Below are 135,597 nucleotides of genomic sequence, written 5' to 3'. Positions count from 1 at the left end.
GGGCGGGGAGCGTGACAGGGCCCGGACGGGCTCCGACGCCACCCCTCGCCTCCCGCCGGGCCCCGTGGCCCGCCCCCGCGCCCCTGGAGCTCCGCGCGCGCCGCCCGGGGACCCCTGCTGGGGACCACCAAAGCGTCCCTCGTCGCTTCCAGTTGCGTGGAATTGCGTCATGGGCAAACACCCGGGGAACCGCCGGCAGGGGGCGGAATCGGGGGCCGGGGCAGCTCGCGCCCCCGCCCCGCGAGCCCCGCCGCCCCGCCCCGCGGAGCCTCGGGCACTGAGAAAGCGAGGAAGAGACGTGAAAGGGCCCAGAAAGGAGAGGACCGCGTGCAGGGAGTCTCTGGGGAGAGCGTGGCGACTAGCCGAGGGGGGGCACAAAGGAGCAACCGGCCCGGGGCCCTGGCGCTCAGGAACCTCACCAGAAAGGGGCTCTGAGTCCGATCGCACCCCGGTTTTTATCGGCTTCCAGTCCACCGTAGGCCCTTTCCTTGGCGTAGGGACAGGACGTCTAGTTTCCAACAGCGTTACCCGCCCTCCCCCAGCAGGACCAGAGGCGGGGAGGGGGGGCGCAGGGGATCCTTGGGGGCCGGGGAGGGGGATTTCGTGGGGGGGTTCCCGGGAAAAGCATCGAAAGAGGGAGCGGGAGCGCCGAGAAGAGGCCGAGGCTGAACAGGGGCAGATGGGGCGCACGAAAGGGAGGCGCGTGGGGTGGACCAGGAGCCAAGCGTTCGTCACTGATTCGCGTCCCCGGGTCCCCGACGGGCCGCCGAGCCGAGGCCTTCCCGACGCAGCCCCAGAAGCCGCGAAGTGTGAAGTTTAGCACCTCCGGCGGCGAGACAGCGCGCGTTCCGGCGTGCGGCTCCAGCCTCCGGCTGGGGGTGCTGCTGCGCCCCCCGCGGCCTCCCGAGGGCGCCCCCCGCGGGGGCCGCGAGCTCCGTGGAGTCGGGGTTCGGGAGTGAGGGGACCTGAGGACAGGGCGAGGCGGCCCGAGTGGGAGGGGCGGAGGCGCGCCGGGCCTGGGGTGTGTCTGACCCCGGCCGGGCTCCGGGCCCTTGAAGGACCTGGAGCAGGAAGCTTGCGCAATCCCTTGGCTGAGTGTCCATGGAGAAAGAAATAGAGCAGGAGCCGAGCGAGAGTGGAACCAGAGAGGGGGGCGGGCAAAGAGCCATCCGGGTCTCTGCTCCCGCCCCAGCGCACGGTCCGGGACGCTGGTTGGGGACTGCAAGGGGACTCAGCGGAGACGGGGAGGGGTGCGGCGCGGCAGCGAACCCCCGGCGCGCGCCCGGGGCTCGCGTTCTCCCAGGAACCCCGGAGAAGCCTGGAGACGCACATGTGGACGGAGTCGCCACCATTTCACCGCCACCTCGCAGCTCCCGTGGCGAGGCTCCTGCTGCCGCGGCGGCGGCTGCCTAAGGCCACTAGCGGGGCTCTTCTCTTGGAGGGGCCTTGGCGGGGGGTCGTCTTCATCTTCTGGGGGCAGCAGACAGGGACTCGGTGGGTCTGCAGCGACTCCTCTCTGAGAAGCTCCAGACGCAAACCCGAGAGTCCCCGAGGTGGGGGAGGGGGGCCGGTTAGGTGGCGGCCGCGCCCGCCTGTGGTCCTCGCGACGGGGGTGGGTGGCTCTTGGTGTTTACTGAAGGTGGGGGAGACGACTCTTTGGGAGGGGGGGGCGCAGGGAAAATGTTTTTGTCTTCCCGCTGTGTTTGGGGCTATTTCCTTACACTCTCGCCTAGGACAAGAGGCTCTCGCGTGGGGCGAAGCTGCTGTGCGGGACACCTCCGCGCGGGAAGGGAAGGGTCCCCGAGGCTGGAGCGCGGTGAGCGCGGCGGTCACCCTTCCGCCTGAGCCAGCCAGCCAGCTGCCAGGCCACGGGCGCTGCCGGTGTGTCGGGGGCACGGCAGCGACTTTGTCCTGGGCGGCCCTGTCGTCCGGGGAGGGGTTGGTATTCCCGACACTCCGCCCGGCCCCTCGTTAGAAAATCCCCTGGAAAGTCTGTTTCCAGTGGTTGTTTCCGCGGCGTCCCGGTCAGGGGGCGGCCGGGGAGGGCAAGCGGCCGCTGCAGCCTCCGCGCCGCCAGGGGCGTCGGACTCCGCAGGTCGTGGCTGCGCTCCCTCGGCCCGCCCCCCGCCGGGGCTCGCGCTCCACACTTCGGGGGCCACGCGGTGGCACCCGGTGCCCCGACGGCGAGTTTGCGCAGGAGCCGGGCTGGGCCTGCTGCCGAGCTTGGGAGGAAGGGTGGCTCCCGCCAGCCAGGACGGCGGATCTTTTCTGGAGCTGCCTGTGTGGCGGCGCGAGAAGCCGCTAGGCTCCCCGAGACGGTGGGAGGCAACGCCCCAAAGCTCCTCAGAAGCCACGGAGTCCTGTGCCCACCCCGCTCCTGGCCTTTCTGCCCCGCCTGTGGAAAAGGACCGAAAACACCCGAGAGCACCCTCCGCCAGCGGCGCCCGGCTTCCCGCTTCCCTCCCGCGGTTGTCTGTCTTGTCGTCTCGGAGGGCGGGCGAGTTTGGAGCGAGGCCAGAACTCCAGCCGCACCTGGGAGGCCCGGCCCTAGACCCCAGTCACCTGCCCGCGGGTGTGGGGAGGAGCTCGGGTCCGCGGGCGCGCGGATGGGCTGCAGGAAGGAAGCGCGGACGGGATGGGGGGGGGGGGTCGGGGAAGGAGAGCGCCCTGGAAGCTCCCCTGGCGCGCCCGCGGGCCCCTTCTGGGAAACCTCCCGTGGGGCCTCCCACTCCCTGTCTTGGCCCCTCCGAGGAGCCGCAGGCGAGTGGAGCCCAAGTCGGGATTCCCAGGGCCTTCGGCCGGGGCCCCTGCCTCCGACCCGGGATATCCCGAGCCCCACGGGGAAACCCTGGAGAAGGGTCGTGAGACGCGCGTTTGACGCCGCCCGCTCCCCGCCAGCCTCAGGTCCTGCCCTGGTGCCGCCGAGGGAAAGCAGCGTCGGACTGGGGCCCCCAGGGGCCTCGGGGGCCCCAGGAGAGGAGCGATGCTATCTCGCTGAGCCAGAGGGACGAAAGAGGGGGCCCTAGAGTGCCCGGAACTTTTTAATGACGATGGACTAGAGGGTGGTCCCTGAGAGTCCAGGTCCAAAGGGGTCTGCCCCTCGCCAACCCGGGGAAATAAACTTCTTAGAAGACACCGTCCCCCCCGAACGGGCGCGCCCTGCGAGGAGATGCCGCCGCCCGCCCGGGGCCGGGTCTGGGCTCTGCCCGGAAGAAGCCGCCGTGACGCGCCCGGCCAGCCGCGGGCCGGGAAGCTCTGGAGTCGGCGTGGCTTTCTAGGCCCCCGGAGGTGGATTTCCAGCGGCCGGGGGAGAACCGAGGAGCGTCGACTAGAAAGTGTGCCCAGGCTCCGACAAGAGCTCATTTCTTTCCTTTGTTCTTTGTGGAGGGCTCGCCTTCGACTGGAGCACTGGCGTTTGCAATGTTGCGTGTTTAGCGTTGGCTTTGGGGGAGCTGACGTAGTGAGACTGTCCTTGCCTGGGGGGGGAGAAGGGGAGGGGGGAGGCTGCGTGGGAGCCCCAAACTCCGCCCCCCGCGCCCTCTCCGAGGGATGGCTTTGTTCCTCAGGGCGCCCCTCCGCCCTCTGCGTCCCCGCGTTTCTGTTCTTTGTCACGCCGCCCGCGAAGGGTCGGCTTTCTTTTGGGTGGAGAGGCCCCCGACGCCCCCGCGCCCCCTCGAGGCCCGTCCCACGGCCTGGATCTGGGCTCCAGGTGGGAGGGCCCGGCAGGGTGCCGGGTGGGGCAGCGGGCCCGCGCGCCAGGAGGCCTTGGCCCCTGGGCAGGTCTTGGGTAGCTCTTGGGGCCACACCGCCTCCCGCAGGGCCGCGCCTCTGCACTGCGGCACGCGGGGGTCGCGGGCGCCGAGGCGGGACGTGCCGTTTCCTACGACGCCGGCTCGCCCGCCCCCCCCAACGGCAGGGCAGACGCCCCGGGCCCGCCTGGAGGAGGCCCCGGCCCGGCCCGCGCTCCGTCGCGGGGCTCCGGCCGGCCTGGGGACGCGCGCCCCCAGGCTCCGCATTTCAAACAGGATCCCTGGAGCCGCGGCCACCGCCCGCCGCCGCCGCCGCGCGCTCACGGCGGCCTCTGTGTGCTTTTCATTCGGGGTTCGTTTGCCCCAGGTCTCCCCGCGGGCGTCCCCGGCCCGCCGGGTTCGCTGCCCCTTGCCCGCCCCGCGTTTTGCTCTCGGGTGCCCCTGTTGCGCCCCCGAGCCCAGCGGAGCCCACACACAGGGCAGATCTTTCTTTCTTTCTTTTTTTTTTTTTTTCCACCCAAGAGCTGCTGCAGCAAACCCGGGGATGAAATAAAAATCGCCCGGCGGAGCCGAGGTGGTCGTCCGCCCGCTCGGCCGCCGCCCCCTCCCCCAGCCCAGCACCACCCCCTCGGGGTCACGCGGCGCAGGAGGGTTACGCGCGCGCCCGAGGGGTGCTTGGCCGGGGTGGGGGTGGAGGGGGCGCGCCGCGGCCGGGAAGCCGCCCCCCCGCAGCCCCGGAGCGGGGCGCGGGCGCGGTCGGGGGCCGGGCGCGCCTCCGCCTCTCCGCTGGCCCGGAGCCGAGCCGGCCGCGGCCCGGAACCGCGGGGACGCCGCTGGGAGGCCGCGTCCTGCGTCGCCGCGCGGGAGGGGCGGGGGCCGGGAGCGCCGGCCGCGCGTCGCCAGCGGCCGATCGATCCCCTGGGGCGGGAGCGCGGCGAGCCCCGCAGGACACCTGGGGGGGGCCCTGCAGGATCGAGGGGCGACCGAAGGGGGTGCTCGGGGATCCCGTGACCGTGGGATGGCGGCCGGGAGGGCCCAGGCGGAGCGCAGGTCGGCCTGCGCGGCGGGGGGGCCGAGGGCGAGCGGTGACCGCCCCAGACCCCCCCTCCCCCCCAGATCCCACATTGCCCGCGTGGGGGCGGCTTCGGCCGCGGCCGGAGCGCAGTCTGGCCCCCCGCTCGGCGTCGCCCCTCCGCGTCCCGGCCCCGGTGCCCTCCGAACCCCACCCCCACCCCGCGGCGAGGTCGTCGGACGTGGCCACCCGGCCCGTCCCCCTCGCTCCGCCCTCCCGAGTCCCCCTAGAAGTGTGTGGGTGTCCCCCCCTCCGGAAAGATGCCCCCCAGGGTTGCCCAAGAAGGCCCCCTCCCCAGCTGCTTCCGGAGGGTCGTTTCCTGGGGTGGTCCCCGAGGACCCCCAAGGAATCCCTTTGGGCTCCCCGGGGCCCCGGCCTGGGCTCCACCTGCTGGCGCCGGGTGCGGGCGGGGCGGGGGCCGGGACGCTCGCCCGCCCCTGGAGGGGGTCCCCTCGGGGCCGCAGAGCCTCTCCCCGCGAGGGGAGGTGCGCGCGCGGGGCAAAGTGCGGGCCGGCCGCGGTGGGGGTGGCGGAGGGGCCCGCGCCCCGCCTCCGGCCCGCCCCTCCCCGCCCCGCGCCTTTCCAGCCAGAGCGACTTTGAACCTCGGGAGCCCCCGCGCCCGGGGCTGGGCCGCCTCCAGAACCGGCGCCTCCTCTCCCGGGGACGCCGGCACCTTTTCATCTCAGGTCAAGGGCATCACAAGGCCCCTCGTTCTGCTCCCAAAGGGCCCATCTGACGGATCTCTGCAGACGTCCCGAGCCCCGCAGGCTCCCCGCAGGAATTGGTGCTGGGGAGCCCGGGTAGAAGCCCCACCAGGACCTCCCTTCCCCAGGCCGAGGTTCCCTGAGAGGAGCTGGCTCCTGGCGCATGCCACTACTTTCTTTTTTTTTAAATCCTCACTCGAGGATATTTTTTTTCATTGCTTTTCAGAGAGAGTGGAAAGGGGGAGAGAGAGAGAGAAACATCGATGTGAGAGAGACACATGGATTGGTTGCCTCCCGCTCACACAGGGGCCCGGCCTGGGATGGAGCCTGCAACCGAGGTCCCTGCCCTTGGCCAGAAATCGAACCCAGGACCCTTCAGTCCACAGGCCGAGGCTCTAACCACCGAGCCAAACAGGCTAGGACCGGGTGCTACTTCTTCAAGTGCCCTGACAGGGCCCTGGCATGCTGACTGGGAGGGAGACGAAACCCCCGAAAGAAACCCCAGGCTGGGGAAAGAGACCCCATGTTTTTACCTCCGATGGAGCCAATGGCCTGGAGAGAAGCAGAGGGCTGGGCTGGAATACGTCTGGAGATTATTTATATCACCAAAGTTCCAAATGCAGTTGGTTATTTCGTTTTTCTCCTGGGCTCCGACAAGCTGGTGGAAGAAGCCAGGGCCCTGTGGCTGTGTGTGGCCTACCTGCCTGTCCGCCCGCTTGCAGGCCGCCACGTGGTCAGCAGGCTGAGGGCCTGGCTCATCGCCAGGACCCACACGCTTTTAAAGGCCCGTGATGTGTTCCATTTTTTTAAAACTTGTTTTTTTAAAAATTGGTAAAATGCACCTAACATAAAATTCACTGTTCTGGCCATTTATGTGCCCAGCTCAGTGGCATCAAGTACAAAGTGCTGGGCAGCCGTCACCCCTTCCGTCTCCAGAATGTGTCATCTTCCCAAATCGAAACTGTCTCGGTTACACACTAACTCCCCTCCCCTCCCCCAGCCCCTGGCACCCACCATCTACTTCCTGGCCCTATGGCTTTGACCCCTCTAAGTTTCTCGTATGCGTAAATCGTACGGTTACTTGTCCTTCTGTGTCTGGCTGATTTCACTTAGTACAGTGTCTTCAAGGTTCATCCATATTGTGGCAGCCGTCAGAATTTCCTTCTTTTTATTTACTTATTTATTTACTGGAATTGTTTTAGAGAAAGTGGAAGGGAGGGGGGAGGGGAAGAGAGAGAAAAACATCCATGTGAGAGAGACACATGGATGGGTTGCCTCCTGCACTCACCCTGACCAGGGCCAGGGATCAAACCTGCAACTCAGGTAAGTGCCCTTGACCAGGAATCAAACCTTTGACCCTCCGGTGTGCAGGCCGACGCTCTAACCACTGAGAACACCGTCCAGGGCAGGTTTTCCTTCTTTTTAAAGGTTGAATAATATTCAGTTTTATATATACATATCCAATTTCTTTTAAAATCAGGAAAAAAAACACTTTTAGGTTGGAGAAAATGGGTTCATATATAAGACTGTGTTCATCTGTTTACCGATGCAGTTATAAAGTAATTTTAACACTTGTGTTCATGAAGGGAAGGGACCACGAAGGCAAAGGTGTCCATCCAGGGCCCTGGAAAGTTAGGTCCTGTATCTGGGAGAAGTTTCCAGAATGGCACCTCTAGGGAGACTGGGGACCACCATCTATGTCTCCCTGTGGGTGGGTTCAGGTGAATCAGCTGTTGCCCAGAGGCTGATGGGCCTGGGGGTCCAGACACCCCCCTGCCCACGTGCCCTGGTACCTGTAGGTCTCCTCGGGCCCCTTCCCTCTCACCTCGGAATACAGGTTTCTGTCTGATGCACGGAAACAGCGAGCATGGAAGTAACGGAGCAGCAGGGACGGAGCCGCCAGGCCTGCCTTTCTTGCCTTCTGCTGTTTCGAGGGCAGCTCTGCCGGGCGCAGAACCGGCTCTGGCTCCCTGAGCTCCCTGGGTGTCCATCTGGCCTGTGTCAGCGAGCCCGCTGCCTGCCGTTTGACAGTAATGAAGATGATGGCTGGTTTTGTGCTCTTTGACTCCTGGGGATGGGAAGGTTCAGGAACCGGCCCGCGCCTCCCACCCTCCACCCCTCCGCTCGAAGCTGGTGTTTTCCTTCGACTTCAAGGAGATGGCAGAGTCTCGTGGAAGGAGATCCAGACAGACACAGGGTCCTCTCTTTGAACCTGATGGTGATCACTGGTTTCTTTTTTCCGCTTGGAGACCCAGGAGGATACCACGGAAGCCAGGAGACAGGCCGCAGGAGCCTGCGCGGGAGACCAGCCTTCCAGGGTTCTGCAAACAGCCACAGCTGCTGTTCACGCAGATTTCTGGGGATGGCTCACCCCACACACTCTGCTACGGGGCTTCTCTCCTGCTTGGTCACCCACCAGCAAAGGTACGTCCCGTGGACACGGAGCCTGACTTCCAGTTCTTTCTCCAAGTAGGCCCAGACAGACAGATGGACACAGATGCACCGCTGCGGGTGCGAGGTGATTGGACCAAGGGTAGCTCGGCCCCGATCGCTTCCCACAGGCTTCTTGGCCTGACCCCGAGGGAGCCACCTCTGCCCACTGGCAGGAATGACAAGCCCTGTGCTCGGCGGTGGGACCGCTGGTGTGAGTCCTGGAGGACGCGGCCCAGCCCTCGGCAGCTCTGTTCTCAGCAAGGCAGGGCTGCATTTGTGCACCGTCGGCAGGGCTGTGCATGCGCCTCTGAGCAGCATCGATTGTGTCGTCCTCACATCGCTCGCTGGAGGCCTGGCTCTCCGCACCCCACACCGGCGGTATCCCCCTGAACCCAGCCCCTCCTGCCCCACAGAGGACCTGCCACTCCGGCGTCCCTATGTCCCGGGGGTAAGGTGGGGTGTCTGCCCTGTCAGCCCCAGCCCCAGGGAGGCAGCCTCACTGTGCAGTGCCTGGGGGACATAAAGGCAGAGGTCCCCCCTGCAAACGGGTTGGCTTGGGGAGTCCTTCTGCTCTTCTCATAGCCAAGATGCTCGTCTCTGCCCGTCCCTCGGGGTTGCCCATCCCGGCCGAAAGTGAGGGAGGCTGCCTGTAAAACCGAAGGCTCGCCCTGAGCGATGGGGCCTGCAGAGGAGCCAGCTCCAGGTTGCCAAGGTGAACCTGTCAATAGAGTATTGAACAAACCCACGAGACGCGCCGTAATTGTCTGCTTCGAAATAGCCAGCCTCGGGGCCTCCTCGCCTGGCCCAGACACGGTGGCCAGGACCTTAGCTGGGCAGGGTCTCCTGGACAGAGCCCACCAGCACCCCTCCCCCACGAGGATGAGCCAGTGGAAGCCACGAGGCACGTGGCAGATGCCCAGTAAATATCTGCCACTGCTGAATAAATAGGATTTTTGCAAGGAACAGGACGCAACTGGCAGTGGTGGGCTGGAGCTGGCTGAAACTGGCTTTCAAGAGCTGATGGCTACATTTCAGACACAGACATTATTAAAAATTAAATAATCTAAATTCACAATGAAATGTTATATTCAGACAAATGCTCACATTTCATATTTTCCTAACGATTTCACTGCATTTTATTCTCCCATGTTCTTGGGGTGATTTATATCTGACCCAGGTGGCTGCTGCGCATCTCGCCCCAATTCCATGCTCAGCAACTTCATGTTGGCGGCTGGTGGGAGCATTTACACCATGGGAATTGGTGTAAACACTGCAGATCATGGCTCGACTTACTGTTTTGCTGACCATCCAGACTTCAGAGAGTCATGGGAAAGAAGGTTAACGACGCAGATTAAACTGAGAAGTGTGTCGTGTCTGTAGCTGTTTTGAGGCGAATGGCACAAAAACTTGGGGAAAGACTCCTCCAGGATCAAAAAACCCTGATTCCGCAACGGAGTCGCCCTCATCGTTAGGAGCACGTGGAGCTGACACTCCTCTCCGTGTTTCCCTTTCATTTTGCCGGTGAGCTTAAGTGACGGCATCACCCGGCGTCCACGTCGGCACCACACTCATTCGTCAGGGACAACATAGGCTGGCTACTGACCCAAGAGCTTGGCCAAAAAAAAATCAATGACAGCGTTCTGTGAACCCGTTGGTTTTATGGAGTTTGTAATATGAACATGTGTATTTTATCATAATTTGTGAATTGCATGATAATTTGTAAAATTTATGTCAGTAAGATTTATAACATATATTTTTTCCCTAGTGGAAGAGGTTCCTGATGCTAAACGTTTCCCAGCACCTGGTGCAGCCCCAGCCCAGAGGCACCTAGATAACTGTAAAGAAATGACATACGTTGAATAAAACGGGCCGGGGGGATGAATTCAGAGCCCTAGAGGGCCCTAAAGAAGGCAAAGGGATGGGAAGAGAGACCCAGGCCTGGGGCACGGGGGTGGTGAGAGCTGGGGCACGGGGACACCACAAGGGGACCCAGCCTGAGTGCGGGGCACAGGCGAGGCTGGGAGCCGGCATGTGAGATGGGTCCGTATTGAAGGGAGCATTCAGGCCTGTGATGGGGACCAAGGTCTTTTGGGGCAGCACCCCTGCAGCTTCTACCCCCAGGACACGAGGCCTCCTGGCGTGGGCCATGCAAATCCCCAGCACGTCGACCCCTAAGGCCTTTTCCCGAAGGCAGATGGGCAGTGATCATGTCCACTCTCCCGGCCTCTCTTTCTGCTGAAACCTACGAGGGCCTGGACCAACCCCAGCCCTGCCCCTTCTCTCGCTGTTTCGCTGTTGAGATTTAACTTGTTTTGTTTTGCTCTTTAGTGTGTTTGCATTGTGTGTTAGGCTGGGTAGCCAAAGGCAGCCTCCCCGAGTGAGTTACCGTGAGTGCTGACCTGGGTGTTGAGAAGGAGCCGGCCACATAAAGGTCGGGGAGGACTCGTTCCAGGGAGAGGGGGCAGCAGGTGCAAAGGCCCGGAGGCAGGCACAGACTGCAGGGTCTCAGGACCAGGAGGAACCCGGGAAGCGGGGACAGTGGGAGCCAGCGGGAGAGCGGGTGGGAGAGGTTGGAGGAGAGGAAGGCGGCTCGCCGGCACGCTGGGACCAGGAGTTTGGACTTGATTCTGAGTGGAAGGCCTTTGGAGGTTTTAAGCAGGGAGTGGGGGCACCATTACCTGCTGGCCAGACCCTGGGCCAGTTCCCAGGATTTGAGGAGGAGCCCACAGGCTGGCGCTCCCTGGAGGCCCTTTCTCCACCTAGGCAGCTTTTTTTTTTTTTTTTTTAAATATATCTTTATTGATTTCAGAGAGAGGAAGGGAGAGGGAGAGAGAGAGAAACATCAATGATGAGAGAGTCATTGATCGGCTGCCTCCTGCACGCCCCCGACTGGGGATCGAGCCCGCAACCCAGGCATGTGCCCTGACCGGGAATCGAACCGCAATCTCCTGGATCCCAGGCCGATGCTCACCCTCTGGTCTGTGCCCAGCTTGGACAATGTGGACTTGAAGACACAATCCCCCAACACGAGAGGGTCGGGCTGAAGACACAGATCCTGGGAGCCTGACTACAGGGATGAGCATCCTGCCCTGAGACCTTGAGCAAACTGACTCAGCGCCTGTGCCTCAGTTTCCCTATCCTGGAAAGGAGAATTGTGGTAAAATGGTTGGAGTCAACAGGCGAACACTTTGCACCGCGCCTGGTGGGGGTGAGGGCACCGTGCGTGTTAGCTAGGACGGTTATTTTTACTGTTTTTACGATTGCTGTTGAGATAGCGAGGTACCCAGGTGACCGAGCCCAGGTGAGAATCCTGACCCCGGACAAGGGCTCCTGGGGCCGCAGAAGCTGGTGGCGCCTCCCTCAGGACCGGTGAGGCCCATTCTCCCAGGAGCAGATGTCACGTGGTCCAGCCAATGGCTCCTGAGCTCCAGGACCCTCCCTTTTGGGCCCATGGAGCTCCTGGGGTCCTCAGGGCTGGGGGCTGCTCTGTGGATGGCCCCTGCAGGCCTCTCAGGGTGGCTCCTGGATGCAGGTAGAAGCCTTTCTGTTCTCAGCTCGGCGTGACCCCTCTCCTGGGTCTTTGTGGCCCCAGGAAGTCCTCGGCCCCAAGAATGAACTCATCTTGGCCTGGGCAGCCTTGGGGTTCTCGCAGGGGCGGGGCCCTCTCCAGAAGCAAAGTCAGGTTTCGGGGTGTCTGGGTCCTCTCTTTTGGATCTTTGGCTCACTGGGTGCGAAGAGGATCTTTGAACGCCAAGCCCAGTGCCAGCCTTGGACACATGGGGTGGCTGCGGTGGCTCAGCTGGGCAGGGCGGTGGTCACGCACACACCATTCCCGCTCCAGCTGGAACAGCAAGCTAGGGGCCAGGAGGCCACGAGAGGCGGGCCAGGCCACCAACCAGCTTCTGGGAAGCCACTTACTGACTGTGGGGGCACAGGGCCCCCAGGTTATGTGCCCAGGATGGCAGCTTGTCAGGGTTGTGTCCAGGCAGCTCCTGCATCACTGTGAGCGGGGAGCTGGGCTTCCAACTGGTTCTGCAGCGACGCAGGGCTGGGACCCAGCAGGGCTCCCCCCGCCCCTACTGTCTCCGTCACCGTCACATCTGCAGCTCCCCTGTTGACACTTCATCACGCGGGTGGGCGGTGACGTGGCTCCCTCCTGTCTGCGCACATGCGTGCCTTATCTCCCCTGCTGGACTATAAATTTCCCTGGTATCTCTTCCGTCCCCAGCCGGTGCTCAGGCACACATGCGGCGATTCTTCTCGAAGGAATGCCTGCAATGTGAGGCAAACAGTGATGCTGACCCTGAGGCGGGGCTTCAGTGGGGCCCAGGCACCTCTGCAGGGTGGTCATCTCATCGGGCCTGGGCCGAGCTGTCCCCATAGTCCCCTTTCACTCATCCCCTCAATGGGCCAAGGAGGACTGGAGGATGCTCGGCTCACAGGTGAGGCTCAGAGAGGCCAAGTGACCAGCCCAGCGTCACCCAGCAGGTGGGACCAAAGGCTGGCTGCCCGGACTTTCCCCAGGAGAGTCAGGAACACAAGGCTCAGGAGTCAGAGCCCACAAGCTTCATCTGTATTGGCAAGTTGTGTGGTAGCCAAGTTTAAAAAGTAGAAAGAGATAAAATTATTATTAATAATATATATATACTGTATACTCTCTCTTTGTAGAGAGAGAGAGAGAGAGACAGCGAAGTGAGACACATCCGTTGGTCGCCTCCCGCATGCGCCCCGACCAGGGCAGGGGATCAAGCCTGCAACCGAGGTTCATGCCCTTGGCCGGAATAAAACCCGGGACGCTTCAGTCCGCAGGCCGATATGGTTAAAGCCAAGCCAGCCAGGGCAATAATATATTTATTAGCCCAGCATGTCCAAAATATCCTCATGTTTACCTGTGATCGGTGCAGAAACAAGCAGCAAGGCATCCTGCTTTCTCTGCCTTGTTGGTGTCCGGGAAACGCTGTGTGGCTTTGGCACTTGGACACCTCTCCGTGCTACTCGAAAGCCTCGTGTGGCTCATGTCCCCCACTGGACAGTGGGCCTGGGACAAGAGGAGGTCACTTTCAGTCCCTGGCTGAGCAAACTGCCCTGAAGTCCGGCTGTTAGAGCTTCACGCCATTGGCTGATGTCCCTGGTGGCCCCGGGCACCCCAGGCAGTCCCAGGGCTGGACCCGGGGTCAGTGGTCATGGTGTGACTCAGGCCTGGCGTCTGGCTTGGTGAGGGGGCCTCCTCTGGGGGGGGGACCAAAAACGCTGACTACAGTTCCCCTCTCCCAGGAGACCCACCCAGGTGGGCTTAGAAACTGAGGTCAGGGCCGGGTTGGGCCGTGGCCTGGACCTGGAAGGTCACAGCAAGTATGTGTCCTCTGCACACCGGGGACACAGCTGTGTTCTCACAGCCTCGGAGAGCAGCGGCCAGAGCTGAGGCTTCTTTGGGGAAGGGTTTCGCCTCCCCTGTGCTGGTCAGGGTTTCGGTTACAAAGCCGCTGATGTCAGCAGATGGGCCGCACCTCCGAGGTGCCTGGAGCAGCCCTGGAGGGCCAGCCGCCTGCTCCCAGTGCCCGCTGATCCCCTAAGTGGCTGCTGTTTGCCGGCAGCTGAGGGTAATTATGGGGCTGCGTCTTTGAGGATGGGTCTGCGCATGTGTCCCTCCCAGGGCTGGTGGCCTGACGGGCGGCTGAGTGCGTGGTGCCATCAGCTGCTCACTGAGACGTGAAGCGCTGGGGCTCCAGGCAGAGCCGCTGCTGGACGCCTGGGAGGAAAATGCCGAATGTGTTTGAGACGGAGACGCTGTCCCCTCGCAGGCCTGGCTGGAGGGCGGTGCTGTCCGTGAGTCATCCTGGCGTCGTGGACCTTTGGTCTCCAGCCACACTCTGCCCCCAGGATGTCCCCGTCCTGGCTGTCCCTGTTCCTGCCCCCAGCCCCTCTGTGTTTCTCCTTACGCTCCTCACTTCACCCTCCACCCACCAGCTCCAGCCTCCTCATTTGCCGGGTCTCATTCCAGTCCCCCCAGTTTGTCGCTGGGGTGGCCCCAGTACAGAGTTGAATAGTGCCCCCTCTGCCCAAATTCACATCCACCCAGGACCTCACCATAGGACCTCATCTGGAAATAGGGTGTAACTGCTGCAGACGTAAGGAAGTTAGTATGAGGTGGGGAGGGGGGCCCTGATCCAATATGACCGTGTCCCTATGGGAAGAGGGAAGTTTGGACTCAGAGACAAGACACATGGGAGACCTTGGGATGCTGCTGCTGGAACTCGAGGACCCTGAGGACCCGGCAGCCGCTAGAACCTGGGAGAGGCAGGAAGGCCCCTGCCCACACCTGGATTTTGGAGCCGTGGGAGAGGCCCTTCCGTTGTCCCAGAGGCCTGGGGGGACTTGCCCAGGCCCCTTCCTGGGCTGGGCTCCAGGCGATAGGAACCCCACCCCGCCGACCCTGCTCCGGGGCACCTCCAGGCACTTCCAGGCCACAGCTCTGTCCTCAGAAGCCCCGGCTCCCGCACCCTTTCAGGGAAAACATTCTTCAGAGCTCCCAGGGATTCTGCCGAGCTCCCAGACGCTGAGGCGGCCGAGCCCCAGCCCCACACTCGACAAGTGATGCAATCGATGCTGACTCCTGACAGCATTTTCCGGAGATGAGCCGGGCCGTGCAGGGTGGGGTGGGCAAGAACAGGCAGCCGGAGCAGGTTAGTGCAACGGTGCGCACCGAAGTGGGGTGGGGGCCTGGTGACAGTCACAGGCCCTGGGAGCCAGGCTGGCACAGTGGGGCCACAGGGGCAGAGCAGTGCGGTCCCCAGGGCCCCTGGTCTCTTGCAGGTGGCGTTGAAGTGACCCGGGCACTTGGTGGTGGCCTCGGGGACAGCTGTGTGGCAGGGTAGTTAGGAGACATCTGGGTTGCAGTCTTGGCTTGGCCCTGACCCCCGGTGCGTCCTGGGCCCCAGGCTCCTGGTCTGGGAAGTGGGCTGGGCGAGGTCCCCTCCCAGGCCCTGGGAGAGGGAGAGTTGGGAGGATGGCAGCCCTCGGGCACCCTGCCGCTGCTCTGAGCTATTGTTAGAATCCAGAACGCTGAAGCTGGGTCACGCTGCAAAAAGCCAAGGACAGAGCAGGCCAGAGGCACATCTTGGGGGGATGTCCAAGGAAGGGCAGCCCTTACAGAGGTGGACGCAGCTCAGGAAAACAGCAGAACCAGAGCCCACAGGGAAAGACAGGTGTGAGGAGGGGAGGAGGCCTGGGGAGATCCAGGGGGAAGGAGAAGGGCCCCTGGGGATGGAGCAGATCAGCCTGGAGACAGCAGTTTCAGCAACTACAGCAAGTGAACCTGGAGGGGGGCAGGGGGCATCGTCCTGAATCCAACACCCCAGCCCCCCCCCGAAGATGCCCCCTCCTCGAGAGAGTGGGTGTCTCTGGAGAGGACTCCACACCCCCGGCCACACTGGGGAGCCTGCTGGGTGGCTGCCTGGCCTCAAGCCTCCTGGCTCCTCCAGGACTCTGCCCTTGGTCTCTTCCCTCTTGTCCATGGTCACAGCGCCTCACGGTCAAAGGACTTTCTGTTCACAATCTCACATGCTCTGTGGTCTCCTCCTGTGACCCTGAGACCCCCTAGCTGACTTCGTAATTCCCGTTTCCTCCAGTTTCTGAGTCGGTTTGTCTGCGGTGGGGTCTGGGCAGCAGGAGTCGATGGGAGCTCCTCAGGTGACCTGCACCTGCAGTCACGGGCAGACTCCCCGAGCTCACAGCCTTCCAGAAATGCCACCCATCCTCATTGCCTTAATCAGTGACACGCCAGTAACTGTTTAACACTCAGTCTGGGGGAGGGGACAAAAAGCCCTCATTTAGGTGCTTTGCCCATTCCTGTGGTGTAAATATTCCCACCACCGTCAGTTTCAAGTGAGCAATGGGAAAGCTACAGAGTGGCGAATTCCCAAAAGTGTAACCACCCAGTACAGTTCCACCTCAGGATGAGCTCTCCCTGGGGACAGGCGTTACCCTGAGCTGTCTCAGGTGCCCTCCAGGACCAGGCTGGGTGGTGGACGGGTCAGCTCTGACATCAGCTGCCAAAGGGAGGGATAGGGTGCTGGCACTGAGGGGCAGTTGGGGGCAGGCATGGGCTCCCCTCATTTTATAATTTCACACTTTAATGATCTTGTTTATTCCTCTCTATCATCATAGACAAGGCAAATAACATCTCCGCTTTGTCCAGGAGGAAGTTAAGACTCAAGTCTAAAGTGAGGTGGCCAAGGTCACACATTAAATGGATTATAGAGCTCCAAGCACCAGCCCAGCCCCGCCCCCCCGACTGCCCCTACCCCCCTCAGGACGTTCCCTAGACTGGGGAAGGCCCATTCTCTCTCAGCCCTGCCCTGACCCCTGCCTCCTCCTCTGAGCCTTATGTGCCGGGCGTGTAGGCCGGTGCTCAGCAGCTCTTTTGCCACCTCCCCGCGTTGCAGAGAGGGGGGCTGACAGCGGCTTCCCCACTTGATGAGGTATTTAACATGCACCGAGGCGGAGGATGCTGAGCGAACTTCTTTAAAAAAGTTTAGTGAATATCATTTTTAAAAGATTCTCTATAGAGATGATAGTTTTAAAATAGATTTCAAATCAAGCAATACATGTTTGCTGAAAAATGCAGGAAAACTTTAAAAAGTGAAATAAGAAATAACTGCCCAGTCCAGAGACCCCTGCTTCCGAGATGGTCACTGTCACCTGTGGGGGCCCCCTCCCGTCTTCCTGCCGAGTCTGCCCACCCCCTGCCTGTCTCGGCTCGGCTGGTGTCCACGTCTGGGTTGCTGTCTCTCTCCATGGAAATGTACATTGAGTTTTAAAACGAGTGACAGTGACAGTGTCTTCACAGATGTGTGTCCACGTTTCACTGAACTTTCTTCTGCTTCTTCCCATTGGGAGCTTTAACACCCCCCCCCCCAGTTATGGGATATTATGGGATATCCTTCATTAAGATGGCCAGGTTTTGCAAATAAAAAAAATACAGAACACCCAGTTAAATTTGAATCTCAGGTAAACAAGGACTGTCCCATGCAAATGTGGGACATACTCGTACTAAAAAACAATTTATTGTGTATCTGACATTCAGATTCAGCTGTCCTGTATTTCGTGTGGCAGCCCTACCTCCTGGGTGCTTAGTGGCTACAGACACTGGGGCCAGGCATCCCGGAGGGACCGAGCCTGCTCACACCTGCGGGGACCGAGCCCGCTCACACCTGCGGGGACCGAGCCCGCTCACACCTGCGGGGACCGAGCCTGCTCACACCTGCGGGGACCGAGCCTGCTCACACCTGCGGGGACTGGCGTGGGCTCCCACCCTTCCCAGTACCTGGCGATTCTTCTCTTTGGCTCCGGCCCCCCTCCCTGCCGGGCACCAGGCCAGCTGTTTTACAGGCATCAATCACTTCACTCTCACAGACCTGTGAAGCCCATTCTGCAGGAAAGTCAGGCGAGGCTGAGCTAAATTATTCCCCAGGGTTTGTCAGCCAAAAGGGGTATGTGGATCTAGGTCTGCCAACTGGGGCCCCTTGCCTGGGCCGAAAAGAATTAGAGGCAGCTAAGCCAGGAGGCTGCCAACGGGGCCCCAGAGGCCTGGACCAGACCTCAGGGTGCCAATGCCAGGGGGGCCCTGCCCTAAATGGCAGGCTCCAGGGCCTCCGCATGGTGGGGAGGCCTCTGGCGACGGTGGAACATGGGCAGCTGGACAGAAAGCCACTGCCTGACCTCAGGGCTCCCGGCTTTTGAATTGCTGGCAACAATTTCTCCTGAGCCCTCAAGGGCTTATTTAAATGGAGTTAAAGTGCTCTGGTCCCAGTGAGAGGGGTTAAGTAGCAGGGACCGAGGATTAAGCCCTGGCTTGGGGGGGGAATGGGCCGGGCCTTCGGAAAGCTCTGGAATTGGTCTGTCTCCCTTCTCTCCTCAGCCCCTGCAGCCCCCACCCTGCTTCCCCACCAGGCCGACCCTGTGCTCGCCCCTCTCTCTGGCCCTCGCCAAGGTCCCTAGGCCTGGATGTGCTGTGACCGCCTGCAGAGAGGCAGGTGTGGCCTGGCCGGAGGGCCCAGGGGCTCGGGACTCTGCACCCAAGCCTCCCTCCGAGAGCTCACCCCTGAGACCCCCCAGGCAGACCGGTGTGGGCACCACTGGCCTCACCCTCACAGCCACTCCTGAGCGCTTTCGGACTTGCCCGTGTGCAGGTCAGAAGCGTGTGACCTGCGCTGTGCGGTGGGCAGGTGCGGGGGTGGCCGGCCGGCCAGGCGGCGTGAGGGATGCTGCGGTCACAGCCCACGCGTCCAGGCGGGAAGGAGGCCTGGCCTGGCCGGCGTCGAGGGGAGGGGGCGTGTGGGGCCTGACGGGAGATCCGGAGATCGAGGTGCAACCCGGCTGCCCGTGGGGGGTCCTGCGGGTTATGGAGCCCCTCTCCCCTCTCCGGCTGGGGCAGGGGAAAGGGAGGCCCCCAGGGCTCCAGGGACAGCGAGCGGTAGGGCAGGACCAGCCTGGGAGGACAGGTGTGGACGGAGGCCGGCTTCCGTGGGGGCTCTGAGGGGCGAAAGGGCATCTGAGAGGATGGGGGGGCACTTTCCTGGGGCGGGAAGCCTGGGGAGGGGCAGGCTGAGGGGGGAGCGTGCCAGCACAGGCATGTGCTGAGGCTCCCAGCGTGCTGTTGGGAGTTGATGGGGCTCAGAGGCCAGCGATGGACAGGCCTTCCCTGGCCTTCAAAGCTGCCTCCTCTGGCTTCTGCCCAAGGCGAGGGGCCACTCGGCACCCGCAGACATGCAAACACAGGTACGGCCCTCTGTCCGCCTCGGCTTCTCCCCCTGTGCCCCACGGCCCCCCAGGGCCAGGCTCCGGTTCCCATAGCGACAGCAACTCCAGAAGCATCCTCACAGTCCCCTCCTCCCTGTCTCCCTCTGCCCCCCACGCCTGCCCCCCAGGGGTCCCTTCTCTGTCCTTTGGAAGAATCCAGGATAAGCCATAACCTTGAGTGGAGTGAAGTGCGGAGCGTGGCGTCGAGGATCCTGATGGAGGGATGGGGTGAGGGGGGGGCTGCCGGGGGGGGCGCAGAACAGAAGGTCTTCATCCCAAGGGAGCTTGTCTGCTTTCATTTATTGTTTTGTTCATCTTTGTGTTTAATTGACCTTTTATGTTGAGACATTGTAGCTTCACATGCAGTTGTAAGAAACACTATAGAGGACCCCGTGTGTCTGTACCCCGTGTCTCCCGAAGTAACAGCACAAGGTCAAGACCAGAATCCTGCAATTAGTCCAGAGCAGCGGCCTGACGGGCGTGTGTCTCCCCGCCCCCCCCCGGCCCGGCCCCCCCAGCTCCCCTCGAGCTGTCCGGCTGTGTGGATTTTGAGAACAGTTCTGTCGCCTGGGTGGGGTCGTGTGTCCACCACCACAGCCAGGACACCAAGTGGTGCCACCACGTCCAGGGGCCCCTCTGCTTCCCTTCAGAACCACCTGCACCCCTCCCTCGCGGCCATCCCGCAGCCGCTAATCCGCTCTCCTTCTATAATCTCATTGCAACAATGTTGCCTAAACAGGATCCCGCGCCAGGCCACCTGCGGGGCTCGGCTCTTCTCACTCAGAATAATTTCTGGAGATGCACCCAGGATGCCGCGTGTCTCCAGGGTTCTCGATATTGCCGAGTCCTGCTCCCCGGTGTGGACGTGCCGTTTAACCGGCTGCCCCTGGAGGCCGCCCGGGGGCTGCGGGTCTCGGGCACGAGGCAGAAGCTGCCGCGAGGTCCTGCAGGGGTTTCTGTGTGAACGCGGCTTCTATTTCTGGGACAAATGCTGAGTCACGAGGTAATTGCATGCTGGGTTTTATAAGAAACTGCCAGACTGTTTTCCGGGGGAGCCGTCCCATCTCCGCCCCATCTCCTTCCCGCCCGCAGCCCGCGAGGGTCCGAGTCCCCGTCCCCCCAGCACCTGGCGCCGTCCCCGCGGTATATTGTCGCCTTTCTGACAGGCGTGGGCGCTACCTCGCCGTGGCCCCCGCGCCCCGAGCAGGCGGCCGTGTGGGCAGCTCTGCGCGTCGTTGGCCGTTCGCGTAGCTTCTTCAGCGAGATGTGGTTGTCGAATCCGAAGTGTCTTGTAAACAGTAGTATCGTGGGGTCGTTAAAAACAGGCCGTCCATCTAGTCCTTTTAATGGGTGCATTTAAATAACTTACATTTAAGGTAAGTTATCAGTATGTTAGGACGTAAGTCTCTCTAAATACTGATTTCCACTGGCTTGCTGGGTGGGCTTCTCTCCGGCTTCCTGCGGCCAGCCTGGGCACTGGGGCTCCACCTTGATTTATTTACGGTGACTTGGGTCTGTCTATGCATTCCAGTCGCTTTCCCGGTGGTTGCTCCGGGTCTTACAACACAAACACCCCCACCTCAGAAACCGTCCAAGGTGCCACCATTTTACGACTTGGACCGGACTGGGGTGCAGACACCTCCCTGTCATTTAGGTCCCTGTAAAATTTTTTCAGACGACAGGCACAGATGGAGTTGAAGACACAGCGACTGCTGGCTCACAGCGGTGCCAACGCCTGCCGCCCCTCTGGCCCCTCCTGGGCCCCTCCCCTCCTGGGAGCCGCGGGTCAGGACCAGAAACTTGTCCCCTCACAGGGACCAGGGACGGCTCAGCTCTGCTTTCCCCGCCAGGGGACATCCCCCGCACCTGAGACAACCACTTGCCAACCCCAGAGCCTATGCAATTAAAGTCTTAAGATGGAGCCTGGTGAGCAGGAGGGAGAAAAACAATTTCCCACTGAACATGTCAAAAACAGCTCACCCAAAACACCCAAAACAGTCTTTGGGTTAAGAGACACGGGGGGAAGAAAGCGCATCGCGGGTCCTTAAGGGGCCGCTGGCAGGGGGGTCGAGCAGGGCCCGGTCCCCTTCCTCATCTGGCCCTGCGGCTCTTCTGTTTGCAGGGAGGGGGAGGGGAGGGGGGACTGAGGCGCGCTGGACAGGGGTCCCGGGCCTCCCCGCCTCGCCATGTGGGTGCCAGGAGGTGGAGAGGCTGCCACAGCAGGCCAGAGGGTCCACGCAGCCCTTTCCAGGCTTTGGGTTGGCTTCTCTGTCCTCCACGGCCCCTCCGCCCGTCCCTCGCTTTCCCGCGGCTCCGCCCCTCACCTGCCGGAGCCGAGGACCTTCCAGCTGGAGCCAGCCCGGGACACGCCCTTCTTCTGTGGTGTGCGTGTCACACATATGCACGTGTGCGTGTGTACATGTATACGATGCATTGTGTGCATGTCATGCACGTACACGTGTATGTTTGTGTTTGCATGTGTGCGTGCAAGGTAGTGTATGCATGTGTGCATATGTGAATTGTTCAATTTCCTCAGTATGCAAAAAGCTCATACAATTTGATAAGAAACACAACAAAAAATAGACAAAGGATATAAAATGTAATTCATAGAAAAGGTGATTTAAATGGTCCATTGAATTTAAAACATGTGAACCCCGATGAAACATGACAGCATCACTTAAGGAAGGGGCTGCCGCGACCACATTGTTTCCAGTGGACACAATGAAACAGCCTGCCGCCTGGCGGGGGAAATTCAAGCGAAGACAATGAAACGATACATCGATACATCGTTCACACTTCAGTTGCTAAAATTTAATATAAACACTAAGGAGCATGAGTTGAATCTAAGTCCACGGAGATGGAAGGTCGGTCCATCCAGGATTCGATACAAAGAAACAAACGCAAGAAATAGACGGTGCGTGGCATGTTTCTTTTTCCTTCCCTTCTTTTTTAAAAAATTGATGAGAGAGAGAAGAGAGAGAGAGAGGAAAGAGAGAGGGGGAGAGGGAAGCATCCTGACAACACGCCAGCAGAGCCCTGGCCAGCCCAGCGCGCAGCTTCTGTCCCCTCCGCCTTATTTCTCCGCCGGAACCCCGCCCGGCGCGGCCCCGCGTGCGAGCTGACGCCCTGGTCTCGCTCCGGCGCCGGGGCGATCGGCCTCCATCCGTCTGATGTCGCCGTGGGCATCTCACAGGTGCCCTTCAGCAGGCTGGCGGAGGCCCCTTCTTTGGTTGCTGAGAGCTTTTTGGTCAGGAATTTGTGAAAATTCCTGTCGGATTTTGTGAAATGCTTTTTTTCCCTGCCTCTGGTTTTCAGATAATTGTATGTTTCTTTCTTTTAGTTTGTTAAAACGGTGGACTGTGTTCGTAGATTTTCACACTGAACCAGCCTTCCTGCCTGGGACAGGCCCCACGGGTCGCGACGTGCGACCCTTTTCATAGATCCCTGGGCTTGAGCTGCTAAACCCGTGCTCAGAGGGACACCGGCTGCAGCGGTTTCTCCTCACGGCGTCTTCGTCTGCCTTTTGCATCAGGGACGGGCTGGGAGGCCCACGCGGCCTTGGACACTGAGGGGACTGAGGGGTGGCCAGGTGCGGGTCCACAAGCCAACAGGGTGTGTCAATGGAGAGGCGAGTGGAAGGAAGAGGCATCTTGGGTGCCCCAGGTCTCACTGGCCAGAGCACCTGGGCGCCGGCATTGCCACGGTTCAGGGGGAGAAGCCGGCTGGTGGAGCAGGTGTGGGGAGGTCAGGCGTCCAGCCTGGGGTGTGTTAAGTTTGGGTTGGTTCCTTGTCAGCCAGGTGGAGATGTCCCTTCGTAGTTGGATGTGGTTCGCTGGAGCTGGGAGGCTGGTCTGGTCTAAACTTAGAGGAATAAACTTAGGAGCTGAGGCAGGAGATTCTATTTAAAGCCAGAGGCTGGAGGAAACCACCACTCAGATCTCATCTCTTAATCCTCGGTGAGATGCTATCTGCTGGCTGCCCGCTGCCCGGCTGAGGGTTATCCGCCCCTCCGCCCCCCGCGGGCGGTGTGGGCCGGTGGAGGCTGGCCACGCGTAGCCCCTCGCCGCTGACCCCGTGACGGTTCCACCGGGCTCCCTCGGGAGGTGAGGGTGTTAGGACCCCTGCCCCCACGCCCACCCTCCGAGGCTCTGCTCTTGGGCGTGGTCCTGGCTGCCGACCGTCCTCCGCTCTGCAGCTGATTAAGACCCACGCCTCCCGCCCGGGTTGTGCTGAAGGTTGAAGATCAGCGCCGCAGGCTGTTACGATGGAACAGAGAAATTCGGGGCCCGCGGGTAGCAGAAGGTCCACGCTGCGGGCTTTTCCTGGGGCCTCTGACGTCCTCTCTGTGGTTAGCTTCCCTGCCACCATCCTGTCCCGGGGTCCCCCCTCCCCCGAGTCAATAGCAAGCACCCCTGGGGTGCCTCTGGGGGCGGAGACCCTCTGGGGGCAGCCGCTCGGCCACTGTCCTGGGACTGACCTGCCTTCATGCCTCCCCCGGGGCGGAACCCAGGATTCCTGAGGCCTGTTACTGCTCCCAACACTGCGGGTGCTGTTACTACGCGCAGTGCCACTTCTTTTTCTAGATTGAGGTGGAATTCACGTCACACGAATCATTTTTAAAGTCCACGATTCAGTGGCACTTGGTGCATTTGCAATATTGGGAACCACGACCTCTGTCTAGTTGCAGACCTTTCCTTCACCCCAGAAGGAAACTCAACCCACTGGGTAATTCCTCTCCATCTTTCTGCCCCCCCAGACTCCTGTCAACTAGGAACCCACGTGTCTGCACTGACTCCCCTGCTGGACACCTCCCGCCAACGGGCTCGCGTCTGTGCCCCAAGGCCCTGCTCTGTGACCCCGGCTGGGCACCCCTCCAGGTCACCTCACCTGGGGGGTCTTACTCGCCCTGGAGCAGAGGCTCCAGCCCACAGGCTGACAAACCCTGTCTCCTTGCCGAGGACTGAGGCCGCCTGGGGCGTGGGGCTGTCAGAGCTAAAATGGGACGCTGGTCACCTCTCCAGCAGACGCTGGAGAGCAGCTGCGAGGAGGTCATTTCTAGAACTTAAATCCCACGTCCTTTCTCTCCTGCCGAGACGCCACGGCGCCCCAGAGTAAAGCCACCCACGGCCTGCCCGTGGGGCCCGCACCACCTGCCCCTGCCGCCCACCCACCCGTCCTCCTGAGTCAGGGGAGACATCTGGGGAAGGCGTCCGGGTGCTGGTTCCCGCTGGCGGCTCAGGGAGGATCTCAGCTCCTGTGGGCTGTGGGCAGCCTTGGCCTTCCTTGGCCATAACTGCATCACCCCAGTCTCTGGACCCGCCTCCACAGGGCCTTCTCTGTGTCCTGTGTCCCCTGCTCTTCGTAGAAGCACCAGTCACTAGACGGAGCGCCTCCCACGTCCACGAGGAGCTTGTTGAGATCCTTAACTAAGGACACCTGCAGGGACCTGTTTCCTCCTGGTCCGAGGCCCCAGGGGAGACGTGGGTTTAGCGAGGATGCTCTTCGACCCGGTACAGGCATCCCGGAGGTGGATGGCGTTGCTGGGGAAACCGAGGCAGCTATCTGCCCCGGGACTGAGCGTGGGCTCCGACGACCCCGGCACAGCCTCCTTTGTGGGGGCCACTCACCTGCTTGCAGGGTGGGTCCGGGAAGCCGGAGGTGCGAGGCCGTAAGGGCTCTCACCTGGGGCAGGATCCCGGGAGGAGGGAGTCAGTCCTGGGGCATCCTGTGGACAGGGCGACCCTCTGAGCTCTGCGGTTGGGTGGAGGTGGCTGGGCTTCCTACCTGCCTCTCTGGCCATCAGCTGCCCTCTGCCAGGGGGGTTGTGCCCTTGGCTGAGGCCCCTTATTCTAGAAGGGGGCCTAGTGACCACCACCCAGCACTTGGGTGGACCTCTGGGTCCACGAAGCTGCCTGGTGCTCATAGGTCAGGCCTTGGGGCCTGGGCTTCTCCGGGCAAATCAGTGTGCTGGCCCCTGAGCCTCGGCCACATGCGGTGTCCTCCCGAGGAGCAGGCCCTCCCCAGGGCTAGTCCTTTCCAGAAGCCCGTGGCCTGTCGGCCTGGCCGGCCTGCTCCCCGCAGGTCCCAGCCCAGAACCCTTCCTGCAGCTGGACCCCTCCCCTTGGCAGGCCAGTCGGGCTCCTGCCCACTTGCGGAGGGCAAGCCGGGGCCTGGGGGTGGGGGACGTTCCCTATCGTCGGCCTAGGCCAGTCTGTCCAACTCTGGAGGCCAAGCTCTCTCTGGTCCAGATGCTCCTGGGGACTGAGGGCCTCCGAGCATCTCCGGCCTGGGTCCAGTTTCCCAAAGACACCAGCTTCCCTGGGGATTACAGCGGCACCAAGTGACCGCCACCAGGCTGCCGTCATGGCCCCTTTTGGGGACGGATACAAAAATAGCTGGGCCACCCTCATGGGGCCCACAGAGCCGGAGCGCCCCTCCCACACCTGTCCCGCTCCGGCCCACTGCCCAGGAAGGTGCCAGCCACCTGCCGGGCACTACTGAGGGGCCACACTGAGGCCCCCAGAGCCAGAGAGGAGACAGCCAGGGCCACAAAACAAGTGAGCCAAGGAGGGCGCCGGGAGTGTTTGCAACGTTAGAAAAGATTTGGGGACAATACCTGTCAGATCCATAAGAAGCAGCTTAAAATATCCTGTCACCGGGGTTACGTGTAGGGGGTGGGACAAGCGGCTGAACCACTGAGTGGCGGGCCCCTGGGGACAGATCCTGTCTTAGGGTCCAAGATATTAAGCTGGACAGCAATGATGGTGATATTGACGTTACTTCTATTAATAGTAGGATCACAGCCACCACAGACTGGACGCCACGCACTTTGCATATATCTTTTTTTTACTTTGCATATATATTTATTGCACCCAGCCCTCCACAGACCCTGGGACCCAGTATTTTTAACCTCACTGTACACAAAAGAGACCAAGGCTCAGAGAAGTGAGATAACTTGCCTGAGGTCACACAGCTCGAAAGAGGCAGAACTGAGATATGAACCCGGGTTTCTGGCCTCTGTCACTTCCTCCGGTGGCCTCTGTGTGCCCAGGGGAGCCGTGGCCGACAGGCTGGGGGCTTTCCCGCTGCAGGGAGGCTGCCACACGGGTGAGCTCCTGGGCTCCCCGGCCCTGCAGGCAGCAAGGCCTCCTCCCCGTGCCAGCGGCGGGATAGTGGCAGGGAGGGCTAATTGGAGCTTCTTATTCACAGTCACACCCTGTCCCCTGAGCCGAGGAGGATCTCTGGGATCAGCTGCATCCCCATTATTGGGACTCAGGCCCCGATTTGGACACTGACCCCCTGGATTGAGGGTCAGGAGCTCCCGCAGCAGCCAGACTGACCTGGCCCTGGCTCTGGCCCTGAGCACTGTGTCCAGGTGGCTGTCCCCTAACCCCCGGCCTGCCAGGCTGCCTTCCAAACGCCCCCCCACCTGGCCCCAGAAAGCGCTTCTCTTTGCTCTGGGGCTGAGCCCCCAGGCGGCGGGGCAGGCGGCCCCCTCACCCAGCCTCAAACGGCCTCTGTGGCTCCGGGGGTGCACGGGGCTGGGCCCGCTTCCTGGGGACCTCCCTTTACAAGGCTGGGCGTGACTCCTCCAGCCAGGAGGTGGCCCGCGGGACCACAGGCCCACCACGTCCATTCACCCATCTGTCCACCACTGTGTGGTGAGCCAGCTTCTCTGCAGAGCCCTGGGTACTGGAGCTCAAAACATACCTGGGCCCGAGGGTCTGCTGGGGGACAGTCAGGCCGGGACCCCGATGCCGGCTTCCTGTCTGACTCCCAGCCCAGCCCCACTGCCTGACCCGTTCTGGAGGGTCACGAGCACCCCGCCACTTTGCTGCAGGACACTGGACGTGGCCACCAGGCAGGCCTGGGCGCGGGGTGACCTCTGTCCTCAGGAATGAGGGAGGGTGCCCGCCCGCCGTGGGGTAATTCCTGCTGGCCTCCTTCCTGAGTCTCCTGCCCATTCGCCCGGAGGGGAACCAGCCAAAGCTCACAGCCAGAGTGGGGCTCTCGGCCAGCCAGCCCACCACACCCCACCCTGCCTGGCTGCCCCGCCTGCCCGCCGCCCGCCTGGCAGCATTCCCTCCCCAGGGAGGAGCTGACCCCTGGCTGCCTCGGCTCTGAGTCACGGCCCCTCGGGCGGGGCTGGCCAGGGGCTGGGCGGTGGGGCCTCACCAGCACCCCAACTCTAGACGGATCCTGCCCCCTGGCTGTTTGTGCTCAAAAAGTAGGACCCCTTCTGGTTCTTCTGCCTGGACAAAGCCACCGCTGACACCGTGTGTTTCCTCTCTGACCCCTCCCTCCAGACACCTGTGCACATACTTTTAAAAAAAGAGGGATATCCGATGTAACGGTGGCTAATACCATCGGGAACATCCCCCCGGAGACCGAAAACCTCCAACAGCTTCGTGGAGATATAATTAATATCATAAATTCTCCCACTGAAAGCACAAAATTCAATGGTTTTAGTAAATTTACGGAGTTGTGCAACTGGCACCATAACCCGAGAACATTTTCTTTGCTCCCAAAGACTCTGTCCCGTCGGCAGCCGCGGCCGCCTCTCCCCTGCCCACCCAGCCCACCCTCGCCTTTCGTCCGCAGATTCGCCTGTGCTGGTTCCCTCGGGGGTTCACACGAAGGTCTCGCGGGACCTGCACATTTGGGGAAACCCCTTATTACGTGGAAGCTCAGGGGGCCCTCTGTGGAGACACACTGTTTCCTTGTCGGGTATTTGGGCCGCGTCGAGGTTCCTCTGCCTGGGGAGGGCCACCCACTGCGTCCCCGCCGCTCTCAGGTGGGCTGATGGGCTGAGGCGTCTGCACAGGGCCCCCTGCCCCCGGAGGGGTGCGCAGTCAGGCCGTCACAGAGAACAGGGCCAGTCACCTTGGCTCACGAGGGCACCCCCAGTGCCGGCAGCATCGGCCCAGAGGGAGGGATGACCACACTGTCCGGCAGGCAGGCTGCCTCGTGTGGCCCGTGCTCGGGACGGGTCCGGGACTCCTCTTCTGGACCCTGGCCAGTGCTCTGGGGTCCGCTTCCAGGCAGGAATCCTCTGTCTCTGATGACGGGGGAGGTTACTGGAAGGAGGCCCCCAGACCGGCTGGGAGAGGTGAGCGCTCCGTGGCAGGGACGTGCGTACAAGCTCTAACGACAGGACTGACCGAATCCCATCAGACCCTGGGTCACACTCGGTCCTGAACTGGCTGGAAGTCTCAGAATGAGTGACTTCTCCGTATGCGTGGGCGCAGGAGCCCTGGAGTCTGGCAGAACTGCCCACGCCAGGATCTGGCTGTGGCCCTAGGAGTGGCTGCCATGGCTGGGACCTCCAGTTGGGACAGGGGAGGGGCCCTCTCCACGCCAGCCTCTGCTAGCTCTCCTAGCCAGGCCCTCAGGGACAGGGGGACAGGGGCTCTAACCTGGCCTCCGCCACCCCCTGCTCTCAGCTCCAGCAGGTGGCTGGTCAGCTTCCCTGTTTCAAGAGCTCACCATTCTGGAAACTAGAGACACAGGAACCCCGGGGCCCTCCCTCCCCAGCTGCCCCCAGGTCCCAGGGGAAGTGAAACCCTGGGCCCAGGGGAACGCTGGGTGGCACCTGGTTGTCAGCTCTGAGCTTGCAGCCTGCACAGCCTCCCCGCTGCCCTCTGCACACCCTGCAGTGCAGGCCAAACGCAGTGCAGGCCAAACGCAGGCCCAGCCTTGTCCACCAGGTTAGTGCCAGGATGGCTCCCGGAGGCAGCCAAGCGGTGGCTTCGTGGCCCTGCGCCAGGCCCAGGCCTGCTCCCGGATCCAGGAACCACCCCGAGAAGGCAGCCAGGGAGGCTTGGCCACCCAGGGTCACCCGGCCAGCTGAGGAAGGAAGGGGTCAATGTGCGGAGCGGCCTTTGAATCCCTGGTAGTAAAACCTTGGTAGTCCAAACCACACGACCAGCAATACGCTAGAGGAGGAGAGGCCACCCTGGGGGCAAGGTCCCACCCTACTATTGTCCTTTGCTAGACATCCGGGGCTTTCCACCCTGACGACCTTCTGTACCTGGCCCCAGCGTCCCGAACCACGGGAGCCTCCGTTTCCCTCTAAGGAAACAGTCCACCTCCTGGGACCCTGCAGGGAACCCCCTGGGGAGGGTGGCAGAGTTGGGAAAGGCGCTCTGTCGCTCAGTGTCGGTGGGAGTGGGGAGGGTTGGCGCCCAGGTGGGGGTGCACAGGGGTGGGGGTCCCGATGTTCTCCCATCCCGGGCTGTGTCCAGGAGGATTGGAGGGGCCACCACTTCGCGCCCAGCCACGCAGTCACCATGCCCTGCCTTCTGGATTCCGGTGCCCAGGGGGGTATGTGCGTGAGCGTCTCCACAGGCAACCATGCTGTCGCCCGGCAATCCACGCGCCCCCAGGCCTGCCGCACTCAGGGGAGTCCGGGGCGGGGATGGAGAGGAGGGGGGGGTGTCCCGGGGGTTCCATGAAACCCCTGCTTCGGCTCTGCCTGGGGTGCAGATGGCAGGGGGGAACGCTGGGCCTGCCCCAGACCCGTTGACCTGTCCCTGGAGGTGCTGGGGGACTCTGGAAATCCCCTTCCCTCCCCCTGAAATGGGCAGCCAGGCCCCGGCCTTCTCCTGGGGCTGGGGGAGGGGCAAAGGGGCTGCAGGTGTGAACGCCTGGTGAGTCCCAGGTGCCGAGAGATTCCCCGAGGGCCAGCAGGGCTTGTTTCAGGGGGTGGGGTCCAGAATGTCTCAGACCAAGTCCAACTCAGGACTGGTCCCTCTGAGGCCAGCTGGGGACAGAGGGCAGCTTCGGGGACCCCAAGGCAACCAGCATCACCCACAGCGCTCGGGAAGGGTTTGGGGTTGTCCCCTCGGGGTGCCTGCACTTTAGGGCCACATCAGCCCCTCCCAGCACCTCCTGACTCGGTATTTACTCACCACTTGAGGTTACACACTCCAGCCCACAAGGCACAGGAGTCCGCGCCTCAAACCTGAAGCCCAGATCCAGGGGTGTGGCCCTGAACCAGGAGATGGCTGTGCCCGCTCGGCCCGCGGTGGGATGTCTGGGCCACTGCAGGGATGAGACACGAGGTAACTATTCTCCGGGGCCAGCAGCGTGTCCAGCTCAGCTGCACATTGTGGGCGCCTGAAGCTCGGCTCTTGGTCTCACGGACCCCAACTCCCGTCATTTCCTCAGGTATCCCCGTGAGGAGAGGGGCCCCAGGCTGAGCCCCAGCACTGTCCACGCTCAGCAGCCTGCACCACGGGCTTATGTTCTCCGGGTCCTGGGAGACAGTTCCTCCCCCACTTCGGGTGTGTGAGGCTTGTTTGGCCCATGTGGCCCCTCAGTGCTGGGGGGGTCCACCCTCCAGAGTCCCCCCATCTGGCCTCACAGGGCTCAACTGGGCTGGACCCCTTCCCAGCTGGACGACCTTGAGCAGGTGACTTGTTCCCCCTGGGCCTCAGTTTCCTCAGTCTATAAAATGGGGACAAAAATAAGGCTTTGGGGATTCAAGAGACGGTCAGCATGGGCGGGTGGTGTTCAGGCCAGGCCTGCCGGTGCCACCCTCCTGGCCTGGGTCCCCTGGTGACCTCCTGGCCTTCCTCCCGCCCGGCCCGAGCGCCCTGGCCTTCCCTGCGGTGTTTTGTCTGTGTTGCCTCCTTGCCCTCCCCACGCTCCCTCTCCAGTTTTGCCTCTGGCCCTCCCTCTTCACTCTCGGTTTCCTTTCTCTGCCAGAACATTCGGTGAAGCCCCACGCGTGTGCCGGGCGCCCTGCCCTCTGCACCTGTCGGGGGCCGCGGGCCCTGCTCGCCCGCAGCCCAGGGCCCGGCCGGGGGGGCGGGGGTGCTGATGTCACGTGCGTCCGCTTCTCCCGCCTAAACGCAAACGTTATCCTCATTGTCTCAGAATCAATTTACTTTTATTGCCTCAGCTGCTCAAAAGCAATTTTTCAAGAACAAAAAGCTCAGCACGTCCAAGACTAATCAATTCTGGGAGAGCTCCTGCCGCCACCGCCGGGGGAGCGGGACTGGCGCCCCTCCGCCCCCACCGGCCCTTCCCACCAGCCCCATCACTTTTATTGCTTCATGATGCCTGTCATTAGCGGTGTGTTTGAGATGCCCCACAGTGTCCTTACAACATAAAACCTGGGCCACTTGCAGGGGGAGTGGGTGCGTTTATGGCCACTCCCGGGCCCCAGGCAGTAACAGCGGAGCTGACGGATGGCCTGCGAGGGAGCCAGGGCAGGAAGCGTCCAGCCACTTGTTCAGAAGCTGGGCCGCAAAGGGACGCACCCGAGGAGCCTGGGCCCCACCGGTCTGCTCTCAGCCCTCCAGCCCCCATCACTGCAGCAGTGGCACCTACCTGCTGTCACCCTGTCCGGGCCTCTTCTGAGTCCACTCGGGTCCCCACAGCGCCCCTGCTCCTTCCTGAGCACCCCGCTTCCCCAGCACCATGCCAGATCCCCCCTGCCCTCCAATACTGTGAAGTCTGCATTCCAGATGGGGAAACTGAGGCCTAACCCCAGGGAAGCAGGAAGCAGCGGACGCAGGCTCCAAATAGTTATGTGACCTGCCCGGGGTTCCGAGGATGAGCCACACCCAAGGGAGAGCCAGGTCCACAGGCACAGCCTCTGCCCCTCCGCGCCCCCCAGCTGTCCTAGTCCCACGCCACCCCTAAACCCAGTGCTCCTGACGACAGCAGCTAAAGCTCACCGAAGCTTCCAGGGGCCGACCCTCTGCTCAGCGCGCTGCATGGGTGACCCCTCCGTCCTCACAGCAGCCCTGCTATGACTCATTCACATGCCCATTTTACAGATGAGAAAATAGACTTGGGGGAGCCAGAATGTGCTGCTCAAGCCCACACAGCTGGAAACAGGCAGCAGGGGCCCAATTACCCGCTTTTGCTCTTTTAAAAATGGCTGAGGGTCTGCAATGTCCAGAATGGCAAATCCACAGATGCAGAAGGCAGATTGGAGGTTGCCAGGGGTGGAGGCGGGGGGCTGGGGAGAAACAGCTTAATGGGCACGGGATTTCCTCCTGGGGCAATGGAGATGATCTTGAACCAGAGAGAAGTGGTGGCTGCAAGACACTGTGGGTGCACTAAGTGCCACTGAATTGTCCCACTTAAAATCGTTATAATTTTACATTATGTGACCTTCGTGTCAATAAATTATTTAAAATGAAAGAAAACATGGCTTGGGTTTTTCCGTCACCTGGCGTGGCAGGAGGCTGAGGGACCGCCAGCTCTGGATGTCCCTGTGCAGGTGGCCGGCTGCTGCTCTCCTGGGGGAGGTGTGACAGCTGGAGAGATTCTGAGATGTCCTCCCTGCCCAGCAGGAGAGCCACCTCTTCCAGGAAGCCTTCCTGGCTGACCCGGCCTACTCTGAAGGCCCTGCCCACCCCCCACGGCCTCCGCAGCGTCTGGGGGTGCAGTCTGCCCTTGGCTGCGAGCCGTGGGTAAGAGGCTCCTACTTACTTCCTCAGCAGGGCCACCGCCTTCTCTCATCCGGCTCTGCCCAAAGCGCGTGGGGCAGGGTGCCTCTGACTGCCCGCCCCACAGGACCCGCATCGCACTGCCCACGTCTCCCAGGTCCTGGGAGCTCCCTTCATACGACCCAAGGTCCCAGCCCAGCGCTCAGGACCCCTGGCCTTGCCTCGAGGTTTCAAGGTCATCTGGTAGCCCCGGGACCTGCTAACCGGCACCCCCTCCAGGCCACGTCGGGCGCTGCGCAGTCATGCTCCTTGCTCCCGGCAGGACAGCTCAGAAAGTCCTTCCTGGGATGGAATCCGGGTGACTGAGTCACTGCTGGGTTCTGGATCGCCTGCCCCGTCCAGGGAAGAGCAGCCTCACCTCCTCTCCGCGGGACACACCAGCCCACAGGTGACGGCAGCTCTGAGTCCCCATGCAGGGGCCTCTGGGTGTCCCTGCTGTGGTCCTTCCCAGCCCGTTGCCCCTCTCGTGCTCTCCAAGGCCCTGCCCAACGGGAGCCCCAGTCCTCAGAGGCCCCTGCTGGGGGAGGGTGATGTCCTGCCAGGTCTCCTTCTATGTTCAGTCCTGTCCCAGGGGTCTTGGGGAGCCTCTGTCCCGGGTGAGAAGGGCTCTCAGAGCAGAAGTAAGCCTGGGACGGGTGGGCCTTGGAGGCACACGGGCCCTGGGGTCAGCCAGATGCCAGATCCAGCTCTGCCAGGGGCTTGCATGTGCCTCTCTCTCCCTGTCGGGTCGTGGGGAAGGCCAAGTGGGACGAGGCTGGTGAGACACCCAGAAGGCAGCAAACACCGCTTCTTTAAGCATATCTGTTTCCTATGTCCTGTCCTAGGCACCGTGTCACGTGCCACCGAACCCTGTCCTCATTTACCCAGGCCGGCCAGCAAAGGGAAAGTTAGGCTGGGAGGGGCCACTCTGCAGACAGAGGTCACGAGGGGCAGGGAGGCCCGAGGCCCCCGCGTCCGCGCCAGGCACCTCGCTGCCAGCGCCTGGCCCGGCTTCCAGGCCGGGAACTGGATCTGCTTCCTGTTCCGGCTGCCAGGGCCCCTGCCAAGTCCTCTGAGCGCGAACTGCCAGACATTCTAAGAAATGCCTCCTGGGGTTTTCTCAGGAGCCCGGGTGAGGCAGGAAGTCCCCTGGGCTAAAGGGACAGTGGAGCAGCTGACAGAGCTCTAGGTGAGGGGCCCAGTCCTGGGGGCCCAGGCTGGTGCCCCCACACGTGGCTCCCCCTGGCAGGCGGGGCTCCCCACTGGCCCTATTTACAGACCTTGAGCCCAGGAGAGCCAGCGTGCCTGGGCCACAGAGCCACACAGTCAGCACGTGGCCAACTGAGGGCACGAATCTGAGGCCACTGTCACTAAGGTTCAGATGAATCTGTATCGACTGCCTGGTAGCTGAGTCCTACCAGCCAGGCTCTCAAAGGGGGTGAAAATTATAAACCTATTTTATTTCTTAATAACTGGAAAAAAATTGTTGTTTTGACAAATAACTACACGTTTTAAAGCTCAGCCAGCCCCGGCGATGCTATCTCCCGGTGACTTGAGCAACAGAATGTCCTCTGGCTGCTGGAAGACTTCCCTTCATTATCTCTGGTTGCCTCTGGGTCAGCCCCTCTCCTCTCCTGTCCCCTGCTCCCCTTGTCCCCAGCCCCCGGCACCCTCTCAAGCTTCTAAACTCAAGGGTCACACTGTCCCCTGAAGGGACCAATCACAATGAAATCATTATAGTTCTAAAGCTGCAACGAAAAGAAAAGGTGTGTGTGCTGGGGGGGGCGGGGGGCAGGAATTCAGCCGCGCCCAGGAGGGCCCACAATCAGCTATTGTTGTTAGAAGTGTCCGGGCGATAAGAGGGCGGCTAGAGAGGCTAGAAAGGCTGCTTGCTGAGCCGATTGCAAAACAGAATAGAAAGTTCAAGGCCGGGAGATAGCGGGGAACAGCTCCGAGAGCAGCCTGCAGGAGGCCCCAGCCCCAGGCCCGCACCTCCCTGTGCCCCGGCTCCCAGGAGGGGGGTCTGCTCACTGCCTCCAACGTCTTCCCTCCGGTCCGGGGCTGAATGTGGGGGGTTCTCTCCAAATTCTCTGGAGCAGCTGTGGGCCGTTGGGAGCCTCGGGGCGCCAGGCACCACATGACGAAGTTATTTACCCCTGAGTCTCACCGACTCCTCACGCCCGCCTAGAAGGTGCTCCTGCCTCCCCCTGGGACGGGCAGGGAAACCGAGGCAGGCAGCCAGGGACAGAGTGCTCGGGTCTGAACCGGAGGTGTTGTCCCTGCTTTCTCACAAACCACACTGCCTCTTGTTTATCCCACAGGACTGTCCCTTCGGATGTCCGGTTTGTGGGAGGACAAGCAGCAGCCTGGAGCTTCCTGGGTCACTTCCTGTTGTTGATTCCCGTATCTACTCCCTTGGGACATCGGCTGCCGGTGACAGTGGGCCCCAGGCAGGTTCCAGGGGCCCTGCCACCTCCCGGCTCACCGCCTGGCGCCCTCTGGGGGCCTGACGCGCGGGCCGGTCTTTTCCAGCGTCATTCTCACCCCTGCCCCTGTTCGCCACCTGGAGGGCAGAGGGGAGGGCGGAGGGGCTGCAGTGGCGAGGTGGGAGTGGGGGCTCGGGGGCCAGGTTGTGCGTTTTGAATCCTGTGGCTACTGGGCAGCTGTGTGACCTTGGACAGGTTACTTAGTCTCTCTGTGCCTCAGCTTCCCAACCTAGAAAATGGGGGTAATAATAGCCCTACCCCATGTGGCCACCAGGAGGAGTTTAGGGCCCCAGAAACTCAGGGCCCCCCTGATTCTGAATTTGGGGCTGTTGTTGCCTTGTGCTGGACTCCCGGCTCTTCCCCGGCAGGCACAAGCCTGCGATCGGGCGGCAGCGGGGGTCCTTGGGCCACACCTATGGGCTCCGGGACCTCCTGGATGAGTCACTGCGGGTGGGGCTCTTGTAGGGGCTGGATGGCCCTGCCAGTCAAGCCTCGTGACATCACCCCTCTGCTCTCCAGCCTCCTCAGCTTAGGGCCCCAGGGCCCTTCCCCCAGCAGGGTGGCTCCTGGCCAGCAGCCCCATCACCATGTCTCCAAGTCCCTCTCCCAGGATGGAGGTCTTGGCCCAGCTTCCCGGGCTCTCTCCAGAGGACATGAGACCTTCCTGAGGTGGGACCTCCTCTGTCCCCTGGTCTTTCCTCTCACACCTGCCATGGGGCAGGCACCGTGCCTTTAGCGAGGCCCTGGGATGGGCTGTGTGTGACGGGAATGGGGGGGGGGGGGACTTGTGTAGGGTGGCAGAGCTGGGGACAGGCTAAGGCAGGTGCAGCCCTGTCCCCATGAGGCAGCCCCATGACCCAGGCCAGGCACATGCGACGAGCTTCATGCTCTTTCACACTTTTCATTCCTGAAACGAGCATTCGAGGCAGGTAAGGTGACATTTTACAGGTGAGCAAAGTGAGGCTCAGAGAAGCTAAGCAACTTGCCCAGGGTCACACAGCGTGAGAGGCCTGGGCGGAACCAAAGGACCCACGGTGCACAGAAGATTCCAGATTCTAGAGACCAGCAAGACCGTTCTCAAACTCTGTTCATAGCAGAGAACTAGTTCCCCCCATTCTCTCCCCCTCACTCCAGCCCCCCGCCCGGTGACCCGCTGGCCTCTGCTCCCGCTCCTATCTTATCGGCCCATCAGCACTTGTCAGAGGGCCTTTGAAGGTCTGTGTGCTCTGACATGGCCCGTGCTGGGAGTGACGTGCCTTCATTCCGACAATATTTGCTGAGCGGCAGGGAGGGGCCCCTGTTTATTAATTTATCGTCCAGATTTATCATCCAGCAAACACTGCGGTGAGGCTGCTTCTGCAGGCATTGCTGGGCGTGGGGGCCACAGGCTGGTCTGTGACGCACTGCCCTTGGGGGTCCCAGTGGGAGGTCTGGGGTGTGGTGGGCGGGGGGCTGAGAAGCCGGCTCTGGGGGTAGAAACTGTCCTATCTGCCGGCACTCAAGTTCAGAGGTCACCGGCTGTACTTAGAGTCCCAGAGTCAATGGAGGAATTCGGGACTCAGACTCGGCCTCCTCCTGCCCCCGGCCCCCGCTGCAGGGAGTCCTTGAGCCGGAGTCCACACTAGGGGAGCCCCCGTTGTCTAGGAGGGAGTGGTCTGCGCTGGGCGTGGGCGTGCCGTGGTGCCCCGGGGACCCAGTCTCTGTGGGTGGGCCAGGGCACGGAGAGGGGTGCTCCTGTTGGGGGCACTCGGTGACAGTTGGGCTTGGCCTAGAGGGCAGCTGGGTCCAGCTGAGTGAAGGGGGGAGTAGCCCAAAGCCCGTCTCAGGTGTGCTGGTCCTGGGGCTACAGCAGGGGCCTCAGAGAAGGTAGAAGGGGTGGGGCGGGCAGGGCAGGCCTGGCGGGTGTGGGTGACCGCCTAGGACTTCTGGGGCTGGTTCTTCTCTTACAACAGGTTGGGGCATCTCATGGCCGCCCCAGCTCAGGGCTTTGGAAAGTCAGCCGGTCTGTGTGTCTACCCAGATCTCAGCTTGAAGAGGCAGAAGGTCCCACCTCTGTGGTTTCCTGGATATAAAACTGGGGTGGGAATGAGGTGAAGCGCCCCGGGCGCCTCCCTGCACCCAGTACTCCCCCGGGCACCCCTGCAGTCTCGGAGGTCAGTGGGGTGGGGGAGGGGAGGGGCACGGAGGGGCCCCAGGCTTCACTGGGGAGCAGCCCCCTTAGAAGGCAGGGCTGGGGTGGCCACTCTGAGGCTCCAGGGGACCTTCAGACAGACAGGGCCCCTCCCCATTCCCAGCACGTCTGGGAGGGGCCCAGGCCTCCCGTTTTCAGTCCCAGGAGATTCTCTGGTCAGGTCAGGGTGAGGACTTGGCAGGGCCAGGGACCTGTGAGCGTCACCACCCGTCTATGTCCGGGCTCTGAACCCGACTCCAGCACCTGAGACTCCGGACCCCTTAAAGGCAGGTGTGCAGCCTCCGCTCGCAGGTGGCTGGGAGGGGTCGCTCCTGGCAGCTGGGCCCCCATCATTCGCCCCCTCAGGGCGCCTGGCAAGCTTCCTGCATGTTCTCCGTGTGATTTTTGCCGCTCCCCTCCCCCAGCCTGTTTCTTACCTGAAAACACATCATGTATCTGGACCAGGCATTTGGTACACAGCAGGCGCTCAATACACGGCTGCTCCTGTTTGTCCTGGGCCAAGGGTGCTAGGAGCCCCATCTTACAGGCGGGGAGCTAACATGCGGGTTCTGGGACAGAACCCAGAGCTCCCTCTCCCCAGCCTCCACTGCACCGCACTGCACCCGCCATGGCCGGTCCAGGCTGGGCCCACGGTGCTGAGCGATGGACTCCCAACAGCCTCGGCTTGTCCCCATTTCTGCCCCCCTGAGACCTGTGAGGCTCCAGGAGGGCCTGTCCTCCCTCCCCCTTTTCTCAGGGGCTGTCCTCTCTGCCTTGAGAGTCCCTAAAGCTAATGGCCCTTCCTTTCACCACCACGTCCAAGCCCAGGGGTGCATCCAATTCTGGGTGTCCCTCTACCCTGCGGGCTCCCAGCCTGGTGGGCAGGAGAATCCCAGTGGTTTCTCACCAGCTTGCCTCCTGGCTGTAGCCCCTGGCACCCCCAGTCTGGGTGGCCCCATCAGTGGTCCTGGCCTCCTTTCCTGCTGGGAAATGGGACTTCTGTCCTCGGGCTGGGTATCACACTCTGACCTCTTACCTCACAGACAGAGGCCCAGAGAGGGCAGGAGGTAGCCCGAGGCCACACAGCGCGTCCATCCCACACATCAGCCCCTCACCCGGGGGTGGGCAGCTCCATTTGGAGTTAGGTCGACTGAGACTCAAGGCGCCGGTGGGACAGTGCCAAGTGCCCCCTCCCTGGGAGGACGGCCCAAAGCCCTTTGCGGGAAACTGCCCCAGCGCAGGGAAGGAGAATCAGAAACACCTGGGCCAGGGGCCTGGCTCTGCGCCTACCAGCTGGGTGACCTTGGACAGTTAACCGCTGTTTCTTCCTCTATGAAACGGGGTAAAACCAGCACTGCCCCCAGCTGGCTACTGTGGGTACTGAGTGCCCTGTGGGGCGGATGGAAAGTGTTGCAACTTCCCGGGCGGTGGGTGTTCACAGCATCCCCTCTGGCCAGCTCAGTCTACGCAGGGGTCCCTCATGCTCCTGGCCAAAGAGCAGCTCCTGCTGGCAGGTGGTGAGTTCTCTGTCACAGGCGCTATTCCAGAGGGCAGGCCCTGGTGGGAGGGTGAAGCCCCCGCCTGGAGTGGGACTGGATGAACTACCCCCTTCTCTTTCCAGGCCTCTCCACGGAGGTCTCCACACAGGCCTCTCCACACAGAGCCAGGGGGCCAGTCAGCGGTGTCCCACCCTCCCGGGGGTTTCTCCTGCAGCCTCGGGGGCAAGTGGGGAGTGCACAGCAAGGCCTGCGTTCCCCCAAACACAGAAGAAAGGACTGCTGCTCTGTTCAGGCCAGGGACCGGTAGCCTGCCCTGGCTGCCTGGCTGGCTGTCGGGGGCCAGGGCCAGAGTGGGGGTGGGGGCTGGGCTGCCAGACACTGGGGCCCAGGGGGCCCTCCTCTGCATTCAGGGTTCTCTCGTCCTGTCTGGCTGCCGGGGCCCAGCTCCTCCTGCTCCACTGAACCAAGCCAAGTCGCCGAAGGCCACAGAGCACCATTAACTCACACAGGGACCCAGATCAATCTTGATTTCAAGAGGAAATGAGCCCTGAGAGCCTGCGACAGGGACCCGCCAGGCAGACAGATGTCGCCGAGCTGGCCGGGCTCTGGACCCAGGCTGAGACCTCTACCTATGGTCAGTGTGGGCTGCTCCTGGATGGCGGGGGGACCCTGCCGGGTGGTCGGGTCTGCTGGCATTAGGCCCGAGGGGGCTCCAAGACTTGGGGCCGGAGGCTTGACCCTGCATGCTCCTGGGGGGAGTGCTGTGGGGGGAGGGCTCAGCCAGCAGGCCCTCCAGCAGGGTGTGGCTGTGGGGATGGGGGCAGGCCCGTTTCCTCTCAGGGGTTCAGCTCAGGGGCCCTTTCCTCCCCAGCCCTTGGGTCTCACCGGGGTGATTCCTTGGCAAAGCTGCCAGCTTGCACGGTGTCCTTTGAATTAGATTCTGCCCAATTCCCCCTGCCTCTGGGTTATTAATATTTATCTGAGTGCACCTGATATGATTGGGTCGTGGGCCCATGGAGGGGCTGCCCCTCCCCCCATGCCTCCCCTCCCCCTCCCTTTCTCCATGCCCACCCCGGGCCCCCTTTCCCCCTGTGCCCCCTCTACTCCCCCAGTCCCTGTCCAGGCCCAAGCCCTGCGTGGTCCCATGTGTCCCTCTCTGTGGGTGCTCCCCTGCTCCCCCCGGGGCAGGAACCCCGCACAAGCAGCAGCAGAGGCCTAGCAGAGGCCGGGGGTCTGGGCGGTTCTGCCCTCACCCCGTCCAGTGGGAATTAGCAGGAGGAGGATCTTTGAGTACACTGACCTCACACGTGCCTCCTTCTGCCCAGGGACCCATCGAAGACAGCGCCCGCCCCTGCCTCCCTCCCAGGAGGCCGGTTCCTGGTGAGAAGCCCAGGCCTTTCGGAAACAGGATCATGTGGCTGAGTCCCGCAGCTGGGCCTGTGTGTCCAACTCCTCAGGACAGCTGGGGACAGGTGTGGGGACGCTGGGCAGCCTGCCTCTAGCCGAGGCATAGCTACCTAGTGGCCTGAGGCCTGGGGCCAGGGTGTGCCGAGCAGGCCCCAGCCCAGGCTTGGAACCTGCCTTCTAGAAGGAAAACACCCCATGGGGCCCTGGTCCTGTCTGGGATTGGGCTCCCTCAGGTCCCCTCTGTGGTTGGGTTGGAAGCCACAGGGTCTAGAACCACCCCCGGGTCACTGCCTGGTGAGGTGTCCCCTTTGGGGACCCAGCAGCCCCCTCCACAAGCAGACCTGGTCTCTGGGTCAGCGTCAGGCCCGCAATGGGGGCGGGGCTTTGTGCAGGGACCCAGAGGCCAGGCCCCCCTGGGGAACCTGGAGCTGCAGTTCAGACCCCGGGCCCCTTCAGGGCTGCCCTGGAGGTTACACTCCAGCAGGAGGGCCGAAAGCAGGGGTCATGGTGACGGCGGGCCCTGGACCAGGATGGTCCTTAGACTCAAGTCTGCAGAATCCTCGGCCACTGTGTGGGGGAGGGGAGATGCAGAATTGGGGTGGGGGGGAGCTGCAGGATGGAAGTGGGGGACCAACTCCCAGCCTTGCTGCACTGTCCCACCTGCAGGCACCTGAAGAAACACCTGGGAGGGCAGGGCTTCCCTAACCCGAGCCAAGTTCTTGGGTCTCATTGGCCCTGGAGACTGCCCCCCACCAATAGCTGTGAGGTTTGGATTCCAGGACAGTCTGGAAGAGCGAGGTTCTCTGTTTCATGCCCCTGAGAAGCCACCTGTCCACCTCCCCTGAAACACCCTCCCTCTGCCCCATGTCCCCACACCTCCCCCCTCCCCTGAAACACCCCCCGCCCCATGTCCCCACACCTCCCCCTTCCCCTGAAACACCCCCTGCCCCATGTCCCCACACCTCCCCCCTCCCCTGAAACACCCCCCCGCCCCATGTCCCCACACCTCCCCCTTCCCCTGAAACACCCCCTGCCCCATGTCCCCACACCTCCCCCCTCCCCTGAAACACCCCCCCGCCCCATGTCCCCACACCTCACCTGTCCATTTCAGGCCGGCCGACTCTGAGCCCTAAAAGTTCACTTCTCGTATCTGCCTGGTTCAGGCGGTCATGTGGCCCAGTCGAGCAGTGAGACCAAGAATTGGGGGAAATTCCCATCTAAAGTAACTGTTTGAACCTGGGAATTCATCAGAAAACCCAGAGGATGCCTGGGCTTTGGAGAAAGACAGACAGGCCTGGAAGTGGAACCAGCCCTGCTCTTTAGGTAGGTGGGTAGGGGTCCCCTGAGGGCACCTGCCCGGCGAATGGGGCAGGAGGTGGTGGAATAGAGGGGGTGACTAGACCCGTGGGACTGGCCCCAGTGAGCCGTCTGCCGCCCACCCGCCCGCCCGCCATGCTCCTGGCCGGTTTCTGTCCCAGCTGGCTGTTTTCAACTACACCTGGATTTCCTTTTAAGGAAGGAAACTAGGACCCCACGTCCGAAAGCATGTTTCCAGTTGAGCTCAGATGAAAAGCTGGAGCTACCCATCTTGTTTCCTTGGACAGAGCATGGGGGGGCCGGGGGGCCCTGAGGGACAGCTAGGCTTCTCCCCACAAAGGGGGGGGGGACCTGCACCAAGAGTCTACAGGCTTCTAGCAAGCAGAGTGGACAGGACTCAAGGAGCATCTCTCCCGGGTGCCCAGTCCCTAGGCAGTGCCTTTGGGAACAGTAGTTGGTGTTCTCTTCACTAGAGAACAGTTACTGTCCTTCGGGATTTTAGTCATTTTGGGTGTCCCCCCTCAGAATCCTCTACCCGTCGCCCCATAGCTGGAGTCCAGCAGACACTGGCCACAGCTCTCCAGTGAGCCCAACCCAAAGCTCTGACCGTGCACCCCAGCAGGACTGCTGTTCCACAGTTTGGTTTGCAAACTGCCAGACCACTGTGCTCACTCATCAGTAACGTGTGGCCACGAGGACCCTCGGTGTCTTTTTCTGTTGTGTTCCTTCATGGCCAGGAATCGGTGAACTTCATCGGCAAGCTGTGTCTGGTCCTCGGTGAGGCCTTCCCAGTCTGTTAAACTGCACATGTCTCTCGCGGGTTGAGGGGGTTTTGAACCTGCTCTGCCTGCTCCCCCCAGCCCCGCGGCACTGGATCCCTGTCGCACCCTCATTTCGGCACCCAAACGTGGACTTAGAAAACCAAGCCCTTCTCTCTAATGACTCAGAGTATAAAGTGCCCTCTTTTGTTCAAACTGCTGATGGAAGAGCAGTGGCATCTGACCTGTCACGGAGACTGAATGGCACATTTGCAAACCACTTTGTCTAAGTCACATAGGACACGCCCAGGGAGCCCGGGGAGCTGGTTCCTCTCCTGACCAGCAGAGAGGGGTGGGGAGGGAGTGGATTCAGGAGGCCTTTCTGAGTGTCCCAATGCCCAAACCTGAGTGTGGTCCCCTGGCAGGGGTCCCCTGGTTTGCAGGGGCCGTGAATGTGTCCACGCAGGTCTGGACCCTCCCTGGTGTCCCTGGTGGGGGGGAGGGCGTGAGGACCCTGGAGGCCGCTCCCATCCTTCACGAGTGAGGCCACCCTCGGGCCCTGTAACTCAGAGACGACCTTGCTCTGTCTTCACCGTAGTTTTCTCCCAAGCGTCTCCCAGGCCTTGCTGAGGGGTGGCAGGGCTGCGGGTTCTGTTCTCAGAGCTGGGGCTCCTGAGGGGAGGGAGGAGTGGTCTGGCTGCAGGCCTTCCCTATGTGGCGTGCGTGTGCGTGTGCGTGTGAGTGTGTGGGCTGGGAGCCCTGGTCTGCAGGCCTCCTCAGGGAACAGGATGGGCAGGGAGGCAGTTGTGCCAGGGGCCAGTGCCCCAGCCAAAGACCAGCCACAGACCTCATGGGCCTCCTTGGATTTGCACAGGGTGTCTCAGTGCCACAGTGGCCAGGAGCAGAGCCCCTGGCATGTCCCTCCCTAGGTGGGCGGGTGGGGAAGGAGAGACACCAATAGTAACCGAGACCGAACTGGGCTGATGGGTTCACAACGGGATTCCGCTGGGTTGAAGGAAAATAAGGGGACATTTGTGGCTCGCTGGTCTCGGGAGAAGGGCGGTCATCACGGGCCACGCAGACATTGGCGTTCAGGGTCTGTGCTGTGGGCCCTAAAGGCGTGGACGTCCCAGTGGCCTCTCCTGGGGGCCGGCGGGTGGCCCTGCTCATTGGTGGCCCTGGGGCCGGTTCGCAGGCCTGCCCCAGAAACCCGTGACAGTGCTCCGTGCAGCAGGTCGCCCTGCTGGGGCTGCGTGTGCGTGTTGAACGAATGCACGATGTGGAATCAGGCTGTGCGCAGGACACTCACTGTGCAGTGAACAAGGGCCCGAGAACTTCTGGTGGAGCCCCAGGCTGTGAGGGGTGCAGCCCACCGTCCACACTCACAGACGACGGTGACCTTCCGGCCCTCAGGACCCCGGGACAGCCGCTGGGAAGTCGGCCCTTTCTGGCCCCGCCCTGAGCCTGGCTCCCACCGCCTGACTGCTGGATGGTTGTGCACGGAGCTGGAGGGAAGGTAAACATCCTGACTCGCCGCACCCGGGAACCAGCCCCTCGGGTGGACAGGCCCTTTTGGGTGGGGCCGGGTGGGTCTGTGGCCAGGGGGGGGTCAGAGTGGCCTTTGTCTCCTGCAGGACTCCCTTTCGGGGGGGCAGGTGCTGGGGTTCCTGGGCTCTTTCCCATGTTTCACGAGTTCCCCATCACCCCCTCCATGGTGGAGGCAGACCCTCCTTCCTCCCGGCGCCCCCGGCAGGCCCAGCGCCTATTGGCCCAGTGGGCAGCCTTCCCAGAGGAGCCTGCCCACCACCTGCCCGCTCCGTTGCCCCCCTGCCCCCCACCAGTTCCACTCCCCCCCAAAACAGCCCCAATCTTCCATGGGGTCCTCGCTGCCGGGCACCAGAACCGGCTGCATTTCGACCCAACAAACCCGCCGGCCCGTCCCCTGCAGCACACGCCTGTTGTCAATACTTTTTATTTACTTTGCGGTGGAATCCGAGAGCAGGAAGCGTGGCTGGGGCTGGCCACGGTCATGGTGACCGGTCCCGGCCTGGGGCTGGCCTGACCAGCGGGTGAGCACGTCAGAAAAACAAAACTAAATACAGAGAAGGAATCGCTTGGTAGTGGTGGAAATTTCAATAAACTTTCCCTTAAACAACAAACACTTGTCCTCATTAAACCCAAGATGCTGGAGAGGTGGTCATGTGACTTGATCTCCCTTTGAACTTGACATGGTACCTCCTTACTTGGACACTCAGGGGCCGGGGCCTGCAGGTATCTGCATCCCCCTGCCCCGCCCTGCTCCCCAGGGATGCCCCTCTTCTGGTCTCTCAAGCGCTGACCCAGGAGGCCAGAGCCCCAGCTCAGGCGGCCCCACCGCGGAGGGCCCAGGCCGCGATGCTCGCACCACATCCCCACTCAGGAGCCCTGCAGCCCCGGACACACAGACGCGCATGTGGCGGGGTCGCCAAGGGTACGGTTCATGGTTGGTTTGTCTTTGTGGCAGGGAGTGGGGTGGCATGGGGTGAGTTTACAGAAAAGAGGCACAGAGAGGTACCCTGTGGCAGGGAGCTCTTGAGTCTGGAGCAGGATTCCTCTCTTGGTCAAGGTCGCTGAAGGCCAAGGTCAGTGGTCTCTTCCCTGAGTGGCAGGTGAGGTCCCAGGTGCTGGGTAAGCCTCCTCACGATGGCTTTCACACAGTCCCCACGGCCGTCCTGGGAGGTGGCATCGCCACTTCTTCCACAGGTGAGGAAACTGAGGCTTGGGCGGTGGAAGGCCAGGCATGGGAAGGGTTGGGGGCAGGACAAGAGCCAGGTTCCTGACCCCCAGGTGAGTGTCTTCTTGAGACACGGGGCTGCTCATTCCCGACGGGAACAGTCCTGCCGCCTGTCCAGCGGCCTGTCCCCCGAAGGCTCCAAGCGGGGCTCTCATGGAGAACTCAGAGGACACCTGGTCGAGGTCCTGGCTTCAAAAACTTCCATCTTCTCTGACACCTGGCCGACCGGGACCACACGGGGCTGCCTGCTGGTGGCGCCCAGACCGCGGCTGCCCAGGGAGCTGCCCCTTCTGGGCTACTGACCCTCCCCTGCAGGGGCGGACTGGGGCCCCTCCCCATCCCGCCCGCCCTCCCCCAGCGGCTCAGGGACACCGATTCCCTCCGCTGTGAGTTCTGTCTCCCTGGCAGGACGTCTGTCTGGAACCTCGGGTGAGCGCACGCGTTCCCGCATTCCAGTCCCTATCAGAGCCGAGACCCCACCCCAGCCACCTGTGTGCCCGACCCCTCCTGCCCTCCCAGGCCAGGAGCCTGGCCCTGGCACCCCCTCCGAGCCAGCCCCTGCGTATCAAAGATGTTGTCTCCTCCCAGAGGCCCGAGGACACTCCGGACCCTCGGCAGGGACTTCAGTGTGGGGAAACCCAGGCGTGTGTGCACACGCGCGCCGGCCAATAACATTAGGTGTCATTTTAAAAAAATGGGTTAAATAAGCAGTCGGAGGACCGCGGCGCAGGCTGATGGCGCGTCTGCACGTCCTGGCGGAGGAGGCAGGCCGTCTAATGACTGAATTATCACCCTAATGCCTTTTGCTGGCTGGGAACAATCCTGGCCAACAGCTGCCTCGGGGTTTTTGGCTGGTTTCCTCTAATTGCATCCAGATTAAGGGATCCGGGCGGGGCGGCCCTTCTCCATCCCTCTGAGCAGAGTCCTCCCGGAGCCCACACACCCGGGGCTTCCGAACTCCTGGCTGCTCTGAGAGGCGACCTTGCGGGGCCCAGGCCAGCCCACAGGGGTGCGAGGCAGGAGCACTGAGGGTGGGGGTGGCACTTGGTTCAGGGTCTTGGGTGCTGTGGGGGTGAGGGGCTGTGGGAGCAGCGAGATTCAGGAGAAATGTTTGCACCAGGGCCCTCCAAATGAGGGGAGCCCTGGACAACCCCTCCAGCAGCCCAAAGGCACAAGATATCACAGAGCAACTGCTGCTCCAGCCTGAGGGGGGACCCTCTTCCCCTCCTGGGCACCCCTGCCTCTCCAGGGGGGGTCCTGCTCGCGCTGGAGAAGGCGTGTTCCAAACCCTGACATTTGGACTCAGACCTCCTGGTGGTGGCGAGACGGTACCTGCTGCCCAGTTCCTCACCCCTCCCCAATTCCCAGCCCCGCCTGGTCACCATGCAGCACCCCTCACTATGGGGACAGATGGTCCATCCCACCCTTGATGCTGAGTCCGGCCACGTGATCTGCTTTGTCCACAGGAGTGTCAGCAGGTGTGATGTCCACCGGGGCCGGCCTGTGGGAGAGACGCAGACACAGAGCAGCGCCAAGGCCGACCTCTGCGCAGGTGGGCATCCCTCTGGAACTTCACAGCAGGTTCACCCCGACGTGGGAGCAAGCCCCACCCAGACCAGACCGCCCAGCCTAAACCGCCGGTCCTCGGACCCGCGTGCAGACAAGTGTGTGCAGTCTGAGGCCACCAAGTTTTGGGGGCATTACGTAGGGTCACTGTGGAATGGGTAACTGGGGCACCTGTTCACTGGGACCCGGTTTCCAGAGGCGGGTTGGTGTAGCACCTGGTCAACTTGAGCCGATTCCAACAGAGAAAAATAGTCCACCCCCCACCCAGCTGGGACCCTGCCACTGGACTGTCACGGTCAGCACCCCAAGATCTGGGCATGAATGGGGCTCCAGGATGGTCTCCCCAAAAGGCTCTTTGGACAGAGGGACAAGGGACTTGGAAATACCAGTCTCAGTCACCTCGCCCGCTGGAAAACTTGGGCCTGAGGAGCAAAGAGAATCCGAGAAGAGGCGGCTGCTGACTCCCCCTTTCCTGCTGATAAACATCTTCCCGAATGTTTAAAGTGCTCGGCATCCCGGCAGCGGCCAGCTCCACCCAGGGGGAAATGCCGAGTGGGGAGCAGCGCAGCTGGGGCTTCGTCTCCCCGCCTCCACGCTTCGCCGGGCCTCCTCCCTGGAAAAGATGTGCGGGAGGATCCGCGCGCCCTTGCTCCTACCAGTCCACGTGGCTTTCTGTGCCAGTGCTGGAGGGAGCACTACCTGCCCTGGTCTGTCCACCTCCACGTCCCGAGGAGCAACTGATACATGCACACACACGCACACGCACACACGCGTGCACCCCCCCTGGCTGCTCGATTTGGTGAGGTGAACACTAGAGAACCTCACGAAGAAAGTCCCCAACCCGGGGAGGAACCAGGAGCCCGTCTCCAACACCTGGTGGCTCAGGCTCCCGGGCGGGCAGTTTCCTTCCCACACCAGGGGATAAAAATGTTTAAAAGAACAGTGTGAAAGCCCCCAGCTCCTCAGGCCCCCCACTGGTCACGCTTCTCTTTCCTGAAATCAGTGGGGTGATTTTTTTCTTTTTGGGGGGCAGATGTCTTCTCGTCGGCGTTGCAGCTGTGGCGGAGCGGCTGTGGGAAGCGGCTGGCTGGCTGAGATGAGGTCTGATAAGGACTGCGTCCGGCTCCTCGCAGAGATGCCTCTGGGCCTGGATGGGCCCCCCTTCTGCCCTGCCTCCCCAGGTGTTGGGGCGTGACTAGGCCTGCTTTTCCTCTCTCCGCCCCCCCACCCCGACGTCTGGCCATGCCCTGCGTTTGCGACCCAAGCGGGAGGAAATCGGGGCCTTGCTGGGGTGCATCGGGGGCGCCCCAGACGCCGGCGGCCTGTCTCCAGGGGCAGGGGCTGTGTGTTCTGGGCCCACCGCCCGGGAGCTGACCCTTCTCTGGGTGACTGGCGGGACTTTCTTCTCTCCCTTCCAGGCTCTGCTTTCGTCGTTAATGTGAAATGTTCCCTTCACGTCGCCCAAAGGCATTGGCCATTCCCTGTCCTGGCCATGCCCACGCCCACCCCCTCCCACATGCTGGGGCCAGGGCGAGGTCCCCTCCACCCTGGCCCAGCGCAGGGAGCCGACCTATCTGCGGAAACCAAAGCCTTCCCGGGGTGTCTTTGGGCCCTTCTTGCGTTCTCCGGGGGGCGTGGGCGAGGGCATCTCCGCCGTGCCCCCGTAGGGGCAGCTCTCCGACCCCAGGCGGTGGCCCGCGCACTCCACGGCGGGCATGTACCCGCTGTCCCACATGCCGCTCCCGCACAGCTGGCACAGGTCGTGCAGGCTGCAGGGGATGCGGGGCCGGAGGCGGAACTGGTGCAGCAGACTCCGGGCCTGCAGGGAGAGGAGGGGCGCGGGCAGAGGCGGCGGGCGCGGCCAGGGCTCCCCTGCAGGGTCCCGCTCAGCGCCAGCGGGGGGACCTTGGTGCCGCTGCGGGGACGGCACCCACGGGGCTCTCGGAGCCCGGCTCACGCGCGGCTCCCCACGAAGCGGGCTCCCCAGGCGGCCTTCATCCGCGGGGTTCCCAGGGCCCCTCCCAGGCTCGGGCGCTCGGCTCTGCCCCGCCTCCCACCTTTCGGCCCTGCGGGGTCTGGGTCTGCGTCCAGCGGTCAGGCCCTCCTCCCACCCACCCGAGCGCTGGCCCCGGCCCCCAGAGAGCTTTAGGGGGCAGCGTCTGGGAAGCGGGGCAGCCGCAAAGCCCACGACCCCCTTGCCCTGGGGAGGCAGCCCCCCTCCCCCCCCGTCTCCTTCCGTTGACCGGCTCCGGGCTGTGGGGCTCCCCACGGCGGGGAGCTGGCCGCGCTGGTCATTTGTCCAGTCCACGCGGTGGGGGGGCTTGTGTCTCGGCCTCGGGTGATGGGGCCCGAGGAGCAGGCAGGTGCTAACCCCTGGGCCGTGGGGGGCCTCCGGGCGCTACCGTGGGGGTGGGGCCTGCATTCTAGGGGGGCCCGAGTGGGGGTGGGGCTCCGCAAGCAGGGGGAGCTGTGGGGGAGGAGCTCTGGGCAGGTGGGCGGGGCTGTGTGGGGCGGGGCTCTGTAAGGGGGGACTCCGGGTGTGTGTGGGCGGGGCTCTGCGGGGCGGGGCTCTGTGTGCAGAGGGCGGGCTCTGCGTGCGTGTGGGAGGGGCTCTGCGTGCAGGGGGCGGGGCTTTGTGTGCAGAGGGCGGGCTCTGCGTGCAGGGGGCGGGGCTCTGTGTGGTGGGCGGGGCTCTGCGTGCAGGGGGCGGGGCTCTGCGTGCGTGTGGGCGGGGCTCTCACCTTCCTGAGCACCAGCTCCCCGTTCATGTGCATGGCCAAGTTTCCAAAGTGCAGGAGCATCTGGTCGGTGGCCAGCTGCTGCTCAATGACGTCATCCCCGTAGATGGTCACGATGGCCACGCAGATGAACAGGTGGAAGTAGTCCGTCTGGGGGCGGAGAGAGGGGTTCAGATAAGGCCCCTGACTCAACCCTGGCTGGCCGGCTTGCAGGTGAGGCTGCCTGGGCGGGTTACATGGCCTTGGGCAAGCCACACCGCCTCTTTTGTCCTCAGTTTCTCCACCTGCAAGGGCCAATGCCAGCACCTATAACAGTCAGCACCCACAGGCTGCTGTGGCACTCGAAGGGATGACGTTGGTCCTGGCCCTCCACGGCTGCTGCTACTTTTTCGGGGAGCCCTTTGGGTGCTCTCTGTCTGGGGGGTAAAGAGTGCACGTCATCTGAAGGCCGGTTGGTAAAAGTCTTGCGATACGGTGGGTGTAAAAGGCTGGGTGAGAACACACTCCAGTGGCTCGTGGAACACGCCTGTGAGGCAGAACCCCGTGGCTGCCACCCACCAGTCAGTGCCTTCCTGCCTCCAGGCCGAAAGTCCCAGCTCCTGCCCCAGAGAGGATGCTTAGGTCTGTAGCTGAGAAAATGGAAGATCCTAACGAGCGAGCATGGCAGGCCCCTGCCGGTCCCCAAGGAGGGGCAACGCCCAGCCCCCTGCAGGAAGCTGGCACTGGGTCCTGACCTTGGAGCATCCTGCTCACTCTCCTGTCCGGACGCTCTGAGGACTTGCGGACTTTGATGCAAATGCGTTTCCGGGAGCAGAGGAAGGACAAGGAACACCGGGAAGCCCGTGTTTAGTCTCCTCATGTCGACCGCTCAGCCGGATGGAACCGTGTTTCCAAACCGGGCCAGGGGGTGCAGGGCATCCCCCCACTAGCAGCGAGTGGATAGAACAGAGCCTTTCTCACCCAGGGGTTACCTTCAAAGTTAAAGGGCCCTGGCCGATGTGGTCAGTTGGTTAAGTGTCGTCCAGCACCAAAAGGTCACTGGTTCGATTCCCAGTCAGGGCACATACCTGGGTTTTGGGTTTGATCCTTGGTCGGGGTGCATGTGGGAGGCAACCGATTGATATTTCTCACATTGATGTTTCTCTCTCTCCCTCTCCCTTCCTCTCTCTCTCAAATCAATAAAAACATATTTTTTAAAAAAGTTAAAGGCACCACCTGGTAGTGACCCCCACCCAGAGCTCACTACTGATGAGTTAGCGCACCCCTACTACCACTGTCCCCTCCACATCTGTAATTTGATCAAGGAGAGGAGTCAAATGTGGCTAAATTTAGCTGGAATCCTGAAAATGACCTGCACTTGATTTGTGGAGGTCGAGCCAGGAGCAACATCCCAACTGGCCTCTCCAGGAATTTTTATCCAGTCACAGTAATGAAGTTGCCTCGAGAAGTCGCTCTGCCTGCTGGGGGAGGCTCAGGGTTCACCTGTAACATCAGCCTACACGTGGTGCAATGACAGTGGCAATTTTGTGTCTGGGGGAGACGGGCAGTGAGGCCTTGCAAAGCAGAGACAGTCAGGAAAACAATGTGCCACAGAGTTTTGGAAAGTCCACACCGGCGCTTGTCCCAGTGGGCAGACATTTCCTCCGAACACGCCCGTGGAGCTGGTGGGGGCTCCGTCCATCCACACGGTGAGTGGAATCGAGGCTGCTCAGGTTGCCTCATTGAGAATGGGTCTTGCAGAAAGGGTCCTGGCCAGCTCCAGATGTGTCAGTTTTTTTCTTTTTTCTTTTATTTTAAAGGCTGTTGGATTCAAAGAGACTTGCCTCTCCTTGAGCATTGTCAGCTTGTCGCTCATGTGGGTGTTAAAGCCATGTGACAGGGCCAGCGCTGTGCTCTCAGGGAGATTCGAGAGGAGACGCTGATGACGGTGGACGGCAGGTGGAAATTGACATGACTGGGAGGGGGAGGCGGGAGGGTCCTGGGCTCTCCGAGGGGCGAGCGGGGTCTCGGCCTGTTCCCTGAGCCGTCCCAAGGGGAGAAGTGGGCGGGCACTGGCCCCCGCACGTGGGCACCGGTGTTCTGGGTTGCCGTGGGCCTGCCTGGCCCCGGAAATGTCTTTCACGCTGATTGGTTGTGACAGGAACGAGCTCAGCCCCAGAAGGTGGCAGTGAGCACAGTCAGTGGGCAATTTGCATCAATTTCAGTTCCTTGGGAGGCAAGCTGCAGGTTTGCAGTGGGCCACGTGGGGAGGAGGCCACGTGGGGAGGAGGCCACGTGGGCTGGAGGCCACGTGGGCCAGAGGTGGTGGCAGTGTGAGGGGCTGACTCGGGGCTAGTGGAGGGTCGGGGTTTCAGAGGAGGGGGACCCCAGAGGAGGTGTACAGTTACGCTGGCATCCTGCCCTCCTGGAAGGCAGGGTGCAGGGTGTCAACTGTCACTCCCAACGTGGTCCTGCCCACCCTCCCCTCTGCGCCCACCCTGCCTACCTGGTAGTGGGCCCAGCAGGCCTCCCAGATGCGCAGGGCCTCGGCCTCGGGGAACTCGCGCTTGAAGCACAGCAGCAGCCAGCGGTGGCAGAAGAGCATCTGCAGGCCGTCCTCGCCCAGCGAGACCAGGTGCTGGTAGAAGCGCAGGTGCGTCAGCCGCAGCAGCTCCCGCAGGTACAGCTGGGTGAGGCAGGACCAGTCAGCCCCAAGCCCACCCTGTGCCAGACTCCTGCCTAGCCCAGAAAACCCCTCCCCCGGGCCCTTCCTCGGGCCACCCAACCCAGGGACAGACACGTGCTGTACACGAGATCACTCTGCTGTTTCTGCACCTGCTTATTTCATTCACTGTGGGACTCTGACCCCCACCTGTCTTTGCTGGTTTATCCCAGATCTGAGACTGCCCTGGAGGCCATGGTGGGGTCCAGGGCAGGCGGAGCATTGCTCCCTGCTGTGGACCAGAGGCCAAGGGCAGCTCGGTGCTTGGAAGACTCTGCCGGGCCTCAGCAACCACGTGGGGGCTGTTTCAGAACCCCCCCCCCCCCGCTTTCTTGGGAACCCTGGGTCCAATCGCCTCCCACTCAGATCTACAAGACCCATCATTTTCTGGGGCTGACATAGAGCAAGGAGGGGACAGCTCTGAACCCCAGGAAGCTCAATTCTGGCACTTAAGGTCACCACCCAGTGACATGGGACAGGATCGAGGCTATTTGTGGCAGCGCCGGGCTCGGGCTGCTGACTTCGCCAGCGCCACTGGAAAATCAATCTCCAGCGGCTAACGAGTCACAGGGCCCCGTGCTTTGCGAGCGAGTCAGGGACGAGTGGCGTCAGACCCCGTAATTGCCTCCCCGGGTACCGTGGAAACCTGACATCACTCGGAGGTGGAGAGTGAAGTGGGGGCTGGGATCACACGGCCCTCGAGCACAGCCTGGGTGGGGGAGCTGGGGGCAGGGGCTCCGTGACTCACAGACCCCTCCCCACACAAGCGGCCCTTTGTTCCTGCTGAGACAGGACCAGGGCACACCAGCCCTTGCAGGAACCGATTCTGCGGGTCCCTCCCCACCCGCCACTTTCTCCATCCTGTACCCCATTGGCCAGGCCCACCCTGGCTTTCCTGCTGACCCTCTGCGGCCATGTCACTTGCAACCACGCACGTCTCCGAGCCTCACCAGCTGCTTCTCCATGACCTCGTCCCGGGGAGAACTGACAAAGATTGTGTTCTGCATCAGGCCCACAAAGCACCAGAAGGTGTCTGATTCGTCCAGGACCTCGGCCAGGATGGGTGCCACCAGGTCCGACATGCCCTGGGAGTAGCCGATGGCCGGGTTGTACACCGCGTAGTTCAGCAGGATCCTCCTGGCAACGTGGCCCGGAGAGCAGCGAGGTCAGCGAGGTGGCCACAACATGCCCCACCCTTGCTGTCCTGACAGTGGCATGTTGCCCAGGGCCAGCAGAACCCAGGCTGGAGACCTCGGGCTGCCCGGACCCCTGTCCTTCACCTCAACCCCAGGGGAAGTGGGCAGGGCTTGGGGACTGTCTCCCGAGCCCTGAGAAAGGTAACAGCCTGCAATTAGCTACTTGCCAGGCTCAGTGCAGGGGGGAGGAAGAATGTGGGTCTGATTTTCTTAATGGCCGCCTGCCTGTGACAAAGGCTGGGTTGGCAGGGACATTTTTATGGGCTGCTAATTTTGTGTAATTACTCGCCAGGTGGCAGCAGAATGTCCGAGACGCCAGTCCGGGGCTCATTGTGGCTTGAACACCCAGAGGACCACCCATTGGGAGACACTCGGGGAGGCTCAGCCACAGTCTGTGTGCACCCAGTGGATGCCCAGGGGTCGGTGGCTTTGCTGGCACCTGTGGGAGGGACCTCCGGGCTTCCCTTGGCCACTATGACCACAGAGGCTGAGTGAAGTTGGCTAAAACAGCTAATGACCTTCTGCTTCTGGGGTGATTGTAGGAACCCCGGAGAAAGATCCCGCCCCCCCGGAGATGCAGCTGCGCCTCTACTTCCAGGAGGGTCACCTGAGGCCCGGGGAGGGCCTACCTCATGGTCTCCACGTTCGGGTTGCCTTCGCCTCGGAAGAACTGGTTGCTGCGATCCGTCCGGACCACGTCCTTGTCCACGGTGAACTGCACGTTGCGCCAGAACGCCCTGTGCTCCTCGGGGGTCATGGAGAGCCTGTGGCAGAGCCGGCGCCCTGGGGTCCGCGAGCGGCACGCACACTGCGCCCCTCCCAGCCCTGATCCTGGCTGGGAACTGGGGACCCTCCAGCTTCCCACTGACTTGGGGGAGGGAGTTCCCCGGCATGAACTTGGCCTCGTGGGAGGAGAGCTGGCTGCCGCCCGGGGTCAGCCAGGCCCCGATGACCTCAGCCGCCCTGGCCCCCCCGCGGCCCCTGAGGCCCCTCCGCCACCCCAGCGCCTTGTTAAGTGTTGAAAAGAATTCTAAACCTTGGACCCTGAGCTAAAGGGCGCCTGGGGTAACGACCGCGCTCAGGGGCCCGGGCGGGACACACTGCCCACGCGGACGCGCACCCCCACGGCCTCCCCGAGTGGCCTCCCGGGCGGGGGCACCTTCTCTGCTGGATCTCCTCGTATTCCTTCCGCTTCCGCGCCCGCAGCGCCTCCCTCTCCTCCGACGTGGACTCGTGGCTGTAGTAACGCAGCAGGAAGGGCCAGACCTCCCCTCGGATGGACACGTCGATGCCGCCGAAGAAAATGGCCTGGAGGAAGCGGCGGCGGTTGGGGGTGGGGGGCCCACGAGGGGGCCGCTCCCGGCGCCCCCCGGGTCCCCCGAGGTTCGTGTTTTGGTGGCTGGGCTGTGCCTTCTGACAACTGAGGCCTTGATTCAGGGGCTGCGCTTGGCACTTGTGTGGAGGGGAAAGCGCCGGCCTCCATTCCCACCCGGGGCCGAGCCCGGCTCATTTCCATGCCAGTGCCCCCCCAGCCCCACCCGGGGCAGCGTCCGGAGGAACCTGCGGTTCTCCCGTGGTGGCCTAATCCCCGGGTCTGAACCTGCAGCTCTTCCAGAGGGGCGGATGCGGGACCCCCCAAACCCTTGTCCTGCATGCTCCCACAGATCCTCCCACCAGGTGGCCCCGCCCTGTCCCCCCCCCCGTGGCCCAGCCCAGGTGGCCCCGCCCAGCCCAGGTGGCCCCGCCCCATCCCAGGTGGCCCCGCCCAGGTGGCCCAGCCCCACCCCAGGTGGCCCCGCCCAGCCCAGGTGGCCCCGCCCCGTCCCAGGTGGCCCGCCCAGGTGGCCCCGCCCAGCCCAGGTGGCCCCGCCCCACCCGTGGCCCCGCCCAGGTGGCCCAGCCCCACCCCAGGTGGCCCCGCCCAGCCCAGGTGGCCCCGCCCCGTCCCAGATGGCCCGCCCAGGTGGCCCCGCCCAGCCCAGGTGGCCCCGCCCAGCCCAGGTGGCCCGCCCAGGTGGCCCGGCCCCGGCTGCCCCACCTTGCGCAGCTTGTACTCTTCCTCCACCTGGCCCAGCTCGTTGAGGTGCCGCAGCCAGGCGGACACGTCCAGGCGGCGGTACATGCTCTCCTCGGGGTGCGTCTCGGACGAGGGCAGTTTGGGACGCCGGATGGAGAACTTCATGCAGGTCTTCTCGTCGGCGACCTGCTGGGCAGGAGGGAGGCGGGAAGGTAAGTGTCCAACCGCGGGAGTCGAAGCCTCCCATGCCCTGGGGGGGGAGCATGAGAGCCTCTCCCTCTCTTCTGAAGGGGGGGCGCCTCTCCCCTGCACACACACCCCTGGGTGGCAACTGTAATCACGCGCAATTAAAGTGAAAATACCTTCATCTTCACGTGTTTCCCGGGCCTGGGCTCCCCGGCTGGCTCCCACCCACCGCCTGCGCCCCCACCCGGTCACCCCCCCTTCCCGCCCCAGCCGCAAAATGGAATCAATGCCTCATTGGGCCCGGCCTCGCTCGGCCTCTGCCGGAAGGGCCTGCAATAAATTACATGTGATTGGCCACATACAAAGGGATCGCTGTTCGGAGCGGGAGCCCGCCTGTCAGGTTGTCTCCACGGGCAGTCACGAATCCAGGGCAAAACTGCAGCTGACATTTAATTCAGAAATCAAAGGTTGTTCAATGTAGGGGGAAAAGCCAGGCTACTGTAATAAGGAAGCCAGCAGGAGGCTCGGCGGGAAGGAGGGGTTTAAAGTCAGCCCGTTTCTAATAAGCACGCACAGTATCTCAAACAGATAATTAAAGGGCGCTTATTACATTTATATGTAGATGGAGCAAAATATGGCAGGAGCCTTGTCAAAACATGGCTCCGAGTGCCGAGCGCCGGCGTCACGAGGAGCCCTGGGCACTCGCTTCACACCCAGAGCTGCTGCCCCATTGGCCACAGTCGCAGCCCACGAGGCCGTGATCAGCCACGGTGACAGCCCACGGTGACAGCCCACGGTGACAGCCCATGAGGCCACGCGGGAGGAGAGATGTGTGGGGACGCCCTGGACCCCGTGGGGGTGGCAGGAGCTCAGCGGGCAGGGGCCTCCCAGGGGCCTCCGCCCGGCTACCTGGCCTTGCAGGCCGGTCTCGGCGCAGTACTTCCAGCGCTGGAACACGTCCGCCAGCTTGTCCAGGCCGCCGTGGTGGAAGTGGAAGACCTTGTACTGACTCTCCCGGCTGGCGACGACCAGCTGGCCGCTGGTGCAGGCCTCGTCGCTGCGCACCATTGATGGGGAGGAAAAGGGGTGAGTGTGAACACAGGGCTTTATTTCCAAGTAGAATCGGAGGCCACTACTGCTGACCTTGAGGCAGGAAACAGGACGTCCCTGCGGAGTTTGGCTGCTGGCCCAACACGGGGACAGAGTTATATCCCCGCAAAAGCTAGCACCCTTTTTGCTGAAGAAGGCAATAGCTAGCTCCCTCCTAGGGAGGCAGGGGCGTGGGCCTGTCCTCATTTGCTCCCCAGAGACCTGCCAGAGAGGCCTTCTGTCCCCACCCTCAACTGCCAGGCCATCTAGTTTCTCTCCAGGAAAGTTGGGGGTAGACACTGTTAGTGGAATCAGATCTGAACCCAGGTGGGGCCACAGTTGGAAAGCTTCCTCCCATGGGCTTCCTCCAGTAGGCACATGGGTGGCCTTCTTGGGGAATCCTCTTGAGAAACTGCCACCCACCCATCAGGGCACCAGCCCAACCCCAGCTGCCCTTCCAGAGAAGGCTGGAATGTGGCTCTGGGTCTGGGGACCCCCTTGGGTGACATGCCTGCTGCTTCTGAGCATGGGTGTTTTTGGTTGGTGCCATCCTGTGATTGGGCCACCCTGCCTTTCAGGAGGGTTTGCTGTGGCTCTTGTGCAGGATGCTACTAAGGATGGTCCTTCCATCACGAAAGAAAGGGTTCTCCTTCCAGAAAGTCCCGTCCCATCCCAAGAACCGTTGGGTGGGTGACAGGGAGCCGCCGGCAGCTATCAGTTCAGCTTGTCTCCCAGCCCCTACGCCGGAGTCCCAGGAAACAGCTGGCCACCACCGCCCTGAAGGCAGATGAATGCGTCTGGGAGCTACCCCTACCTGCTTCCTGTGGGGCAGCTGTCGTGGGGTCCCATGCTGATGACATAGTGATGCCAGGCCCTGGACCTAAGCCCCGCCTGCAGGGACACCACCTGCAGGCCCACCTGCCACAGAGAGAAGCTCTCACCTGAAGAAAAGCCGCAGGGAGCGCATGTGTCCCAGGTCCACGCGGAACACGCCACAGATCTGCTCCAGGGCCCGCGCCCTCAGTGGCTCGTCCCAGCGTGGGGTCTGCAGGAGGCCGTTGCTGTCCGAGAACTGCAGGTGGGCATCCACGCTGGAGGGGGACCTGGGGGAGCAGGGGACAGGATGGCCACACATCCCTCTGCCCATGAAGCCCAGGGGGAAGGACAGGGAGGGTGTGGGGGAACCTTAAACGTGCTCGCCAGGCTTACACACTCAGACACCCGTGAATGAATGAATGAATGAATGAATGAATCCATTACCAGTCACACCCAGTGACATTTCCACGTGGATGGGAAAGCATTTTCATGATCAAATTCTGCTCCACTTCCTAATAACAGATGAGGTCATACTGACAAGCCCTTGCTGTGTGACCTTGGGCAAATTACCAAGCCTCTCTGAACCTTTGTTTTCTCATTTGCAAAGTGAGGATAATAGCAGGAGTGTGTGTAGAATAAAGGGCTGTAGAGCGCTCAGTGCTGGGCATCCAGGGCCTTGGGGCTGTTTCTTGACCATTTTAGACAGCATGAGATTTCTGTTAGGGTTCAAACTGGTTCACTATTTTCCTGGAAAAATATTGGTTCAATTAGGAAACACTTGGGTGATTCATATTATTAATCCTAATAGTGGGCATTTATTAAACACTCAGGATGGGCCTGGCCCTGGGTTAACTACTTCTCATGTGCTGTTATCACCCTCACAATAATCGTATGCCGTGAGTAGTGTTAGGACCCCCACTGCACAGAAGAGGAACTGAGGCCCAGAGAGGGTGAGTAACTTTCCCGAGGTCATACAGCTAGCAGGGGGTGGAGCTGGGGTTTGAACTGAGCTTTGGGGCCCATGTCCTCACCAGCATATTTTACTGCTTTTAAGTTCAAAGTTCAGCAATACAACCCCCATTGATTCTGCTTTTTAAAAAATGTCATGAATTCGTTTAGAAACCCAGATGTAAAATGTTTTATTACACGGATTCTGCCACACCACAGGCTAACTGTGGTCTCAGGATTTCACAACAGCACCTAGCAAATGCTGGATCAAGTACAGTTGCGTAAAGGCGAGGATGACCCTGGACCGTGGCCCTAGCATCTGCGAGATTCAGCTGTGGTCGCTGTGTCCCGCCGTTCCGTCGCAGCCCAGAGCATCTGCATCAGAGGTAACCGATCCTGGGCCCCTCGTCCCCAAATGGGCCCCCCTGTCTGTGAATGAAGCCACTCTGGACTTTCTGGGCACAACCCCTCCCGACCTGGGACTTCCTAAAAGACTAAGGCTGCCTCTAGGATCAGAGCAGCTGCTGGAACAACCTGGGGCCTGGTTTGCCGGCTCACGGGGCTTGTCTTCCCCAGGTGCCTAAGCAGTGGGCCAAGCTCCACCCTCCATGTCTGTGGGGCACCCAGGCTGTCGAGGACACAGACTCAGGTGACAATAAACAGTTCTGTGGGAACAGATAAGCCAGACCACCTTGGCAAAAGGCTGAGGGATTCCTTGTCTGCCCACTCGGACCCTGAGGGGGCTGCCTTAGGTGATCATTGTTTGCAAAGCAAGGCCGGTTTTGGGTCTGAAGACAGCCCCCATTCCCCCCCCAGGCCACTCCCTGCAGCGGTTCATAATCCTCTTACTGAACAGTGAGGCCAGTGGCCAGGAGAGCCAGAGCTCCACATATTTCCCCACCGGGCCCATCCTGGGCTTGCCTCCAAACCCGGCAGAGAGGGGCTGTCAAAGGGGGGCATTATTTCCAGCCCCTTCCCCCACCCCTCCCCACCCCCATCCAGCACGCACCCAGCACCACCCTCCAAAACCTGCCCGCTGTAACCAACATGCAGCGTCCTGCTTACCCCGCAGGGCAGGCCAGGGTTCCAGAAACCAGATCCAGGACAGGGCCCCCCGGGACAGTCATGGGTGGAAGACCCCTGCTCCGCTGCAGTGGCCCCAGGGACTGGTCCATGCTGGGGAAGGAGCCCTGAAGAGCCGGCCCCCCACACTGCCCTGCAGCAACTGCCTCCAGGCAGAAGTCTGCTTAAGCCCTTTCCTACTCCTCAGGGGGAAATCATTTGCATGAATTAATTGATTGATGAATTAATTCAAGACACTGTGCTTGGGACCTGCACCCGGATTCCACAGGTTCATCCCGGAGTAAAGCTGACAGCAGCCTCCGTTCTCTGGTCCTTAGGACCTGTCACAGCAGAGGACTGCGTGGTCATCCAGGATGACATCCGCGTCCCCCTTGAGACTGGCTACCACAATGTTAGGGGTCGTATCTTGGTGGCCTCTGTGGCCCCAGCTCCCAGCACAGCCGGGCACAGAACACGAGGCATTCGATGCTCCTGCCTGGGATGAAAATGTCTGGGAATCCTGAAGTTATAGGAAAAAACCGTAAGGAAATAAAACCTCGGGAAAATGGAAATATATGCGGTTTCAGTGTTTTATCTTTTCACACATGTGGAGCAATTTGGGTTTAGAAATATTCATATGTGCTGCATGTAATTTGGTTGGTTCATAAAATTATGATGTGTGGCCCATTAAAGGGGAAAGGATGGTTTATTTAGGTAATAAATCCCGATGTGCTGTAAGTTAAAATGTTTTGTAGCTAAAGCTAGAAGGCGCTACGCTTAAGAAACGTCGAGTTTCTCAGATTTCACCCTTTTATCAGGATCCCCAGGATGCAAAACCAGGAACGATAAAGAAAGCCGGCGCCACAGCGAGGCGGAGCAGGTGAGTTCTCTCTTGTCAGGACGCAGCACCTGGCAGGGTCGGAGATCAGCCACGGCCTCAGGCCTTGCAGCTTGTCCACCCCTGCATGTGGGTGGGCTTTGCCAGCTGCTTTACCTAATAGGCTGTGCTGGGAGCTCCGGGCCTCAAGAGACCACGAGGAGAAAGAGACCCAGCTTCCAGCAGAGCCCCCGAAGCCTGGACGGAGGCCGTCTCAGACACTCCACCCCATCCTGCCCCCAGACGGAGCCTGAGCGAGCCCCGGCAGAACAGCCTGACCAGGCCAGGCCCAGCCAAGAGACCTGTGAGCAAACAAGAGGCTGTTGTTTAAAGTTGTAACATTTGAAGTCATTTGTTACACAGCAACAGATACAGACTGATACAAACGGGAAGTGCCTGCTTTCAGAGAAAGCTTGAGGGGGAGGGAGAAACCTCTAAAATGACCAAGTTGTGCTTCTCAAGGTCAAAGACACCCCGGGGCCAGATTTTCACATTTTCAAATAACCTAACTTATAAATGTGCCCTTTGTTTTCTTTGTCCTGAGACTTTTGAGTCAGCTGAACAATAAGTTGACAGAACTCCAGTGTTAAGTGTCTTCACACCAGCCTTAGTGTCTTGAATTAATTCATCAATCAATTAATTCATGCAAATGATTTCTCCCTAAGGAATTGGAAAGAGCTTAAGCAGATTTCTGCCCGGAGGCAGGATGCTGCAGGGAGGCGTGTGTGGGGCCGTCTCTCCAGGCTCCTTCCCCACCGGGGACCAGTCCTCCCAGCCACAGCGGCGGAGCAGGCGTCTTCCGCCCATGACTCTGTCCCAGTGAGTCCCTGTCCCGGGTCTGGTTTCTGGAACCCTGGCCTGCCCCGTGGCGTGAGCAGGACACCAAGTGCCGGGAGGGGTGGTGCTGGGGGTGTGTGTGGAGTGGGGGTGGGGAGAATGGGGGGAGGGACTGGAAACAATGTTACCCTTTGGTGGCCTCTCATAATTACCAGAACTTGGAAGCGACCAAGATGCCCTCCAGTGGGTGAATGGATAAACAAACCACGGCACATTTAGATAACAGAATATTATTCAGCGCTAAAACTAAATGAGCCGTCAAGCCACGAAAAGACACGGGGGAGACATAAATGCACGTGACTAAGTGAAGGAAGCCAGTCTGAGAAGAGTGCATCCTGTGTGATTCCAACTACCTGACGTCTGGAAAAGGCAGAGCTGTGGCGACAGTAAAGAGGTCAGTGGTTGTGGGGAGGGGAGAGGGGCTGAGCAGGTGGAGACAGAGGGTCCCTAGGGCAGTGAAGCTGCTTCATATGACACGATAGTGGTGGATCCATGTCATCAGACATTTGTCCAAACTCACGGGCTGTACAACACCGAGAGCGACTGACCCCAGTGCAGACTGTGGACTCTGGGCGATGATGACGTATCGATGCAAGTTCAGTGATTGTAACAGATGCACCATCTGGTGGGGATGGTGAGTGGGGGAGTCTGTGCACCTGGGGGGGCTGTGCAGGTGTGGAGCAGGGAGTACATGGAAATCTCTGTGCCTTCTCCTCAATTTGGCTGTGAACCTAAAACTGCTCTAAAAAAATAAAGCCTATTTTAAAAAAGACAAAAATGAAAGAACAAACATATATACGACAAGGATTAATATCTTTAAGATGAAAAAAGTATGCAACTCAAACTGAGACTAAACACAAATAACCAGTAAAATGTTTAGGTCCAGAGAAATTAAATGAACGGAAATGGAAACAAGATGCCACTTTGGGGGAGGTCTATGAAATTGGCAGTAACTTTTTAACATTTATTTTATTGTTGAGAGTATTACAGATGTCCCCCATTTCTCCCTTTGCCCCCTCCACCCATCTCCCACCCTTGGCAGTAATTTAAAACTTATGAAATCCCGCGTGGGTAAGGGTTTGGGGAAGCAGACACTGGCACAGCCGAGGGGACCTACCCTGGTTAGGTTTCTCTGATCGGTGGTTTGGAAATAGTATGTAAAAGGTTTAAAATGTTTATACATGTTGACCCTTTAGTTTCATTTCTAGGTATTGATCCTAAGAAAATAACCAGAGATGCCCATGAGAAATACGTGAGTGAATCGATGCAGAAAAAGCTCCTACAAAAATCTAACACTCATTCGTGATAAAAACTGTCAGCACACGAGGACGAAGGGAGCCTCCTCGAGCTGATGAAGGGCAGCTGCACACGTTCTCTGGTTAACAGCATACCCAACGGAAAGAGACGGGATGGTTCCCCCTCAGAATCAGGATGAGGCTGCTTTCCCCACGTCTGCTCCACGCTGTACTGGAGGCTCTAGCCTCGGCGTCACGCAGGGGGAAAAAAATAAAATGCATAAAGATCGGAAGAAGTAAAACTGTCCCTGTGTGAGGATGATGTCATTGTTTACAGGAAAAACCCTGTGGAATTTACAAGACGACTATTTGAACTAATAAATGAAGATTGCGGGATGAAAGATTAATGTACAAAAATTCATTATATTTTTAAAGACAAGCAACAGACAGTTGGGAAATGTAATAAGTTTCTAAAATTCCATTAGAGTAGGAAAAATCCCACATAAAATCCTTAGAAATAAGTCTAACATATGACTTTCGAGACCTTTGTACCGAGAAACACAATACCTTGCTGAGAGAAAGGCAAGGAAACTGGAATAAATGGAGAGATATACCATGTCCATGGAATTCAACAGTCGACACTGGTAAGACGGGAATCTTACCAAATGTATCTATATATTCAACACAATCTGGATCAAAATTCTGGCAGAATATTTTTGGGGGGACACTGTTAAGAAAAGAAAAAGACAGGGCACAGACTGGGGAAAGATATTTGCGAACTACACACCTGATAAAGAATTTGTTCCCTGAACATATAAAGAACCCTCAAAACTCAGTGATAAGAAAACAACACGATTTAAAAACTGGCCAGAGATTTGAAAAGATGCTTCACCAAATAAGGTGGCAGATGGGCAGATGAGCGTATGACATCATCGATTAAACGGAACCACAATGTGATACAAAGAAACAATGTGATGCCCTGGGCACCTGTCCGAGTGACTAAGAAACCAACTCATGAAAGCAGGCGGTACAGAGCACTCACTGGCCAATGGTCTCGTACATTGCTGGTGGGAATGTAAAATGAATAATAAATGTAAAATAAAATAGTTTGTCAGTGTCTAAGGTCAAACACTCCGCTCCTGGGTGCTTATCCAAGAGAAATGAGAAGTATTCGTGGAGCCCCCGGAGGGCAGTTAATGACTCCGGAGCGCTGCACCCGGGAGATGGAGCCCCTCCACCAGCGTGCGTGTTACACCCTTTCCGAGGCCTGGAATGGAGGGGCCGGAGCAGAGGCCCCGAAGATTCCGATATTCCAGCCCCTAAAACCTGAGGCGACTGAGCTTGGGGTGTCAGCAGCCCACACCTGGGACCCGTGTGGCCTTCCGGTCCAGAGGAAAGCAACAGCCACGGGTGGGAGCAGACAGGCCGTGCGGGGCATAAATCACAGCTCCCCTCGCCCGCGGCCCGGGCGGAGCCAGCAGGACAGGGCCTCCCTGGGCGCCCAGCCCAGCCGCCTGTCCCTGATGCCACGCGAGCGCGCGGGGCTAGTTATGAAAGGTGTAAATCACGGGGCAGACGAGAGCCGGCACATTTTTCAGGTTCATTACCAACACCGTTTAGGAAAAGATAACCAGGCTGAAGGGCGCCCCTTTGCCGCTGGTGAGAGTGCGCCATCCCCTGGGGGCTGTTTTTATTTCTGTTTTTTTCTGAGTCAAAGAGAAATGACATCGCCAGGTTTCTAAGTAAAACTGAGAACAATTTTCCTGAACCAACCCGACTGCGTTCACGTCCCTGAGCTTCTGCGTCAGGTGGGTTTCTAGTTGCTAAGCAGGTAGAGTCTGGCCGCGCACTTGCGCACTTGGGCGTCACCCGGCTTTCCCCACTTAACGTGATTATCCGGCTCCATTCATCCCGGCCCGGAGACTCCGGTGGCAGGAATCATTTGTTTTTCTTTTTCCCTGAAGGCATTTGCAAATACGCTCGGAGGCTGAGGGACGCTGGGTACATCTAATAAATAAAGCAAAATAATTAATAGCCCCAGCAGCCTGGAGACCACCCCTAGCTGCTCCCGAACCAGGCTACTGAGAGCCCGCGCTCGGCCCCGCTCCCCGCTGACCGCATCCCCGAGATGCCTTCCCGAGGACGCACAGCCAAGGGCTCGTCCTGACCTCGAAAAAATGAGCCAAGTCGCTAGTTTCCCCCAGATTTTACAGGCATTTCACATGGGTAAGAAATAAGATATTTCTAAACCAAGGCGCCCAGCCCGTTCACGGTGGAACCTGGGCCGTTTCGTGTGACCAAGAAAAAATGAGGCGCGACCCCAGTTCTGGCAGCCGGGTCCCCGAGGGAGGCCAGGCCCCAGGCAGCGCCCGCACCTCTGCGAGCGGGTGCAGAAAGCCAGAGCCCCCACTTCCGCTTCTCACCGCTCCCAATGCCCAGCTGAGGTTACCAACTCGGGGTCCCCAGGGTCATCCTGGTGCTCGGGCCAATCATGTGACCCTTTCAAACCTGAAGCTTCCACCGCACCCCAAACCCACGCTATGGTGCTCAAGGAGAATGAGGGGGGCGGGAGGGCGGGAGAGGCTCACCCGGGTGTGAAACATCCTTGCCTGGTTCTGTGGGACCAAACGATCCATTGTCACCGAGGTGTTGTCACCTAGCGACTGCTCCACAGGAAGAAGCCCGGCCCTCTTGTGGGTGAGGCTATTTAATGCACCAAAAAGGGGCCACGTTGCTCCTGCGTGGCTTCGCTGCCCGTCAGCCGTGAACGGTCGCCCTACAGTCTGTTGGGCCCCAATCTCCTGGGGTTACGGGGAGCAGGGAGGTTCTGGCTTCCAGGGAGGGACCCTGTCCGCCTCCACCTGCCTTTTTCGGAAACTTCATAGCCACCAAAAAGCCCGCCCCAGGCTACAGGCCCAGCAGAGCTTGAGGCCAAACTGGGTAACTGAGGACAAGAAACAGGGTCACGGAGCAACAAGGAGCGGGGAGCGGGCCCAGTGGGACCGTCGCTGACCGGGGGCCTTCCGTGGGTGGTGGGCTCCACGCCGGCGCCTGGCTGGAGGGGGCCCAGGGCCACGGGTGGTTCCCCGCTGGTTCGCTGCGGCCAAGCAATAATTATTTTGCTTTATTTATTAGATGTACGGGAAAGCCTCAGGTTTGCCGACCCCACCGCGGGACCCCCCTCCTCCCGGGCCCCCAGGCTCCCGGTGTGGGTGCCCCTGGTGGCAGGTGCGCAGTTGTCAGGACCCCTGTGGTCCCCGGCATGTCCCCCGGCTCTGCAGAAACAGAATTGTCACCACCCGGGCTGGTGGTTTCCCAACTTTCCCGGTGACGTTCCCCCAGGCAATTTAAAAATGGAATGAATACTAATAATAATTTGACTAAATTTAGGTTCCCCTCAGGCAGCTGATTAAATTTCATGAACTCTTTCCGGCGTGCGGCCCGGATTCGCCTCCTCTCGGCCTCAGGGCCAGGACCCCCGACCATCCCGTGGGCCCGCGAACTCCCCGGAAGGGCAGCAACGTCCCTTCCAGAGCGACAGGGAAATGCGAAGAGGGAGCAGAGACGGCGAATGTGTCCGCCACCGAGGCTCAAACCTTTAAAGCAGCCACGGCCGCATGTCCCACGGATGACAGGGAGCCCCTCCTCCTGGGGGGAACCCGCGGGAGGAATAATCCCATTTGTACATGGGCACCGGGGGCGGACGGGGTCCTCGAAGGCCGCGTTGAAAATCGGGAGGTGTGTGGTCGAGTGCAGGGTCCTACACCCACCCAGGAGCACGTGGTGCAGGCCTGGAAAGGGTGGCCGTCCGGGGGAGAGTTTACGACGGGACGTGATGGGAGGTGGCGGGACAGTGCCCGCGGCCCTGGCGGGGGGCATGAGCCTGCCCCGCGCCCGCAGGAGGCCGATGGTGTCTTAAGAAGCGGAGCCGACCCACCCGGGCGTGGCCCCCTCGGGATCTGCTCCCCGGCACCTAAGAAGTGTCACAGCGGCACTGCTCATAGAGAGAGACCCCCAAAACGAGCCACGGGGCGAGAGACAGGAACACCAGCAACCGGAGAGCGGCCGCCGCCCGGGCGCTGCGCAGCCCACATGTGAGCAGCGGTCACACTGGGTGCGGAGCACGAGGAGGCTGCCACCCCCTCTCTTCTTCGTCTTTTCCCTATTTCCCAAAATATCTTCAGTAAGTAGGTGTTACTTTTATAATTAAAAAGAAAAGCCACCGTCCCCAAATCATTAAAAACATCAAAAGACAAAACAAACAGAAACAAGACAAAGCAAAAACCAACCTGCTGCAAACAAAAACCCAGCCTGAGCAAAGCGGTTTCCACAGGGAGGGAAACAAGGAGGTCAGGAGGCCACACCTGAGCCTGGCCTCCCTGAGCCGGCCTCCTGGGCCAGGCCTCCCTGGGCCAGCCTCCCTGGGCCGGGCCACACCTGAGCCAGGCCACACCTGAGCCCGCCTCCCTGGGCCGGGCCGCACCTGAGCCAGGCCACACCTGAGCCCGCCTCCCTGAGCCGGGCCACACCTGAGCCAGGTCTCCCTGAGCCGGGCCTCCCTGAGCCGGGTCACACCTGAGCCGGGTCTCCCTGAGCCGGGCCTCCCTGAGCCGGGTCACACCTGAGCCGGGTCTCCCTGAGCCAGCCTCCCTGGGCCGGGCCACACCTGAGCCAGGTCTCCCTGAGCCGGGCCTCCCTGAGCCAGCCTCCCTGGGCCGGGCCACACCTGAGCCAGGTCTCCCTGAGCCGGGCCTCCCTGAGCCGGGTCACACCTGAGCCGGGTCTCCCTGAGCCGGGCCTCCCTGAGCCGGGCCTCCCTGAGCCGGGCCTCCCTGAGCCGGGTCACACCTGAGCCCAGCCTCCCTGGGCCGGGCCTCCCTGAGCCGGCCTCCCTGAGCCGGGTCACACCTGAGCCCAGCCTCCCTGGGCCGGGCCACACCTGAGCCGGGCCTCCCTGAGCCAGCCTCCCTGGGCCGGGCCTCCCTGAGCCGGCCTCCCTGAGCCGGGTCACACCTGAGCTGGGTCTCCCTGAGCCAGCCTCCCTGAGCCGGGTCACACCTGAGCCGGGTCTCCCTGAGCCAGCCTCCCTGAGCCGGGTCTCCCTGAGCCGGGCCTCCCTGAGCCGGCCTCCCTGAGCCGGGTCACACCTGAGCCCAGCCTCCCTGGGCCGGGCCTCCCTGAGCCGGGTCACACATGAGCCGGGCCTCCCGCGGCAAGAAAACCAGGCATGAAGACAGAGCCGCCCGCGCCGCCCGGCCCTGGCTCCCTCCTGCCCACCAGCCATTCTCTGGCGTCAGACAGCAGCACCCACACTGGGCCTCCCACCCCCGCGGACCGAGGTGACGGGGTTCCCCAGGGCTGCGCAACAAATTACCGGGAACCAGAGGCCTTAACACCACAGAAACGTATTTGGTCCCAGTTCTGGAGGCCGGGAGCCCCAAACCCGGGTGTCCATGGGCCGCACTCCCTCCGAAGGTCCGGGGAGGACCCTCCCTGCCTCCTCCAGCGCCTGGTGGCTGCTGGCGTCCTCGGCGAGCTCCACCTCCTGGTCACTGGCCTTCTCCATGTCCTGTGTCCTTTGCTGTCGCCTATAAGGACGCTCATGGATTTGGGGCCCACGCTCGCCCAGGATGACCCCATCTGCAAAGACCCTTCCTAATAAGGCCCCACTCTCAGGTTCTGGGGGGGGCACGGATTTGGGGGACACTATGCAACCCAGTGCAGACACATGCGAAGACGTATCTAATTGATTTTTAGGATGGGGAAGCTGGAGTGCGGCAGGCCGGCCACTTCCAGGCCAGGCAGATTGCTCAGGGGACATCTGACACCGGCCCCCGCTCTCAAAGGGGACAGCTCCCGAGGACGTGGCCTGGTCTGTCTCTTGGGCCAGGCTTGGGTCCTTCCCTTCACCCCACTAGGGGACGCGGGCCCCGTGCCCCAGGAAGACCGTGGCTCCGAGTGGGGCAGGAGGGGTGGGCGCAGCCGGCTCGCGGCGGCCGCTCTGCGTGGATCCCAGCTGCTCGCAGCCCTGCATCCCCCGTAAGCCGGGCTAAATGCTACTTAGCAGCTAATTAAGGCTCCGCGTGAAGACCTCTCTAACTGCACGCTCCCCGCCCCCGCCCGGCCCTCAGGACGCAGGGCTGTCCTCCTGCATTTGTCCTGCTCCCTCTACCTCAGGGGCAGCCAATCAAGGTCGTGAGGTCACGGAGACCATATCAGGAGCCCCGGCCACTGCCACCCTCGCATGGCAAAGCTTAATTCAACTAGAAAGCAGGAAGGTTGTAGAAAATAATTTTCCCCACGAAAGTCTTGCCAGCCCCCCCCCCCCCCCCGCAGGATGGCCGGTCTCCTTGAAATGTGCCGACTGGGATGTTCCTATTTTGACGCCACCGGCACCTGCCATCCGTCAAACAGAGAGTGATCCGAAAACGGGCTACTGTCCAGGGCTGGCACGAATCGGCACCGTGCTGGACGAGAGGCGGGCCCTTGGTCCCCACCCCCCACTGTGGGCCACAGCCGGCACTCCATCTGCACCCTGGTCCTGGACCTCGCATTTCCAGGGTGCGCTGGGCAGGAGCTCCACGGCGGGGGTCCACGTTCCCTTCGTAAAGGCAAGGACGTCTCTGTTGTCCTCCAAGACAGAGGCCGCCGGAGCTGGAGCGTCACATCAGAGCTCCGGAGCCGAGGCCTCACCCTGCACCCGAGGCCTCACCCTGCACCCCGGGGCACCATGGCGGTCACACGGGCCCATTTTTGAAGAAGTCAGAAGCCCCGCCTGCAGAGCATCCGAGAGACGTCTCCTCGCCAAGACGCTCATCAGGAAAGACAAATGGGAGGGAACAAAGCCACCTCCTGCAGGAGCAGTTCCCCCCTTGGAAAGCAGGAGGCTCAGGGAGGCGGCTCCAGGCTCCGAAGAATGAATAGTGAGGGGTGTGTCGGCCCGGCGCCCACGGAGAATGAATGGGTTTAATCTTGGAAGCCAACATCCTTGCTGGGTCTTCCACTCACCGGGGAAGGCCTGGCTAACTGGACCCCGTGGGAGGCCACGCTGAGCCCTGCGTCCTGTGACCTCAGTGGGAAATGTCACTCGTTAGGTCAACAGGAAGGTCTGGTTGAGCGAGAAGCCTGCAGCCACAGCCACGTCTGAGGCCCTTCCCTGGGCAGGCTGGGCAGACGGGGCAGGGTGAGGCCGGCTGTCCGAGTCAGGGCCTGGGCTGCACTATCGTGACCGCTGGGAGGAGCTGGGCTTGGGGCCAGCTGTCCCCTCTCATCCTGTGGTCCCTGCTGCTGTGTTTCCAGGCTCCCTTCCTGCAGCAGCCGGGAGCAGAGCCACCTGGGATAGATCCTGTGTCCACAGAGGGCCCCGAATGGAGGTGGGTCAGGCCCAGGGTCGGCCTGGGGTGGTGGCCAGTGTGACAGCCCATGGCAGCCTGGGACCTCCAGCCAAAAGTAGGCCCAGGGGGCATCTTTGCAGGACATAGCCTGCACCTCAACCAACAGGGGGACTGTTGCAGCAAAGCCGGGGCTGGGGCAAGCGCTTCTTAGAGGACGGCTGTTTTCAAAACAGAATATACAGGCGCCTGGTGACCAGGAGCTGTCACACTTGGAGACGGAGGCTGGGGTGCAGCCCCGGAGCAGGATGATTCCCGGCTCTGTGACTGGGCCTCACCCCTCCTGGAGAGCCCTGGGCCTGCCCCAGCCGGTTCCCAGGGCAAAGGGGGCTCCTGAGATCGAGGAGGATTTGCTTAGGGGGCAGGGGCTCCTCCGAGAGCTCTGGCCACAGGCGGGCAGGGCCTGTCCTTCCCGGAGCCTTTAATCTGTGTGCGGCCGGGAGAGCGCGGGCGGCACCCCGCTTGGGACCCTTTGAAGGTCTTGGATGCGACACCCGTGTGCGATCCTGAGGGGAACAGCGTAAACTGGCGGGAACCAGGCAGCCCAGCCATTCTGAACGCGCTTTAAAACCGAAACACAAAGGAAACTAAACCCGCAGAGGAGAGTGAGGGTATCGGACATTCTCTTCTGACTTGCGACGTGAGTGCGTGTGCATGCATGTGATGTGTTCATGTGTGCATGCTCGCACACACATGTGTGGGCATGTGTACCACATGTGGTGTTTGTGTGCATGTCTGTGCGTACATGTGTGTATTGTATGTGACATGTGTTTGCATGTGCGTGTATGCGTGTGCATGCATATCGTGTAGGACATGTTCACGTGTGCATGTGTCCTGTGATGTGTGACGTGTGTACAGGAGTATGTTTTGACCAGGCCTCTACCCCTGCCCAGGCTCAGGCTGAGGTTCAGTTATGAAAGCACAAGGGTGTCCCCTGGGCTCCAGCCCCGGGCGCTGGGACGGGAGCGGGAGGTCTCAGGCCTGCCCAGAAATCACCGTATTTATTTACTCTGAATGTTTCCCCTGACACCTACCAGGGAGGTGCTGGCCTGGCCACCAGCCCAGGGCTCCTCGGCAAGTGGTCACCTGCCCAGTCTTTTACGTTCATTCCAAAGTCACACAACAAAAGCACCGCCACCTCGAGAAGTCACACTGGGCAATGGCCTCTCCCCAACTTCAGACAGTTGTGGCCAGTTGGCCCGAACTGGACATAGTTTATCCTTACGCCCTGTGGAGAGCTGGGCGTTAAGTCCAAACCCCGCACACCGGGCTCCGTCGGGCATGTTCCCCAGGGGCGCCTGGCCGCAGTCCCGCCCAGTGGCCAGAAGCCACGGCCACAGCCCCCAGCACCACGATCAACCAGCCGGGCTGCTCCTGGTGAGTTTACATGTTCATGTTCCGAAGAATTCTGTCGGCTCAGCAAGCCAGTGATCACACAGGGAAAACCCGCGTCGTTAACTCTAGGAGGGAAGGGAGTTTTCCTGGGAGGTTCTCTGTGGATGTTGGGCCTTCACTGTGATCAGCCCAAGCCAATCTCCGCGGCCCCGGCCTGCTGTCGGTTAATGCCTTGCAAAGTGAAAGCCTCGTTCTGATGAACACCGTGAGTCTGTCCTGGAGTCTGTCCTGACTGTCCTGGACGTGGCCATGTCCCCTGGGTCCTGGCTGGTGTCACCCACAGCTGCCCTCCCGCCCTCAGTCGGGCGGAGGCAAAGCCTTTTGATGAGCAGGAGAGAGAAAGGTTTCCCCTAAGGACGCTTCTTAATTGGAAATAAAGCAGCGGGGGTGGGGGGTGAGTGGGACACTCTCCACTGTCCGTTACACACACTTGAACTCGGGGCCCAGCACAGTGGCAAAGGTCAGGGAGCAGCAACCTGGGAGCCCCCCTCACAGACAGGGTCCCAGGTGGTCCCATGGGCCCCCCAAAGGTGGGGGACCCCACAGACCCTCATGTGCAGCCCTGCTTCCCCCAATAAAACCTGCTGCGAGCCCAGGGGCGGTTCTGCCCTTTAGTGACTGGCGTGGCGTCCTCCAGCCGAGCCGCTCCCGGCCTGCCCCTGGGTGCTGGCTCCTGGGTGGGGTCACGCCCACGCACCTGTCCCGGGTCACCTGCATTCCAGCTTAGTGAGCCGGCTGAGCCGGATGGACTTGGCCACCGGCCTTGAGCAGGTTGCCTCTCGGCTCTGAGCCTGGTCTGAGCGACAGAGGCCCCAGAATAAATACGACACTGGGGTGCCGGAAGGGTGAGCACACGAGTTCGCCCGCCACGGGGACATGCGAACGAGTGCTGGCGGCCCTGCCCCTCCCCACCAGCGCACAGCGAGGGCTGCAGAGCTCAGAATGGCTCCAGAGGCTTCTTCGGGTGTGGGGGGGCCTCCCGCCTCACGGGGGGACCGGCAGGTCTCCACGGGCACTGGACAGCCCAGTCATAGCAGGGTGACAGGTGCCGAGTCATCAGGCATTGGGCTCCAGCTGGGCCGTCCTGAGACGAGGACCCCAAGAGTGGGCCCCAGGCGGCCCGAGGTCCTCCCTGGGGGACCCTGTGCCCTCAGGTACTCGGGCCAATCGGAGCAGTTTTTCGGGCTGATCTTTGCCGGAGCACCCACCAGACTCACAGGTCACATACCTATGAGCTGCGCCCGGACCCCGGGACCTTGCAGCTGGGTGGGGGCCCTGGGGTGGGGGTTGGCCAGAGGCAGGTGGCCGGGGCGTGGGCACCCAGGCTGATCTGGGGGAAGCCTGCCACCTGCTGGGCACGCGGAGCTCCCTCCTCGGGAAGTGCCACCTCCAGGAAACAGGAGCCCAGCGGCGGTGACTGCAGCCTGGCCCTTCTCGGGGGACGTGGCAGGACCCTGGTGCCCAGAGAGAACTGGCTCTGGGCTGAAGGAAATGGGCCATCACTTCCCGAGAGCGGGGCCGGTTGGACCTGGGGGCCCCGCGTCCACACTGGCCGGCGAGGGCCACACGCGCCCGGGGAGCTCTCGCTGCCCCACGTCCGCCTGGTGGATGCGTCCCTGCCGCTCCCTGCTCGGGGGACACACAACGTGTCCTTTCACCCTAGGGGGTGCTGCGGATCAGGGGACCTCCCCGGGGTGCCCGGTTCTGGCCTCCACGCCACGGTGTGCGGTTTGGAAGCTGGAGGAGCTGCCAGGGACGCGAGACCCGTACTTGACACGTCAGTCATACCCTGAAGGTGTCAGCCTGGACGCCTCTGTCTGTCCTCGCTCCCCCAACGGGGGGGCAGTGACCCCGATGACGCTGTGGCCACTGGAACAGTGACCACGTGGAGCACGGCAGCCAGCACTGAGCCACTGTCACCTGATACCCGGCCCAGCAGCCCGCCAGGCTCGGAGAGAGACCGTAGCTTCCAAAAATAATCCTGGCGGTGTTTAAATATTTACAGAAGCAGACAGATCCTGATGCCTCCGCCATCTGCGGGGCCATCCTGCCCGCCAGCCCTGGGCTCAGCGGGCGGCCAGCGCCACCTCCCAGGTCCTCTCCCTGCCCCCCCTGCTGTGGGCGGGTCTCCTTCCCCAGGACCCACGAGGGAGCCACGCTGCCTCCCCCAGACCATTTCCACTCCCACTGCTCCCTCGTACCCCGATCCCGACAGGCCCTCCTTCCTGCAGCCCCTTCCTGGCCAGAAAGCCCCCTGGGAAAGGCCCCTTCTCTAAAGGCCTGCACCCCGTTTTGGGAGCCGGCAAGCACACCATAACTGTGGGGGTGCCCATCGGAGCCTTGGGCTGGTCTCAGCGTCACCTCTCCCAGGGACCCAGGAGAAGACGGGTTGGGGACGGCGCCCAGTCGTGGTCACCGGGACCCAAGTGCACAAGAGGCCACGCCTCCTGCTGGCCTGGTGGGCGTGAGCCTCTCGCGTCACCTCCCGAAGGAGAAAGTGAGGGAACCAGGTAAGGACTAGTGGGAGCCACAGTGAGCAGAGCTGGGTGTGCGCAGGGCCTGGGGCCACCACACTCAAGTCCACCACCTGCAGCCAGGGAAGGTCGGGGACTTGCTCTGGGCCGCCTGTGGGCACAGAGTCACTGTGGGTCTTTGGCTGCCCTGGGTCGTCAGGGAAACCACATTTTCAGCTCCCCAAAGCAGGAACATGGCTCTGAATGTCGGTGGAGGGGAGGGGTGGCCAGGAGGCCTTTAGGGACGCGGGTTGAACGGAATGAAAAACCCAAGTGAAAATGCCTGTTCTCTTCACTCTGCCGAGAATGAGCGTTAGGACAAACAAACAGACCTGGAACGGTTAGATCAAAGGCGGGTCACCCCCTCACTTTTAGGGCGATTGCATCAGATATTGGGTTACCTTGCAGCAGCCCGGCACGGCCTCTGAAGGCACAGCGAGCCCCCCCCCCAGCTTCCTGCGACCTCACTCCCGGGTCTCCTGGAGGATCGCGTGGGCCTCTGCCCGGGCTGCTGATGCAAGAGCGGGGCCCCCGGGGTGCGGGCTTCCCGCCCCAGGGCTCGGTGACATCCCACAGCCCCGTGCAACAGTCATGGAGGGTTGCATCAGGGATCCCAGAGGAACCGCTGCGGTTTGTGAGTGACAAGTTTCGTTCGCCTGACCTGACATCCCTGCGGCAGCCAGCGCGGGTCCCCCGGGAGCGCCCCTCCCTGGGAGGCCGAGCTTCCCTCCCTCCACTCCAGAGGCTGGCACAGGATTCCTCCCCGTCCCGGCAGCGCCCGCAGGAGGGGGTGGCTTCCAGCGGCTGCTGGGCCCTTGCGGGGTGTCAACAATAGTACGACTTCAAGAAGACCTGCCCGGGGTCTCTTTGGAATCCTGCTTCCTGTCCCATTTGACTGGTGACCTCCGAGTCCCTGCTGAGAGCCTGGGAGGGGCCACACCAACGGGACGCTCTTCTAACCTCCTCCTGGAAGCCACCCACCCAACAGGGACACAGGAAGAAGGAAGACCAGGGGAAAAGGGGCGACCAGAGAATGTTAAAAAACCACACACCCCACCACCTGTGCAGGAACGTTCACAGCGGCCGCTCGCAAGCCCCAAGCTGGAGGCAGCCTGGCCACACCCTCGGGTGGGCGGACAGTTCGACACGCGGGGACGTGCGCTCCGGGGAATACGACGCGGCAACGAAGAGGAAGGGCGGCCGGTACCCGCAGCCCCTCGGCTGGCGCTCGAGGGAACGATGCTGAGTGGACAGGGCCGGCCTCCCTCGGCATCCGGGGGGATAGGTTCCAGGACCCCTCAGGCACCCAAATCCACGATGCTCAGGTTTCTCATATAAATGGCACATTATTTGCGTGTCACATTCACACAGCCTCCCATGATCTGAAATCACCTCTAGATGACTCATAATACCTGGAACAATGTAACTACCACACAAACAGCGGTTACATTGTGCAACTGAGGGAACAACCACATGCTGGGCGCAGAGCAACAACGTAACAGCTTTTGTTCTCAAATACCTTTGACCCGGGCTCGGGTGAATGGGCAGGTGTGGAGCCCGTGGGAGCTGGGGAGTGGGCGACGCCGTGGACGTGCCCACCGGCAGCTCCCGGGTGGAACCTGTCCAGGGGTTTTACCCAGGATGTTGCCAGCGGGGGAGGCTGGGCGAAGGGGGCACGGGGCCTCCCTGTGCATTTTTTACAACTTCCTGTGGCTCTATAGTTACTTAGAAATAAAGCTTTTAAAGATGTGACTACTGCACGATTTTAGATCACACTGTGTGGCCCGCATTCCATGTCCACGGGCTGGTGCCAGCTTAGACCAGGAGTCAGCACAGCGCCTGTCATTGTCTAGCTCACGTGCTAAGAACATATTTGTTTAAGACTTTATCTTTTAGAAAAGTTTAGGTTTATAGAAAAACTGAGCAGAAGAGACAGAGTCCTGGATACCCCCCCCCCCAAACTCGGCCTTGCCTGTTATTAACACCTGGCATTAGCCGAGCACGTTCGTTACCATTGATGAGCCAATGTCGCTACGTCCTGATTAATAACTGGAGCCCACGGTGCACAGCAGGTGCCGTGGACAAATGTGAAATGATCCGGGGAGACTATTTCCACTTAATCCTCACATTGGCCCCATTTCACAGATGAGGAAACTGAGGCACAGGAAGTAAACACCGTGCCAAGGTCATGGCCTAGGGATCATCGGGGGGGCTCAGGTTTCCAGAGGGCCTCTGCCCACAGAGCTCGCCAGGCCCCCAGCCCCGTGGGACCCTAGGGCCTGCGCCTTCTCTCCCCAGACAGTGCCTGTGAGCCAGACAGTCGCCTGCGTTGGACATCAAAGGACTGGGCACTGTCGAGACCCAGCCTGAATTCCTTGGCAGCCCCTCCAAGCTCCTGGAGCCCGGGGCAGCCATCGACTGCTAACGAGCCCCGAGAGCTGACGGGGACAGCGAGGGGCCATCCCGGCTCTGGGCACCGCCGGGCTTCCTGGCTGGGCAGTGAGGCGCCCAGGGTACCTCCAGCCTGCCCACAGCTGTGGGCCCCTGGTCTCAGTCACCCCCCAGGGACAGGGGCGGTGGGGGGAGCAGCTGGTGGCTGCCACCTTGACTGGGGGGACCTGGGAGGGAGGGAGAGATGCCAGCACGGAGCCTGCCAAGTGCCGCGGAAACATACGACGAGATGAGCCTGCACCAAGCCCAGAACAGATTGTGGGGTGTCGGAGATGAGCTGTTTTAAAGAAATAAATCTCAGCTCCCGGTTACAGACGCACAAACAAACCCAAACAACAGACCTTTGGAGGCTGCCAGCTCGCCGGCTGCCAGGCCGCTGCGGGGGTCTGGGGGGGAGGAGGCTGGACCTCGATGCTCAGAGGTGCCTTCCTGAATGTGGGAGGGCGGGGACGCGCCCCCCCCCGGTCCCAGCCCCATCCCCCACCAGTCCCTGGCCACCCCGCCACCTGTCTCTGGGACCTGCTCATGCCTCAGCATCCCGCTCACAGCTGGTCACATCGACTGTCCCCTCCTCTCCTGGGGGGCAGCCGCAGCCCCTAAACCCCCCACCCCATTCCTGAGAGTGTCTCCACTCCCCCGTCTGCTGCCCTGAGATGGTTGGACAGAAAAGGAGCAGCAGGACTATTTATAAAAGCCACCGGAAGAGACTGAGTGTCGGTGTCACACCGTCCCTGCCCCCCAGGCTTTGGGTGACCCTGCCGACACCCTCCCGAGTCCCCCTGGCAGGTCCCTGGCAATGACACTCTCAGGAGCTAGGACCTGGTGCACCCAGCTCCAGCGTTTGGGATCCCTCTCCCAGGCTGGGGTTCCCTCAGGGCGCCTGTTTCTGTCCCCCGAGTGGGAGGAGCAGCAGCTACACCTGCGAGGATGAGGCCAGGTGTGAATAATTCAGCTTTAACTCAGCTTCCCCGCCGATTCCCTGGTGTCCCTCCTCTGGGCAGAAGGCACTTAAGACGCGGGTTATTTCCGCCTCCAGTGCCCTGCGGGAGGCAACTGCCCCTGGGCACCAGCTTCAGCCTGTGGCTCCACCGTAACCTGAGCACAGGCCACCCTGCGCCACCTGCCACCCTGGGGTGGGGCTGGGGGCACCTGTTCGAGCGCCCTCCCTTGTCTTTGGAGGGAGCATTTTGGAGGCTGCCCTGTGCCAGGCGGTGCCACCTCCCAGGGCTGGTCCATCCAGGCCTGTGCTGCTCACACGGACGCCCCCTCCCACGTGTGGCTATTAAAATTTAAATTAATAAAATTAAAAAATCCAGTTGCTCAGTTGTGACGGCTGCATTTCCGAGCTCGACAGCACACCTGGCCGTGGTAACCGCCCTGGATGGCCGAGTGACGAGTGGCAGACGGGAGGCTCGCCGACCAGCAACGCTGTGGGACACGCAGGGAGCACGGGCCCGGCAGGGGAGACTCAGGCGCAGCAGGTCCCAGGGGAGGGTCCCGCAGGCTGGCAAAGGGGACAGTGGCCCACAGAGGGGGTGAGGCTGGGAATCACGGTGCCCGGGGAAGGGCAAGAGGAAGGCTGGGCAGGCAGGTGGGCATCTGAGCGGGACCCCGAGGGCAGCGGGCCGCGTGCCCCTGAGGCCGCACCTGGCTCTCCTGGACCCGCGTCTGAGCTGAGGAAGCCCCCAAGACACCCCGTTGGCCAGGCCACCCAGCAGCCCTGTCGCCCACACGCCACCCACCGCCCGAAGAAGGATCCTCGGAGAGAGGGCAGGAAGCGTACACTTGCCCTGGGGGTGGGGGCACAGTGACAAGCTCTGGGGACTGCGGGTGGCAGGTCATTAGCATCGGTTTCATTGGAGGGACCTCACACACCCCGGGGGCCTTTTCATTAACAAGCGAGCGAGACAGCTGGGGGGGGGGGGGCGCGTGGGCGCAGGCGGGATTGGCTGGCGATTTTAGAAACGTGGTTTCACTGTAACCCTCATATCGTGACAGGGTAACATTTTTGAAAATTGAGGAAAGGAAAACATGACTCCAAGTCTCAGGATCCGAACTACTGGCACGTGCCCCTGTCCACCTGCGCCGTCCAGCGCAGTGGTCCGGGCGCCGTTTAGATCCGCATCGATCAGTGTTCTGTACAATTTAAAATTCGGTGTCTCGGTTGCACCTGTCAGGGCTCACGGGCTGCACGAGGCCCGAGGCCACGCGGGGGTGGCGCAGACCTGGCCTAGCTCCGTCGGCCCCCAGCGTCCCGCTGGGCGGCACTGCCCCGGCCAAGCGCCCACGGCCCAGGCCGCCCACAGGTTTTAATCAGAATGTGCGGGAACCTGCCACCTGCTCCGTTTCCGATACCCTGCGAATTTCCACGTCGCCCTACAGTCTATAAATCCTGCGCGCTCTTCCGTCGGCAGCTCTGACCCCAGGGAGGTCACAGGCCCTTTGGGGAGTCGGATGGTGCCCCCTCCTCAGGAAAATGCTCACCCATGGGCACCCATATACAAGTGGCACGAGATTCGGGGGCACACGGGCCCCAGTTAAAACCTTGATCTGAGGGATAAACTGAAATTGGCTTATGCCCCTTTTCTGTTGGACATTTAGGACTTTCTCCCGCGTGACGAGCACCCTCGGGCCAGTGAGCCTGGGCCGTGCTGTAGGTCACGTCTTAGGACGAGCTCCCCAAGAGGCTCTGATTTAGGTGGGGAGCTGTGTGTCGGTTCATACATATCGCAACCCAGGCCCCACGGGCAGGTCCACACGGGGGTCACCGTGGGGGGCGGGGGTCCTGTGGTGTTACATCTTCACCCCGCTGGCCCCCGAGACTGGGCCGGGTGCCGTTCAGGACAGAGGTGAAGGACGGGCTGGCCACTGCTCCGCCCGGTGGTCAGGCTCACCTCCACCCCAACCCAGCCTCGACTCCCGACCACGGGAGGAGGGGTGGCAGGAGCCACAGAAGCGAACCCTGTGGGCAGAGCTCAGGCCTCAGCGGGCGGCGGGTCCGAGGACCAGGCCCTGGGCGCTCACTGGTCAAGGATCTTTGGCCGTCGCTGCGCCTGGGGCTGGGAAAGTGCCCGGTGGCCTCACCGTCTAGAGGCCAGGCCCTGCTGGCTGTACCCCCAGGTAGCTTAGGAACGGACAGAGCCATCGTTAGCGACTCGGCCCTCTGAGAGCCACCTGCCATGCAACACAAAGTTGGGGGACTCTGGGGTGGGGGCGCTATCCCCCCTCGCCCACCCCGGCCGCCGCGCAGCTTCCACATGCAGTTCTCCGGTTCCGCCACTAGAGGGACCCCGCGAGCCAGCCCGCCTTCTCCCCTCGGGGCGCAACTCCCAGCTGCGTTGGGAGACGCAGCTAGGGGCACCCATGTCCTCAGAGCCAAGCCCGCTGGGGACATCTGGTCCAGCACGATGCCGGGGCCTCGCCCCCGCACCCCCTCTGCAGGAGGAGCCAGGACCCCAGGAGGAGCCAGCTTCCCCCCCTTTGCTTCTCCCAGCAGGGTTCTCCCCCCATCTGCACAGCTGGGAACCCCTGGGGAGCTCAGACACTGCCCTTCCCTGGGCCACCCCCCCAGCAATCCTGGGTCCAGTGGTCAGGTGCAGCCTGGGCGTCGGAGGTTACAAGCTGCCCAGGGCGTTCTCATGAACAGCCGGGGTGGGGACATCTGTGCTACGGTGCCCAGGACAACGGGCCGTTTTAGTCTGGGATTTCCAGTCCCCCCACCGTGGGGGCGCTGCGGGGGATGAGAGGGAGCAGAAAAGCGTCTCCAATGCGGTGGGGACACAAAAACTGTGGGCGGTGGTCCCCACCCAGTGCCCAAACCTGGCTCACACTAAAATCACCTGTGAAAAAATGTAGATTCCAGGCCCCGCCCCAGCCCCTTTTCAATCCATATCTGCGTTTTTAACTCCAGCAGCTTGCCATGCACGGCGGGGTCGGGACCGGGTGCTGAACCGGCCAGAAGAGCAGCCACATGGTGAGCGGCCCCCCTGACAAGTGCAGCCCGCGCACCCACCGGGGAACCTGAGCGCCGTCCGTTAAAGCTCTGAGCAGGCCGAAGGCCCCTAAGCTAAACCGCACGGGGCAGGGCCTGGGAGGCCGAGAGGTGGTTCCCCCAAGCACAGCTGAGGGCGGGGCTCATAAAGGGTGGACCCGCACCTGAGGGACGCCCCGCAGCTGCGGCCCAGGAGTCTGCACGTGGTACGGAGCACGCGGTCAGACTCTCAAATCCAGCTGCCGCTCAGAATCGCTCGGCGCGCCCGTCAGTCCCGAAGAGGCCTCCCGGCGCCCGCTGTGGCACGGGTGGACCTTGGGCCCGTCACGCGGAGTGAAAGGAGCTGGACACAAAAGGCAGGTACAGCGGGATCGCTCTTATAGCGACGTGGCCCAAACCCGCAGGTCCCCAGAGGCCGACAGCGGACTGGTGGTGGGCCAGGGGCGGGGGGGGGAGTGGCTGTGAGTGGGCTCAGGTTCTCCTCTTGGGACTATGAGAAAGTTCTGGAACTGGATAGCGGTGGTGGCTGCACCACTGCGAATGCACCGAATGCCGCGGAATTGTACAGTTAAAATGGTTACATTGGCAAGTCTGTGTTACGTGTATTTTACGACAATTAAAGAAACAAGACGATTTCCCGACTTGGGCCCCACGAGGCAGCTGGAACCTCTAGGAAGTTCTAGGCCTCGCGCTTTGGACATTTGGGCCAGATCACCCTGTCGTGGGATGTCCTGTGCGTTGCGGGGCGTTTGCCAGCATCCCTGGCCTTCACCTACTAGAAGCCAATAACACCTCCCTCCGGTTGTGACAAATATATCTCCTGACATTGTCACATGTCCCCTGGGGGCAGAAGCAGCCCTGAGCAAGAATCACTGCTCAGGGAACTGCCTGGGCATCGGGATTGTGTAAAAGGTCCCCTGGGGGATTCCCACGGCAGCCGGGCTGCAGAACCACCAAGGAGGAGAGGCGAGGCCAGGAGTGAACTCTCAGGGTAATCCCATAAAACAAACATTACTACCCCCATCTTACGAAGGAGGACATGGAGGCTCCGAGCTGGTAAGGAGCTTGCCCAGCCTCACGCCAACCAGGTCCCCCAATTCCCAAATCCAAGCTCCCATGGGACCAGGCTGCTGAGCAGAGCTGAGCAGCCCCCCACCCCGATTCTTGTTCTGCCACTGAGACCTCAGCCACCCTCAGCCACGGGACCGTCAGCCAGGCCTGCCACCTCTCTAGGGCACAGTGAAGACCAGAGCTCCGGCACCTTTCGCCCAGCCTGGGCCCTGGGGGTGCCGAACCCCCGCAGGGATCGCTGCGCTGACAATGTGGCACCAGCAGGGGGAGCCCTAAGGCCCACGGCAGGACCCAGGCTGGGCCTGAGCTTCATTCCCGGCCTGGTTGGTTCCAGATTGGAAACAGCACCCAGCTCAGCCAGCCTCACCCGGCACCCAGAGTCCTGGGTCACAGCTCACTGCTCCTTTTAAACCAACTCCCCAGCGCTTGACACAAATGTTCTCAGGTCACCCTTGGGCTTTAATGGACCACAATTTATCAAGGGAACGATATCAGAGAGAATCTCAAATTCCTTTCCGCCGAGACCGGCCAAGCGCCCCTGCGTTCTGCTCCCTGGCTGCAGGCTCACAGGGGTCCTGAGGGACCTAGTGTGCTCCCAGTCTGGTGTGGCCCCAGCTGGGCTCAAATCCAGCTTGGCGAGGGGTCTGGCTGGGTGACCTCTGGCCAGAGGCGGCCCGCCCTGTGCTGGCCCTGGCTGGGCTGGGTTAGCACAAGCGTCCTGCGCATGAGCCTCATGCATGACCACGTCTGTGGGTCCTCAGGACGCTGCTCGGTGGCTGTGACAACCATCTCTCATCAGCCCGCCGCAGGCACAATCCCCTCGGGTGGCATAAAGTGATGGGACCCGGGGGCTTGGCCCTGGCATGGGGACAGCTGGCACCTGCAGAGCTGGCGACACCTGCGACGGGCCCCAACATGCCCCGTCGGAGAGCCCAGGACCAGAATCGGGAACTCACCCGCTCTCGCCCTCCAGGAACACGGAGCTGCTGCTCTCCGCCAGGGCGGCGCTGACGGGCGACAGGCAGGAGGGGGAGGAGAAGGCGTCCGAGTCCGAGTCGAAGGAGCTGTCCCTGCTCACCTCGGCCGAAAGCTCCAGGGAGCCCTCCTCCTCGCCGGCCTCGGGCCGCGGCTCCCGCCCCTCCTCGGTCCCATCTTGAGAACTGACCGTGGACAAGATCCCGGAGTCGCTGTGGGCCGGCTGCAAGGCCGGGAGGGGGCTGTCGGTCCCCAGGCCCTGCGCCAGCTTCTCCCCATCCTCGGGCGAAGGGCTGACGTGCACGGTGTCCTGGAGGCTCTGGGCCACCACCAGGATGCCCTCCTCTCTGGGGATCAGGGTGGGCCTCGGCTCGGTGGGGGAGACCTGGAGGGGGGCGCCCGAGCTCTGGGCGCGCCGGCCCCGCGGACGGGGCACCTTGCGCGCGGGGGAGCTCTCGGGGGTGATGTAGCGGAGCGCCTCTTCATCCCGCCTCTGGATCCGAGAGTTGGGGACCCACGCGAGGATGAGGGTTGCCCCCAGCAGCTCCTCCTTCTCCAGGTACAGGCACAGGTAGCCTGTGGGGGAGGGCGGTGGTTAGCGAGGGCCGTGAAGTGGGGCCGGCTTCTCAGGGGCCACAGCCCAGGGCTGTGCAGAGGGGGGGAGCTGCGGACATAGCCTGGCCCTCGGGGGGACGCGCCTGGGACAGTGGGGCTCGGGATGAGCCACAGCCATGGGCATTTACTGAGCATACACTCAGCAGGGTGGGGAGCGCCGCCCCTGAGCAGTGGCCTGTCCTGTGTTTTCCAACCACCAGGCCCTCCTCGAGTTCAGAGCCCCCCCCGCCCCGTCCACTGTCTGGTGGCCCCAGAGGCTTCCCTGCCTGGGGTTGGTCAGTGTCCCCATCCGGTGGGCCCAGGAGCCAGCAAACAGGGTCACGGCACTGTTGGGGGGGACGCAGGCCACAGACTATTTCACAAGAATAATTCCAGGATGGGCGGCTGGCACGGGGTCTTTCCCAGCCAGCTGCCACCCTCTTGCATCTTTTTCTCTAATGCGGCTTTTGGAAGAAGGGGTCATCTTTCATGTCACTGGCTGGGTTGCTGAGAGTGACAAAGGGCGGCTTCTTGGAGGCCGGCAGCAAGTGGGTGGGCTCTCTGGGCTCCTGCACGCTCCGTTTGGGGGGACAGTGTCATTTCCCAAGGCAGCACCTGCCATTTCAGGATGTTCTGATTCCCAGGCCCGTTGCACAGGCCCCCGGGAGCTGGGCCCTTACAGCCCTTAGGGCTCTGGCCCCACCATGGCTCCCATTCCAAGAGCCCGGGGCCAACAGCCAGCTGTGCACAAGGAGAACCGCTGGGAGGCCAAGTGTCTCCACGCTCAGACCATGTGGCTTTGGGGCAGGGAAGAGAGCCCCAGACTTCTGCTCCCCTCCTCCACCTTCTGTCACAACAGGACTAAACCACAGAGCTCTCCAAGGGCCACGCTGTTCCTTTTGTTTTATACCCAGAACACGTAGCTCCCTCAGACCTGGGCCTAGAACCCACTCCCTACCCCCAGCACACACGTCTGCAGAGTCGGCCCCATCACGGGTCAGGTGTCCACAGGGTCAAGGTGAAGGCAAGTGGGGAAGTGAGGCAGGGCCTCTGAAGCTGGGGCTTGGTGGTTAGAGAGCTCACCTCAGGCCCCGGACCCCAGTCCCTCCCTCCAGGCCTGGACCCCACGCCCTCCCCTCTCCCAGCTCACCTGGGTGGTGCTCCCCCAGCCCCTGCAGCCCCTCGGGCGGGTGCACACAGACATTGTTCTTGGAGTAGATGATCTCCCCATCCAGGACGGAGGGGGGCGGGCCACCACCACTCGGGGCGAGGGTCAGGAGGTCTGAGGCTCTGGAGGAGGCCCGGCGAAGGAGGCGGCCCAGAGACATTGCCGGGGGAGTGTTCCCATCCTCTGCACACTTCGGCCCAGGTGGGGCTCCTCACACCTACCTGGGGAGGGGGAGAGGAGATGCATCGGGGCCCAAGGTCATGGGCTTGGCCAGTGTCCCCAGGTCTGTGTCCTGCCTCACACCAGTCAGCCCCAAATGGATGCTGGTTCACTACTAAGCAGGTCCTGCGGGCACAGGCCCCTCCCTGGGGAGCCTCCTGGCAATGCCAGGTCGAGGATGTCTCTCCCTTATCTGTTTTTATTGTAATTTTTACTAAGGTGTACTTGACTTACGCAAGTACATGAGTCTCAGGTGTGTGCCGGTGGTTCAACATCTATGTACCTTACAGTGTGAGGCCCAGGTGTGCTTGGCAGCGGGAAGCTCCCTCTGGAAGCTCCAGGGAGAGTCTGTTTCCTGCCCTCTCCAGCCTCTAGACCCGCCACATGCCGCCACTTTTCCACTGCCCACACACACCGGGGGCACTGCCAAGACCTGACTGTGACCCAGGGAGGTTTTCCAGTCCCTCTCCGACCAGCTGGCAGAGCCCACGTGGAGCTGTGGCCCTGAGCAATGTGGGGAGGCCCCTGCCCAGGACCAGGAGGGCACAGCCTGGGCACATGACCCGTGGGAGCCACCAGATGGGACCAAGGAGAGCTACACGCTCCCAGGCCAGCCTGTTCTGGGCGGCTCCCTCGGGCCCACAGCCTTGGTTTCCTGCCCTGGAAGAAAGCGCCCCATAAATTCCCGAACAGGAAAGCAAACAGGAGCTAGGGGCAAATGGCTCTTCCGGAACCTTCCTGGGAAGACCAGAGACATGAGAGCCTGGAGCTGCTGGGAGCCCCGACTCCTCTGTTCATTGGTCTGGGCCAGGCCCTGCTTCAGGGACACCTCAGGTCAGGTGCTAGGACACAGCAGTCAGCAGGACAGACATGGTCCCAGCACCTTGTGGAGCCTGCAGTTACCACACATCCGAGGGACACAGCCCACACCCATCCGGAGAGCTGCTCCCTGGGGTGGGGGAGGCAGGGAGGCAGTGGGGGCCACTGGATGCTCAGGGGGAATGTGTCGTGGGGCGAAGCCCACAGGTGATACCCCCCTGGCCTGGCCACTGTCACACTGCTCCCCTCAGCTCTGGGCATAAGGCCAGCAGAAACTGGCTTATCCGCTTTGCCCTCCAGGGCCAATCAATGAAGAGCGGGATAAGGCGATGCCACATGAAACACCAGCCAGGCGCAGCAAACAGGATCTCCCTCCCGCTCGCACCTGCTGCGAACACACCGGGCGAGGCCCAGCTCCCTCTCCCGTCCCAGGACCCTGCCGACCAGGCTCGGGCACCGGGGTCTCTGGGGACCCCCAGCTTCACGTTCAAAGTGTGGGGCAATGGAAGTCCTGCAGCAGCCTGGGTAGGGAACCCAGGTCTACGGCACACAGTTTGGGGAAGCGGGGTCTCCCTCACACCTGTGCACTCAGATGACCCCTCCTCTGTTGCATTTCATTTCAAGTACTGGGATTACTGCAGACTGGGGATTGAACCCGCAACCTGGGTATGTGCCCTGACTGGAAACTGAACCCAACACCTTTTGGTGTATGGGACGTGGCTCCAACCAACTGAGCCACCTGGCCAGGGCCCATACAACCACTTTAAACACCTGGGCGGACTCGCCCCTAGAATGGGATAACGGACTTGGGGCCGTCCCTTTCCTCTCCCTGTGCTGTCCATTCGACTCAACTTCTGCAGTCAGACGTTGCACCCAGTCTCCCGGCTCCTCCTCCTCTGAGGGTCGCTGCGTAAGTTCAGAAGACAGAGAACGCGCTTCGAGTCCGGTATCAGCTATCAGACAGCTCATCAAAGTACATTTATTAGAGATGCGAGACCAGGCGACCGAAGGAAGCTCAGGTGGCCAATAGCGTAAAAAAACCACCACTGAAGGGGATGGAAAAGGATTCCCTCCACCATTTCCCGAGTCTGGGGCAGGGGAGGGGAGAGTGCAGCCTCTTGAGTTCTTTTTGTGCCCCGGGCTCATCGCCTCCATCACCAGACTACAAACACGGTGAGTCCTCACTGAACATCACAGCGAGGGGCTGTGACTTTAAGAGAAAGGACCTGTAACGAAACTCATTTACCAGAGGCTGATTGACATAAACAGAGTTAGGTTCCAATAGTGTCTAATCACTGCTACAATGAAACAACACTGAGTGAAACAATGTTATTGCTGAGGACCTGCTGCACAACAGAGCAATGCGCAATGCGATAAGGCGGCCTCCGCAGCTACAACTGTCTCACCTCCCAGCAAGTCCTCCTCACACGATAGGAAACTCGGTGGCTAATCTTACAAACGAGGATTCAGGCCTGTGAAAAAATCTGGGTCTCTCAGCTGGCTGGGGGGAGACAAGACATCTCTACTCAAGATTGGTATTGCCAGGCAACCTGGTTGCCCTGTTCCGGAAACTGCAGCAGGGACCCAGCCCCCCACCCCCTGGAAAGTTACCGCGCTCAGTATAAATACACCGAAATGGCGAATTCCACTTCTGCTTTTCATTGGCTCCCACTCCCTCATGGACCACAGGTACAAAGAATCGAAAACCAAAACCAAAATGTTTCTACTCATCTAGTTACAGGCGAACACTCCAAACGATGGTCATTAATAACAACAATAATAAATACCAGCAAGCCCTGAGCACCTGCAGGCTACTAGCTGCCAAAGGCCTTCGAGGCAGGTGGTATTATCTCTACAGAAGAGAAGCCGAGGCTCGGAGGAACTCAGTCAGCGCCCTGCCCAGGGCTGGTGTTGAACCCAGCAGCCTGCTCTGGAGGCCACGCTCGTAACCACTGCCCGGAGCTGCCCAGACCTGCCCAGACCCAGGCCGCGAGGCCTGCACAGTTGGGGGCAGTTGTGTGAACCCCAGGGCTATCTTCTTAAACGCCACTAGTGGTGACATGGGATTAGTCCCCGGTCCCCTGCATAATGAATCACCTGGCAGAGTGAACCACGCTGTCTTGTCTGCACAAGCGGCGGGGAGGCAGCCAATCGGTGTACATGTGAATGATGGGGGCCAGTGACAAGAGGGGGCAGTGTGGCACTGTGGGGTTTTGGAGCTGGAGCGTCCTGCGCCCATGGCCCCGAGTTCCGTCACTCATACCTGCGTGAACTTGGGGAAGTTGCTTCCCGGCGCCTCAGTGTCCCCGTCTGTGAAATGGGGATAATCTCTGCCCTGACTTTACAGTTTGTTCTGTGGGTTAAGTGACTTCAGGCACGGATAGGAGAAGCTATTTACACAACAGCCTCATGGCTGGAGGATTTAAAAATTCCACCGATAAGAACTTTCCTTAGCCACCTTCTTCTGAGGCTCTGCTGATAAACACCCAGGAGCCAGCGAGCGCCGGAGGAAACACAGTAGCTGCCTCAGGGAACCTCACGGCCGCTGTGAAAAGCAGTCCTCACGCCAATAACCCCTCCTCTGCAAAAGCGTTCCTGGTTTAATGCTCACCAAGCAATTAAGTGTGAATGTTTCTAATGAGGAATTTCTAAAAGGAACACGCAGACTTTCGAAGCTTCTCTACTCAATGGATGGCTCTCGAACCCGGGCCTTTGATCGGCCCTTGATCCTGTGCGGGTGGCATGACCTTTTCTCTCTCTTTTTAAAATTTTTATTTTACACTCACCCGAGGGTATTTTTTCCATTGGTTTTTACCCCGAGGGGCAGGGGATTGAACCTGTAACCCAGGTACGTGCCTTTGACCCCCAGTGGAGCAGGAGGCTTTTGGTGCGCTCTAACCACTGAGCCACACCGGCCAGGGCCGCAGGGCCTCTTTTGCGAGGCATTTCCCTCGTTTCCACATAAGAGAATCTGTGCCTTCAGGGGGCAAAGGAAGACGCACACACGGCCCGGGCACAGGGGCGCCCCCGCCCCGCTGGCCGCTGCCTCGCTGACTCCAGGAGGCGTCAAAACAGCCCCCCCGCGGGAAAGAGCGCGGGCCTGGCCTGTCCGCTTCTGAGCAGGATCCCAGCGAGCCGGCGGCCAGCCGACGGCACCGGCGTCCCGGCGTGGGAACCGCAGGACCTCAGGGCCCCGCGCCGTGTCTTTAGCAACCTGAAACTGCCTGGCTGCCTCTCCCTCTTCTTTCTGTCTTTTCTTAAAGTAGAGAACACGAGGGAAGAGCCGGGGTGAGAGGGGTGAGTTTCCTGCCCCGCGGTTCTGGGCCGGGCTACCCGCCCCGAGGCCCGGGAAGGCGAAGGGCGCGCGGTGGGCGGACGGCGCGCTGCGGGGGCCGCGGGCAAACGCGGCCCCTACAACTTCTCGCTCGCGTGCTCCGACCAGCCGCCCAGACAAAGACCACAAGTTCTCCGGTCCACGGCTCCAGATGGATGGGGACCGAGTCTCCCCCGACTTAGGCCCACTCCCGGCCCGGGGCGCCCCCAGCGCCGGGGAGGGGATCCCCAGGGTGCTCCCCGCGTGTCCGGGGTGCCTGACCGCCGCCCGGCCCTTGCTCGGACCCCGCACCTCTCGAGGCTGCGGACAGACCCTGGCCTCTCTCGGGCCCTGCGGCCGCAGGCCCGCGCTCCCCGCGCACCCAACCCATCCCTGCCGAGGGGGCGCCGCCCGGTCCCCCGGGGGCCCTTCAAACCCCGCCCCCGTGGCCCCAGGCCGGGCCCCGATACCCACCCGGGTCCCACAGCGGGGGCCGGATTCGCGCCGGCTCCGGGAGCCGCCGCCGCCGCCACCGCCACCACCGCCAGTGAGGCGGGGCGAGGCGGGGACGCGCGACAAGGCCCGGCCTCCGGTCCGCCCCCGGCCAGCCCAGTCCCCGCCCTCGGCCCAGCCCCGCGCGCAACCCCGCGCGCAACTCCGCGCGCGACCCGGCCCGCAGCCCGCCCCAGGCCCACCCCGACCTCGGCCGGACCCGATGCCCACCCCGCCACTTCCACAGTCGCCTTCCGCCCTCTGGCCCTAGGTCTCTGGCCCCGGTCACCCCAATTCCGGGTCCCCAGCCCCGCGCCCCCATCCCGGGACATCCCATGTGCGCGCTCGCTCTCGCCCTCGGCCCTCGGAATCTGTTTTTTTCCTATTTGGGTACGAAGGGAACTACACCCTGCAGCAGCCCCTGGGCATCCCCCCTCCGCGGAGGGGGCGCCGAGCCCCCCAGGTCTGGAGATGGGTGGGCGGGCTCCAGGCTGGGTCCCCTGCCCTTCGAAGGTGCAGCTGGCCCCCAGGGCCCCTCGCGCCCCCACCTCCGCCTGTCACCCCTGGGGCACTTAGCGGCCCCGGGCCCCCGGCGCCCCGCGCGGTCCCCTGGGGCATCGGAGCTGCGGGCTGCGCGCCCGACGGCACGGTTGTCGCTTTACAGAAACCGAGCCCGGTGGGGTGGAGCTTGGGCTGAGAGAGAGCGACGGAGAATCCATATTTGTGCTTCAATGTAGCCACACATTAGATAGTCTGTTCCTAGTGCGCGTCAACCGCACAATGGCCACCCCCGGGCCGTGAGCCCTGCGCGCGTGGTCCCCGCCCGCCGGATGTTGACAGCGTCGCCTAGCAACGGGAGATGGCGGAGCCGGGTGGCGGGGCCGGCGGGTAAGCGGGGTCCGCGGACCGCAGGCCTCGGAGGGCCCCCCACGGCTCCCCTTTTCCATGGCCCCCCGCGTGCTCCGGGGAGCCCCTCCCCTCGCCCCTCTCCTCCCGCTCTCCGGGCCCCTCCCGCCTCCCCGCCCCCCCGCCCCCTGCGCGCCCCGTCTCCCCCTCCGTCCTTTGTGGGCTCGCCTACCCTCCCTCTCTCCCCGGCCCGGGTGCTCCACTCCCGAAAACCCGGGCCCTCCTCGCCCGCAGTAACCATGGCAACCACTGGGCAGCCCCAGTTGCGGAGCCGGCGCGGCGTCTCTGCTGGGGGCGGGGGGGGCGGTCCTCGGGGGGCGGCCCCTGCAGTGGCCCCGGGGAGTCGGAAACCAGACCAGCCTCGCCGCCTCCTGGAGGGGCCATGCCTCCCCCTTCGGGCTTGGGCGTCCCTCGGGCTATGGTCTAAAGATGGTGCCACCAGGCGCGTCTCTGACGCTTCTTTGAAACGCATGGACACTATTTTAAAGCATTTGCCCTTCACCCGAGACCCTTCTGGAGCGTTTCATTTTTTTAATTTGAGCGCTGATACGGAAAGGAGTCCCGGTTACATCCAGCGAAAAGTCTAAATGCCACCGCGCGCGGCCCGATCTCCAGTTTCCAGCGCGCGCGGGTGTTGAAGCGGGAAGAAACATCGTGGAAAGAATGTACCCCGAATCTCACTGCTACCGCTGGTTACCCTGAGAAGGGGGGACAGGTCACAGGGGATTCTATCGTGTGTCACACATTTCTGTTTCCGTTTGACTTAAAAAACTAATAAGCTTGTAATTTTTAATTAGAAGAAAGCAGGACAGCGGTAAGTTTGTAACCAGGACATGCTCGCGCCATCCGACCCAGATTCGCGGAGGGTTCGCCCCTTTTCTGCAGTTTCCTCTTACTTTGTATCTCTTTTCCCCAATGTCCTCACAGACACGGGGATATTTAAGGTGACTTTTCTGGCGTAACCTACTTGTGCTGCTCCTTGTAATGAATCAATGACCGTATTTTCCATTGGCTCATTCATGGAGACACGCCTTGGTGGCACCCGCACCACGCGACAGGCACAATCTAGTGTGTGTGGGGGGGGGTTAGTGGCAAAGGTGGTGATTAACAAGCACATAAATAGGCGTAGGGACATCCGGGGTGGTACAGGCAGGGAGGGAACGTTCCTAAGTGACACTGTTACATTGTTTCTCTGCAACCAGGTCTCCGCCCGGAGGGGGCTCAGGCTCCCCGACGGGGTCGGCCTCGGGAGGAGAGCAAGGAGAGCAGGACCTGCCCCCCGAGGACCCCGGGGTGAGTGGTCTGGGCTTGTGTTTACTGGGAGTTGCAGTAAAGAGATGGAGGCTGGCTCCAGAGGGGAGCAGCTGGCCTGGGAACCGACCCCCTCCAGCTGCCAGAGCCTCCGGTTCCTTCCACGCGCCCCACAGTGCGGGCGGCCGGGCGGGAATGCGGGGCACCTGCTCTTAGATTCCCCCCCCCCCCAGTTGCTCACAATTCATTTCCTGCAACGAAGGGCGAGAAATAATTTTACAGAGGGGAGCGCAGAGACCTTAAAGCAGGAAGGGATCTCCCAGCGCCGCTCAGAAGTGCGCGGGCGCGGTTTCTCCGCGGGCCTGAGTCCACCGCTGAGAGCAAAACCTCGCCGGGCCCCTCACGCTTCGCTTCCCGATGTTTTCTCCCTGCCGCACGGCTGCAGGTGTCAACGACGGAGAAGAGCAGCGACCAGAGGAATGAAGATGCCGACGCTGCGGAGGCTTCCGAGAGGGAGGCCCCCAGCCTCGGGGAGGCCTCGCTGGAAGGGGGCGCTGAGGCCGGAGGGGAAGGGGACGTCGAGGCCGCGGAAGCGGGAGAGGAGCTGGAGTCCGAAGCCGAGCTGGAGTCTGACACGGACGCCACGTCCTCCGAGCTGAAAGTCAGCTCCCTGGATCTGAGCTACTCAGACACCAGCCGCACGGACGTGGACAAGGAGGGGGAGGCCCCCGAGTCCTGGTATGAAAGAGCCAGGAGGGAAGCCAGTCTGGAGGACGGAGGACCCCTCCATCCGTCAGAGCCCAGAGAAGTGGGGGGCTCCGCCCTGGAGTCCGCCCAGCAGGCAGTGGGCTCTGGGGACAGGCTCAGCCTCTCGGTGAGTAGCCCGGGGGCCTGTTTTACGCAGCTGCTGCCACCCAGGAGCTGCGTCACCCCGTGTGAGGGACTGGGGGGTACGCTTCAAACACCCACGGCTGACCTTGTTAAAAATCGCTCCGCAAACGTAGGCCTCAGGATGCCGGGGCCGGGACACTGGGGTGAGGGCTCCAGCAGCCGTCCAGGGAAACGTTCCTGGCGGCACCGCAAGCGCCCCTTACCTGTGCTGCCATTCGTCAGCGTGGCCCCAGGGCACTGACAGTGTGGCCGGGGAGACAGAGGAACTACAGTGATGCCCCCCCAGGCCGGCCTCTGGAGCCCGCCCGCCCTCTCGCCCTGTTCAGGCTCCTGGCCCGCGTTAGGCCAGCCCACCTGTTGGTTTTCGGTGGAATCGTTGGGAAAGGGCAGCAGGGGGCGGGCGGGGCGGGCAGAGAACGCCTGGCTTCTCCATCCCCGACTCCCACTCCGGGTGGACACCCTGTGCCCTCACCCTCTGAGGAAGCACAGTCAGAAAATGCATTGCCTGAGGCTTGAGAGCCTGACCTTGAACTTGCCCTTGGCTGGCTGTGGGAACTTGGGCCAGGTCTGTAGCTTCTGTGAGGCCGCTTCTCCCGCCCGTAAAAGAAAGGGCCAGTGTCTCCCTCCCGGGGTCCCTCTTGTCACTAATATTCGCCACTGTATCATCAGCAATGATTATGGTCAAAAATACTATTTGCAAGAGTCTCTTTTAAAACTAAAATGGGGCCTGGTGTTTTCATCAAGGGGAAATATTTTCTTTCTTTTTTTTTAAAAAAAAGTATATAACATTGTGTAAGCTTATTTTATTTTTTATATTCTTTTTAAAAAATATATGTTTTTATTGATTTCAGAGAGAGGAAGGGAGAGGGGGAGAGAGACAGAAACATCAGTGACGAGAGAGAGTCATTGCGTGGCTGCCTCCTGCACGCCCGCTACTGGGCATGGAGCCCGAAACGCAGCAGGGGCCCTGACCGGGAATCGAACCCCGATCTCCTGGATTCTAGGTCGATGTTCTACCGCTGAGCCAGGCCAGCTGGGCGGGAAATATTTTCTTATCAAAATGTCCCTAACATGAGTGATTTGAAGGAAAAGAAACAGCCCTCCTGGGAAACCGTTGCAGGCCGGGGCTTTCCCGGACGCTGCTCAGAGACGCGGCGCACCGTCCTTGGGGACTGGGGTTTGGAGGAAAGAAACCCACGCCCAGCATGGCCATTCCTCAGCACTTACAGGCCCTGCATCCATTGTCTGGATTTGCGGGCGGGGGGTAGACGATTTCCATTCTGACCACCTGCAAAATCCAGATAATCTTTATATCCAAGCAGTTTTCCATTCCTGTAATGGTGGCGTTGAATTCCGAGCGCCGTGGCGAGCTGAATGGGTAACTCCTCCGTCCCGGTTGAGCCTCAGGGCCTCAGGCTGGTTGTTCTTGCTCTAGGAAGAATCCCAAGAGGATCTCCAGCAAGAGGCCTCCCCCCAGGGGCTGAGCCACAGGGGCCGAATCCCAGCCTCGGACGAGCTGTCCCGGACCACGGAGGAGCCTTTGGCATGGGAGCCAGGTACCACGGCCCTCGCCCACAAGCCAGGTCCCTTCTGTGCCAGGGACGTCCCACCCGTGACCTCGTTTCCTGCTTGGCTGCGAGCCTAAAGATAAAAATGTTGGTAGACAGGGATAACATTCACGGCGGGGAGACGGTCTCGTCCCCTTTCATCCTTACGGTAACTGAGGAGGTGGGAGCTGCTGTCTGTTTTACAAAGACCCTGAGTTGTTCAATAACTCACCTGAGTAAGTGGTAGAACCAGGCCCCAGCCGGGACCCGGTGACGCCCCGGCCCCCAGCCCTGAGCTCCGTGTCCGCAGCCGCCTGGCCTCAGGCTGGAGCTGGGCGGTGGCCCTGAACGTGCGTGTGTTTGCCGAGTGTCAGAGGCTTTCCCGCGGCCCTTGTCTTTTTCCTTGGCCCCCGTGTCCCGGTGTTATGCTCTCTGGAAGGCAGGTCAGGACACGAATTACTGCATGTGACACAAGCGTGTCACTCACGAGCAACGTAAAGCTACACACGTCTAGAGGAGCTAAAAGCTCAGGCGGGTAGAGAAGCTGGAACCACGGACTCACTGATATTTTCATTTCTTTTCCATCTTATCAGCTGTTTCCCATTTAAAAAAAAAATCAGCCTAGTCCCGGCTCAGTTGTGGCTCCGTTGGTTGGGCCACGTGCCGAGCACTGAAAGGCCGCTGGTTCAGTTCCCGGTCAGGGCACATGCCCCGGTTGTGGGCTTGGTCCCCGGAAGGGGGCGTGCAGGAGGCAGCCGGTGGATATTTTGTTCTCACATCGATGTTTCTCTCTCTCCCTCACTCTCTAAAAATCAACAAACTATTCTTTAAAAAAAAAAAATCAATCTAGCCCTGGTGGGTTTGACTCCGTGGTTAGAGCGTCCGCCGGCGGACTGAAGGGTCCCGGGTTCGATTCTGACCAAGAGCACTTACCTCAGTTGCAGGCTCGGTCCCTGGACGGGGCATGTGCAGGAGGCAACCAACTGACCTGTCTCTCTCACATCCATGTTTCTCTCTCCCTCTCTCTCCCCTCCTTCCACTCACTCCGAAAAGCAATGGGAAAAATATCAGGTGTGGATTTAAAAAAAATAAAAATCAACCTAGCCCATCGGTAAGAAGCCAGCCTTCTGTCTGCTCTTACGTGTGTGGCTCCCTGTGTGGAGCATGTTGATCGGTGGACAGACGACTGGATGGGCGCTCTGCACCCCAGCCCTCCGGGGCCCTTTTCTCTCGTTTCCCTCATGTGGCAGAGGCTGGACACCGGCTTTGCCTCACTACCATCTCTACTGACTCAGTGACGCCTGCTGTCCCCCAGGCATCGCGCCAGGCGAGTCCAGCGCCCACCCCAGGGAAGGGCCCCCGCCCTCCTTCCTGGACAGGATCCAACAGTTAACCCTCTCGGAGGAAGGGGTCTCGGGGCCAGCGGAGTCCGAGGGGAGCGAGGAGGCTGATGAAGACACGCCCCACCTGGTGGTCTTGGACCCGAACCACGTAAGGAAAGATTCCCCGGTTCTGCACAGACCACGGACGACGCAGAGGCGTCCCTTCACCTGACAGTTAGGCCCCTCTCTGCCCTCAGCCTCCGCGGGCCACCCTGTCTCCCAAACGCTGTCCCCGTGTCACTTGTCCACTGAACAGTTGGGCCGCATGGTCTTGGCCTCCTGCTTTGCACGGCATTGTCTCCTGTTGGGGCCACAGACCCAGAGTCAGCCTTTCTCGGCCTTGGCACCGCGGACGTTAGGGACCGGTCATTCTTGTGGTGGGGGCGTCTGGGCAGGCGGGGAAGGCAAGTCCTGATTGTATGAACCCACCTGGGAGGCACCGCGATCCTGTCCCGCAGGAGGCGGCCCTGGGAAGGGGCCTGTGTGCTCACTGGGACCTGGATCACCGCCCCCGCCTGCCCCATCCTTTTGCCAAAAGCCGCGCTCAGGTCCTCAGTGCCCAGGCCGAGACCTCCAGTGCCTTTACCTTGTGGCTTCCAGAGTAAGACGCTGGGGCAGAAGGGGTGAGCACCCAGCGTGGGAGTCGTTCCTGCCCCCCTCAGCCCCCCAGGAAGAACACCCCGGGCTGAGGCAGGGACGGGACAGGAGACTAGCCGGTGCCCGCCTTTGCTCTAGCCCCTGATGCTGAGGTTCCAGGCCGCCCTGAAGAGCTACCTGAGCAGGCAGATCGAGAAGCTGAAGCTGGAGCTCCGGGAGCTGGTGCGTGGGGTCCCGCCCCCCCCGCTGTGCCCGCTGGGTGCCCTCCGTCCGATCGGTGCCCTCCTCCCCTGACCCGCCCCCCTCCCCCCCGCAGGGCCTGGCCACCAAGCAGAGCCGAGCGCAGCGGCAGGAGCTGGGGGTGGACCTCTACGGGGTCCAGCAGCACCTGGCCGGCCTGCAGGTGCAGCTGGAGAAGAACCACGACCGCCACTCGGCCACGGCGGGCGCCCGGCGGCAGGCGGAGGAGGAGCTGCAGCACCTGCGCGGGCTCTATGCCGACACCTGCGAGGCCGCCAGCGGGGAGCGCAGGAAGCGTGAGCGGCCGTGCGGGCCGGGCCCTGGGAACGGTCCCGCGGAGCCCGGTCAGGCGCCAGGGCTCCGCCAGGCTGGGGGCCCGCCGCCCGCGGTCGGCAGCTGATCTGGGGAAGCGGGCGGACGGCCCGGGCGCAGGGTGGGGCCGCAGCCGCCGGGCACGGGGCCCCCTCAGACCGGCGCCCTGAGCGCTGCGGGCGGCCTGGCTCTCTCCGCAGTGGCGGCCCTGCAGGCGGAGATGGAGACGCTGGCCCTGCACCTGTTCTACATGCAGAACGTGGACGAGAATGTGCGGGACGACATCCGCGTGATGAGGCAGGTCGTGAAGAAGGCGGAAGCGGAGCGGGTGCGGGCCGAGCTGGGCAAGAAGCAGCAGGTACCCCGCGGATCCGAGGCACCGGCCCCCCCAAACCTCCGGCTTCCCCAAGGCGCTCTGCTGCGTGAGCGCCACAGCCCCGAGGGGCCACGGCCGGCCTCGGGTCACCCGCTCGCGTGGTCCCCTCTCCCAGGACCTACACGTGGACCGGCTCACCACCCAAGCCAACCAGCTGGAGGAACAGATTGCCCTGTTTGAGGCTCAGTCCTGTGCCCAGGCCGAGGAGACCCGGATGCTCAGGAAGGCTGTGAGCGAGGTGAGGGGGGCCCAGGCACGCGGCTGCAGAAGCCCCCACGCGCCACCCACGGAGCGGCACCCACAGTGCCACGTGCCTGTGGAATGCATGGCTGAGCTCCTGGTCCCTGTCAGCGTCTCAGAGCATCTGGCCGAGCCAGGTGGCCACGAAGTTAAACCCGGAGAGTCCTGGACACGCCAGGCTGGTGGGTCACCCTCGCATCGCCCCAGAGGCTGGTGCGATGTGGGCAGAGGGTTCAGGGGCAGCGGGTGGGCCCCGGAGCCTGGGAGAGCCCAGCAGCAAGCAAGGGTGTCCGTGAGAATATTGTAGGTCGTAAATTGTGAATTATACACCCCCGTGGTGTTGGGACACGTGGTTGATCATTCGGGGGCAAAAATTAGACTTTTTCCTCATACCAGACACTAAAATAAATTCCAGATGGGATCAAGAATTTAAATGGGGGAAATGTACCAGAAGGAAATAAAAGGAACATTGTTATAAGATCCTGGACCAGAGAGGCCTTTCTAAGCGGGACCCAGAAAGTAGGCACAAAGCGTTGAGAGGAAAAGACGGGGCTGCCGCCAGCACAGGGGAGAGGCCCCGGGTCCCAGAGAGCGCCTGCGGGAGGGCGAGCCCCGGACCGTCCCTCGGGGCCAGCCGTAAGCGCAGGGCGTCCCCCCAAGGTGTGTGCGCGCTCTGAATAGTTATAAAGGCCACGTTGACTAAAATGCACTTCAAGATTGAGCTCTCGGCTGCTGAAGTGCACACGTTTTTTGGAGACGCCCTGTATTTGCTGCCGTGGAAACCCCCTCACAGGCGCTACTTTTGACGCTAAGTTATAAAGCAACGTGATTCCGCGCACAGGCCACACCAGAAACGATAACCTCCACGGGGGTCTGTGGGTACTTCTGGTTTTGTTTTGCTAACTTGCCCTTTCCAATCTGCGTAGAATGAACACAGTTTTACTTTTATTTATTTTTAAAAATATGCTTTTATCGATTCCAGAGAGAGGAAGGGAGAGAGAGAAACATCGACCAACTGCCTCCTGCCCGCCCCCTACTGGGGATCGAGCCCGGAACCCGGGCATGTGCCCCGACTGGGAACCAAACCGGGGACCTCCTGGGGGGGGGGGGGCGACGCTCAACCACTGAGCCACACTGGTCAGGGCTGAACGCGTTTTTAAAAAAAAAAATTAGGAATGTGTTTAAGATATTTAAAGACTGGCCTGAGCCGAGGTCTTTGCGTCTCAGCCGGCGCCGGTCACCGCGGCACCCCCACGTTCGGGGCCCGGCTTGGGGCAGGTGGCCATCCCCTTTCCGCGGCCTCGAGCCCGTGGGGCCCCGAGAAGAGGCTCAGATGGGGCTCTGATGAGTCTTTAGAGCCGTGTTTAATTTTGTGTCTGTCCTTCTGCTGGAGCATAATCAAAGCGAGGGTGCCCTGGCCGGGGTGGTTCAGTTGGTGGAGTGTCGACCTACGAACCGGGAGGTCACAGTTCGATTCCGGGTCAGGGCACGTTCCCCGGGTTGCAGGCTCCGTCCCCAGTAGGGGGCAGCTGATCGATGTTTCTCTCTCTCTCTAAAAATCAATAAAAACATTTTTTTTTAAAAAAAAAAAAAGAAAAGCCAGGGCGACAGGGAAGGAAGGCCATTGGGGAGGTCAGGGATCCCCAGCGCGCTCTCTGGGGCTCTGGGCGAAATGAAACGAGCCGGGCGCCGCGTGCCCCGCAGGCCTGCACCGAGATAGACGCCATCCGCGTGCAGAAGAAGCAGATCCTGCAGCAGTGGTCCACCAGCCTGGTGGGCATGACACGCCGGGACGAGGCGCACCGGGCCATCCAGGAGGTGCTCAGGTAGGCCGCCCGGCTCGTGCCTGCCCGGGGCTCTGGCGGCGGGAACCGGGCTCGGGGCGCCAGGCGGCGGGCGAGAGCGGGCACAGAGCAGCGGCACCTTGAGAAGTAGGGGCTGCGGGGGGGGGGGCCCACCTGGTGGCAGGTGAGCGGGCCTCCGGGGACCAAGGAGGCACCTGCAGCCCCGCTTCCGGCCGGAAGCCTCCGGATTTTCCACCACGATTTCAACGTTTCTTAAGCCCTTTCAAACTCTCCCAGGCCCCGGGAGCCGCGGGCTTTCAGGCCGGGATTTCCAGCTTTCAGGCTGGGATTTCCTCGGAGGATTAGGGGGGAGGGAGACGGAAGGGAGAGGGGTGTTTATCTGCAGGAGATAAGGGGGCCCTTTGCTTTGAAGTCTCACCACCTGTGTGCGGGAGCCCCGCCCTTCACGATGGTGCTGCCCCGGGCTGCGTTCCAGCCAAATCCCGTTTAATCTCCCCTCCGGGGGGAAGGAAGGGCCCCCTCTCCTGTCCTCTGTCACTTCGGGCCAGGTGGACGTCCCCTGGGGCTGGGCCTTGGAGACACACAGCGCCGCCTTAGTTCCCCGCACTGCCCAGGGGTGGGCACCCGGATGGGATAACCCAGTGGCGCGTCCGGAGCTCACTTACTCAGCTTTAACTTGGTCTCCGTTTCTGGCGCTGGCAGGGAGCCTGGCGCAGAGCAGGTGCCCAAGAAAGACTTGCTAACGAGGGGACGAACCACAGGGTCCGATGGCACGTCTGTGGCCTCCCCACTGTCCAACACTTGGTGCCTCCAGGACTAACCCAGAGTGTCGCCCCCGGCCCTCCTCCTGGCCCGGTCCCCGGGCTCCTTCCACAGAGCGCCCATTAGGAATGTGTCGCTCGCTGCCCACAGGGCCGTGGCCAGAGGCTGGGGTTGCTCTAACGACACGCGTCCCATCCCTCCTTCCCCCACGCGGGGGCCAAGTGACCGCACCTGCCCTGGGCTCCTGTGGCTGGTGGGCACGTCTTGTTCGTGTCAGGGACTAAGTCCCATCACAGTGGGTCCCAGCCACAGGTGGACGACCAGGTGGGATGGCAGGGGGCCCGGAAAGTCGTATCGTACACGCAAGTGAAACAGGTTGTGTTCACGGGAAACTTCTCAAAACAAACCGGAAAACACAGGCTGCTGGGCTTAACTTGGGGGGCGTACCCTAAATTACATTCCCTCGGGGTAGAGCCCCAGAGGGTCCCCCTGCGCCCTGTTACCTGCCTGTGACCCCCTTCCCGGCAGCCGGTCCCCCCTTCATCCTCAAAGGGGGCCCGATGCTCGGGATGCCTTCCTGGCCCCACCGGGTCTCTTTGTTTCCGTGGTTTTCTATCAGTAGCTACCAGTCAAGGAAGTTTTAAAATATACTTGTTTTTAAAAATTGATTTTTGAGAGAGAGGAAGGGGGAGGGAGAGAGAGAAACATCCATGATGAGAGCCACTGACCGGCTGCCTCCCGCAGGCCCCCGGCTGGGGGTCGAGCAGCACCCCGGGCCTGTGTCCCCACCGGGGATCGAACCGCGACCCCCTGGTTCATAGGTCGACGCTCAGCCGCTGAGCCACAACCGCCCGGCTCAAGGAAGTTTTTAAAGTGTGTATTTTTTTTTTTAAAGTAATTTTTATCAAGGGTAAGTGATCGCATTACAGGAAATTTGTAAAACCAAGGAAAGGCTGTTAAAACATCAGGGTCTCTCTCCTTGTGTGACGGTGACACTTTGCCTGCCTTTGGGGCACTGGCAGGAGTGGAAAGTACAGCGGGACAGGCCGGGCTGAGAAGAGTCTCGCCCCCGAACAAGAAGTCCAGTTCCGCCACCCGGGGCCTGTGCTGCTTAACTTGGCCCCGGGCTCGGGGCCTTCCATGGCTGAGGCCCAGCAGCAGGACCTGGACTGACGGCCACCGAGGGAGGGGCCAGCTTCCCGGGCGCCGGAGCTTCGGTGCCCCGTCTCTAAAATCGGGACAACACTCCCGGCCTGGGGCTCTCATCACCGCCCCAGGGGATGGGCAGAGGCCCACTCGCTTCCTCCCCGGTCCTGCCCCCACATCACAGCCTTGAAGGAGCAGTAGCTCCGTCGGGCCGTCAGGAAGTCGAGGTCGCGGCCTGGCTGCTGCTAGAAGAGCCCGAGGCCCGTCTCTCGGCCGGCCCGGGAGCTCCCGGGAGCTGACCCCGCGTGCCCGCTCTCCCCGCCCGCAGCGAGTGCCAGCACCAGCTGAAGTCCGTGGACGGGGAGATCGAGGCCTACAAGAAGTCCATCGTGCGGGAGGAAGAGACCAACGAGAAGCTGGCGAGCGTGCTGAACCGGGCGGAGACGGAGGCCGCCCTCACGCAGAGGCAGACGGCGCAGTGCCTGGCGCGGCAGGAGGCGCTGCAGGGCCAGCTGGGCACCTACCGGCTGGTCCTGCAGGACACGGAGGACGCGCTGGGCCGGGCCCGTGCGGTAGGGCCCCGCGGGCCCCCCTCCACACGCGTCCCCCGCCCCGGCAGGCTGGCCCCTGCGGCCCCCTCACGGGCCTCCTTCCCTCCCAGGAGTACGCCACGGCCACGGGCGACTTGCAGAAGGTCCACCAGGCCGTCCGGCACGAGATGGACCTGCGGCGGAGGCTGGACGCCTGCATCGTGGAGAAGCTGCAGGAGCACATGACCAACAACAAGATGACCAAGTACTTCCACCAGCTCATCCTGAAGCTGCAGAAGGAGAAGACCAACCTGGTAGGTCTCCCGCCGCCCCCTCCCGCCGCAGCCGCCAGGGGGCGCCCCGGAGCGCGGGAGGGGGACCCCGCGGGCTGCACTGCAGAGCCCCGTGGGCGCGGCCTTGGCCCGTCTGCTCACGGTCCACTTTCTCTAGCGGCAGAAGCAATGCTTTTTCCGCCATTGATTTTTGTTTTTGTTTGTTTTTTTAGAGAGAGAGGGAGGGAGGGAGGGAGGGAGGGTGGGAGACGGGGGTGGGGTGGGGGGGTGGTGAAAGCACCGACCTAGACGCATCAGTTGGTTGCTTCCTGCTCTGGCCACCATGGGGGAGGAGCCTGCAACCCAGGTACATGCTCTTGACCGGAAATCGAACCTGTGACCCCTCGGTCCTTGGCCGACGCTCTAACCGCTGAGCCGCACCGGCCAGGGCAAGCAATGCGTTTTATTACGGAAAACCTGGGCGTGCAGAGAGGCAGTGGGAAGAAAATAAGGCAGCTGTGAGCCCACCCGCCAGGGAGAATCCCCCTGGGATGTTGGTGTATTTCCTTCTGGAAACATTTCTAGACACACACACTCGTACACGTGCAGCCAAGTAAATGCGCGCACACAGAGACACGGAAACACGGGCGCACACACGAGCAAACGCGCACACACCCGTGAGCACATGTACACACGGGTGCTCACACCTTAGCCTTGGACTCCTTATGTGTCCGTTTTAGAGTCCATTCTACTCCATTTTTCATTCATTTTACTGAAGTACGACACAGAAGTGCAGAAACGGTAAGTGTGAGTCAAATTTCTCACTGTGTATGTTTTTGCGTTTAATTCGCTCTGTAAGTTATTTACTGACAATATTCAACGTAACATTTTCCTTCAATAGTCTTTGAAAAGTTACATTCTTGTTTTTATGTCACACTTCGCCCTGGAATGTGTGCATTTTGGAAGCGGTTCTCTCCGTAGACGCTGCAGGTGGTGTCTGGGTCTTAAACACCATAAACAACTCCGCGCTGGACGTGCTCCCTCCGGGTGGCAGGGTTTGCCTGTCCTCCCGGGAGGGCAGGGCTGTGTCCACCTGGTGGCTCCCAGGCACCTGGGAGGAGGGCGGCTGTCCCGAGGAAGTGGGGCCCACTGGGCTGGAACTGAGCCTGAGAAAAACGGGATCCCCTTGGGACGTCGTGGCTGACCCCGGGGAGGTCCCCCCGGTCCATTCTCTGGGAATTGGGGGCAAGACCACCCGCAAAAGTGGGTGCCTGGAGAAGCTAAAGAGTGTGGTGGGTGTGAAGTAGCCTGCCTGGCGCTGCTTCAGCACCTCCAAGGGCCGTCTCCCTGTCCCCAGGCCCCCAGACCTACCCTGTCCCCAGCTGCCCTCGAAGCCCCTACCTGTAGTACCAACAGTGTCCAGAGGAGGGCAGTGAAGGGCCAGCTCAGACGCCCTGCAGCTGGGCTGGCGGCAGGCAGGTGGGGCAGGTGCGGGATGGGCAGCCGGGATCGCGGACGGGCGCCGTGCCCTGGAGCTGGGGCCCAGAGAGAAGGCGGGCACGGGTCAGCGGTGCCGTCTGGACCGTTCATTCAGGCCGGTACTGCCATCCCAGGAGGCCAGGGCAGCCTCGCCGAGGAGAGCAGCCTGGGAGTGGAGCAGGGAGAGCGGGTGTCCTGGCTGGTGACGGGTGTTGAGCGCCAGGGCAGAGAGAAGGGCAGGGGCCCTGTGAGGACCCCCGAGCGGCCTGGTGACCTCGGAAGAGCTCAGCAAAGACAGGGCCTGGCTCAGAGGGGAGGAGGGGAGGGCCCAAGAGTGTTGCCGCAGGGCGCTGGGGACATGAGATGCTGGAAGCTTCCGCTCCGGTGGGCAGGTCTGGCTTTAAAACACCCTTGGGTGTCACCCATGTGGCCGGTCAGACTGCATGTAAGACGGAGCCAGCTGGGGTCATGGGGAGGTGACCAGGTGACCAGGTGGGGGCAGCGGGGAGAGAGCTGAGGCTTCCGGTGGGCAGGGAGGGCCAAGGGGCCGGCTGGTAGGTCAGGGCAGAGCTTTTGTTTTTTGGGGGGAGGGATTTATATAGAAAGTCTGGGAGGGGTGACAGGTTCCAGGAGGTGGGGTGGTCAACCCCAAGGCAGGATTCCGGGCAATTTCCTCATCTGTATTTACACGTTTCCGCACAGGGTGTGCTACTGTCTGTTTAAAAAGAAACAATGTTGCTTTTCTTTGCTGTGAGAAGTCATCAGAGGCCCAGACATGGAGCGAACCCGCTTCCGCCCTCGGGACTAGGCTGCGAAATTTCTCCCCACGGTCCCGACGCGTTTCCTTCTGCTGACTCAGGTGACGCATCTCTCCAAGATTGACGGGGACATCGCTCAGGCCACGCTGGACATCACAAACACCCACTGCCGGCTGGACATGCACCAGAAGGCGCTGGCCGAGCTGGACAAGGAGGTGAAAAAGGTCAACGAGCTCATCAGCAACAGCGAGAGCGAGATCTCCCGGCGCACGATCCTCATCGAGAGGAAGCAGGGCCTCATCAACGAGCTCAAAAAGGAGCTGGAGCACACGGTCTCCGCGCTGGGGGTACGCCGGGGGGCGCTCGGGCGGGTTCACGTGCCCCCGGCCGTCTCGGGAAGGCCTTAGGCTAGAAATGAACCCACCGCGCGCACAGCCCCTCCTTCCCCGCCCGATTCGGGGAGAACTGGGCCCGTGTGCGGGATGCGCTAAGTCAGGGCCGAAAGCCTTCCGCTGCCCAGGCCAGGCAGCAAGTATTTCAGGCCTGCACTGTGGTCCACGGGTGGATGTCCAGCAACACCTTATCTACGGCCCGTGAGATTTGAATTACATAGAACTTGCACCTGGCATGAAATGTTCTTTTTATTTTTTTAAATTTTTTTTTTTATCAATTTCAGAGAGAGGAAGGGAGAGAGGGAGAGAGAGAGAAACATCAATGATGAGTCATTGACCGGCTGCCTCCTGCGCGCCCCCTACTGGGGATCAAGCCTGCAACCCGGGCATGTGCGTGACCAGGAATCGAACCAAGGTCCTCCTGGGTCCTAGGTTGGCGCTCACCCACTGAGCCACTCCGGCTGGGCTGAAATGTTCTTTTGGTGTTTTGTGCAGCCCGTGGGCCACACAGAGAACAGCACCGGGTGGGTCTGGGCCCACCGACCGCAACTCTAAGGGAAATGGTCTAATGAGTTTGAGGCCTGAAGTCCTACAGGGCATCCAGGGGCTCCTAACCTGAGGACCCCAACTCAGGCTTCAAGCCCCAGAGCAGGAGAAGCAGCGAGCTCTCAGGTGGGCCCCACGCACCTGAGGGCCCTCTCATAGCCGCACCCGAATGGATTCTGACGGAATGAAGCCCCTGACCGAGACAGGCTACTGTTAAACGAAGGTCCGGCTGGCCCTGCCCCTGTCCCCACAAGGCTGTGGCGCAGTTGGGGCCACACCAGCAGTGGGGACACAGGGGCTGCAGGCCCCCTGAGACCCAGATCTCCCACAGTGGTTCAGGAGCACGTGGCCGGGGCCCTCAGGGGAGGGCACCCAAGGACGGGCCCGGGCCTTCTGAGTAAATACCCCCCAGTCCTGGTGTGGATGCGGGACCTCAGGCCCGGCCCTCCGCAGCCCACCCAGAAAGCAGGCCTCTGCCAGCGGGGAGGCTCATTTTGGCGACTTTCCTCTCAGGGGGAAGAGCTGGGGCCCATGGAGCTGGAGATCAAGCGGCTGAGCAAGCTGCTGGAGGAGCAGGGCGCGGACCTGACGCAGGCGCAGGTGAGCTGGCTGCGCCTGCAGCAGGAGATGGTCACGGCCTCGCAGCAGCGGGAGGAGCAGCTGGCCTCGCTGCACCTGTCCCGCAAGGAGGTCCGCATCCTGGAGCAGAAGAAGCTGCGGATCGAGAGTGAGTCCCCTGCGCCCAGCACGCGGCGCCTCCTGCACCTTCGGGGACGGGGCCACCGTCAGGGACAAGGGCTGGGGGGCGGCCTGGCCCGGGCACAGCTGCGTTTTCACGAAGCCTTAAAGGCAGACCGCAGAGCCGTAGCCCGGGTGGCTCAGGAGTCAGGGCGTCGGCCTGCGCCCCCAAGGGTCACAGGTTCGGTTCCCAGTCAAGGGCACATCCCTGGGTTTCAGGTTGGGTCCCTGGCCCCGGTCAGGGCTCGTGCAAGAGTCAGCCAATTGCTGTCTCTCTCTCACATCGATGTTTCTCTCTCTCTCTCTCCCCTTTCCTCCCTCCCTTGCACTCTCTCTAAAAATCAGTGGGAAAAATATATCCTCAGGTGAGGATTAACCAAAAAACACACAAAAAAACCCCCAGCAGACCACAGCGATGCTCATGGCACAGTTTGTGACCATGGGCCGTTGCCCTGACCATTGTCCTGACCGTGGTGGCTGCTGTCACAGTGGCGGACGAGTGGCAGACAACTTGAGAAAAATGTGCTGAATCTGTGAAGTCCAGGACTTCAGGGCACTGCCAGAGAGAGTCGCATGCAAGGGCGCCCTCCCGCCCAGGACAGGCGTCTCTGCTGAAATCACCCACAAGCTCTGGGTCCTTGGGCTGGCGCCCCGCCCAGGGATAGGTGACAGCTCAGCCTCCGAACTCACGTTGTTGGGAAGATCATCTTTCTTCCTCTGCAGCTGGACCTAGAAAACTGTCCAAAATCCTAGGGGTCTGCCAGGTGCCAGGGTGTCCAGAGGGGAGGCGGCATCCTTCCTGGGTGCCATCCACCCCCTGGTCATCTGCTGAGGCATCCTCTCCCTTTGGTCCCACCTGGTCCCTGACCCGGGGTCCACGCAGGTCAGCCCAGCCATGCAGCCCCTTGGGGTGCTGCCCAGTGGTCGGGGCTCCCCAGGCACGTCACGTCTCATTTCTTCCCAGTGGCCTGGCCGCCGCCTGCTGCCCTGATCTTGGGGCTCCCAGAGCCTCCCGTTGGGATAGTAGGGAGGTTGCTACCACTGAGCTTGGAGGGGGCGGCATGGTTGGGGGGCATGGCGCCCCCTCCTGGACATCAGTGCCCTGGGGTCCCCAGAAGCTGCGTGTCCTCCATCACGCCCCCCACCTGTAAGCCGTCCGCACCCTGTCCTTCAAGTCCTTGAAGGGCCAGGCTTTGGAAACCAAGTGGCCAGAGGGACCCCCTTCCCTCTCCTCCGTCCCTGGAGGGATGTGATTGAGGAGGGGGCAAGAGGGAGCCGTGGACCCCGCTCCCCCGTCTTCGGGGCCTGACCCTCTGCTGCCCCCTCGGTCCCCTCTCTGCTGCAGAGAAGATCGAGCAGGAGGCCAAGGAGCAGAAGGACATCGAGCGGCACATGAAGGGCCTGGACAACGACCTGAGGAAGCTGAGCCTGCTGGTGAACAGGGGCCGGAGCAGCTCCGAGGACCTGCAGCGGGACAACCTGCTGACCGAGAGCGAGTTCGTGCACGCGCTCAAGGTCAGCCGCCATTCTCGGGGCAGGGCTGTGGGGGAAGGGAGGGATGGCAGCGGGCAGGGCTGGGGCACCAGAGCCCACCGCCCAGCTGGCCCTGCCCCTCCCCGCAGGCCTCTGAGAGGGAGACGATCGAGATGCAGGAGAAGCTGGAGCAGCTGACGGAGGAGAAGGCATCGCTCCTCAACCAGCTGGTGGAGGCCGAGTGAGTGCCCGTCGGCGCCCGGGTCCTCCCGCCCCTGCCCTGTGGGGCCCTGGGCTGCGCCCACCGGCCACGTAAACCCTCGGGGCCGGCTGATCCCAGACACAGCTGACTGTCACTGCGGCCTTCCGGTCCCAGAATGGGGGAAATTGGTTCTCATTTACCCGTCACGCCCTTCGCTTGGGCCTGGGCGCCGGCGTAGGCCACCTGCCCCTCGAGAGCGCCCGTCCCTTAGGAAAGAAGGCAGAGGGTCTCCCACAGCGACCGCACACAGCCAGACCCCGGCCCTCCTGCAGAGCCCGCCCAGCGGGACCTGCCCTCCGGCCCCAGCGTGGCTGCCACGCCTGGGGGAGCCCTCAGAGCAAGAGCTGCAGGAAGAAAGCTCCCAAAATCCTCGAGCTCTCACCCGGCCTTGTCCCCTTCCAAAGACACCAGGTCATGCTGTGGGAGAAAAAAATCCAGCTGGCAAAGGAGATGCGCGCCTCGGTGGATTCCGACACGGGCAAGACCGAGCTCCGGGCCATGCGGGCCGAGATCCACAGGATGAAGGTGGGTGGGGGCCGGGGGTGGGGAGCCTGGGGGGCTGGGGAGGGAGCTGCTCAGCACAGCAACCAGCCCCCCAAGCACCAGTGAGACACGCTATCCCCTCGCTGACCTACGTCAGGGTCTGTCCCCCCTGCACTGGGATCGTTCCGGAGCAACACGGACACCCAGCCACACGCAACACGGACACACAGCCACGTGCACAGCCACACGCAACACGGACCCGCAGCCACGTGCACAGCCACACGCAGCACGGACACACAGCCACGTGCACAGCCACAGGCAACACGGACACACAGCCACGTGCACAGCCACACGCAACACGGACACACAGCCACGTGCACAGCCACACGCAACACGGACCCACAGCCACGTGCACAGCCACACGCAACACGGACACACAGCCACGTGCACAGCCACACGCAACACGGACCCACAGCCACGTGCACAGCCACACGCAGCACGGACACACAGCCACGTGCACAGCCACAGGCAACATGGACACACAGCCACGTGCACAGCCACACGCACAGCCCTGCACGAGCTGCCATTCTGTCCTTCCGGGCGCCCTCCACGCGTGCCGACACCCTAAAATGCCAGCCGTGGCCCTGACTCTCACGACCCACTAGCGAGGTGCGTCCCTCTGTTGGACCAGGGAGGGTCCCGCTGGTGAGAGGGCTGGGAGCGCCCCTGCCCCGTCCCGGCGGCCTCCCCGCCAATCGATCGCCCTCGCTGCGGTCGCCTTCCGCGGGATCGCATGCCCTTCCGGGGCAGGTGACTAAATCCCCAGCTGTCACTGAGCCAGAGGTCCGGGCTTCAAGGGTACAAACGAGGGCAGGTGACAGCAGTAAACGTGACGTCACGCTCACGAGGCTGTTTTTAAGAAGGACCCCTTGGCCGTGGAGCTCAGAGGGATTCTGACCAAAGGCACATGCACCCGACGCTTAACGAAACACCCCATTTAATTGACTTTTCAAACCACAGAAGCCACGTCTGCTGCTGCCCCAGGTCCCACCCCCAGCACAGCCCAGACAGACACACGGACGGTGCCGCCTCCCTCCCTCCCGCTGGTGGTTTGTTTTTTCCTTAACAAAAAAAATTGGGTTTGTACATACAAATCAGCGACTTATTTTATTTTTTGTGAACCCTCACATGAGGCTATTGTTCCCGTTGCTTCCTCGGAGAGAGTGGAAGGGAGAAAGACACACGTCCGTCCGTGTGAGAGACACACAGCGGCTGGCTGCCTCCCACACGCTCCCCACCCAGGGCCGGGGATCGAGCCTGCAACCGAGGGACGTGCCCTTGGCCGGACTTGAACCCAGGGCCCTTCAGTCCACAAGCCAGCGCTCTAACTGGCCAGGGTGAGAGGATATTTTTCCCATTGACTTTTAGAGAGTGGAAGGGAGGGAGGGGAGAGAGAGAGAGAGGTCGATGGGTTGTGTCCTGCACATGCCCCGGTGGGGGCCGGGGGTCGACCCTGCAGCCCAGGTCTGTGACCTCGACCGGGAACCCAACCCTAGGCCCTTTGTTGCTTTGGCCGACGCCCTAACCACTGAGCCACAGCGGCCAGGACACCAGGTTGATTTTTTGCATTTGCGCGTCCCACATGTCCCCTCTGACAAATACACGGTCCTGCGTCCCTTCTCCACGGGGTGCCTTCAGGCTCCTGCCGAAATGTGCTTCCCGGGGGCCGCTGTCGTCGCTGGTCTCGGCCCGGCTCCCGAGCCCCGCGGCTGCGTCCCACTTGCTGTTCTTTGTCCACACTGGCTGGTGTCGCCTCTGTCTTCAGTTTTCCCACCACAGGTTGAGAATCAGCCCGTCGATTTCTCTAAACCTTCCCCTCAGTGCTGGCCGGGGCAACGTGGTGCCGGCGGGTCCGCTCACAGAGGCTGGGCCGGGGCAGTGCCGGGCGGTCCAGCCAGGAGCCGCCGTGTCTCCCCGCTCAGGTCTTGTCCGATTCCCCTCGTCCGCCTGCTCGGCTCCTCGGCACCTGCGCCTTGCGCGTTTGATTAGATTTATACCTAAGTATTTCGTGTTTTCTGGTGCTATTGTAAATAATATTTAAAATTTTTTCAGCCCTGCCGGGCGTGGCTCAGCGGTTGAGCGTCGGCCTGGGATCCAGGCGATCGGGGTTTGATTCCCGGTCAGGGCACAGGCCCGGGTTGCAGGCTCGATCAGTGACTCTCTCATCATTGATGTTTCTGTCTCTCTCTCTCCCTCTCCTTTCCTCTCTCTGAAATCAATAAAGATATATTTAAGAAAAAAGAAAAATGCTCTAAAAAAAATAAAATTTTTTCAGCCCTGGCTGGTTTGGCTCAGTGGTTAGAGCGTCGGCCCACGGACTGAAGGGTCTCGGGTTCGATTCCGGCCAAGGGCACGCACCTGGGTTGCAGGCTCGGTCCCCAGCCCCAGTCAGGGCTTGTGTGGGAGGCGACCAATCGATGTCTCTCTCTCACATCGATGTTCCCTCTCTCTCTCTCTCCTTTCTGCTCTCTCTGAAAAGCAAAGGAAAAAATATATATCTTTAGGTGAAAATTAAAATAAATTTTTTAAAAATTTCAATTTCCAGCCGCTCATTGTTAGTGTACAGAAATGCAGCTGCTTTCGGGGGTTGCCCTGTGGTGGTGTCACCCTCTCCGCCCCCGCCGGTCCCGCCGGGCGTGGTGGGTGCGGGCGGGCCTCCCACTGGCCCCTCTGCCCCGTGTCCCCAGGTCAGGCTTGGGCAGCTGCTGAAGCAGCAGGAGAAGATGGTCCGGGACATGGAGCTGGCCATCGCCCGCAGAGAGACCATCTCGACCCGGGCCGAGGGCCAGAGCAAGACGGGCCGGAAGCCGCTCACCCGCACGGACTTCTACCACAGGCAGGCCGAGCTGCGGCGGAAGATCCGGGACCTTCACCAGGTAGGGAGCCTGCGAGGGCGGCCTGGCCGCAGGCTGGCGCCCGCCGGTCCCCTTTCCTCCTGGTCAGCCTTGTCACCAGCCTCGCTGGCAGGCGTCCCTGGCAGGCGCCGTCCGAGCCGCGTCTGCCTCCAGGGAGCAGTCTGCCGAGTGGGACTCACCCCCTCTCCACCCGGGTCCCCGCTCCCGAGGGGCAGGGCCTTTCCTCGTCCCCCCGGGGAATCCTCCCACGCTGTGCCCATAGAAGGCTCGGCAGGGCCCGACTCCCCTCTGCCCACCGGCTGACCCGGCCCCGGGCCCCAGGGTGACCCCGCCTGGCCCCTAGGTCACCGAGGAGTGCAGCAACAACGTCCTGGAGCTGGAAGAAACCCAAAAGCGGATGAGCAGCTCCCTCCTGGAGAAGCAGACACAGCTGTCCGCCATGCAAGCCCGCACGGAGGAGCTCGAGGCCAACCTGAAGCAGCTGGTGGCCCTTAAGAGACAGGTAGACGGGCCCCAGGGCCACTGGGGCCGCGAGAACCAGGCCGTGGGGGCTGCCGGCACAGCAGCAGTGGATGCAGCCATGGGCACGGCCCTCTCCTGGCCACCCGAGCCCGGCTGGTCGAGGCACCGCCCCAAGTGCTTAGTGACCGTCCGTCCGTCCGCCTCATGTGCCTCAGGCTCCTCCGAGGTCCAGGGTGGCCCCAGGAGCCAGGGCTGCTGAGTGGAACAGAAAGACCAAAAGCCGGCCCTTCCCGGGTTACGTCCTGGGGGCCAGATATCAACAGTCAGAGAAAAGACACCCAGCGTTAGGTGGGGACAAATTCTCTAGAGGAAAGTCACCAGAGAAACAGTGTGGGGGGACCTGTGCTTTCAGGTGTGTGTGTGTGGGGGGGAGTGACACCTGAGTCAGACTCGAAGGAGCCGAGGGAGCGAGTCGCCCAGGCAGAGGGGCCAGTGGGTAAAGCTGGAGCTCGAGGCTGCCCCAGGGCCACCAGAGGGCCACAGGCTGGACGGCAGGGCAGGGGGGACCCCCCTTGGGGGCGCGTGATCATGATGTGGGCTGTTCTCTCAGGAGGAGGGCAGATGTTGGAGGGGTTTGGGGCTGCGGGAGATGTGTTAGTAGGATCATTGGCTCTGAGGCTGAGCAAGGAGTGGAAGGTGAAGGGTGGACGCGGGAGACTTATGTGGGGCCATTGCAGTAAGTATGGAGGACAGTGACACAGGGACAGGGCCGGGGCTAGTGGACAGCCCGATTCTGCAGACAATTTCAGCGGGATTTCCTGCGAGACTGGACGTGGTGTGAGCAGAAGAGGGAGGTCAGGCAGGGCTTCTGGGTTTGGGCCTGGTCAGCTGAGACGGGGAGATAGCAAGGGAAGTGTCTGGCACCAGGCCTGGCACATGGCCCGTCACCTGCCTCTTAGCTGATGGAGGAAGCCTCTGCCCCAGCCTTGTCCCCTAGACGTGGGACTCTGTGCCCCAGGCCGTCCCTTTCCTGCCCAGCCCTGTCCTTTGTCATTTCCTCGAGTCTGGGTTTGCGTGTGGGGGGGGCCAATGGGTGTCCTCTTTTAATCTGCACGGCCTGACACAGGGTTTCTTGTCCCACCCAAGAAACTGTCCGAGCTTGTGAACCTGCAGACGCGCCACAAGCACCTGCAGGCGGTGAAGGAGGGCAGGTACGTGTTCCTGTTCCGCTCCAGGCAGGCGCAGCTGGAGGAGCGAAGGCGCCTGGACGACCGGCTGGCCACCATCGGCACCATCCTCGACCACGTGAAGGACGAGCACCCTCAGTTCCAGGAGGCCCTGCTCAAGCTCAGGCAGACGGTCGCCAGCAAGCTGGACTCCCCGGGGCCCTCCTAGGGCCCAGCCTGGCCCGCCCCTTCCTGGGCTGGCCCCCGGGGTAGAGGCCAGGGTTTTGTGTATTGCCTGGGACTTAGGATATTTCTGTGTCACCAAAAGCCATGTCAGAAAATGACCCAGATTAAGAGAAATAAATAGGCCAGCACTGTAGGAAATTTTTCTGGCCTCCCACAAATTTAAACCAAGTCAAATCCCAATGTTCCCGGGTACATTTAGGCAAGTCTTCCATTTGCAGAGGCGGCACTGTGAATGCAAACCGTGTTCCCACGGTGGGCAGGCTCACCTGAGCGAACGCTGGGTTTGCGGAGGCTCCCACTTCTGCACCTGTGAGTGCTCAGAGGGGAGCAAAGAAGGGACCCCACAGAAAGCAGCACTGTGCTGGCCCTCAGGCCCCCCACCTCTTCCAGGGCGCATCTGGAAACCCACAACCTACCTCCCCACTGGCAGCGTGCTCCCTCCTGCCCCCCCCCAAAAAAAACTCGGGTCCCTTCTCCTGCCCCCACTCCCAGCCTGGGTTCAATCCCAATTCTCAGCTCGAGGGAGAAAGTGCAGGGTCAGTGGCCCATGGGGATGCTTTCGGAGACCCAGCACCTGAAATAAGACGGAGCACGTGGGTATACACAGAGGCCCTGTCCCAGGTCTGCCACTGGCCCAGCCTTCAGTGGCATCCTCCCACACCCGATCCCGGAGCACCTGTTACCTGTGACTCCTCTGCACTATAAAGGGAAATATTCTACAAAAGAATCTCACTTTCAAACTTTTCAATGCAAAAATACATTTTTCCCCCTGAATATGGAGAAAGGCATATTTATTCTAAAACACTTGAGAAACACAAAAACCATGAGGAATCGGAGGTGCTCTCAGTCCCTGGCCCAGAGGCGCCCCCGGCTAAGCCTGACAGGTGCTCTCAGCCAGCGCCCCATTGTATGAACTCTCCTTGTAAATGTCGCCGCACGTTTCCACAGCAGGCAGCCTTATGGGCTATGACGATGTTTCCCTTTACGGAATAAGTTAATACATTTAAGTTACTAAGTTGCTTCCGACTGTTCGCTACGTCTGCCTTTTCGGTGCTGAACACCCATGCCCAGGCCAGACTGGCAGGAGGGGAGCCCCCTGGAGCAGCCGGGCAAGCTCCCAGGAAGCCGGGCAGTCGCTGCGGCGTGCTCACGGGTGGGGGTCGCCCCCTCCCCGGCCCGAAAGGCAAGGTCCGCGAATCCTAGGGGCTCTTGTCCGCAAGGTGCGCGCCCCGGCCCCTCCCCCAGGGCAGGTGCGCGCCCCGGCCCCTCCCCCAGGGCAGGTGCGCGGCTGGAGGCGGGCCAGGGCACCGCTCGCAGCCCGGCTCGCTCGTCCACCAGGGGGCGCGCGGCCCCAGGAGCGCAGCCTCTCCCAGGGCGCCTGCGCGGCGGCAGGACACGTGGTCCGCCGCCGCCTCGGCCTGAACCTCCGTCCGCCAGCACCTGACGGCCTGCAGCCGGCGGCAGCTGCGGGCCGGGCGCGCGTGCGCAAAGGCGGGCCGGGCCTGGGGCTGAGCGCGCGTGCGCGGAGGTGAGCGCGTCCGCCCGGGCGCGCGTGCGCGGAGGTGAGCGGGCCCGGCTGGCGGGTAGCGGGCCGGGCGCGGGCTGGGCGCGGTGCGGGCGCGGGGCCGGGGCGGTCGGCTGCGCCGCGTCCCTGCTGGCGAGAGGCCGGGCGGGGCGGGCACCCCATGGCCGCCCGGAAGCGGGAGGGATCGGCGGATGGACCCACCGACGGGGCGTCAGCGATTTCCTGTCGGAGAAGCTGCGCACGTCGTGCCAGGGCCCGCGCGTGGCGGGGGCAGCAGTAACGTGGGGACCCCCGAAACTGCACGGTCCTTATTGAGGCGCGCTGGCCCGTGTCACAGGGAGGAAACTGAGGCACAGGCGAGCCCTCGCTTCCCCTGCAGGGGTGCAGCGGGGCTGCACGGCCACCCTGGCCGGGAGCAGCGGCCAGACCCGCGTCCCGCAAAGCGGGGACAGGCCGCTGGACAGCCGCGCCGTTGACCTCCTGACCTTCAGTTCTTCCCATTTTCTGCACAGTGTCACCCCCGCCCCCCATCCCCGCGGCTCTCCCCATTTCTGGGATCTCTCCCCGCCCTGCGCACCTGCAGCTTCTGGACTCTGGGTGGGGCGGGGGGGCATCGCCCGGGAGCCCCTCACCCCGACCCTGCTCTAGGCTCTGAGTCCCCCAGTTTCTCAGTCACCATCACAAGGCACCAGAGGTGTCCGGGAGGGACACCGTGATAGAAATGGGAAATATGTAGTCTTTTTTCCGTACTCCTCAACCCCTGGTACCTTGGGAGTGGTGGGTGTATTTTATACGGCTGGTCCCAGAGTCTCAGGGTGGGAACTTTCACCCCCAGCTTCTGGGGAGCTGAGAGGGGCTGGTGATTAATCACCAACGCCAGTGATCTAACCAATGGCGCCTACGTAGTAAAATCCTAAACTTCTTGGGGTTTGGAGAGCGTCCGAGCCGGTGAACACATTTTGACGCTGGGAGGCTGGCAGGCCCTGAGAGGGCGTGGACCCCGCTGCCATCCCCACCCTCCCGTGGGGTCAGACTTTCAGGGGTGTAAAGGCTCTCCCAGCCTCCCGGCAACCTCCCCATTTTCTCTCAGACAGAAAGGACTCCCCTTAATAGAATCCCCGCCCCCTTAGTCCCACGGTGGTGTCTCTGCATCTCGGAGGAGCTAGACCAACAGTGTTTCTTATAAAACATTCAGAACGTGCAGGTGAGCAAAATGAAGGTAATAACAGTCTGAACTCCGGAGGAACGAGTGAGGCCCAGTGCAGCTGCTGTGACAGAGACAGACAAGGACCACCCAGGCTCCCCCAGCCAAGCCAGGCTCCCCGAACCTGGCCTCTGGCGGGTGGGGCTCCGAGGGCCTCTGAGCTTCCCCTCCCGGGGCCAGGCCTCCCTCCCGTGGCTTTGCCATCCCTGCCTCCCCAGGCTGTATCCACATGCAGGTCAGCGAGGGGGGGACAGAGGGCGGGGGGGCGTCCCCCTAAGGGCACCTCCACTTGCACCCCTTTGGTCACAATTTAATAACCTCCGCCTTTCTGCAAAGGTGGTCTCAGCCGTGTGCTGTTGGAACTTGCTCGTTCCACCTGTCACTGTATCATGTGGGTCTTTTTGTGTCATTAATTCATTTTTACAGGCCTTCTAAGTGCGTTTCATTGGTAACATTTCACGGGATTCTGCAACCCCCTATTTGGGACTTTCCCTCCTTCCCCTTTCTCCCCTCCCCCACGTCTGTCTGAACAGAGCTGGGCGAGCTCACCCATCCCCAGCTGCCTGCCCCCTCCTCGGCAGACCCCACCGCTGCCCTGCGCACAGCCGGCCCGCGCAGGTTCATGTCTGAAAGCTGCTTGGACAGTCCCCGAGGCCCCGGCTGCTCCCCACTTCCCTATTCCTCTCTTCACAGGCCTCCGGAACTGGTCCCCACAGGCACTGAGACCATGGACGTGAGATGGCCGCCCTGCTCCCGCCGCCTGCTGGGGGTCTATGCCCTCCTCTCCTTGGCCACCGCTGCCCTTCTGGGGCACATCCTGCTCCATGACTTGGCAGTGGCCCCCCGAGAGCTGCGTGGCTCCTCCCCAGTACCCAAGGAGGGGTACCGAGCTCCCCAGCAGGGAGCCAGCCGCCTGAGGCCCCAGCCCCGCCCTGGAGCAACACCCACACAGTGCAACGTGCCCCCCAACAGCCGCTTCGACTGCGCCCCAGACAAGGGCATCACCCAGGAGCAGTGTGAGGCCCGGGGATGCTGCTATGTGCCCGTGGGGCAGCCCTGGGGCTCCCAGATGGGGCCGCCGTGGTGTTTCTTCCCCCCCAGCTACCCGAGCTACACGCTGGGGAACCTGACCTCCACGGACACCGGCTACACGGCCAGCCTGACCCGCACCACCCCAACCTTCTTCCCCAAGGACATCCTGACCTTGCGGCTGGACGTGCTGGTGGAGACCGAGAGCCGACTGCACTTCACGGTGTGTGGGCCAGGGGGGGCCGGGCACCTGCCGCGGCAGGACAGGGTGTGGGGACGGGACAAACACGGGCTCGACTGGGTGTCTGTTTATTGCAAAAATATGTATCGTGCCCTCGCTGAGAGTCCTGGAGTGAGCACAGTGCCCGCACTCAGGGAGCAGTGACCACTAACACCGTGACCAGAAGGTTCTAGAATTGCTCTGGAGGGTGATGCTCATGCATGGTGGAGGGAGGTTAGGCCTCCCCCAAAAGTGACATCTCCCCCAGGACCTGCATTCAGCAAGCGAGACGGTGGAGGGAGGAAGGGGGAGCAGAGCAGGCAGTGGGTGGTGGGACCCCAGCCACCGACTGTCCGTCCCCGAGGCAGGGCCTTCTGTCTGCGGTGTCCCCGCCGATGGAGCACCATCTGGCACAGAGCAGTGCCCTGTGACACTCTGTGGACCGAGTTAATGTGCAGACGCAAAGGCCGGAGCTAGATACAGCTCTGGTGGCCCTGTTTAAACAGCACTCGAAATGCCATCGTTTACTGAGTGGTTCTGCGCACCAGACAAGAGCTGGGCTCTCATTGCGTTTTTCACTCACCCTGTGCCAGGTGTGCCAGGCGGAAGAGTGTTGCCAGACCCAGGAAACCTAGTAAACAGGAACCACATAACCAAGGACCGAGTTTATGTCTTCAGTGTAGGTCTCATGCACTACCTGAGACACTTATTACGCTAAAAAAATTGTTTCTCTCAAATTTGGGTTCACTGGGTGTTCTGTATTTCACCCGGCAACCCAAGCAGGTGTGCTCTTGGCTCTACAGGTGAGCAAACCGAGGCTCGGGGAGGGCAGGAGCCGGGATGGCAGCTGACTCAAGATACGACTGCTCTCGTTTAGATCAAAGATCCGGCCAGCAGGCGTTACGAGGTGCCCTTGGAGACCCCGCATGTCCGCAGCCGGGCACCGTCCACGCTCTACAGCGTGGAGTTCTCCGAGGAGCCGTTTGGGGTGATCGTTCGGAGGAAGCTGGATGGCCGGGTGCTGTGAGTGCCCTGACCCCGGGTGGGAGGGTTGGGGGGTTGGGATGGCATCGTTCCTGACCCTGTCCTGGCCCACCCTCCCCTTCAGGCCTCCTTGCTGGGAACTCAGGGCTACAACTCCTAGGTCAGGAAGGTTTTGGTGGCAGCTCGCACCCAGTACCTGGCTGCAGCCAGGGCTCATGGGGCAACCTGCTCCTGGAGTCCACTCGGGGTGGTGTGGGCACAGCCAGGCAGCATCCCTTTTCTGGATGTGCTCTGGGTGCTGTCCACTCCGTGTCAGGTACCCCAGGTTGTTTGGCCTCACATGGCTGCCGTTGTCCGGAGCTCAGTGTGTCCAGAGCTGGCCAGGCCACTCTACCCTCCTCAGGGGACACCAGGGCCTGGGGGTCTCTCCCGGGGGATTCGTGTTGGGTTTCTCTGGCCCCCGAGGTTGCAAGGCCACCTGGTCTCTTCCCGGTAGGCTGAACACCACGGTGGCGCCGCTGTTCTTCGCTGACCAGTTTCTGCAGCTCTCCACCTCACTGCCGTCCCCTCACATCACTGGCCTCGCCGAGCACCTGGGCCCCCTCATGCTCAGCACCAACTGGACCAAGATCACCCTCTGGAACCGGGACATCGCGCCCACGGTAAAGGGGTGGCCGGGGCTGGGCCTGGACGGCAGGAGCCACTGGGGTGAGGGAGCCAAGTGCCTTGTCCTCTGCGTCCCAGCCCAACGCGAACCTGTATGGGTCCCACCCTTTCTACCTGGTGCTGGAGGACGGCGGGCTGGCTCACGGGGTCTTCCTCCTGAACAGCAACGCCATGGGTAAGCAAGCGGCTGAGGCCCTACCCCCGGCTGGTTCCGAGCGCCCAGGCCAGGGGCTTCCCCAGGCACGGCCACGTCCTCTTCGTAGGTGGAGTGTGGGGGTCTCTGCATCTGCCCCCACGGGCTGGGGAGGGGGCTGTGGACAGGGGTCAGGCCTTGTTTACTCTTCTAAGAAATGAGTCCAGTGGGCGTGGCCTCTCTAGCTTTGCCCTTGGCTCTGGGGGTGGGCAGAGGCCAGAAAGAGGAATCCTGAGGTCCAGCTGCTCAGCGACCTCCTGTCCTGCTCCAGGGTCCTCAGCAGGTCCTCAGGGTCCCCTGTCCCCTAAGCAGGCTGTTCCCAGGCTCCCCATGGGATGACCCCCTTCTCCAGAGGTAGTTTGGCCCATCTGTGAGGTGCCCAGGGCCCTGGGGGGGCGGGCGGGTATTTGTCCCTGAGCCCCAGGGCCGCTCCTCCCAGACGTGGTCCTGCAGCCAAACCCGGCCCTCAGCTGGAGGTCAACAGGGGGGATCCTGGACGTGTACGTGTTCCTGGGCCCGGAGCCCAAGAGCGTGGTGCAGCAGTACCTGGACGTTGTAGGTAGGCCTGCTCCCCGCCCTGTCCGCCCCCTTTCACCACCCCCTCCCGCCCGCCCACCCCGCCACCTGTCTTGCCCAGGCTACCCGTTCATGCCGCCGTACTGGGGCCTGGGCTTCCACCTCTGCCGCTGGGGCTACTCCTCCACCGCCATCACCCGCCAGGTGGTGGAGAACATGACCAGGGCCCGCTTCCCCCTGGTGAGTGCTGGGGAGGGTCCCGGAGGTGGTGGTGCGGGCTGGTCGGGGACAGTCCCCAGGCCCCATAGCCACCCCGGTGCCTGGCTGCAGGATGTCCAGTGGAATGACCTGGACTACATGGACGCCAGGAGGGACTTCACGTTCAACAAGGACGGCTTCGGGGACTTCCCGGCCATGGTACAGGAGCTCCACCAGGGCGGTCGGCGATATGTGATGATTGTGGTGAGTGCCCCCACCCCGCCTGTGAAACTGACCCAGTCTTGGTGGCTCTGACTCCAGGTGGCACCCTCCTCACACCTGCCATAGGCACAGACATTTTCTGAGTGTCCTTGAGAGGGAAGGACGTCAGCTTTGCAGACTCGGCCTCTGCTGGCCAGTGATGTCTAGCGTCAGGGTCCCTGAGACATCTGTCTGCTGCTCAGGATCCTTTGGGTTGTAGGCTACCCGACTGGCTTAGAGCAAAGGGGAGACGCTCAGCTGACATCACCCAGCTCTGGAAGGGTGTGTGCAGGGGCGCACCTGTCTCCTGGCCCTGCCCCCCCAGGTCAGCTCTGTCTCGTGGGAAGGCAGCAGGACTGAGGGGCCCAGCACAGAGACACCCCGCCTGGGCCAGTTCCCACAGCCAGAGGGATGTGACTCGGGGGCTGGTGCAGCCGGGCGAGTGCCCAGCCCCGTGGCTGAAGGAGGAGGAGCGGAGGGACAGCTGAGACCAGGTGGTCCCACTGTGGACACCGGGAGAGGAAATCCCTTTGATTTTATGCTGGTGGTCTCCTCAGCTCGGCCCCTCTGAGGGCAGTTAGCATCTGTGGCCTCTCAGAGCAGGGAGCAGATGCAGGCTTCACTCTTTAATCTGAAAGAAATAAGGGCTCGTTGCACAACGTCTGTGAAACTCTGGAATCCTGGGAGCGGAGGTAAAGCCTGCATCCAGGTGTGCCCACCTGTGGCCAGCTGCTGCCCTGGGCTCCACCCCTATGGGGCAGACGTGAGCGTGTGCACCTGTGTGTGTACACGCTCGGGTGTGCAGCACACACGGACGGCTTTGTACTGCGACGGGGCCTGGTTAACATTCTGTCGAGGGCACGTCCCCTTTTCCCAGTGACTGGGCCAAGGCCTGGGGCATTCCCTTCTCTCACTGGTTCCTCTCACCCCTAGGATCCCGCCATCAGCAGCTCCGGCCCCCCGGGGAGCTACCGCCCCTTCGACGAGGGTCTGCGGAGGGGAGTTTTCATCACCAACGAGACCGGGCAGCCGCTGGTCGGGAAGGTAGAGTGGGAGACCCAGCCAGTGGGAACAGGCCGCTATTCAGGGAGAGGGTGTTGTCCAGTGGGACCGAGCCGGGTGGGGTCCCAGTGGGGGGGGGGTGGCCCCCGACAGGGAGTGCCACCTCGAGTCCTCCCTCAGGGGACCCTGGGCTTCTCTCCTCTGGCCTCTCATCCAGGTGTGGCCAGGGCCCACTGCCTTCCCTGACTTCACCAACCCCGAGGCCCTTGACTGGTGGCAGGACATGGTGGCCGAGTTCCATGCCCAGGTGCCCTTCGACGGCATGTGGATTGTGAGTGTGGCCCCGGCCCCTGGGGTCCCTGAGACTTCAGAACTGGCTCCACCTTTTGCCCTGGACAAGGGCCTACCTCCCGGGCCTCTCTTGCAGGACATGAACGAGCCGTCCAACTTTGTGAAGGGCTCCGTGGATGGCTGCCCTGAGAATGACCTGGAGAACCCGCCCTACATGCCAGGTGAGCTCTCCCACCTGCCGTCCCCCTGGCACCAGTTGTTGGGATTTGATGGCTCAGGGCTGGGTCCCTTGGTTTGGGAGACTCGAAGCTGTCATTGCTGAGGAATTGATGGGTGCAGCCAACCAGGAAAGGGGGGAACCCGGGAATGAGGTTCAGGTGTGGGAGAGCCAGCCATGTAACTCAGACCCCAGCCATGCAGCTGAGGCGAGGCCCCGTGAGGGAGGGCATTTTGGGCTTAGGAAAATGGATAGAGACTTGAAATGGGTCAAGGGCAGGTCAAGGGCAGGTGCAAGTGAGCCTGGGGTCTGCAAAGGGCAGCCTTGGAAAAGTGGAGACAGTACAGGGATGAGCCCCAAGTTCTGAGGGTACTCCCAGGATGGGGGGGCACCAGCCCTCCAGGCGGAGGCTCCACGGAAACACCGCCCCTCTCCTCCAGGGGTGGTTGGTGGGACCCTCCGGGCAACCACCATCTGTGCCTCCAGCCACCAGTTTCTCTCCTCGCACTACAACCTGCACAACCTGTATGGCCTGACCGAAGCCTTGGCCTCCCACAGGTGAGGGCCCTGTGAGGGGCGGTGGGCGTGGGGCAGGAAGGGAGGGAGGGAGGGAGCCCAGGCCCCCCCCAGGGGCCAGCTGGTGGCCCAAGCACTGCTACCCACAGCATGCCCAGCGCTTCAGAGGAAGGTGTGGGCTGACCAGGCCCCAGCCCCAGCGAACCAGGAGGGATGCTGTCCACCCTGTGACGTGATGCGTCTTTGAGGGTGGTCAGGTGCTCGGGCAGGGCTGACTGCCCAGCAGGTGTCCGTGGTGGCCTCGCCTCCCTCCTCCCTCCCAGCTCTGTCCCCTGCTGCATGGCCAGGTGTGCTGGTGGCTGTGACTGGCTCCACACAGCTCTGTCCCCCTGCTCTGCCCAGGGCCCTGGTGAAGGTTCGTGGGGCACGCCCCTTCGTCATCTCCCGCTCAACCTTTGCTGGCCACGGCCGATATGCTGGCCACTGGACGGGGGACGTGTGGAGCAGCTGGGAGCAGCTGTCCTTGTCGGTGCCAGGTGAGAGCCCTGTTGGGAGGGGGTCCAGGCCCCTCTCGGGAGGTGTATCCAGAGCTGGGCGCTGGGCTCAGCAGGGCTCAGAGATACACTGCTGCAATGGTGGGTGGCACTGCTGACTCATGTGGAGGTTCGGGGCCCACTGGGTACCTGCGCACCTGTACAAGTAGCCTCACCTGTGCAGGTGGCTCACCTGTGGCCCTCCTCTTCCCAGTGTCGCCATCCCCATTCCACGCAGCGCGCCAGCAGATTCTCGCCTCCACAATGCCCCTTCTGGCCCCCACATCCTGAGCTGTAGGAAACCACGTTTGAGCTCAGTCTGCTGGGTGCCACCTGCCCCACTGGTCTCAGCACCTGCTCCACCCTGCAGAGAGGAGTTTGACGTTTGTGTTCTCTCTGGGATCCTGGGTGGAATCCCTCCTGCCTCTGCTTGCTGCTGTCCACAGTGCTTGACCTCTGTCATTTCATGGCTTTCTCCCTGTGTCTCCATCTTCTTATAAGGTCACCACTCACATGGGATTAGAGCCTAGTGACCTCATGTTAACTTGATCACACCTGCAAAGACTGTATTTCCAAATAAGGTCCCAATCATAGTACTGGGTCTTAGGGCTGGAAGGTTATCTTTTGGGGGGACGCCATTCAACCCGAACAGGCTGGTTTGCTCTGCCCACCCCTGCCCAGGTGTCAGGGCTCAGCCTGCACAGCAGGTACAGACTGTCCTGCCGCTGACCCCTGTTAGATGGTGCAGAGGCCAGCGCAGGACTGACTGAGGGGCGTGGGAGGGGTGCGGCCTGAGGCCCCCGCTGACTCTGCCCTGCAGGAGTCCTGCTCTTCAACCTGCTGGGGGTGCCCCTGGTGGGGGCGGACGTCTGCGGCTTCCTGGGCAACACGTCAGAGGAGCTGTGCGTGCGCTGGACCCAGCTGGGCGCCTTCTATCCCTTCATGCGGAACCACAACGACCTGCACAGCCTGGTAGGCGGGCGGCAGGGGGCTTCTGTTTTGGGACCTGGTTCCTGACGGGTGTGCAGGTAGCCTGGAGCCTGGTGCCTCCTCTGCCCCTCTGTCCCCACCGCTGCAGCCGCAGGAGCCGTACCGGTTCAGCGAGACGGCGCAGCAGGCCATGCGGAAGGCTCTTGCCCTGCGCTACACGCTGCTCCCCTACCTCTACACGCTGTTCTACGGCGCCCACGCCAGGGGCGACACTGTGGCCCGGCCCCTCTTCCTGGAGTGAGTGCCCCAGGTCACGGATGATGGCCCACGATTGCCCTGGGGGAGGAGGTGACCGTGAGCCCAGTGACATTGGGGCAGCCCGTCCTGCTGCAGGGGTGTCCCTGGAACCAAGCGGGACCAGGTTACAACTGAGTGAGCCGAGGCCAAAACCTGGGCCCTTCCTACTGGGGTACCCCCTGCACCCTCAGTTCCCAGCCCTTAAAAGCCAGCTCAGGGCTGGGGGCATTGAAGTCCAGAAAAGCCCGGGATGAAGAATGCTGAGCAGGGACCAGGCCCCCCAGGGGAAAAACAAGTTAAAAAAACTATCACATTTGCACCCATTTGGGGCTGGTCAAGGGAAAACGACCCCGAAACAGGACTTGGTCACATACGAGAAGATACTGCGCCTTAGAGTGGCCTCTTAAATCAGTGGCCTAAAGGGTCCTCACGTGGTAAGGTCATTAGTTAGCAATTTGAAAAATCAGGTTACTTTCCCCTCTGCCCACAAACTGAAGTTCCAGTTGGGTTAACTAGTTAACTGTTGAAAATGAGCTGCAGCAATGGGACAGGTGTGAGCATGTCCCAGGGCTCCAGCAGGAGACGGCTTTCTTAAGCAGCAACAGCAGAGAGGAAAGGGAGGCAGGTGTAATTTGGAAAAACAGAAATTGTGAAGGCAAAGTAGAGGAGATGTTACCAATAAAATGACAGATACTCTCCCTAGTCTGTAACCAACTCAGCGCTGGTCAGACCAACATTAAGAACAGATAGATAGGAGGCAAGGACAGTTTGTAAAACAGGAGTCGTGGGTGGCTTCCTCCTGGTCTGTCACTGTGCCGATGGGGAAGGGTCTTTCGGGCTCCCGTGTTGACCGCGGGCTGGATTGGCCCCGCCCCGCCTGAGTCCTGGCTTCCGGGGCTCCCCGCACTCGGGCCCCGCTGCTTTCCCAGCCTTGCTGCAGCCTCTCGAGCGCACTGACCTCAGGCCTCCATGCCCCTGTCCTGTCTGTGGGAAGGTTCCCTGAGGACCCCCGCACCTGGACCGTGGACCGCCAGCTGCTGTGGGGCGAGGCTCTGCTCATCACGCCGGTGCTTGAGGCCGGGAAGGTGGAAGTGACTGGCTACTTCCCCTCCGGCACCTGGTACGACCTGCAGGCGGTGAGTCCCGGGTCCCTATCCCCAAAGGGGTCCCTCCTCCTTGTCCTGTGGGTGTGAATCAGAGAGTGAGAGAGGAGCCGTGTCTGCCCCGGTGGCTCAGGGGCTTCACCTGGGTGCTCTCCGGCTTCACCTGGGTGCTCCCTGGCTTCATTCCTTGAAATCCTTGCACGAACCCATTTCCCAGATGAGCAGGCCTGAGCTGTAACTTTCCAGGGCCCTGTGGGCCTCCCTGCTGCAGGAAGAGCTGGGACCCCACTTCTTTTGCTCCCAACATCCTGCCCCTCCCAGTGTCCTCTGACCTGCTCCCACCCAGGCCGGGGATTCGGGCAACTCATGCCCTGTTCCCACTAAGTGGCCAGGTCTCTGCCCCTGAGGTCACATGGGGCTTTGGAAATGACCGGGACCCTTGGTGATGTGCCATCCCCATCCAGGTGCCAGTAGAGGCCCTTGGCAGCCTCCTGTCTCCACCTCCAGCACCCTTCAAACCTGCCATCCACAGCGAGGGGCAGTGGGTGACGCTCCCGGCCCCACTGGACACCATCAACGTCCACCTCCGTGCAGGACACATCATTCCCCTGCAGGTACCCGGGCTGGACACCCGGGCCATCTGTCTGGGGCTCACATTGCCTCTTTTCTGCTGAGGGTCCAGCCCCAGGCCCCAGGCAGAGATGGTCGTGTCTGAGGTTAGAGGAAGAGCAGATCCAGGGCGGGAGGCTCAGGGTATAACTGGGCTGGGGCTGGGCCTGCTTTGTTGGCTTTTTTTAGGAGTCAGCTGGTCTGCGAACGTCTGTGGTCCTCTCACGTCCTCCAGGGGTCCGCCGGGGACAGGCTGGCCTCCACGGAGGTCCAGGCCACTCCACTGCAGGCCATTCTGCAGACCCTGGTGCCTGGGCCTGGGGCTGTCCCCACACAGTGTTCTTCCTGCCCTGGGTCTGGAGGCTCTGCCAGGCTTGCAGCACTGACATGTGCCACCCTGTCTCCAGGGCCCTGGCCTCACAACCACAGAGTCCCGCAAGCAGCCTATGACGCTGGCCGCGGCCCTGACCTCAAGCGGGGTGGCCCGAGGGGAACTCTTCTGGGACGATGGTGAGAGCCTGGGCGTGCTGGAGCGCAGGGCCTACACGCAAGTTGTCCTCCTGGCCAGGAATGTGAGTCCTGGACCTGCCCTGGCTGGGACGCCCCAGGGGTGACTGCACTGATCTGGGGTGGGGAGCCGGGCCTGGGGCCCTGGGATGGCCACCTGTCCCCTGGAGGGTTCACCCAAGTGCAGGCTGTCTTTGCCCATGGAGGAGAAGGGCCTGAGGGCCAAGTGCCCTTGCCTGAGTCCTGAGCACTCTGCCAGCACATCCAGGGCTTGTGCCAGCTGGCCGGGCCATAGTGCCCACCTGCCCTTCCTGTGTGCTGTCCGGAGGCCCTATCCTTGGGGGCTTCCTGCCAGGCCATCTGCTCATACCCCCGGTTCTGTCTGTCTCTCTGCGGGCCCAGAATACCATCGTGAATGAGCTGGTGCACGTGAGCAGTGAGGGGGCCACCCTGCAGCTCAGGAAGGTGACGGTCCTGGGCGTGGCCTTGGCCCCCCAGCAGGTCCTCGCCAACGGTGTTCCCGTCTCCAACTTCACCTACAGCCCTGACACCCAGGCAAGAGCCCACAGGACTGGCCATAGGGCTTGTCCCCCAGGTGGCGAGGGGCGGGAGGTGCCAGGACTCCTGGTGACACCGTGTCCACCCAGCTGGCATCACAGGATATGCTGTTTAGAAGCCAGGGACACTTGGGCCTCACGAGGGATGGGGAGAGACTGGATCCTTGTGTGGGGGGAGGATCGGCCCCCTTGCACTGTGTCTTCCTTTTGCCTGTGTCTGTGTGGATGGCAACTTGGTAAATGGCTTAGTAAGGCTGCCAGTGCCGAGGGCATTGTCCCGTCAGCTGGGGAGGGGACAGTTAGAAGTCTCCTCGAGTGGCCACCTGCTCGTGTCCAGACTCCTGTCTGCCGAGCACTGGGGTCTCCCCCCTGCTGGCAATGGTTTGGCGGCCAATGGTTCTTTCTCCTTCCCAGACCCTGGACATCCCTGTCTTGCTGACCATGGGACAGCAGTTTCTCATCAGCTGGTCTTAACCGGGGCCGTGGAGAGTGGGGCCTTGAGTTCCCACCAGCCCGGTGCTCGCCCCCTTCAATACCCAGCTCTGCTCACGTGTCTACCTCCTGTGCTGGGGCCCTGGGCTCAGGGCACCTGAATCAGTTTTTGGACCCAGACCTCAAGTCAGGTCCGTGCCCTGAGGGTCGCCTGGATTTGGAGCGTTTCACTGGAAGGCTTGCTCTCCGAGGCCCGTCACTGGGATTCCTGTCACATCAGCCGCCCCCGGGGGCCTGCCCGGATGGCAGGGAAGGTGGTGCGTGAGGACCATGTGGTACCTGCGCCCCAAAGTCAGGCCCCGGGGCTGCTGCTGCTCTGACTGATGACAGGATGGAGCTGGGTGGCTGCTGTCTTGGGAACTTGGAAGAATTCACAGGTCTGGGGAAACCTCTTGCTTTAAGTGCAATTATTTGTAATAAAAGGGGGATCATAGCCAAGCCTGTGTGGTCCCCTGGCAGCCTGCGGTTTTGCCTTTTCACTTTCATGTCTTTTGAGGAGTGAAAGTTGAGTCTAGCTTGTTTTTTACGCCGTTTGAAAGAAATCTTTGCCAAATCCAGAGTCCCTAAGACTTTTCTCCTGTTTTTGTCTAGGACAGTTATAAATGCAGGTTTTCCAGCTGGGTTTGGTGTGTGTGAAGTAACGGTCACGGTTCTCTTTTCCTTTCTTGCATACGGCCAGTTGTTCCAGCACCGTCTGTTAAAAATACTACCGTTTCTCCACTGAACTGCCTCAGCACCTTTGTTGAAACCACCCCCCCGTATACCTGCGGTCTTTTCTGGACCTTCTGTGTCCCAGGGACCCACAGGCCTGTCTTCAGGCCAGTCCACACAGGCTTTGGTAGTATTTCTTGGTATCGGGGAGTGCAAGCCCGCAGTGTTGCCCTCTTTTTCGTAGTTGTTTTACTCCGCTAGGTGCCTTGTATTTCCATATACGTTTCAGAAACCGCTTGTCAACATTTCCCTCCCCTCAAAAATCTCGCTATTTTGAGCAGGATTGTGTTGAACCTATAGATCAACTTGGGGAGAACTGCCATGGTAAATAAGGACTGTTCTGGTGGATTAGGACAGCATCTCTCACGTATTTGCACCTCTGGTTCCTCATGGCGACGTTCTGCATGTTTTGTCAGACGTAGCCCTAGCCGTTTCCCGTGTTTGATGCTATTGTAAAGGGGCTTCTTTAAATTTCCCTTTCCGGCGCTCGATGCTCGCACACAGGGGTGCAGGTGGCCTTGGGATGTTGACCTTGCTGCCAACCTCCCCTAGACTCTGCCCCCGGTAATAGTTTTTGCTGTGGAATCTGCCCACCACCAACACATCTGCTCAGGTTCATGGTGCCTCGTGTGGAACCCTGGTGTACTTTTCTCCATTTATTTCGCTTTAAACTTTTTTGTGACTTTATACGGGGTGGGGCTAAAGTAGGTTTAGTCATTTTGTATTACTACTTATTACTGTATTATTTTCTGTATGAACTGTAAAGTTACGTTTGCCCCACCCTGTATTTAAGACTCTGCTTTTTACTTACTGTGATTTTTATACTTGGGTCCATTTCAGTAGCTCACTGACCCACAGTAAGTCCTGCTGAGGCGAGTTCTTCCTTCCAGGGGTTGCCCAGAGACCCAAGGCCAACCTGGAGCATGTTCATGTGCAATCCTCCCCTCCCCCGTCCACAAGGAGTGCAGTCAGGCAGGAGACGGCTCCTCTGCTGCCGCCTTCCTGGCTGGAGACGCGCTGGACTGTGGGCCGCTGAGGCTCGGCAGCCACTCCCTCTGCCGCTGCTCAGTGACCACCCTAAACACTGTATCTGAGTCCCCAATAATCACGCTGTGTTTGGAATTCAGAGGAGATTCCTTCCACGAACACACAATTTCAGGTGCTTGAGGGAGAAGAGCCTGATGAACTTTAAAAATATTTCCAAGTCCCTGTGTCCCAGATGTTGAGACTATCGCCCATCCCAACAGCTTGGGGAGGAGAGCAGCGCTTTCCCCGCTTCCGCTTTACCTGAGAGCTCAGCAAGCGGTAAACGACCTGCTGGGACCACACAGCAGGTTACTGAACGCTGTTGGCACCCTAGGAAATGGAAATGAGTTCATGGGCAATGTTTTAAATGTTTAATGAAAAAGACCGAGAACAAAGCGTTATTTACATGGGTCAGAAACGGCGGCAGAACCCTGGGCGTGACCTGGGGGCAGCAAGAGGAGGGTTGGTGCATCTGCCCTTCTATAGAAACTGCCCTGAACAGGTCCCGAGGGGGCATCAGACAGGCTCAGTTCATCCTCAACGCCTCTGGCTCTTCAGATCAGATCGGCAACTGAAAGCAAGAAAACACCGACAAAATGAAAACGCAGATCTAACTTAAGGGTCATAACAGACTTCTCAAAAACAAAACAAAACAAAACAAAACAAAACAAAACAAAACAAAAGCCGCCCTCCACCCGCGCACCGTTCATGGGCATCTCGTCAATCTGCGTGGAGTAGTACTGCTCAATGTCCCGCAGGATGCGGATGTCATCATTCTTGACGAAGTTGATGGCCACTCCCTTCCGGCCATACCGGCCCGATCGCCCAATTCTTCAAAAAGAGCAAAATTACGTCAGTAACTACCACAGAACATTCCAGTAAGTCCACTGCCAAGAGCGATGTGTGGGAGAGCCTGCGCCCATACCTGTGTATGTACAACTCTCTGTTGTTGGGCAGGTCGTAGTTAATGATGAGGGACACCTGGGGGACATCCAAGCCCCTGGCCCAGACGTCTGTGGAAATGAGCACCCGGCTGCAGAAAGAAAAAGCGTGGGGGCAGTCACCTCAGTCACAAAGCTCAAAACTGCATACGAGCCCAAGATGTATCCGGCTACCTCCACCTGGGTCCCACAGCAGTGGGAGGAGCGAGGCAACTCCAGAAAGAACTGTTCGAAAGGGCACTTGGCCAATGTGGAAACTTAGGACTAGATGCTCCAATTAAAAGACAGTGACCATCACAGACTAAGAGCAGACAGACCCAGCTGGGCCGCTGCAGGACACACCCAAAGCGGAGGCCTCGACTGTGATGCAGAGGGTGCGAGCTTTGTAGAGCTGGTGTGGCTGAGCAGGGAACAGAATGACGACACAGGCATGGCTAACACAAACGCTTCCTGACAGTCAAATCATCCACAAACCCAACACTTCTGATCCACATGCAGTCTCAAGACACACACACAATTGGCAGCTGGAACTGAACGGTGTGCACCGGACCCTGAGTGCTGACCACACACAGTGCCTGTCCTGCTCAAGTGCACAGAATACGTGTGAAAGGACCCAGGCACTGTGAGTATGTTACACAAAGCATGTTCTCTGACCACAATGGAACAAAGCTAAAAACCAATTACAGAAATAAACAGAAATCCCATTTGGAATCAAAGAAGTAGCCTTCTCCATGAGGCACCAACCTACCCCGTGAGGGCTCGTCACCCCAACCCAACCCGTCAGCCGCAGGGCCCCACAAGCACAGGAGAAGGGATGGCCCAGAGCCTGGCCTAGGTGCAGAGGGTGCCCACCCACCTGGCACCGGAGCGAAACTCCTTCATGATCGACTCCCGCTCCTTCTGTGGCATGTCCCCGTGCATCGATGACACTGTGAAGTTGGCTTCTCTCATTTTCTCTGTCAGCCAGTCAACCTACCAACCAAATTGGCAGACGCAATGTAAGCTCGTAAACAAAGCAGAGACAGTCCTCCGGACTTAACTGCCATCATTTGCAGAGGCAACGAGACCACTCATGCAGCCAGGGCTCCAAAGCTCAGCCTAGTCGCTACTGCATGTGGAGAAAACTAACTGCCCAGCAAGTGGTGGGGCAAAAACCCTCTTAATGTGTTCACCTGGGAGCATGCCACGACCCGGGTCACCTAAAACCAGTGACACAAGAACCTTCAGTAGAAGGACTGGCATCAACACTGTACAGTTTCACTGAACACGCTCTGTTCACAGCTCGTCCATGGCTTCTGTGCTAAAGGGCAGAGTGAGGAGCTGTCCCGGAGCTCACGTGCCCACCAAGCCTGAAGCATGGACTTCCGGCCTCCATACGACATCTGCCCCAAGTTCTGCAGTTCTCCCCATGAGGGTATGAAAGAGCCAGGACAGCGCACCTTCCTCTTGGTGTTGCAGAAAATGACCGCCTGGGTGATGGTCAGTGTGTCGTAGAGGTCGCACAGAGTGTCAAATTTCCACTCTTCTCTTTCAACTGCCACGAAAAACTGCTTGATGCCTTCCAGGGTCAACTCATCACTGCAAGACAGATGAACCATTACCACCCCCTCTTCCAGCCAGGCCTATAGGCAGCGCTGGCCAGGTACCACTGGACCTCCAGCCGTTCTGGCCTGGTTGGCCACACCCTCCTAGAAGCCACCACTTCTCCCACACGGGCCCAGCTCTGAATCAGAGCCAACAATGACCACCACCCTGAACACAGTTGGAAACAGAACATTCTACTGTCCAACAGGATACTCATGTTACTCTCAAATCACCAATAAACACCAGCAGCTAATTTTTAAATTTGGGATTACAGGGTCAACAGGGAACGCAAAAAAAAAAAAAAAGCAGCTGGCTTTTCAAAAAAGAAAATTAGGACTTCGTGTTTTAAACCCAAATGCAGCCCCCAGTGCCTGTTTAGTGCCTCTGGGGAGGCAGGCAGTGCTCACCGCTTCACCAAGATGCGGATGGGGTCCGTCATGAACTTGTTGGTCATCTCCAGGATCTCGTGCGGCAGCGTGGCACTGATGAGCACCACCTGCGTGGCTGGGGGCAAGTACCTGTACACGTCATAAATCTGCTCTTTGAAACCTGGGGTAAGGGAGACGGGAAACTGTAAGGCTCACACCTTGACACACACGGTGCACATCCAATCCTCACTTTTAATTAGATGCAGAGCTGCGACTGTAAGACTAAGATTTCACACAAAAAACTTTTCCCCACAGCTCAGCTCACTTGCCGGTCACCTGTGCTGACCAGACGCATAAAAAGCACCACGAGTCTGCTCTTGGTGACAGGCTGCTGTGCTGGCTGTGATCAGCCTTACAAACCCGACCACAAAAAGACAAAGGTGTAAGTTTTATGTTCCCATGGACACACCACCCCTGCTGAGAGTCCTTTCCTCAGGTCCACGTGTCCACCCTGCACTGTGAATATTTGGAATCACACGTCGGCAGAAAATCAGTTCTTCTGTTACCCACCTTTATTCAACATTTCATCAGCCTCGTCTAGAACCAACATTTTGATGGCGCGTGTCCTGAGACTCCTGCGACGAATCATGTCTACAAAACCAGGTTTAGAAAGAATCAGACCCTGCGCTATAAGCAGGAAAGCACTGCCATTTCAGAGACCTCCTCCTGTGTCCTACATGTGACCCAGGCAGGCAGGCAGTGCGAGGAACCGAGCGCGGCCTCACCGGCACCTCTTGCAGCACAAAGCACTCACCAAAGACCCGCCCAGGCGTGCCGGCCACCACGTGCTGCCCGTAGTCCAGCTTCCGGATGTCCTCACCCACGTTGGTGCCCCCGATGCAGGCGTGGCACTGCACATTCATGTAGTCGCCCAGCGCAAGCAGGCCCTGGGTGGAGGACAGGGTCATTTCCACTCCAAGTTAACATGACCACCACGCACTACTCATGCCACTCTACACCACAAACAGCCCCACTCTCCTCCCCCTACCCTTTTTTCTCTTTCTACGAAATCTTTCTGGAGTAGAGAATGAAGCTAGTTTTAATGGTTTCTTACTACAAAAGCAATACATGTTAATTGCTGAAAAACCAGGAAATGTGTAAGATTCACACTCCCACCCACCCAGAGACAATATTAATGTATAGCTTTCCACAATGTTCACAGTAGTGTAAAATAGTTCTTTTATCAAAATGGGTTTTTGGTATTGACAAGAATTATAATTCTAAGACTGCCAAACACTACTGGAATCACAGAAGCTACACTAAAAACGACTTAACACAAACCAGCAATTCGTGCGACAATGATTTATGGCACAAACGTCAGGGCTCAGGAAGAGAGGGTTGAGGGAAGAGAGAAACAGGGTTCGACGAGTCTGTCAGTCAGCCTCACACTGGCTTCTGGGGCAGGACCTGTAAGTGACCCTCAGCACCTGGGGGCTGCCTCACCTTCTGGATCTGCACAGCCAACTCTCTCGTGGGGGCCAAGATCAAAGCCTGGGTTTCACGAACCTGCGAAATAATTGCCAGGAAACAGACTCTTCAGTATTTTCAAGATGGACCACCCTAACTCAGACTCAGGTTGGTTTCAAGTATTATTTTGCATCAACTGCACATCTGATTTCTAACAGAGGTGAACAAAACGTAACATCCCCGAAACCGCAAACCCAGCAGTAACAGGTGTACTGGTGAGCAATCTCGTCTGCAGACAAGAATGTCTACTAAAGGATCCCCCGCCCAAATAAAATGGAATTTATGACAGTATCAGCTCAGACACTAGTGTGCAGTTCAGACTCTTTATATAAAAACTGTGCTTCTGAGCACTGCCAATTCAGAGGAAAAGGGAGCACCTCCCAGGACAAAAGAGCAACAAGTCACCTGGATGTCCAAACACTGGAGGACGGAAATGCTGAAGGTGGCGGTTTTGCCTGTGCCAGACTGAGATCTAGGAGAGAACACAAAGGTAAGGGGCTTGGAGCCACGGGCCATGCCACTGTCCCTGTTCAGAGCCCACCACAGCCGTGCTGAGGGGTGGGGGCACAGGCAGCTTCTTCCAAGCAGATGCCCCTCCCCCCACCATCCAAACAGACCACCACCACCATAATGGCAGGGGGTGGGACACAGGCACAATGCCACCACTTTTAAGCTCCCAGTGATAAGGAGCTTTTCAGCAGGGCTGATGGAGCTGCAGAATCTGACCCCAGCAGGTAGCATTCCCTTTATATGAGTATGATCTGGACTGAGACTGTCCTCCAACTTTTTTTTGGTAAACGAGTAAATTTAAGAATTAGATAAATCAGGAATAAAGCTATTTATAAAAAGTATTACATACAATTCCACATGCCAACCAATAGGCAATAAAACTGGCTAAAAAAACGAAAGCTTTCTAGGAAAGGGAACACAAAAATACAAATAAAACACCCTGGGGCTAAAGTCAAGGAAACAGATAGTGACAAGTACATAAAAACAGAAAAACGGTCACCCAAAACATTTAACTATACGGTGGACCCTTCAACAACACGGGAGTTAGGGATGCCAATTTCCCGCAGTCAAAAACCCACATATGACTTTCCACTCCTCCCAAACTTAACTGCTAATAGCATACTGTTGACCAGAAGTCTTACCAATAACATAAACAATTGTCAATGTACTGTCTACGTTGCATACTACATTCTTACAATAAACCTGGAAAAAGGAAGTGTTACTTAAGCAATTGTAAGGAAAAAACATTTACTGTATTTAATGAAAAAAAAAAATCCATGAATAAATAGACCCATGGGGCTCAAACCCGTTGTTCTAGGGTCCACTGGACTTGCTTTACAACCAGCATCTGACTCCCTGCCGAGCAAGCGGACTTACTGTGCAATGACGTCTCTCCCTTTAATTATCTGCTTGATAGCTCGCTGTTGGATTGCAGACGGTTTTTCAAATCCTGTAAACAGAAACAGAGAAAGTTAGCTCCAACCACCAGGCCAGCATGTTTACAACCAGACACTGTGAGCTCCCTGGGGCAGAGATGGACTCTTTTAACCACCCCCCAGCCCCTGCCTAAACCAATGTTCAGCACACTAAGCTCTCACAAAACAGCTGCTGAAGGAATTGGATGATGCAGATTTTTATGCTGTCTAACATGGGATCTTATTTGTACAGAAAAACCTCTGTAAAAGCGACATCCCTGTAGAATATACAGAGCCCAAGAAGTTTAAAATAAACAAAATGTTAGTGGTTGTACTCCTGGAGTATGGGTGGGGAGGCTCACTTTTTACTCCAACTCCGTTATTGCGTTAACTACCTTACAATAACCCACTTCACTTCTTTTCCTTCATTACTTTTTAAATTAAAAAAAGGAAACTCAACCTATTAGTGCTGTAGTCACCACGCTTTTCCTAACCCACTGCTGGGGCAGCACTGCTCAGTGTCCTGCACCCCCATCCCTCTTTCACAGCAGCCTAAATCACCAAGGGACAGGGCTATTCTGAAGGAGTGCAGGTATTCTCCAAGCAAACAAAACTTTATGTACAAAACCGTACTTTAACTATTTTTGGTAGATTTTAAAATGTAGTACAATTTCCCACCTAAAACAGAGGCAAATGTAGTGGATGACTCAACCCCCTCCTGACCACCAGGCACAGGGTCGGGCAGGGATGTCCCGGGTGCCAAGAGGCAGGACAGCTGCCAGCCTCCCTACCCTGCCGGGCTGCAATGGTTCTTTACCTCGCACCCCCTCAGTAGCACCTCTGCTCTGCCTAAACTGTGGTCATACGTCTGGGACTGCTGGATAAAAGAAGTCCCAGCCCCAGCCTGAAGCACAGATGCAGACCACTCCCCAGGTCTTCCCAGCTCGGACAACTGCCTCCCGACATCGCCACGGGGACCGCTCGTGGGCCCCTCAAGTTCACCACATCCAAGACAGAGCCCCGATTTTGCCTCCTTCAAGGGCTCCCCGCCTAAGCTCATGGCAGCATCGCCTGGGCCTGGGCCGTCGCTACTCACAACACCCAGGAGTTACTCAGGCCCTCTCCCCTCTGCCGCTCACACTCGCCCACCAGCGAGCCCTGCTAGCAGCGCTCCACCCCCACCACACCGCCCCCTCTGCCCTCTCCCCCGGGCACCCAGCAGAAGCCGCCTAACTGCCCTCCTCTCCCTCTCCTGCTCCGCCTCCCCCATCCACACACAGCGGGGCAGCCTGTGACTGCAAACCTGACGCCCCCCAGCTTAAAACCCCCCAGCGCCCGCCCCCCAAACCCTTCACCGCCTCGCTTGGCACTTTGCAAGGCCTGGCCCCGGCCTCCCTCTAACTCATCCCCGGGCTCCTTTCTGTTCCGGGGACGGCCCGGCCGCGGCCCCTGTCCGGCTTCTCCAGTCTTCTCCTCTCGGGCCCCCTGACCCCGACCTCAGCTCTAACGCCGCCTGTGCCGCGAGCCCCCTCACCCATCTCCTTCCATCACCCCGCTTCGCTCTCTTCAGTCATCACTCCGCCTCAAGCTGCAGCCTTGGCTGCGAGCGACTGTGTCCCAAGGGTAACCTGACCGCTGCGCGAGCTCGAGCCTGGCCGGCGCATGCTAAGCCCCCGGGGTCTGGCGCAGCACGGGGGCCGCGCACCAGCGGCCGCGGACGGTTCTCCGCCGACACAGCGACCCCGAAGCGCCCGGGAGGCCGCGCAGCCCCGCGGGGACCGGCAGGCTGCCCGGCGGGGACGACACGCGGGGCCGCGGAGCGAAGACGGCGCGCGGGGGGCGCCCATCCGCCGCCGCGGCTCCGAGCGCCGGCGCCCGGCCCGGCGGGGACTCTGGGTCTCCGCCTCCGGGCCCCGCCCCGCCCCGCCCGCCCGCCCCGGGCCCGCGCCCGCGCCCACCGACCGTAGGCGTAGATGCCGCGCAGCAGGTCCTCCCGCAGGCCCATGGTGTCGAACGTGGGCGTCACGTCCACCTCCTCGCTCGTCTCGAACTCCACCTTGGTCATGTCTTCCTCCTTGAGCAGCCGCTTCCGCGCCGAGCCCGAGTTCGCCATCGTAGCCGTGGCCGCCATGATCCCGCGTCGGCGGAGAGCGGAGCGCGCGCCGCGGCGGAGAGCGGAAGTAAGGCCCCGCGCTGCCGCCGCCGGGAACTGACGTCACGCCGCGCGCGTGCGTGCGTCGAGCGTGCGTCCCGGGGGAGGGGCGGGGAGCTCTCCTTTCGGTGGAAAAGGGGCGGTGCTGCTGCTGCTCTCGCGAGATATGAGCTCTCGCAGGATCCTGCGAGGGGGCGGGACCGCGCCCTCCCTCTATAAAGTCGGCGGCGGCGGCGGGTTGCGATTGGCGCGGGCGTGGCAGGAGCGGGAGTTTCGCGCGGAGGCGGCCGTGGCTTCTTTACCTCAGCGCCGGCGGAGCCCGGGTGCTGCGGCCCCGCCTCCATGGGAACCGGGTGCGGGCCCCAAATGCCCACGTCCTCCCGTTTGGACGCTTGTACGTTGTCGCCGCGGTCGGAGGGCGCCGGGTGCGACGCGAGGGACCGGTGGTTATTGGTGTCGCCGAGGCCCGTGGAAGCCTCTGTGCCTGGGGTCTCCCTGAGGGAAACGTGGAACCGGCTCCGCTCAGGGGGCGCGTCTCTAACCCGCGGTGGGCGAGCCTCTGCG

General features: G+C 61.2%; 4 protein-coding genes across 9 annotated transcripts; 2 read left to right on the top strand and 2 right to left on the bottom strand.

The window, feature by feature from the left end:
- Nucleotides 1-43,796: 43,796 nt before the first annotated feature.
- On the bottom strand, nt 43,797-88,333 carry TBC1D16 (TBC1 domain family member 16). Of its 3 annotated transcripts, none has more exons than XM_081162700.1 (12): nt 88,256-88,333; nt 83,413-83,651; nt 81,650-82,244; nt 57,048-57,209; nt 55,927-56,074; nt 54,853-55,020; nt 53,974-54,122; nt 53,444-53,578; nt 52,569-52,755; nt 51,403-51,582; nt 48,921-49,067; nt 43,797-47,998 (listed from the first exon to the last, which is right to left on the bottom strand). In XM_081162700.1, exons 2-12 carry the CDS (start codon nt 83,588-83,590, stop codon nt 47,750-47,752), a joined length of 2,298 nt encoding a protein of 765 aa, XP_081018826.1. In that variant the 5' UTR covers nt 83,591-83,651; nt 88,256-88,333; the 3' UTR covers nt 43,797-47,749. The 3 variants fall into 3 exon arrangements, with proteins under 3 accessions (XP_081018826.1, XP_081018827.1, XP_081018828.1); XM_081162701.1 differs by having other exon boundaries at nt 54,853-55,017; nt 88,256-88,330; XM_081162702.1 differs by lacking the exons at nt 81,650-82,244; nt 83,413-83,651; nt 88,256-88,333 and adding an exon at nt 61,195-61,328.
- Nucleotides 88,334-88,972: 639 nt separating this feature from the next.
- CCDC40 (coiled-coil domain 40 molecular ruler complex subunit) lies at nt 88,973-112,469 on the top strand. Its single transcript, XM_081162366.1, has 20 exons — nt 88,973-89,161; nt 90,382-90,472; nt 90,876-91,304; nt 92,757-92,877; nt 94,184-94,359; nt 94,986-95,069; nt 95,164-95,383; nt 95,600-95,757; nt 95,891-96,013; nt 97,720-97,841; nt 100,057-100,300; nt 100,390-100,572; nt 102,869-103,114; nt 104,219-104,432; nt 105,789-105,958; nt 106,066-106,157; nt 106,583-106,703; nt 109,409-109,597; nt 109,920-110,078; nt 111,185-112,469. The coding sequence occupies exons 1-20, from the start codon at nt 89,133-89,135 to the stop codon at nt 111,431-111,433; spliced, it is 3,420 nt and encodes a 1,139-aa protein (XP_081018492.1). The 5' UTR covers nt 88,973-89,132; the 3' UTR covers nt 111,434-112,469.
- A 414-nt stretch (nt 112,470-112,883) lies between these two features.
- On the top strand, nt 112,884-125,765 carry GAA (alpha glucosidase). Of its 4 annotated transcripts, none has more exons than XM_081115830.1 (21): nt 112,967-113,012; nt 114,066-114,179; nt 114,873-115,431; nt 116,306-116,451; nt 116,909-117,074; nt 117,157-117,253; nt 117,711-117,830; nt 117,909-118,027; nt 118,118-118,249; nt 119,180-119,290; nt 119,466-119,579; nt 119,676-119,760; nt 120,197-120,314; nt 120,675-120,808; nt 121,626-121,777; nt 121,884-122,032; nt 123,027-123,168; nt 123,600-123,749; nt 124,152-124,316; nt 124,654-124,806; nt 125,223-125,765. In XM_081115830.1, the coding sequence occupies exons 3-21, from the start codon at nt 114,907-114,909 to the stop codon at nt 125,280-125,282; spliced, it is 2,838 nt and encodes a 945-aa protein (XP_080971956.1). In that variant the 5' UTR covers nt 112,967-113,012; nt 114,066-114,179; nt 114,873-114,906; the 3' UTR covers nt 125,283-125,765. The 4 variants fall into 4 exon arrangements, with proteins under 4 accessions (XP_080971958.1, XP_080971955.1, XP_080971956.1 ...); XM_081115831.1 differs by having other exon boundaries at nt 112,989-113,012; nt 114,070-114,179; XM_081115832.1 differs by lacking the exon at nt 114,066-114,179 and having other exon boundaries at nt 112,884-112,978.
- A 1,629-nt stretch (nt 125,766-127,394) lies between these two features.
- On the bottom strand, nt 127,395-135,139 carry EIF4A3 (eukaryotic translation initiation factor 4A3). The gene is made up of 12 exons (XM_081115833.1): nt 134,844-135,139; nt 132,844-132,916; nt 131,863-131,929; nt 131,434-131,496; nt 130,745-130,877; nt 130,501-130,581; nt 129,970-130,111; nt 129,418-129,556; nt 128,835-128,950; nt 127,963-128,070; nt 127,741-127,868; nt 127,395-127,608 (listed from the first exon to the last, which is right to left on the bottom strand). Exons 1-12 carry the CDS (start codon nt 135,010-135,012, stop codon nt 127,592-127,594), a joined length of 1,236 nt encoding a protein of 411 aa, XP_080971959.1. The 5' UTR covers nt 135,013-135,139; the 3' UTR covers nt 127,395-127,591.
- Between the last annotated feature and the right edge of the window lie 458 nt (nt 135,140-135,597).

Source organism: Miniopterus schreibersii (genome assembly GCF_964146895.1).
Source record: "Miniopterus schreibersii genome assembly, chromosome: 16".
NCBI classification, from domain to species: domain Eukaryota; kingdom Metazoa; phylum Chordata; class Mammalia; order Chiroptera; family Miniopteridae; genus Miniopterus; species Miniopterus schreibersii.
The sequence above is the reverse complement of the archived record's forward strand: the minus strand, read 5'-3'. Positions and strand labels throughout refer to the sequence as shown.

What these genes read in the sequence shown, in the direction of transcription:
- EIF4A3 (XM_081115833.1), bottom strand. Translation starts at nt 135,012, where the DNA reads ATGGCGGCCACGGCTACGATGGCGAACTCGGGCTCGGCGCGGAAGCGG. An exon ending in TGGCTGTGCAGATCCAGAAG is followed by an intron (nt 130,878 to 131,433) that starts GTGAGGCAGCCC and finishes TCCTCCACCCAG; the next exon opens with GGCCTGCTTGCGCTGGGCGA. An exon ending in CACGCCTGGGCGGGTCTTTG is followed by an intron (nt 130,582 to 130,744) that starts GTGAGTGCTTTG and finishes CTGGTTTTGTAG; the next exon opens with ACATGATTCGTCGCAGGAGT.
- TBC1D16 (XM_081162700.1), bottom strand. Translation starts at nt 83,590, where the DNA reads ATGTCTCTGGGCCGCCTCCTTCGCCGGGCCTCCTCCAGAGCCTCAGAC. An exon ending in GCTGGGGGAGCACCACCCAG is followed by an intron (nt 82,245 to 83,412) that starts GTGAGCTGGGAG and finishes CCTCCCCCACAG; the next exon opens with GCTACCTGTGCCTGTACCTG. An exon ending in TTCCTGGAGGGCGAGAGCGG is followed by an intron (nt 57,210 to 81,649) that starts GTGAGTTCCCGA and finishes CTGCTCCCCCAG; the next exon opens with GTCCCCCTCCAGCGTGGATG.
- CCDC40 (XM_081162366.1), top strand. Translation starts at nt 89,133, where the DNA reads ATGGCGGAGCCGGGTGGCGGGGCCGGCGG. An exon ending in AGTTCGTGCACGCGCTCAAG is followed by an intron (nt 105,959 to 106,065) that starts GTCAGCCGCCAT and finishes CCCTCCCCGCAG; the next exon opens with GCCTCTGAGAGGGAGACGAT. An exon ending in CCGAGATCCACAGGATGAAG is followed by an intron (nt 106,704 to 109,408) that starts GTGGGTGGGGGC and finishes CCGTGTCCCCAG; the next exon opens with GTCAGGCTTGGGCAGCTGCT.
- GAA (XM_081115832.1), top strand. Translation starts at nt 114,907, where the DNA reads ATGGACGTGAGATGGCCGCCCTGCTCCCGCCGCCTGCTGGGGGTCTAT. An exon ending in ACCGGGACATCGCGCCCACG is followed by an intron (nt 117,075 to 117,156) that starts GTAAAGGGGTGG and finishes TCTGCGTCCCAG; the next exon opens with CCCAACGCGAACCTGTATGG. An exon ending in GAACCCGCCCTACATGCCAG is followed by an intron (nt 119,761 to 120,196) that starts GTGAGCTCTCCC and finishes CCTCTCCTCCAG; the next exon opens with GGGTGGTTGGTGGGACCCTC.